Source organism: Megascapheus bottae, chromosome 7 (genome assembly GCF_031878675.1).
Source record: "Megascapheus bottae isolate mThoBot1 chromosome 7, mThoBot2.hap1, whole genome shotgun sequence".
NCBI lineage: Eukaryota > Metazoa > Chordata > Mammalia > Rodentia > Geomyidae > Megascapheus > Megascapheus bottae.
Genome location: NC_143515.1, coordinates 9,794,294 through 9,935,822, shown reverse-complemented (window position 1 = coordinate 9,935,822; position 141,529 = coordinate 9,794,294). Strand labels below are relative to the sequence as shown.

General features: G+C 45.2%; 5 protein-coding genes across 11 annotated transcripts in view; 2 read left to right on the top strand and 3 right to left on the bottom strand.

The window, feature by feature from the left end:
- Cnnm4 (cyclin and CBS domain divalent metal cation transport mediator 4) overlaps positions 1–5,334 on the bottom strand; it is a 44,959-nt gene extending 39,625 nt beyond the window's left edge. For both annotated transcript variants that reach the window (XM_090336429.1, XM_090336430.1), the window contains exon 1: positions 3,887–5,334. In XM_090336429.1, coding sequence (XP_090192555.1) covers positions 3,887–5,288 — 1,402 coding nt within the window. In that variant the 5' untranslated portion in view covers positions 5,289–5,334. The remainder of the gene's footprint in view (positions 1–3,886) is intronic.
- A 21,341-nt stretch (positions 5,335–26,675) lies between these two features.
- On the top strand, positions 26,676–55,182 carry Lman2l (lectin, mannose binding 2 like). 6 transcript variants are annotated; one of them, XM_090336421.1, is made up of 9 exons: positions 26,676–26,862; positions 28,527–28,645; positions 31,994–32,111; positions 32,891–32,973; positions 46,884–46,916; positions 48,180–48,341; positions 48,436–48,550; positions 54,341–54,460; positions 54,752–55,182. In XM_090336421.1, the coding sequence occupies exons 1-9, from the start codon at positions 26,679–26,681 to the stop codon at positions 54,892–54,894; spliced, it is 1,077 nt and encodes a 358-aa protein (XP_090192547.1). In that variant the 5' UTR covers positions 26,676–26,678; the 3' UTR covers positions 54,895–55,182. The 6 variants fall into 6 exon arrangements, with proteins under 6 accessions (XP_090192547.1, XP_090192548.1, XP_090192549.1 ...); XM_090336426.1 differs by having other exon boundaries at positions 26,680–26,743; XM_090336422.1 differs by lacking the exon at positions 46,884–46,916.
- LOC150060287 (large ribosomal subunit protein eL39-like) lies at positions 36,824–37,001 on the bottom strand. Its single transcript, XM_090336106.1, has one exon. It carries the CDS (start codon positions 36,999–37,001, stop codon positions 36,846–36,848), a length of 156 nt encoding a protein of 51 aa, XP_090192232.1. The 3' UTR covers positions 36,824–36,845.
- A 2,537-nt stretch (positions 55,183–57,719) lies between the features above and the next one.
- On the bottom strand, positions 57,720–124,751 carry Fer1l5 (fer-1 like family member 5). The gene is made up of 53 exons (XM_090336420.1): positions 124,607–124,751; positions 118,474–118,526; positions 117,920–118,011; positions 116,966–117,074; positions 115,324–115,378; positions 114,789–114,898; positions 104,859–104,987; positions 103,466–103,528; positions 102,154–102,204; positions 98,335–98,365; positions 96,406–96,521; positions 96,107–96,227; positions 95,656–95,708; positions 93,975–94,043; positions 91,137–91,180; positions 90,965–91,047; positions 90,791–90,885; positions 88,319–88,447; positions 85,641–85,818; positions 77,036–77,160; positions 76,220–76,320; positions 75,138–75,315; positions 74,913–75,059; positions 73,818–73,949; positions 72,453–72,616; positions 72,060–72,174; positions 71,224–71,326; positions 70,458–70,621; positions 70,192–70,362; positions 69,915–70,032; positions 69,737–69,814; positions 68,698–68,879; positions 68,329–68,490; positions 67,964–68,068; positions 66,648–66,794; positions 66,406–66,568; positions 66,261–66,286; positions 65,308–65,358; positions 65,120–65,224; positions 64,487–64,606; positions 63,833–63,994; positions 63,507–63,598; positions 62,886–63,056; positions 62,469–62,617; positions 62,079–62,218; positions 60,351–60,439; positions 59,750–59,845; positions 59,487–59,628; positions 59,186–59,285; positions 58,920–59,110; positions 58,670–58,779; positions 58,217–58,364; positions 57,720–58,108 (listed from the first exon to the last, which is right to left on the bottom strand). The coding sequence occupies exons 1-53, from the start codon at positions 124,689–124,691 to the stop codon at positions 57,872–57,874; spliced, it is 6,150 nt and encodes a 2,049-aa protein (XP_090192546.1). The 5' UTR covers positions 124,692–124,751; the 3' UTR covers positions 57,720–57,871.
- A 2,955-nt stretch (positions 124,752–127,706) lies between these two features.
- Positions 127,707–141,529, top strand: part of Kansl3 (KAT8 regulatory NSL complex subunit 3) — a 40,028-nt gene continuing 26,205 nt past the window's right edge. The window contains 3 exon segments of the mRNA XM_090336419.1: positions 127,707–128,168; positions 128,406–128,670; positions 131,762–131,932. Of these exon segments, the coding sequence (XP_090192545.1) occupies positions 128,456–128,670; positions 131,762–131,932 (386 nt within the window). The 5' untranslated portion in view covers positions 127,707–128,168; positions 128,406–128,455.

The window sequence follows — 141,529 nt, the reverse complement described above, 5'->3', positions numbered from 1 at the left end:
GATTCCAAACCATGAACAACACCCCAGTATTGCAAACAGTTCTAGGCGAGGTTCCAGTAGAAGGGCCAAGGTTCAAACCACATGAGCCTCAATGCCTGACTGGCTGGCATATCTTGGTGCCACAGGAGTCTTAGTGCTGAGATCCTACAACACACAGCATTATGTTCTGCCTGAGACAGGAGGGTTCAAAAAGCATCTCATGTGAACTCTTTTCACCGAAAGAGACCACCCACCCCAGCTACAGACAAAAGTTCTTGCATTAGTCCTCGGGGCAACCTAGCCCCCTCCATGCCTGCAGTGAGTCCCCAGCCTGCCTCTGGCTGTGCAGGAAGACTTTCCTGACTCATCTTTATGAGAAAAACAGTGGAAACTCCCTCTGGACAAAGACCACTTTACTTTCAGAGAAATGGGAAAGGGATCCAAACATCACACTGGAAGCCCAGATTTTGTTTCTCTGGGCATCCCGATCCATTCATATATGTTATCCCAAAGGTTCCTCCAGACTCTCCAGGAGACAGCTGAAGCGATCAAGCCCCTGATATGACATCACATCCATTTTACTTTATCCTCCATCAGTTCCTCCAAATCCTGGCACTTCCGGGATGAGAGTCATTCCTTCCTAAACCTGACAGGTCTCATTTAGTCACTCAGAAGTTTCACTGAGGGCTTACTATATGTCCAGTGCCATTCTAGGGACTAAAGATACACCAGTGACCGTTTGGCTTTTGATAAGCTCTGCTCTTTGTCACTTACATTGTTAGTAGGAAGGGACAAACGACACAGCAAATCAATAAACCATCCAGATGCTGGAGAGTGAGATAGATTTGCTATGAAAACAAGAAAAATTAGCCCAGGATAGTCAGATTGTGGCAGAGGGGAGATTGGGAAGGCCAAAAGGAATGGGGGAGGATTGTAAGTTCTAAGTTGATGACCAAAAGGCCTCAATGAGGTGATACTGGAGTGACTTGAAGGAGGGAAGAGAAAGCCAGCATTACATCTAGGAAAAAACATTCTCATTTGAGAGAACAGCCAAGGCAAAAGCCCTAACATGGAAGAGACCTGGTGTGTTCAAGGAACAGCTGAAACCATTGGGGTTCTCAGTGGGCTTCCCATTCATTTGTTCATTCATTCACCTGTTCAACAGACATGTTCTGAAGATGCATGTCTTAGCTATGAACTGAAAACACTAATAAGGCACCTTACCCCCCATCAAACCCATACAAAAGGGCTTTACAGCCAAATTGGCAGTGCAGAGTCCAGCAAATACCCTTAGGCTCATGTCAGCTCTAATTTTGGTGCTACTAACAGTGCTGTGTTGAGCTTGTTCACTTTCTTCCAAAAAAGAGTGCCTCTGGACTGGAAGTGTGGCTCAAGTGGCAGAGAGCTTGTCTAGTGAGTACAAGGCCTGGAGTTCACATCCTAGATGCAGCCTTCAAACATTAAATTTGTAAAGAAAACTTTTTAAAGCTATAGCTATAAAGTAGGTGTTTCCCCTGCCCTGGGTAGCCTTAGAACAAAGAGGGAGATAGATGCCAAATGGAAAGCCCACATTGAAGGAACCTGGTGTGGAAATTTATGAGCGACCTACTACACTTGGTAGATTGGGCCTACTTTTCCAGGAATTGCTAGTGCTCCGGCTACACGCCTCTGTTAAAGAGAGTTCAGTGAACCAAACTGGATCTGAAGAGTTCATCTCAGCAGAGTTCTGGCCTGGGTGATACCAGCTTTATGTCCCAGCTTAATTTTAAAAAAGGCACTTCTTCACAAGATAGGGTTCAAAGATGGTCCTGCCAAGACCTGGAAGCTCCCACACATGAGAGCTCTGCCCTGCCTTCAGTGGCTGGAAGCCAGGCTAGGTCAATCGATAAAGGCTGGCTCCAGATCCTGTAGAAGTCTGAAGGGTATGTTACCAGTAACAATCCCAAAGACCTAAGAAGTGGGCAAGGACGAGGCCATCCTGTGAGTTCTCATCCAGCTCCTGACCAAGCCACAGGGGAGGTCTTCAGGATTCTAGCTGCCTGGTAGAAGTGGGCACACCAGTAGATCTGCCCCCAAAATCATCTCCCAGACTCTGCCATCACCACCAGGAATCTGTGTCCCTCTAGTATGAATGGCACTGTCACTTGGGCTGTCTCCACTCTAGTTTACAATGTTCAAGTCATTCTCAGCTATGATCCTGAGATTCCATCTGGCAAAGTTAAAAGGGGATAGTCCCAACTTGCCACCCTGGCCTCAATACTGACCAGGGCATCTTTTCAGACAAAACCTGGCAAAGCCAGGCGTGGTGGCTCATGCCTGTAATCCTAGCTACTCAGGAGGCTGAGATCTAAGGATCAGGGTTCAAAACCAGCCCGGGCACAAAAGGACCTGGAAGTCTTATCTCTAATTAACCTCTAGAAAATGAGAAGTGGGGCTTGGCTCAAGGGTAGGGCGGTAGCCTTGAGCTGAAGAGCTCAGGGACAGCGCCCAGGCTAAGTTCAAGCTCCATGACCCACAAAAAAAAAAAAAAAAAACAACTGGCAAGGCCAGCTTCTCCCTCCCTATCCTGCTCCCAGGCTATCATCTACTTTCTGATCCAGAAATGACCCTAGGCTTGTTTGCAGCTAGAGTTCAGTAGTAGCTCCTGGCTTTAAGCCCACCTGAGCCTTAGCCAATAGTATATCTCTGAAAAGAAGATTAAGGTGCACAATGTTTAAGAAGCAATGTCAGCCGGGTGTGGTGGCTCATGTCTGTAATCCTAGCTACTCAGGAGGCTAAGATCTGAGGATCATGGTTCAAACCCAGCTCGGGCACTAAAATCAATGAGACTCTTATCTCCAATTAACCACTAGCTCTGTGGCTCTAGGAGTAGGGCAGTAGCCTTGAGCTGAAGAGCTCAAGGACAGTGCCCAGGCCCAGAGTTCAAGCCCTAAGACCTACAACAACAACCATGAAAAGCAATGTCTTAGGTTTGGAAGGAGCTTCTCCCATCCCCAGTTCCTTTTCAAAGTGAGCTTCCCTTTCTGCCTTCTCATTTCCTTCTGCCTAGGAGGGGTTTGCTCCATAATTGACTTGTTTACTGATACTCTGAGGGCTTCTGGGTGGCAGAGGTGGGAGGAAAGTTTTGTTGGAAGTAAAGACAGGGGTGTGTTCCCTGAGCTTTGAGACTAGGGAGTCAACTCTTCAACTATCTGAGATCAGGCCAAAAAAAAAAAAACCCTGCAAGGACTACTGAAGACTGAAGCTTCCCAACAGACCATAGAAGACAAGCTTATTCAGTGTGTGGGAAAGACAGAACAATAATTGAAACTTAATCTGCTCACTTCTGCTGAATAGTAGTAGAAAATGTTACTTGACATTGTCTGGAAGGAGAGCCAACAAGAGACCTCTCAATTCTGCTATAAGTTTTGGAGCCTTCCAAGGCTTCAGCTCAGACTTGAACTTACTGTACATTTCAGGGCTCAATTACTCCAGCCTCTTCTGCCATTGACCACCGATATGCACAGGCCAATATGTCAGCTAAACAGGAGTACCTGCTGAGTCACAAGCATTTTTTTTGGCTTCACCTAAGGGTTCTGGCTCTAGTACCAAACCACTCCATTTTTTGAGGCTTTACTCTGTCTGTCCTGCTCTCGGAGGTCTAACCCTACAGATTTGCAACTGTGCCTTGCCAGCTTTAACTAAACCAAGGCACAAAGCACAGTGCCTGGAAAATGGCAAATGCTTAAGAACTGTTTCCACAATGCCCAACAATATTTGCCTCAGAGGCACAGGAAGTGATATGCAAAGGGACCCAGAGTCACATGAGTTGGACACTAAAATCAGCAGACCCAAAACACCCCACTCATGAAGTTAGGAAGAGTTACAAAAACGTTTTTTTTAACCGGAATACTACATCAGTCCTTACCCTTCTTGAACTCCTCCAGCATCGCATCCAACTTGGTGTCATGGAAAACAAAGTGCACGGGATGGTTGTAGAAGCGGGTGATGGTCTTGAGTGGCGTGCAGTCATCTGGGTCCACAAAAGCCAAGTCTTTGACATAAAGAATATCTACGATGTTAGACTGCTCATCTTCAAACACAGGAATGCGAGTATAACCACTTTCCATAATCTCCGACATAGTGTTGAAGTCCAGAATAGCATCACTTCGGATCATGAAGCAGTTCTGGAGCTGGGTCATGATATCCTCTACAGTTTTGGTCCTTAGCTCCAGGGCACCCTGGATCATATTTAGCTCCTCTTTCACGAGGTCATTATAGGGTTCAGTCACCTTCAACATCTCCATCAGCTTCTCCCGATTGTAAACTGTGCGAATCTCCTGGCCCAGAAAAAAGTCCAGGAGCTTGCTAATGGGGAAACTGAGGGGGAAAGTGAGCAGCATAAAGAATTTGGTGAGAACGATGGTGTTGGCACCCACGGCCAACCCATGTCGGGAGCACAGGGCCTGAGGTAAGATCTCCCCAAAGATGACAATGCCAATGGTGGAGGAGGCCACGGCCATAATGCCAGACCCAATGAGGTTGTCCAGAAGGATGGTAAGGGAGGTGTTGACCAGCACATTCCCCAGGAGTAGAGAGCACAGCAGGTAATTCCCTTTGCGCCTGATGGGCTCTATCTTGCGGGCATACCTCCTCTCCTTCTCAGTGCCACAGTTCTGCACAATGCGCAGCTCCATGGGATCCAGGGCCATAAGCCCCAGGTTGAGGCCAGAAAAGATGCCCGACAACACAAGAAGCACCAAAACCAGGAGAATGTGCATCCAGAGCGGCAAGATCCTCCCGGGTTCCTCCACCATGAAGAGCAGAGAGTCCTTGTCTGTCCACTTGTACCAAGGCCCGTCGGCCTGCGCCCGGGTGCACAGGGCGTACAGCTTCATGTTCTCGCTCCTCCGGAGGAACTTGGTGAACACCACCAGCATCCCGGACGTGTTCCCGCGGCTCACGTTCACCAGCTGCTGGACGACCAGGTCCTTGGTGAGCTCCAGGCAGCTGGTGGAGTTGTGGGCGGTCTCCGCGTTGTCCACCTCGGTGAAAGAGATCAGATTGCTGGAGACATCGCCCAGACTCTGGCCGTACAGCCTCAGGTTCACCGTGCTGCCCTCCGACACGAAGATGATGCCATCCGGGTTCATCCCACATGACTTGTTGCAGCTCGCCAGCCTCATGCCCACGATCGCACTCCGATGGGGGCTGCCCTCGCCCCCGGCCCCCCGCGCCCACAGCAGCACCAGCAGCGCCAGCGCCGCCGGGAGGAGGCGCCCTCGGGCCGGCCCGCCGCCCGGGCGCCCGCCCCCGCCCACCGGCGCCATGTTGCTCCGGCTCTGCCGCCGCTGCTCCCCGCGCCCCGCCGCGCGGCCCCACTCGGCGCCGACACTCCTGCCACTGCGCCGCCGCCGAGCCAACTGCCCGGGCCGCGGGCCTGACGTCAGATCAGCGCTCGGCCGCCCCGCCCCGCAGCCCCACGCCCCTTATTTGCATGCGAGGCCCCGCCCCGGGCGTGCCTCTCTAGGCTCCCGCCCTTAAGGGGGTCCGGGAGCTTAAGGTGGAGCCGAGCAGGAGCGCTGGGAGGAGGGGGTCTGGGACCAGGCTGTCGCCTCCTTTTCCTGGCGCTCGGCCGCACCCGCGGGGCTCGCTGTGGCTCGCCGGGCCCCGCCGGAGTGGAGCCGCACAGCCACGCGGCTCCTGTTCCTCTGCTCCTCGGCCTCGAGTGCTCGGCTTTTCCCCTCGCTCTCGGACTGCTCTGCTCTGGGCTGTCTTGCAAGCACGGTGCGGGGGGGGGGGGAAAGCATTTCCTGACTTAGAAAAAGAAAAGGGGAACCTGCAAGCTCTAAGCCCGGCATGGCAGCCTGCCCCTTGGAGGCTCTTCTAGCCCTTCCACGCCTGTTTTGGTTTGGTTGGTTTGGTTTTTGATCTGTCTGTGGCCCAAGGCCAGACATAGGTTCTCGTATCCCCTGGCCCTCTATATTACCGGCATGGAAAGCAAATCTGGGGTCCTGTCTTAGGCTTGGGTCCTGGCATTTCCAGGGAGGCACAAGCTTTTGTTTATTGAACATCTCCTTGCTAAGCACTTCAGACCTCCAACAATACAACACTCAACAAGTTAAAGCTTCTGGAGGGGAGTTTGGCCTATTCCTTGATACCACATACATGGGGGGGGGACCCCGAAAGTGGTGCTGTGGCTCAAGTGGTAGAGCACTAGCCTTGAGGAAAGCCCAAGGACAGTGCTCAGGCCCTGAGTTCAAACCCAGGACTGGGAAAACAACAAAAAAAAAAGTTTCTGCCCAGTGGAGTTTGTATCCTAGAGTGGAAAACTCAGTGCACAAGTAGCCAGATCCATTCTACAAATGTAGAAACGGAGCCCAATCACCACTCCTAGTCCTTCCAGAGGGCCATCTCTAGCCCATTTCTTCCTCTCTAAAGGACAGCAAGAATGCTAATACAGCATCACTGGTAAGCGTGCGGGAACAGTTGACTTTGACATGCCAGGACAGCTCTTTTTGAAGTCTTTGGCGATGTAGTAATAGTAGTTGCTGCTTCTGCCTGCCCTTCCAGAACCAAACCCCTAACCCCAAATTGTGGTGACTGGACAGCTGGGGCAGTCACATGTGGAAATACGCAGAGAGGTGCGGCTATTGGTCTAGCCCCGACTTCCTGGATAGCCCTGCCTCAGTGTCATTCAGGAGCTATGATGGACAGCCAAGCACTCAGGGTGGGTGGGGATGACCACAGATATCTGCCCTGTGAGGGGAAGGAAACAGAGACACAAACATCTTTATAATAATTGCAGAGGTGCACTGAGATGAGCAAGGTTTAGACTGACCATCGGGTCTTACAGCAAGTCTTTTAGCAGCCCTGGAGACAAAGAGAGCACTTTACTGACTCCTGGCGCCAATACCGTGTTTATTTTTATTTTGGTAGACAGTTTGCCAATAAAAGCAACAATCAATACCAGCTACAAAAAAAAAAAAAGCCTAAGCAGAGCCAGGTGCTGGTGACTGACTCCTGGAATACCAGCTACTCAGAAGGCTGAAATCTGAAAATCACAGTTTGAAGTCAGCCCAGTCAGTAAAGTCAGTGAAATTTGTTGTGTGTGTGTGTGTGTGTGTGTGTGTGTGTGTGTGTGTGTGTGTGTAAGTTTTATGCACTTTCATTTTACTTATTTATTTTGCCAGTTCTAGGGCTTGAACTCAGGGCCTGGGCACTGTCCTTGGACCCCTTTTGCTCAAGGCTAGCAATCTGCCACTTGAGCTACAGTGCCACTTTCAGTTTTTTCTGTGTATGTGGTTCCCAGGAATCGAACCCAGGGCTTTGTGCATGCTGGGTGACCATGCTACCACTATGCCATGCTCCTGGCCTTTATGAACTTTTATTTTATTTTATTTTATTTTTTTTTTAAGATGTAGGAGCTTTTATTTTTTTTTTATTTTTTTTTTCCAGTCCTGGGCTTGAGCTCAGGGTCTGAGCACTGTCCTTGGACTTTCTCAAGGCTAGAGCTCTACCACTTGAGCTTCAGCACCATTTCCAGCTTTTTTCTATGTATGTGGTACCGAGGAATCGAACCCGGGTCTTCGCGCATGCTAGGCAAGCACACTACCACTAGGCCAAACTCCCGGCCCCCTTTATGCACTTTTAATTCATTTATGAGGTTTTCCTTCAAATGTAAGTGGTTTTACTTCTTGTTTAGCAAATATTGCCTTCTAGAAAATTTCACATATTGTGATTTTCTAAAGTGAGGAAACATGTGTCAAACTACAAATGATTAGTTTAAATTAAAAAGTAATGGCACAGTTTGAGAGTAGGATAAGAAGAATGTTCTACAATTTCAAAGACAATGGAGAACTCCAAGCACCTGAACATTTTTTTTTTTTTTTTGGTGGGCACGGGGCTTGAACTTGGCCTGGGAGCTGTCCCTGAGCTCTTCAGCTCAAGGCTACCACCCTACCCTTGAGCCAGGCCCCACTTCCTGTTCTCTAGAGGTTAATTAGAGCTAAGAGTCTCAGGTCCTTTGAACCTTGATCCTCAGATCTCAGCCTCCTGAGTAGCTAGGATTACAGGCGTGAGCCACTGCACCCGGCTATCTGTCCGTATTTAACACAGGGTCTGAGGTGGCTCCCAGGTTGAGGCCAGGTCACAGAGCACCCTCCTCCTTATCCAATAGTTAGTGAAGTTGGGGGGGGGTTCATTTGTATATTTTTTGTTTGTTTTTGTTGGTTGTGGGCTTGAACTCAGGACCTGGGCACTGTCTGTGAGCTTTTTTTTTTCTTTTTCCAGTCCTGGGGCTTGAACTCAGAGCCTGAGAAAGCCTTGGGCTTTCTAAAGGGTAGAGCCTTACCACTTGAGCCACAGCACCACGTCCGGCTATTTCTATGTATGTGGTACCAAAGAATCAAACCTGGGTCTTAGTGCATGCTAACTAGTCCAACAGTCTACCACTAGGCCAAACTCCCGGCCCCATTTGTGAGCTTTCGTGCTCAAAGCTAGTGCTCTCCCACTTTCACCACAGTTCCATGTCTGGTTTTCTGGTTATTTGGAGATGACCGTCTCAAGGACTTTCCTCCATAGGCTGGCTTGTACCACAATCCTAAGATTTCAGCCTCCTGAGTAGGCATGGTGGCTCATGCCTGGCTTGTCTGTGAGATCCTTTTTTTTTTTTTTGCCAGTCCTGGGGCTTGAACTCAGGGCCTAGGCACTGGCCCTGAGCTTCTGTTTTACCCAAGGCTAGCACTGTATCACCTGAGCCAGAGTACCACTTGTGGCTTTTTCTGTTTATGTGATGCTGAGGAATTAAACCTAGGACTTCATACATGCTAAGCAAGCACTTTCCCACTAAGCCATATTCCGAGCCTGTGAGAGTCTTTTTTTTTTTTTTTTGCCAGTCCTGGGCTTGAGCTCAGGGCCTGAGCACTGTCCTTGGACTTTCTCAAGGCTAGAACTCTACCACTTGAGCCTCAGCACCACTTCCAGCTTTTTCTATATATGTGGTACCAAGGAATCGAACCCGGGTCTTCGTGCTTGCTAGGCAAGCACTTTAACCACTAGGCCAAGTTCCTGGCCCCGCTTGTGAGAGTCTTATCTCCAATTAATCTCTAGAAAACTTCTGGGGCTGGGAGTTTGGCCTAGGGGTAGAATGCTTGCCTAGCATGCATGAATCTCTGGGTTCAATTCCTCAGTACCATATACATAAAAAAAAGCCAGAAGTGGTGCTGTAGCTCAAGTGGTAGAGCTCTAGCCTTAAGAAAGCTCAAGGACAGTGCTCAGACCCTGAGTTTAAGCCCCAGGATTGGCAAAAAAAAAAAAAAAAAAGAAAAACCTGGACATAGCTTGGCACTGGTGGCTCCCACATGTAACTCTAGCTACTCAGGAGGTTGAGATCTGAGAATCTCGGTTCTAAACCAGCCAGGACCGATAAGTCCCTGTGAAACTCTTATCTCAACCACTCAAAACATGGAAGTGGCACTGTGGCTCAAGTAGTAGAACACTAGCCTTGAGCACAAAAAGGGTCTAACAAACAAACAAAAGCCAAAAAGCCTTAGATGTAGAGGAGTAGCTCAAAGCTCAAGTAGTAGAAGAGGACTTTTTCTTTTTTTTGCCAGTACTAGGACTTGAACTCAGGGCCTGGGCAATGTCCCTGAACTTCTTTTGTTCAACGCTAGCGCTCTACCACTTGAACCACATCACTTTCAGCCTTTTCTATTTATGGGGTGCTGTGGAATCAAACCTAGGACTTTATGCAAGCTAGGCAAGCAAAGACTCTACTACTAAGCCACATTCCCAGCCCTCTTTAAGCAAAAATAAATAAATAAATAAATGAAACCCTGAAGGACAGGGTTCAGGCCTTGAGTCAAAGCTCCAATACTAGCACACATGCGCGCGCGTGCGCGTACACACACACACACAGCCTAAGCAGAGAGGAACAATAAAATTAACAGTGTTGTAGAGGAAACACAGTAGTCAAGGCCTGATTCAAGCACCCTCTGTTCTAATAGCAGAAGTAGAGAACTCTACAGACAGCCTGAGGAAGTTCTTGGCAATTGTTATCTTATTTCATATCCACAATGTATCCAGCAGGCCAGTTTTTGTTGTTGTTTTGTTTTTTTGTTTTGCCAGTCCTGGACTTGAGCTCAGGGTCTGAGCACTGTCCTTGGACTTTCTCAAGGCCAGAGCTCTTCCACTCTAAGCCTTACCACCACTAGCGGCTTTTTTCTATGTATGTGGTACCGAGGAATCGAACCCAAGTCTTTGTGCATGCTAAAGCAAGCATTCTACCACTAGGCCAAACTCGCGGCCCTGTTTGTTGTTTTTCTTTTTTTTAGAACAGGATCATCACAATGGGTACTGACCAAGATAAGACAAAAGATCACAACCCTTTTCCTGTCTCCTTTAACCAGAAAAAGACATCTGCATTGCCTCAAAGCAAGACCAGCTCTCAGGAAGGTTTCTGTCCCTGTCCAGCCCTCCTCATCTCTTCCAGCTGGCCTCAGCCCTAATTATCCTCCCACTGTGTCCTTAGATATCGACCAATTGGCTATTTTTATTTTGCCCTTCTCAAGCTGTCTACAGCCAGAAGCTCTATAAGTATACACTGAATTTAATGACAGAAACCAAAAAAGGAAAAGTAAAATGCATTTGGGGTTACTCGAGTTCAAATTAGGAGCTGCTGGGATCAGGTGGCTCACACCCATAACCCTAGCTACTCAGGAAGCTGAGATCTGAGGATCACAGTATGAAACCAGCCAATGCAGGAAAGTCGGTGAGACTCTTATCTCCAGTTAACCAGCAAAAAAGCAACAAAACAGAAATGGAGCTGTGATTCAAGTGGTAGAGCACTAGCCTTCAGCACAGCATAGGCTTTGAGTTCAAGCCCCAGGACTTGCAGAGAGGAGGAAGAATAGGAGCAAATAAAAGAACAAGGTGGGAGCTAGGGAGAAAATTAGACTGTTAAGTTGCAGTTAATCACCTGCCCTATGATTATATTCACATCACGATTAGAGTAATAGCAGATTTAACAAAAATATAAATGAAATTCAAGGGCTGGGAATGTAGTTCAGAAGCAGAGGCTTGCCTAACATGAACAAAGAATGGGCTCCATCTCTAGCACTGCAAAAGAAGGGAAGGGAAATTTCTCCTCACTCCACCCTCGACACCTGGACCTTCCATCTAACTGTGGAAACAAGGTTTGCACTGTTAAAATCAAGTACAAGAAGCCAGGCATAGTGGCCCCAGCTACTTAGGAAGGAGAGGCCAGAAGATCTCAAGTTGAAGGCCAGCCCTGGTAAAGGTAGCAGCAAAACTATTAAAACAAAACAAAACTGGGCAACTGGGCATGGTGGCTCACACCTGTAATCTTAGCTACTCAGGAGGCTGAAATCTGAGGATTTCAGTTCAAAGCCAGCCCGGGTACTGAAGTCCATAAGACTCTTATCTCCAATTAACCACAAGAAAACCCAAAGTAGAGTTGTGGCTCAAGGGGTAGGGTGGCAGCCTTGAGCTGAAGAGCCTCTCATTTAATATCAGCAAAACCCAAAACCCCTCCAATAAGATTTTCTTCTCCTCATACCCTGTGAGGGGCCCAGGCTTCAGCAATCTGAAGGACGAGGCAAACCATAGGACCCAGACTTCTCTCCTCTGTGCTAGTCTCTGTCCCCTATGCATTGGAATAGTTTCTGGTCCTGGAAACTCAGGCCTGGGTGCTGTCCCTGAACTTTTTCAGCTCAAGGCTAGTGCTCTACCACTTGTGACTTCCATCTTTTTATAAAAAAATTGTTTGGGGCCGGGAGTCTGGCCTAGTTGTAGAGTGCTTGCCTAGCATGCACAAAGACACGCGTTAGATTCCTCGGTACCACATACATAAAAAAAAAAAAAAGCCAGGCGGGGGGAGGATGGGAGGGAAATGGGGACCATGTCGTGAGAAAGAGTGTCAAGGTTTGTGAAGTTACGCACTTTCTATCTGGTGAATATAATGTAACCCTTCTATTAATCACAATAAAAAAATATTTTAAAAAAAGCCGGAAGTGGTGCTGAGCCTTAAATGGTAGAGCTCTAGCCTTGAGAAAATCCAAGGGCAGTGCTCAGGCCCTGAGCTTCAGCCAAGAAAGAAAGAAAGAAAGAAAGAAAGAAAGAAAGAAAGAAAGAAAGAAAGAAAGAAAGAAAGAAAGAAAGAAAGAAAGAAAGAAAGAAAGTTAAGGAAGGAAGGAAGGAAGGAAAGAAAAGAAAAGAAGGAAAGAAATTGGTGATTAATTAGAGATGCGTCCCAAAGACATTGAGACTGCTTGGCTTTGAACCATGATCCTCAGATCTCAGCCTACTGAAAAGCCAGGATTACAGGGGTGAGCCACCATGCCCAGCTCCTAGCAAGATTTTCCCATGCCTCTGAAAACAGGAGAGAGATATCTCCCTACTCCTCACCTATCCCCCTCACCAGAAGCGGTAGGATCAAACTCAAGGCCTCCTACATGCTAAGCACACACACTTCTACTGAGCTATGTCCCCAGCCCCTAGATTTTTTTTTATATTTTAAGGGATTAATTATTCATCACTGGAGAAAACTAACGAAGAGCCAGATAACAAAAACTGAGGTTTATGAACAAAGAGCTTAGAATCACCATCCTATATCTGATCATTTTTTCTAACTTGGAAGGTGATGAAAGGGTGAGCTTATTTCTAGTGTTCTCAAGTCTATTTTTCACTGTTTCTGTTTTACCTCATTTTCCTATGCCTCACTCCCTAAATACTTAACTAATCAAGTCACCCCTGCCTGAAATGAAGAATAAATAAAAGCAATTAAAAAGAACCCCAGCCACGTGACTTCCTAATCAGTGCTCTTTAGTTTTATAGGAACCAAAACTGTCTGGACTACCCAGTGATAATAATCATATCAAGAGCCTGGAGGAGCCTGGGCATTGGTGGCTCAAGCTTGTTATAGCTACTCCAGAGGCTGAGGATCATGGTTCAAAGTCAGCCCCAGCATCAAAGTCCCTGAGACTCTTGGACTCATGGACTTTTCTGCCCAGGCTGGCTTCAAATCACAATCCTCAGATCTCCCGCCTCCTGAGTAGCTAGGATTACAGGTGTGAGCCATTAGTATCAGCCTTACAAGATTGGGGTTTTGTTTGTTTGTTTGTTTTCCCCCTAATTGTGGAGTAGACAAGAAATCAATTTAGACTTGAGGGCTGGTGGTCGACCTATTGGAATTCTTGGAGGAATCACCTCTGGCACAGTAATGAGGAAAGTTCCTAATTCCCTAACCTGATTGAGACACATCCCCAGCCAGAAATCAAGACCACCTTTCAGGCGGTCATTCTCTCAGGTCCAAATTTCCTACTTTTATCCTAAGCAATAGCCAATACAAAGAATCCTTGTAGAGTATTTTGCAACCGGCTCTTCACATAAAAGTCCCTAAGGGATTGCTGGGAATTTGGCCTGGTGGTAGCATGCTTGCCTAGCATGCACGAAGACCCAGGTTCAATTCCTCAGTACCACATACGTAGAAAAAAGCCAGAAGTGGTGCTGAGAAAGTCCAAGGACAGTGCTCAGGCCCTGAACTCAAGCTCAGGACTGGCAAAACAAAACAAAACAAAACAAAAAGTCTCTGAGAGGGCTTTTACATAAAGAAACTGAATCAGATACCCCAGTTCTACCCCCATTTAAATTCTTCCTGATAGCTATATTTTAGGTGTGTCCCTTATAGCCATGTGCTGAAATTTTAATGCTAGAAGTTATGTGTTTGACTGTATTTGGAAGTGGAACCTTTGGAAAGCAGTTAGAAATAGGGCCATTAGAATGATGGTACGTTTATAAGTAGCCGGAGCTTGAGTACTTACTCTGTCTTTGCTCCATATTACAATGTAGTACAAAATTGAAGATCATTACCAGATGTGGAACAGATGCTGGTGAAATGTTTTTGGACTATCTAGCCTCCAGAACTATCAGCTACATGAACCTGTGTGTGTGTGTGTGTGTGTGTGTGTGTGTGTGTGTGTGTGTGTGTGTGTGTTTGCTAAGAAAAGGAATCTCACATGCTTGCCTGCTGGCTTTGAATTTTTTTTGCCAGTCTTGGGGCTTGAACTCAGGGCCCTGAGGACTGTCCTTGGGCTTTCTCAAGGCTAGAGCTCTACCACTTGAGCCACAGCACCACTTCCGGCTTTTTCTATGTATGTGGTACCAAGGAATTGAATCTGGGTCTTCATGCATGCAAGGCAAACACTCTTACCACTAGGTCAAAATCCTGGCTCTGGATTTGAATTTTGATCCTTAGATCTTAACATCCTGAGTAGCTAACATCACAGGTCTGAACCACTGATGCTCAGTTTTATGTTTAATCTTTTGAGGAAATTCCACACTAATTACCATAGTGATTGCTCTAGCTTATAGTTCTACCAACAGTATATGATTCACTTCTTTCTGTTACAACTCTGTCCCAAATCCTATAGGTTGTACATTGAAAATATTGTAATCCATTGGTTTCCTAGGGTGACAGATTGGTTCTAGAATCACTGTTGGTATCAGAATCTACATATGCTCAAATCCCTTATACAAGTCAATTCTGGATTGCTTGATACATAGTACAATGTAAATTCTGTACAAAGAGTTGTTATACTGTATACAGATACAATTTGGAGCTAGGCACAGTGGCTCACTCCTGTAATCCTATCTACTCAGAGGCTGAGATCTGAGGATCAAGGTTCAAAGCCAGCTGAGACACAAAGGGACTAGAGACTCCAATTAACCTCTAGCAAATGGGAAGTGGGGCTTGGCTCAAGGGTAGGGTGGTAACCTTGGGCTGAAGAGCTCGGGGACAACAGGCAGGCCCAGGGGTGGAGTGGTAGACTTGAGCTAAAACACTCAGGCAACAGTGCCCAGGCAGAGTTCAAACCCCATCACACACACACACACACACACACACACACACACACACACACACAAAACAGATACAGGGCCAGGAGTTTGGCCTAGTGGTAGAGTGCTTGCCTAGCATACATGAAGACCAGGGTTTGACTCCTTGGCAAAAAAAAAAAAAAACCAAACAAACAAACAAAAAACTGATACAATTTGGGGAAGGGTTGTGTGAACTTTGGTTTTGCTAGGCAGGAGCTGCTCTACCTTTTTTTTTGACCAGTCCTGGGTCTTGAATTCAGGGTCTGGGCACTGTTGTTGGGCTTTCTCAAGATTAACGCTCTATCACTTGAGCTACAGCACCACTTCTCACTTTTTCTGTGTGGTAATCGAGGAATGGAACCTAGGGCTTTGTGCATGCTAGGCAAGCATTCTACCTCTAGGCCAGACTCCTGGCCCTGGGTTCTGAGCTACACTCTCAGTCCCAAGGGGGGGGGGGGGGGGCAATGCGCATGCCAGTCCTGAGCTTGAACTTAGGGCCTGGACACTGTGAACTTCTTTTGCTCAAGGCTAGTGCTCTACTACTTGAGCTACAGCACCACTTCTGGTTCTTTCTGCTTATGTGGTACTGAGGAATCAAACCTAGGGCTTCATTCATGCATGTTAGGCAAACACTTTACCACTACACATTCCCAGCCCTTCCCTGACCTTTTGTGCTTTACCCCTTGAACCACAACTCTACTTCTGGCATTTTTGGTGGTTAATTAGAGCTGAGTTTCTTGGACTTTCCTGCTGGGGCTAGCTTTGAACCTCAACTCTCAGATCTCAGCTTCTTGAATTCAGGAGTGAATGAACTCCACTGGCAGCTGGGGTTCCAAAATATAATTTAAAACATTTTTTTTCCAATCCTGGGGCTTGAACTCAGGGCCTGAGCACAGTCCTTGGGCTTTTTCAAGGCTAGAGCTCTACCACTTGAGCCACAGCACCACTTCTGACTTTTTTTATATATGTGGTACCGAGGAATCGAACCCCGGTCTTTGTGCATGCTTGGCAAGCACTCTACCACTAGGCCAAACTCCCGGTCCTAAAAATATTTTTTACCTGGCCTGGTAGCAAGGATACAGTCAATGTCTCTGCCTATTGAGTGCTGGGATTATAGGTATACACTACTAGTCTCCCAGCACTATTTATTTGTATATTATTTGAAGCTGGACATTGAACCCTGGCTCTCATCATTGCTAAGCAAGTATTTTGGCAATTGAGTCATATTTCCTTTTGTCTCTGTTTTTGAGATAGGGTCTCATTGCCCCCGCCCCCCCATACCCAAGTCTCCTGCTCTATCTCCCGACTAGCTGGGATTTCAAACATGGACCCCCCCCATTGCTGGATTCTCTATTTCTTTTAAAGTAAGATCCAAAGTACTGACATTGACATATGAAGGTTTTGTTGGTATATTTTGGATATATAAAGTAGGGGAAAATCCAGCTAAGAAGTTATCATTGGAATCCAGTTGTGAGGACACAAATAATGACTAATAAAATCAATAGTTCCCACTAATGAGTACTTCATGCCAGGAGCTGCACTTTCCATTTCTTACTTCTATCTACAGAAATTCTAGGGTGTAGGTAGTTATGTAGTCATTAGTATTACTCCATTTCACAGACAAACTGAATCCTTATCAGACAAAGAACTTTCTAAGGTCATATAACTGAGCAGGGTGTTGAGGTCCAAACATGTCTGTCTCCAATACATTCCAAAGTCTCATTTCATCAAGTTTTGAAACAAAGAGATATTGTAAAAATGTCCATGATAGGGGCTGGGAGCCTAGCCTAGTAGTAGAGTGCTTGCCTAGCATGCACAAAGTCTTGGGTTCAACTCCTCAGTACCACATACACAGGAAAAGCTAAAAGTGGTGCCATTGTTCAAGTGGTAGTGCACTAGCCTTGAGAAATCTCCTGGACAGCACCTAGACCATGAGTTCACACCCCAGGACTGGCACACACACACACAAAATGTCCTCGAAAGAAGATAGAAGTAAGCCAGGGGCGCGGTGGTTCATGTTTGTAATCCTAGTTACTCAGGAGGCTGAGATCTGAGGATTAAGGTTCAAAGCCAGCCCTGGCAATACAAAGCCAAAGCCAAGAGACTCTTATCTCCAACTAATCACTAGAAAACGTTAAGTGGGGCTGTGGCTCAAGGATGGTGCGGTAGTCTTGAGATGAACAGCTTAGGGACAGTGCCCAGGCCAGAATTCAAGCCCCATGCCCCACACAATCAATTAATTAATTAATTAATTAATTAATTAATAATGAGGATGGGAGTTTGGCCTAGTGGTAGAGTGCTTGCCTAGCATGCACAAAGACCTGGGTTCAATTCCTTGGTACCACATACACAGAAAAAAAAGCCAGAAGTGGTGCTATGGCTCAAGTGGTAGAGCTCTAGCCTTGAGAAAAACCCAAGGACAAAGCTCAGGCCCTGAGCCCAAGCCCAGGACTGGCACAAAAAATAAATAAATAAATAAATAAAAATAAAATAAATAAGATAGAAGTCTTTTTTTTTTCTTAAATAAAAACATCCAGAGGCTGGAGATGTGACTTAGTGGTAGTATGAGCTTAGCATAAGTGGTGCTAAGCCCAGAACTGTAACAAAAAGATTGGAGGTATGGGGGCCAGGAGCATAGCCTAATGCATGCTTGCTTAGCATGCATGAATCCCTGGGTTCAATTCCTCAGTATCACATACTCAGAAAGAGCCAGAAATGGCACTGTGGCTCAAGTGGCAGAGCACTAGCCTGAGCAAAAAGTGTCTAAGGACAGTGCTCAGGCCCTGAGTTCAAGCCCCAGAACTGGAAAAAAAAGGATTGAAAGTGTGACTCAAGTAGTAGAGCAACCACCAAGCAAGTATGAGATCCTGAATTCAGGCCCAGTACACTAAAACACAACAGAGGAAGAAAGAATGAATGAATGAAAGAAAGAAGCAAGCAAGCCCAACCAGGTGTGTATTTCAAATGCTGAGCCAAGTGCCGATGGCTCACACCTGTAATCCTAGCTACTCAGGAGGCTGAGATCTGAGGATCAAGGTTCAAAGCTAGCTGGGGCACAAAAGGACTTGAGACTCTCATCTCCAATTAATCTGTAGAAAAAGGGAAGTAGGGCAGTAGCCTTGAGCAGAAGAGTTCAGGTACAGTGCTCAGGCCAAGTTCAAGCCCCATGACCCCCCATCCCCGCACACACACACGCAAAACAAGCAAACAAAAAAAACCTTGAGACTCCTATCTCCAATTAAACACTAGGAAAGGGGAAGTGGGGTTGTGGCTCCAGGGGTAGGGTGGTGGCCTTGAGCTGAAGAGCTCAGGGACAGTTCCCAGGCCCAGAGTTCAAACCCCATAACCCACCCCCCTGAAAGAAAGAAAGAAAGAAAGAAAGAAAGAAAGAAAGAAAGAAAGAAAGAAAGAAAGAGAAAGAAAGAAAGAAAGAAAAGAAAAGAAAAAAAGAAAAAGAAAGAAATGCTGAGTAAGGCATGACTGATAGATACGCAGCCATGCTAGATGCTGGTAGCTCACACCTGTAATATTAGCTACAGATAACAGGAGGCTAAGATTTGAGGATCACGGTTTAAAGCCAGCACAGTCTAGAAAGTATATAATTTTTTTCTTTTTTTGCCAGTCCTGGGCTTGAACTCAGGGCCTGAGTGCTGTCCTTGGGCTTTCTCAAAGCTAGAGCTTTATCACTTGAGCCACAGCACCATTTCTGGCTTTTTCTATATATGTGGCCCTGAGGAATCAAACCTGAGTCTTCATGCATGCTAGGCAAGCACTATACTACTAGGCCAAACTCCTGGCCCCAGTCCATGACATTCTTATCTCCAATGAACCACCAAAAAGCTGGAAGTAGACCTGTGACTCAAGTGACAGTACTAGCCTTGAGGAAAAAAAAAAAAAAAAAGCTTAGGGATTGCTCTGAGACCTGAGTTCCAGCCCCAGGACCAATGTGTGTGTGCAAGCGAACACACACACACACACACACACACACACACACACACACACATGCAACCATGTTTGTGCCATTGTGGTCCTTACACATTACTCTCATTTTTATCCATCAATTTGCACTCTAACTTTGGCTTCCTGGCTTTCCCCTGGAGCCAATAACCCTTGACTGGACTTCTGGAAATGGCAATGATTAAACTGGATTGGGACTTTGAGTCAAACTAATCTCAAAAGTCTCAGGGCTCAAGCCGGGCACTGGTGCTTCACATTTATAACCCTAGCTACTCTGGAAGCTAAGATCATAGTTTGAGGTTATCCCTGACAGGAAAGTCCTTGAGACTCTTATTTCCAGTTAACTACCAAAACCCAAGAAGTGGAGCTCTAGCACAAGTGGTAGAGTGCTAGCCTTGAATGAAAAGCTAAGGGAAATCACCACAGCTCTGAATTCAAGCCCTCGTACTAGCACACAGACATATACACACCGAGTTGCCAGCTAAGTGCTTATGACTCACATCCCAGCTACTCAGAAGGCTGAGATCTGAGGTTTGACGCTAGCATAGACAAATCAGAGACTCCCATCTCCAATTGACCAGCAAAGACAAATGGAAGAGTAGCCCTGTAAACCAGCCAGTAGTTGAAAAAGCTATGCAAGAGCATAAAGCCTTGAATTCTAGCTCCAATATTTGCATAAGAAAGAAAGGAAGAAAGAAAGAGAGAAAAGGTCTCTCCCACCCCACTTTGAGTGCACCCCCACTCTTAGAGTGTAGAATACAATGCCTCCTACTTGTCTGCTTACTTACTCAGGCCGGGGAGTTGGTAATGCTCTTATCTCTAACTAACTACCAAAAAGCCAGCAGTGGAGCTCAAGCAGTGGGGTGCTGGCCTTGAGCAAAACACTAAGGGAGACAGTCATGATCCACTAGCTTTGATCAAGGAATCAAAGCCATTTCTCCAGAACACCATTCAGAATGCAAGTAGACAAACTATACCCAAACTCTGTGATCAATAGTAAGTCCACGCTTACCGAGCTCTTTAGTGTGAGTTTATGTATCCGTCATATAATCTTTCATTCTTTCAGCAATTCACTAGAATAGGCTTCATCACATCCATTTTATAGACAACGAATTTGAGGTTCAGAGGGATTAAGTAATTTGCAGGGTAGAGCTGGCTCTCAAAAAGGCACGTGCTTCATACCAAGTTAAATATGTCAGAGTTCTCCTCCCTCTTGTTGCCCTATTCTACAATGTTTGGTGACTCATAGGCCCTAATTCTGGGGCAAGCAGGCATCTCTATCCCTGGAGGCAGTTCCTAATTCCTGGCAGCGCCACCTCTTCCTAAAGCCACTGATCTGAGATCTGATCTGTAGGACTTACTTTATTTTATTTTCATTTTTATTTTTGCCAGTCCAGGGGCTTGAACTCAGGGCCTAGGCACTGTTTTGTGCTTTCTCAAATCTAGCACTATACCACTTGAGCCCCAGCACCACTTCCGGCTTTTTTTCTGTATGTGGTACCAAGAAATCGAACCCAGAGCTTTAAAGGTACATGCTAGGCAAGCATTCTACCACTAGGCCACACTCCCAGCACCAAATTTATTTTATTTTTTATCAATCACAGTGGGGAAACAGATTGGGCAAGATAAGTCACCCAGACTAAACTAACATGTAACTAAGCCAAATACTAGTTTCTTGTTTTATTTTTTAGTTCAGTTCTCAAATCATATTTCATACTGCTGAACTTCAACCCCAATATTAACTCCTTCGTGTGGTGTGTGTGTGTGTGTGTGTGTGTGTGTGTGTGTGTGTGTGTATGCGCGCGTGCGTGCGTGTGTACTTATGTGTGTGGTACTGGGGTTTGAACTTGGAGCATAGGATTCAATCTACTTGTTTACTGAGCTGATACTCTACCACTTGAGTCAAGCCTCCAGCCTGGCTTTTTGCTGGTTAATGGAGATTGAGGCTAGTTGACTTTTTTGCCTTGAATTTTCATCCTTCAGATCTCAGTCTCTTAAGTAACTAGGATGACAGGCATGAGCCTCCAATATCCAGCCTGACTTCTTTATTTATGTTGAAAAACTAAACTGCTGGAATATTAGAGATCTTTACAAATGTATTGGAAGAGTACATTTCATTTGAATAAACTTAAAAGGAAACTCTAAGCCGGGCACGGTGGCTCACAACTGTAATCCTAGCTAATCAGGAGGCTGAGATCTGAGGATCACAGTTCAAAGCCAGCCCAGGCACTAAAGACCTAGAGACTCTTATCTCCAATTAACCACTAGAGAACCAGAAGTGGCACTGTGGCTCCAGGGGTAGGGCGGTAGCCTTGAACGGAAGAGCTCAAGGACAGTGCCCAGCCCCATGATGGACAAAAAAGAAAAAGGAAAAGAAAAAGCCCAAACAACATACTTAGGGACATTTTCTCTATGGCTGGAATTGGTCCAATGCTGATATACAATCAGCAAATGCAAATCAGTGACACTACTTCCCCCCTCTTTAGTTATGACATTACATTGGTCACAACGATCTTTACTACCATATTGTAGTAAATTACAGTTTTCATCCCTGGAGGAAATTTGGAAAAGCCACAAATGCATGTTTCCTAATCATTTCCTCTTTCCTCTCCTCACATTTTCAATTTTGTTGTTGTTGTTGTTAGTTGAGCTTAAAAAAAAAAAAAAAAAAAAAAAAGTGGGCCAGGAGTTTGGCCTAGTAGTAGAGTCCTTGCCTAGCATGCATGAAGACCCAGGTTCAATTCTTCATTGGAGCCATACTCCCACTTCCAGCTTTTTGTTGTTTAATTGGAGATAAGAATTTTACCCAGGCTGGAAATGTGGCTTAGAGGTAGAACATTTTCCTAGTATGCATGAAGCCCTGGATTAGATTCCTTACTACCATATAAACAGAAAAGCTCAGGAGTGGTGCTGTGGCTGAAGTGGTAGAGTACTAGCCTTGGGCAAAAGAAGCTCAGGGACAATGCCAAAACCAGTGTTCAGCCCCACAACTGACAAAAAACAAAAAAAGCAAATTTTACAAGCACTTCAGCCCAGGTTTGCTTGGGCACTGTCCCTGAACTTTTTCTCTCAAGGCTTGAGATCTACCACTTTGAGCCACAGAGTCACTTTCAGTTTTCTGGTGGTTAATTGGACCTAAGAGTCTTATAGACTCACCTGAGCTCAGCCTCCTGAGTAGCTAGGATCACAGGTATCAGCCCAGCCCAGCCCAGCCCAGCCCAGCCCGGCCCGGCCCGGCCCGGCCCGGCCCGGCCCGGCCCAGCCCGGCCCAGCCCAGGCTTGCTTTGAACTCTGGTTCTCAGACCTCAGCCATTAATCTTATAATAGTAAAAGTATATTAGCCTTTATAATAGTAAAAGTATATTAGCCTGGTACTGTGGCTCAGACCTATAATCTTAGCTACTCAGGAGGCCGAGATCTGAGGATTAAGGTTCAAGGCCAGTCCTGCACAAAAGGATCTGAGACTCTTATCTCCAATTAACTAGAAAATGGGAAGTGGGACTTGGCTCAAGGGTAGGGTGGTTGCCTTGAGCTGCAGAGCTCAGTGACAATGCCCAGGCCCAGGGGTAGGGTGGTAGCCTTGAACTGAAGAGCTCAGAAACAGTGCCCAGGCTGAGTTCAAGCTCCATGACCTCCCCCCCCACAACAAAAATACACACATATGTGTGTATATACATAAATATATATATATATTAGCTGTGAGTTTGCATATCTGTAATCCCAACACTCAGGAGGCTAAGACAGGAAGATCATATATTCATAGCTAATGAGTATAGAAAGACCTCCTTCTCAAAACAACAAGAGTTGGGCACTTGTGGCTCATTGCTGTAATCTTAGCTATTCCTGAGGCTGAGATCTGAGGACTGTGCTTTGAAGCCAGTTTGGGTGGGAAGTCCTAGAGACTGTTATCTCCAACTAAGCACCAAAATAGCCTAGAGTAGAGCTGTGGCTCAAGTGGTAGAGTGTAGCCTTAAGCTCTGAGTGCTTATTCTTCTTTTCTTTACTTAAGATTTTTGTTATTGGTATTATAAAGGTTATTATAAGCTGGGCCCCTTGGATCATGCCTGTAATCCTAGCTACTCAGGAGGCTGAGATCTGAGGATCAAGGTTCAAAGCCAAGCCTGGGCACTAAAGTCTGTGAGACACTTATTTCCAACTAACCACAAGAAAACCAGTGGCATTATGGTTCAAGGGGTAGGGCAGTAGCCTTGAGCTGAAGAGCTCAGGTACAGTGCCCAGGCCCACAATTCAAGCACCCAAGACTGACCAAAAAAAAAAAACCCCAAAACCAAAAAACAAGTTATTATAAAGGTGAAGTCATAAGGCCCTTTTTTTTTTTACAATGACAGATCTGTTGGTGATAATCAGAAATTCAGCTACAAGTGTATAACATGCAAATGCACTTAACTCTGAGCTATATAGTGTAAATGGGGTGCTGGGGACACAGCTCGGTAGTAGACGACTTGCCTACTATGAAGAAAGCTCTGAGTTTGCTCTCCAGCATTGAAAAAAGTTAATGGTAAATGGTGTATTTATTTATTTTGTTGGACATGGGGCTGGAATTCTAGGTATGGGCACTGTTCCTGAGTTCTTCACCTTAAGGTTAGCGCTCTACCACTTTGAGCCACAGTGCCACTTCTGGTTTTCTAGTGATTAATTGGAGATAAGAGTCTCACTGTCTTTAGTGCCTGGGCTGGCTTTGAACCTCGATTCTCAGATCTCAGCCTCCTGAGTAGCTAGGATGACAGGTGTGAGCCCCTACCCCCTGCTATTATTATTTTATTTTATTTACTTTTTTTTTGTGGGTTGTGGGGCTTGAACTCTGGGCCTGGGTATTGTCATTGAACTCTTCAGCTCAAGGCTACAGCCCTACCCCTGGAGACACAGTCCCGCTTCCCATGTTTTTGTTTGTTTGTTTTAATGATTAATTAGCGAGAAGAATCTCACATTTTTTTAGTGCCTGAGCTGGCTTTGAACCGTAGTCCTCAGATCTCAGCCTCCTGAGTAGCTAGGATTATAGGCTATTATTATTTTATTTATTTTTTCTTTTGCCAGTCCTGGGGATTGAACTCAGGGCATAGGCACTGTCCTTGAACACTTTTTTTCCATTGGACACTTTTTACTTAAGGCTAGCACTCTGCCACCTGAGCCACAGTGCCATTATCAGCCTTTTCTGTGTATATGGTACCAAGCAATCGAACCCAGGGCTTCATGCATGCGAGGTGAGCACTCTACCATTAGGCTACACTCCCAGCACTGGAAATTTTATTTTTTAAAGCACAATGAAAGTGTAGTTGATAGAGCAATTCAATGGAAATAATTTTTAAAATCATAAGGAGTTGGACATGTACCTCAGTTGGTAGAGTGCCAATAAATGAAAAGTTCAAGTCTTGATCTTGGACCAAAAAAAGGAAAGAATAGAATTAGAATTCAGACAGTGCCATGATGATGGGAAAAAGGTGGCGACTATAAAAATGAGTAGGACCTACTTCCTGCAGTCCAGAAGCTCCCAGCTCACGGGGAAGACAGATGCATATTCTGCTAATGGAACAATGTAATGTCAGTGTCATACATTATAATAAACACATGGAGAGCCCGATCTGACTCAGGTTATGGGGGCCTTGAATGATACACTAAAAAGATTGGATTTTATTCTATGTCCATTAAGGGTAATGAATAGTTAAAACCATGAATAGAGCCAGGCACAGTGGCTCACGCCTCCAATCCTACCTACTCTGGAGGCTGAGCTATTCAGATCCTCATTCAAAGCTAACCCAAGCACTAAAGTATGTGAGACTCTTATCTCTAATTAACCACCAGGTAAACAGGAAGTGACACTGTGGCTCCAGGGGTAGGGTGGTAGCCTTGAGCTGAAGAGCTCAGGGACAACGAATGCCCAAGCCCAGAGTTCAAGTCCCAGCAAACCAACAAAACAAAACTATGACTAGACCAGCTACAGTTTCTAATATTTTATCATAATTCAAAAAAGTGTAAAAGATCAATGACTTTTTTTTTTGTCAGTCCTAGGGCTTGAACTCAGGGCCTGGGCACTGGCCTTGGATTTCTCAAGGCTATCACTCTACTACCTGAGCCACAGCACCACTTCCAGCTTTTTCTATGTATGTGGTACTGAGGTATCCAATCCAGGGCTTCATGCATGATAAGCAAGCACTCTACTGCTGGGCCACAATCAATGGCCCAAGATCAATGGCTTTGACTACTTTAAAAAGTTGATGCCAAGCTGGGCTCTGGTGGGTCAAGCTACCAGGGGGCTGAGTTCTGAGGACCATGTTAAAACCAGCCTGGTCAGGCAAGTTCATGAGACTCTTAATCCTCAGTTAATCAGAAACATGCCCAGAGTTGAGATATGGATCAAAGCTGCCAGCTTGGAGTGAAAAGTTAAGGAACAGTAGCACGGCCCAGTACTATTGAGCTCATGTGTATGCGTACACACTTGAGACATACACAAATTAAATCTCCGCAAAAGCAGGCGCATATCATGTTTTTCCTATTTAATAGATGCTCAGGAAGGAGACAGTTTTGATTAAGCAATAGTGAAGATGTAGATTTAGGTATGGTAAGTATTCTGTCCATGTGCTTGGAGAGAGAGGCTAGTGTTTTGGCCTCAGGGAATTGTGAAAGGCCTCTAGGAGGAAATGGGTAGCAGGAGGGGGGCTACTGAAAGGAGAGGCAAGGAAGCAAAGAGGAAAGAATATGTAGATGGACAAATGGAGCTATGGCAATCCTGCCAGAGGAAGGTCAGGGAAGAGATAGCAGAGAGCTTTGTGTGGGAAGTTAAGGGACTCAAATCTCTTCTCGAAAGATGATGACAAGCTATCAAGAGCTCTTTTAAATAACACGAGGATGAAATAATGCTTACTACATGCCATACACTGTACTAAGAGGTTTACCATATCATCTTATTTAACGCCAATGCTAATCATGCTTAGATGTTTAGGTGGCTATGGAGCATTTGGGGTCTCAGAAGACCAATGTGGGCACTGTTGTAGCTCAGGAAAAAGATGAAAAGAAGCGATGGAACTGGGAGCCAGTGGATCATTCCTCTTAACTTGTTAAGAGGCTGAGATCTGAGTGAGGTTCAAAGCCAAGTCAAGCAGAAGTTACTAAGACTCTTATCTCCAATCAACCAGCAAAGAGTTTGAAGTGGAGCCATGACTCAAATGGAAGAGGTTCAGCCTTGAGCAAAAAAGCTAAAGGACAGTGCCCAGGCCCTGAGTTTAGGTTCCTCTATCCCCCAACCCTACACACACACACACACACACACACACACACACACACACACACACACACACACACACTGAGAATGAATTGATGTTTGCAGTTGGTTCACATTCATGTTTTATGGACCAAAATAACTTGACAAACATTTTAAAGAAGAGAATGTGTGTTTTGCTGTTGTGGGGTGTACTACATAAATATCGGGTTAAGTTGATAGTGCTGCTCAAGGCTCTTATAAATTTTATAATTTTCTAATTACCCTAATATTTTCCTGTCATTTCGGTGTAGCTCCGCACCGTCAAGTAAGTACCAGGACATGGACGATAGAACATTTGCTTGGGGGTCGGAAGAAAAAAGAAAAGTTTTATCTCTTTAAGTTTACTATAGAAAACAAAAGGGAAATTTACATGCAGGCCTACACAAGCTAACACAGAGGAGTCGGGACATTCGGCCCCACCCCTTTCCTTGGTTGGCAAGGCAACTGATTCCCAAACTAGCCAATCGGTAAGGGGCTCACCTGCGGGGGCGGGCACTTGCCGAGAGCCAATCAGACGCGAGGCAGATGGTTCTACGGGCCAATGGGCTGGTCAACTGGGCGGGCTTCTGGTGAAGGGACGGCTGTGGGAAAGATGGCGGCTGTGGTGGGACTCTCTTGGTGGCAGCGGTGGCGGCGGCGTTTGTTGGCTCGAGACGGGTCCAAGATATTGTTTCTTCTCCTTCTGGTGGGGTCTGGGCAGGGGCCACGACAGGTCGGGGCGGGTCAAACGTTCGAGTACTTGAAACGGGAGCACTCGCTGTCGAAGCCCTACCAGGGTGAGGCGCCCGGGGCGAGGTGGTCTTTGGTGCGGGCGCGGGAGGCTCCGGGACTTGTGAACTCGTCTGTAGGAATGGGAAGCGGGGAAGGAGCGATTTGTGGCCCGGAAGGTACCCTTGGGGACCCGGCCGCGTGTGAGATCCGTGCGTCGGAAGATCAGGGGGTCCGCCCCCTCTCCCTCCGCACCGGCTGGAATCTGAGGCCATCGTGCTAGGCCCGCAGGACGGGAGGGACGGAGGGAGGACCGGAGGGCCTGGGAAGGAAACAGGGGTCGGTGCCCCAAGCCTTGAGCCAGTGTCAGATGGAGCTGTGGGTGTGCTAGAAATAAAGCTGGAGAAAAGACTGGGGTAGAACTTGGTCAAGATGAGAAAGAAGATACAAAGAACGCTGTTCTTTCCAGGCCAGGATCCCTGAGTTTTGTTTTATTCAGGGTTCATTGGTTCATAGGCCCCTAAACACAGCTTATAGATCAGAAAATTGATACAGTTACTACAGAGAAAACAAATGGTTGCAGATGAGTAAACACATGTGTTACCCCAGTGAGGAAGGGAAAATCCTGAAGTGTACAAGAGTATACAGTACTACTAAGATATCACTTACTGGGAGTTTGGTAGAGTGTTCTCCTAGCATGCACAAAGACCCGGGTTCAATTCCTCAGTACCACATACATAGGAAAAGCCAGAAGTGAGCTGTGGCGCAAGTGGTAGAGCTCTAGCCTTGAGAAAGCCCAAGGACAGTGAGTGCTAAGGCCCTGAGCTCAAGCCTCAGGACTGGCCAAAAAGAAAAAGGTATCACTTATTCATTTGGATTCCCTTAGTACCTTTTTTGCTAATGCTGTGGGTGATACAGCAACAAATTTTACTCAAGACATGTAGTGTGAGGGAGTAGCCTCATACCTGAAAATTATTATTATTTACTTAAAGGAACATGTTTATGCCCGAAGGTAAAACTAAGAGTATTACCTTTTTTTTTCATGGTGCTAAAGCTCACTCATGTATAAAATAGGAAGAATAGATCTCAGCTACAGTTACTGTGGTGTGCATAAAGTGCTAGACACCTGATGTGTCTGGAGCTCTTCACTTAAGAAGGGACTTGCAAAAGGAAGCTGTAACTATGATATAGATTTAAGATTTATAAAGTGTCTGGTGGTAGTGGCGGTGGAAGTATCTCTAGTGCCAGCTGCTTGGAAGGGCGAGGCAAAGGATTAAGCCAGGAGTTCTAGACCAGCTTTTCAATAAGAAGAAAGAAAAGAAAAAGATTGACCCATGTGATATACTCCTGTAATTACAGCTACTCAGGAGGCAGCGATCAGGATGATATAGTTCCAGTCCAACCCAGGCAAATAGTGATACCCCCCACCTCAACAAGCTGGGTATGATTGTACACTTGTGTAACCTCAGCTACAAAGGAGGCACACAGGATGGTTGAGGTCCCAGGCCAGCTAGGACAAAAATGCCGTTGTGAAAAATAAGTGGAAAAGGGCCATGACTCATGGCCCTGAGTTCAGACCCCACTACTCATAACACACAAAAAGCAAATGATTTACAACACTGGAAAAACAAAATAAAAAACAGAAGATAATGGTTCTACCTTTCAGAAGCTGTCTGGTGGACTTTTGAACAGATTGGTGTTGAGGATGAACGTATGTATTTCTTCCTCATAGGTGTGGGCACAAGCAGTTCCTCACTGTGGAATCTGATGGGCAATGCCATGGTGATGACCCAGTATATACGTCTTACTCCAGATATGCAAAGTAAACAGGGTGCCTTGTGGAACAGGGTGGTAAGAGTCTTTTTTTTTTCCTTTTTCTGCCAGTGACCCAGAATGTCCTGAAAGTTCAGCCAGGGACAGCCTGACTTGACTTCATTTAACTACTGTTTACAGTGTTCTGTTTTCCATAGGTAGAAAAGATCTTTATGTCAGAGCTTATGGTAGCTTTCATAATAAATTAGATATTGGGGAATTTTGTTGTTGCCCTAACATAGCAAATGGTTATTTTTGAATCTATTTTCAGAAATGTCTTGATTGACCTAATCCTAAGGCTTGAGGTTTAATAACTGAAGTCCAGTTTAATCACTTTGCTTTGTAAAGTAGAAAGCTACTCTAGTACATGTAGCACTGGACTTGGTGGAGTAGACCTGTAGTCCCAGCTGTTTGGGAGGCAAAGGCAAGAGATTTACTGAAGCCCAGAAATTCCAGACTAGCCTGAGCAACATAGTCAGATCCAGTCTCTAAATAAATAACTAAAAGCCAGACTTCATCTAATAGCCGCCCCCCCCCCCTTGTTAGTTTAGTTTGAAGAGTTTGGTTGGTTTTTTTTTTTTTTATTTGCCAGTCCTGGGCTTGAGCTCAGGGCCTGAGCACTGTCCTTGGGCTTTCTCAAGGCCAGAGCTCTACCACTTGAGCCACAGCACAATTTTCGGCTTTTTTCTATGTATGTGGTACTGAGGAATCGAACCCGGGTTTTCGTGCATGCTAGGCAAGCACTTTAACCACTAGGCCAAACTCCCGGCCCCTGTTTTTATTTTCATATGAAAATTTCTGAGTCATTTGGTCTTTTTCTCTTGGTCCTTCTCTGGACTTTTTCTAGCTACCTTGTCTTCCATGAAGTTTAGTGGCAAGAAGTGAATGTATTCCTGGTGTGGCTGCTCTGTGATTTTGTACAAGTGTAAAATGATGCTTTTCTTTCTTTTTTCTTTGCCAGTCCTGGGGCTTGGATTTAGGGCCTGTGTACTATCCTTGAGCATTCCTCAAGTCTAGAGCTCTACCACTTGAGCCACAGCACTACTTCTGGCTTTTTCTGTGTATGTGGTACCTAGGAATTGAACCCAGGTCTTCATGCATGCTGGGCAAACTACCATTAGGGCAAACTCCCAGCCTGCTTGCTTCCTTTCCTTTCCTTTCCTTTCCTTTCCTTTCCTTTCCTTTCCTTTCCTTTCCTTTCTTCTTCCTTCCTTCCTTCCTTTCCTTCTCTCTGTCTCTGTCTCTGTCTCTGTCTCTGTCTCTCTCTCTCTCTCTGTCTCTCTCTCTCTCTCTCTCTCTCTCTCTCTCTCTCTCTCTCTTTCTCTCTTTATTTTGTTCTTTCTTCTCTGCTTTTCTTTTTCTGCCAGTTGTGAGACTTGAACTCTGGGCCTGGGTGCTGTCCCTGAGCTCTTCAACTCAAGGCTACTGCCCTACCCCTAGAGCCTTAGCACCACTTCCAGTTTTCTAGTGATTAATTGGAGATAATAGTCTTATGGACTTTAGTGCCCGGGCTGGCTCAGATCTCAGCCTCCAGAGTAGCTAGGATTATAGGTGTGTGCCACTGCACCTGGCTTGCTCCTTCCTTCCTTCCTTCCTTCCTTCCTTCTTTCCTTCCTTCCTTCCTTCCTTCCTTCCTTCCTTCCTTCCTTCCTTCCTTCCTTCCTTCCTTCTTCCTTCCTGTTCTGGGGCTTGAACTCAGGTCCTGGGCACTGTCCTTGGGCTTTCTCAAGGCTAGTGCTCTATCACTTGAGCCATAGCTTTTTCTGTATATGTAGTATTGAGGAATCAAACCTGTGGCTTCGTGCATGCTAGACAAGCATTCTATCACTAGGCCACAATCCTGGCCCTTGTACTGGAGTTGAACTCACAGCCTGTCACTTGCTGGGCAAGCACTCTACCACTTGAGCAATACCCCCAACTTTTTTTTTTTTTTTTGCCAGTCTTGGGCTTGGGCTCAGGGCCTGAGCACTGTCCTTGGACTTTCTCAAGGCTAGAGCTCTACCACTTGAGCCTCGGCACCACTTCTGGCTTTTTCCTATGTACGTGGTCCCGAGGAATTGAACCCTGGTATTTGTGCATGCTAGGCAAGCACTCTACCACTAGGCCAAACTCCTGGCCCCTGCCCCCAACTTTTTAAAAGATAAAGTTTTGAAGAGAGGGGGAGAGAGAGAGAGAGAGAGAGGGAGGGAGAGAGGGAGGGAGAAGGAGAGGGAGAGGGAGAGGGAGAGACAGACTGGGAATGTGGCTTAGTGGTAGAGTTCTTGCCTAGCATGCATGAAGCTGTGGGTTCCATTCCTCAGTATCAAATACTGAGGAAGTGGTGCTGTGGCTCAAGTGAATAGAATGTTAGCCTTGAGCAAAAGAAGCTCAGGGACAGTGCCCAGGCCCTGAGTTCAAGCCCCATGACTGGCAAAAAAAAAAAAGGAAGAAAGAAAGAAAAGAAAAAGAAAAGTAGGAATCTGATTTTGAAGCCCCTCCTTAACGTTGTCCTACCAGAGACAGCCCCAGGGATGGGGATGGCATTCAACTCTGGGTATTTATACTGCTTGGCCATGGACATGAAGGCTTGGGGAACTGTAACTCGTTCTTCTCGTGGGAACTCAGGCTTGCGCCTCAGATTGGCAGGAGGCCAAGACTAGCTAATTAGAGTTGTTTATAGTATCTGCTAATTATTCCTGGGAACCTTTGTGTAATGACTTAGCTTGTCATATTCTTTTATAATGAATGAGAGTTTGACCTTTCTTTAAATACCAGCTTTTTAGAGTCTCTGTCAGAGAAATGATCATAAGTGGCAATCATCTCAGCTTCTTGAGCCATCTGTACTTAACAGGCCAGGATACTTTGCAAGTGCAATATCATGACAGCCTAACTTGCCTTGTTTCGGCCTTGGAGTACTATCTTGTGTCTATTGGGAGATAGGGAAGATTATCCTAGAAAGGATCTTAAACAATTGAATGCCTCAATCTGCCTAACATTTATATTATATTTATGGTATAGCACTTCACAAGTCTTAGATTTCATTGTAACCCTTAGCTTTGTTATCTCCTACTATGGTTTTTGTTGTTGTTGTTGTTGTTGTTTGTTTGTTTGTTTTGTGGGTCATGGAGCTTGAACTCTGGGCCTGGGCCTGGGCACTTCTCTTGAGCTCTTCAGCTCTACCCCTGAGCCACAGCCCCACTTCCCATTCTAATCATTAATTGGAATAAGAGTCTCACATTCTGTAGTGCCCAACCTTGATCCTCAGATCTCAGCCTCCTTAGCTAGGATTACAGGTGTGAGCCACCATGCCTGGCTCTGCATTTGTTTTCTATGTCTGTAGACTGCTGCTGTGGGCTTAAGTTTCTCATTCCCTGCTCCTGATTGATTTCACTGTGATTTTCTCTTTAGCCATGCTTTTTGAGAGACTGGGAGTTGCAGGTGCATTTCAAGATCCATGGACAAGGGAAGAAGAACCTTCATGGGGACGGCTTGGCAATCTGGTATACAAAGGATCGGATGCAGACAGGTATTGGGGATCCTGGGCTGCTCTTGTGTTGGTGTGGCAGGCCTGCTTTTTCTTTGTGCCCTCTTTTTGAGAAGGGTCCTTCCCTGCAGTTTTCCCTCTTCCTTGGTGTCTGTGAATGAGCACTGGCCTGTCCAGACTTTAGAATGGGGTCTGAATCCTTGTAAGCTTCTGAACTTGACTTATCCTGAGGCGATTCCTTTCTTGTTCCTTCTGAGTTCCCTGTGAAGCCTGGCCTTTGGGCTGTGTGAAAACACTGCCTCTCCTGAACACTAGTGAGCTGATTTCTTCTCTGCACGGACAGTAAATTCTCAGCACTTCTCTGTCAAGAGAAGAGTTTACCTATTTTCCTTGCTGTGCTACAGCTATTATTCCATGTAGATGGCAGGCACAACCTGATTTGACCTGATCTCTTTTGCAATAAGAAGTAGAACTTGGGAATTCAGTTCTCTCTTGGGGTATAATCTTCACCAAGTGTTTGTGAAGGATAAATCTGCAGGGGCGCCTTAGCAACCAGTTTGAATCAGAAAGCTTCCATAGTGCTAAACAAGGTTACAGTGGCTTTCTCTCTTTCCCTGCCTTCAACAGAAACAACTACAGATATTTATTGGGCCCTTATTGTAGGCCAAGCACTTTGCTGGGTGCTTTTATATGTTTTCTCATCTGAAAAAAAGGGCCTGGGAGGCATTGGAATTCCACCTTTTCCTCCATCATAGTGCGATATTATTCCTTTATCAACTCTTGGCTTATTTCATTGTTCATCATCTCTTCTCTCTCTCTAGGGCCTGTGTTTGGAAACATGGACAAATTTGTGGGGCTGGGAGTATTTATAGACACCTACCCCAATGAGGAGAAGCAGCAAGAGGTAATGGCAAGTGTCAGAGCTTAGGTCAGCAGCACTAACATCACAGTTCTTTCCCTCACGAGTGGTATGCAGGAGGAACAGAGGGGAGAGACAGTGAGGAACTCTTCATCTGTTGGCCTTCACCAGTTAATGACCTTGTCAGTATTTTTTGTAGGGAGAACTGTTTACGATTGCGATTGCCCAGTCCCTTGGGAATAGGTATCAGGAACGGGTGCCTTTTTGTAGTGTTAACAGTATTCTCTTTTATGCATGTTAGGTTGACACTGAATTTAAGCATAATTGGCTGCATGGTGATTTGGCTGCTAGACTAGCACTAGAGCAAGTTGAGTTTATGTAACACAGCTCCCCTAACCTAATCACCGCTGCTGTGCTCTCTTCTGAAACTTACTCCTCTCTCTAGCATCATTTTCTTCCTCTTCTCAGACTTGAACAGCAAAGTCTTCTTGTAGGAAAATAAGTAAAAGGAAACTGATGAATTCCAAGCATCTTTTTCTTGCTTTTGAAATTGGTCTGTCTACATAACTCAGGCTGGTCTTTAATTTGTGATGCTTCTGCTTCAGCCTCTTGAGTTCTGGACTTTCAGGTATACATCACAATGCCCTGCTTGTTTTTGGTTTTACATTTTTTTTGTTTTTTTTGAGACAGTCTTATGGCTTACTAGGCTTACCTAGAACTCAGGTATGTGACACGACACCTGGATTACATCCTAGGATTTTGATGGAACACGGTTTCTGACTTTAGGCAGAACTTCCATATATTGTCATTGGGTTTATACTTGTACTCTGTCTGTCCTATGACTATCACCAGTGGGAAAATTATTAAGACAAGTTGTCACTGGGTATCCTATAGCTACGTAGTGTTTTTTTCTGTTTTTGTTTTTGGTTGGTCATGAGGCTTGAACTTTGGACCTGGGTGCTGTCCCTGAGCTCTTCAGCTCAAGGGAAGCACTCTACCCCTGAACCACTTCTGGTTTTTTAGTGGTTAATCAGAGATAAAAGTCTCACAGACTTCCCTGCCCAGCTGGCTTTGCACTGTGATCCTTAGATCTCAGCCTCCTGAGTAGCTAGGATTACAGGCATGAGCCATCAGTGGCCAGCTCTAAGTAGTGTTTAATAGGAAACAGGCATGGTAGCAGAGATAGTTTATTTTTCTCCAAAGGATTACTATGAGAAATTAAGAATGTGTAGAACAGGGATCAGGAGTTTGTCCTAGTGGTAGAGTACTTGCCTGCCTAGCATATACGAAGATCCGAGTTCGATTCCTCAGTACCACCTACACAGACAAAAGCCAGAAGTGGTGCTGTGGCTCAACTGGTAGAGCTCTAGCCTTGAGAAAGCTCAAGGACAGTGCCCAGGCCCTTAGTTCAAGCCCCAGAACTGGAAAAAGAAAAAAGAAAGAAAAGAATGTTAATGGGGCTGGGTGTTTGGCCTAGTGGTAGAGTGCTTGCCTAGCCTGCACAAAGACCCGGGTTTGATTCCTTAGTACCACATACATAGAAAAGAGCCAAAAGTGGTGCTGAGGCTCAACTGGTAGAGCTCTAGCCTTGAGAAAGTCCAAGGACAGTGCTTAGGCCCTGAGCTCAAGCCCAAGACTGGCAAAAAAAAAAAAAAAGAATATTAATGGGGAAAGTCATTACTAGACTTTTAGTCATTCAGAGGAACTAGTAGTAGTCAGAAAGTGTGGTAGTCAGAAATGTGCTTTAATAAGAGGTGTAGGGTTTGGGGCTTGATGTTTTAAATCTGGTTCTCTGTTTCTTCTAGGAGCAAATTGTTCATTCTTTTCCTGAGATAGTAATTCTGACTCATGAGGCTAGAATAATGAAATGTATTGCTTATTTTATAAAAGTAGTAAATGTTATTATAAAAAAAGTTTCAAATAAGCTGGATGCAGTGGCTCATGTCTGTAATCCTAGCTACTCAGGTGGCTGAGATCTGAGGATCAAGGTTCAAAGCCAGTCCTAGCACAAAAGGACCTGAGACTCTTATCTCCAATTAACCTCTAGAAAACAGGAAGTGGGACTTGGCTCAAGGGTGGGATGGTAGCCTTGAGCTGAAGAGCTTAAGGACAGGGCCCAGGCCAAGTTCAAGCCCCATGACCCCACACACACACAAAGTTTCAGATAGAAAAAAATTGTAACTTGTTTTCAAGCTGTTGTGATTCTTACCCCATTATCACAACTACCTGGAGAAGTGTGTTTGTGTGTGTGTGTGTATTGGAGATCAAACCCAGGGTCTTGTGCATACTAATTATGTACTCTAGCACTAAGATATAATCCTCAACCACCTGGAGAGCTTTTAAAATGCTAGTGCTGGACGGGGAATATAGTTTAGTAGTGCCTAGCATATATTAAGTCCTAAATTCAATCCCTGGTATCTCTTCATACTACGAGCAGGTCTTTGGTTGTTTTTTATGTTTTGTTTTGTTCTGGAACTGGTATTTGAATGCTGGCCCTTGGGGTTTTTTTTTTTTGCGTAGGGATGGTGTTCTACCACTTGAGCCATATCTCCATTTCTGGCTGTTGTTTGGTTAATGGAGATAAAAATCTCACAGATTGGCTGGGAGTTTGGCCTAGTGGTAGAGTGCTTGCCTAGTATGTACAAAGACCCGGGTTCAATTCCTCCGTACCACATATATAGAAAAAAAGCCGGAACTGGTGCTGAGGCTCAAGTGGTAGAGCTCTAACCTTGAGAAAGTCCAAGACAGTGCTCAGGCCCTGAGCTCAAGCCCAGGACTGGCCAAAAAAAAAAAAAAAAACAAAACTCACAGATTTGTGGAAATGGTGCTGTGGCTTAAGGGGTTGGTCGGTAGCCTTGAGCTGAAGAGCTCAGAGACAACGCCCAGGCCCAGAGTTCAAGTGCCGCAACTGACAAAAAAAACCCTCAGATTTTTCTGCCTAAGTTGGCTTAGGCAGATCTCAGCTTCCTGAGGAGCTGGGACTACAGGCATGAGCAGCTGGCTCCTGGCCTGATTTAGTTTAGTTTAATTTTAAAATAAAACTGAACTCTGTGGATAGACCTAGAACAAATCATACAAGGTAAACCAAGCTCAGAGAGACAAATGGCACATGGCTTTTTTTATATGTGGAGCCTAGATCTAAAATAGAACTAGGCATGATAACCTACAGAGGGTTCTAGATATTCTTAAACAGACTAAAGGAGGATGGGTATGCTTAGGGAAGGAACCCAAAGGCATAACTCCTGAACATTAAAAGTACTATTTATTGAAAACAAACAAGCTGAATTAAAACAAAAGTAACGTACACAAGACCTGGAGTTCAGTCCCCAGCACTGGGAACACACACACACACACACACACACACACACACACACACACACACACACACACACACACATACCCCCTACACCTCAAAAGCTAATAAAAGTAGTTTCTGGCTGGGTGTGGTGGCTCACACCTGTAATCCTAGCTACTCAGGAGGCTGAGTCTGAGGATCAAGGTTCAAAGCTAGCCCGGGCACTAAAACCCTTAAGATTCTTTATTTCCAATTAACTACTAGAAAACAGAAAGTGGTGCTGTGGCTCAAGGGATAGGGTGGTAGCTTTGAGCTGAAGCGCTCAGGGACAGTGTCCAGGGTAAGTTCAAGCTCCACAACTGGGGTGAAAAAAAACAGTTTCTGTATATTATATGACTGCTTATGTGCCTAATACTTTGCAAATATCTTAATCCTCACAGACTTTTCTTTACTTTTTTTTTAAAGATCTTACGTATTTATTATTCAGTGTGCCCATTCTTAAAACAACCCCCCCCCAAAAAAAAAATCAGCTTAAAAATGCCTAACTGTTCAAGCAGTAGCGACATTTCAGCTTAATTCATTCATGGTGGAGCCTAAATATGTGGACGTCTGGTGCAATTGCTCATAGGCCCAGCTTGGTTCTCCTCCAGTGTCTTCTCTTGGAGCTGTACCTGATTTTGTTACCAGTTTTTATCCAAATCCACTGGGGAATGGGGCAATTTTGCTTTTCTTTCTTGGCCAGAAATCGCTTGATTCTGAAAGTCTTGTGAAAAGACATGGTGAGAAGGCCAAGCTGGTGCTATAACCACGATGGCAAACAAAAACTGAAGGGCCCTCATAAACTTTTCTTATAGTTAGTACTACTTCGTCAATGAATAGTTGAGCCTAAAGCTAAGTTTGTGTCTTGTTCGTTTTTTGTTGTTGGTTTTGTTTTTGTTTTTTTTTTTTTTGCCAGTCCTGGGGCTTGAACTCAGGGGCTGAGCACTGTCCTTGGACACATTGATCAAGGCTAGTGTTCTGCCACTTGAACCACAGTACCTGTTCTAGTTTTTTCTGAGTATGTGGTACCCAGGAATCGAACCCAGGGCTTTGTGCTTGCTAAGCAAGCACTCTACCACTAGGCTACACTCCGGCTCATAACAGTTGTTTTAAGGTAAAACACAGGTGGAACCACCTAATCCCAGAGACTTGAGTTTAATTATAGTGCTCTACCACCACCCATCCAGTTATTTTCCTAAGTTGATTCCTTTTCTTGAGAATGGAGACATTAGGTATTTTCATATGATCTGTGTAATTTCAGTTCTTAGACTTTATATTCAGACTAGAAAGTGTCTTCCTTTTTGCTGGGTGCTGGTGACTTATGCCTTCATGCTTCCAGTACTATTACTCAGGAGGTAGAGATTTGAGAAACCATGGTCCAAAGCCAGCCTGGCTGAAAACTACTGTAATAAAAAAATTTTCAAAATAATCAGCAACAATAGAATGAAGGTGCTGGTAGAGTGCCAGCAGTCTTTCTGTATCTAACAATCTGGAACTCGCTTTGAGTACAAACTAGCATTGAGTACAGTTATATTACAACACTCTGGTGGTAGGTATTATCTCTACTTTATGGATAAGAAACAAGTACTTAAAGAAATCTTGTAAAACTTACTGGTATCATGCACGCAGTGGATCTGACTCTAAAAACTCATTATTGCAAGCACATCAGCATTAGTGAGCCTTTTGTCACTGGGAAAAAATACTTAAAAAAAAAAACCTTAGAAAAATATATATTTTGAAACTTCCCAGAGGTTTCACTCTATGGTTGGTGTGCACTGAGGCTTTAGGCTCGAGGCAGCTAGAAACATGTAGGAGGCTGGGGCTAGGAGTGTGGCCTAGTGGTAGTGCGCTTGCCTAGCATGCACAAAGCTCTGGGTTGCCCCAAAACCATATACACAGAAAAGCTGAAAGTAGCGCTGTGGCTCAAGTAGCAGAGTGCTAGGCTTGAGCAAAAAGTGTCCAAGGACAGTGCTCAGCCCCTGAGTTCAAGCCCCAGGACTGGCAAAACAACAACAAAAACATATAGGAGGGAGTGACAGATGAAAGCTGCTTACCTGATGATGGCCAGGAAGCAGAGAAACAAGGAAGGTTCTAAAAGGCAAGATAGATGATCTAGCAGTTCCACTTATAGACTTAATAGCCAAGAGTAATGAAAACAAATATACACAAAAGATTTTCCTTTTTTTTTTTTTTGCCAGTCCTGGGGCTTAAACTCAGGGACTAAGCATTGTCCTTGGGCTTTTTCCTCAAGGAAGTGAAATGTTGATGGTAGCTTGGTGCTGGTAGCTCATAACTGTATAGCTAACAGGAAGCTAAGATCTGATGATTATGATTTGAAGCCAGCCAAAGCAAAAAAGTCCTTGTGACTTTATCTCTAATTACAGCAAAATGCCATTCTACTTGTGTGTCTTATGTTGGTAGAGTGCCAGCCACAGTATAAAAAGCTGAGCAAGATCTCAAAGCCCTGAGTTCAAACCCTATACTAGCACAAAAAATAAAATTCATAGTAGCCAAAACAATTAGATACATCTCATGTCCACTAGTGGATAAACAGTATGATATATTCATATAAGGGGATACCATACAACAATGAAAAAGGTACTGATGGGTACTTTTGTGTGGATGACTCTTAAAGATACTACGCTAAGTGAAAGAAGCCAATCATAAAAGAGCTACTTGATGCATGTTCCATGCATATGAAATTTCCAAAATAGTAAGATCTGTAGAGAGAAAAGTACAATAGTGCTTGTCTAGGACTAAGGCACTGTGGGGGAAAGAAAGAGGAGAGTACTGCTGGGCACAGAGTATCTTTGTGGGATGATAAAAATGTTTTGGAATTTATTGTGATAGTCATAATTTTCACTCTGCTTTGAAAGATATGCTCTGGGTGAGTTGTGGATTATTTGAATTATATTTCATTATTGCTGCTATTTTTACAGTATTGACTAAAATATGACCAGCTTATCTTTTCTTGGCATCATGAATTCATCTGTTTTGGAAATGGATCTTGCAACTCTCAACCTCCTGAACAGCTGGGATTATAGATGTGAGCTACTGATGCCTACTTTCTCCAGCCCTTCTACCCCTTCTGAGTTCTTATTACTCATCAGTTTTCAGTGACTACATTTCATTATCTTCACAGATGCATTGTATTTTGGTATTGTTCTTGCTCTGACATTCTTTCACCCCCATGGCTTTTAAATTCTCTTGTTACCATCCAACTTAGATGTGGTATGTTTGTTTTTAACCTTAGATGGGCCTCATTTTCCAGAAGAGACTGTTTTGGCCAGTCCTATGGAGTGCATATGTTCAAGCTCTCTAAAAGAGTGAGATTAAGCTTGACTGAGAACTGGCTTTGGCAGGAAGTATGGAAGTATACTGGCTTTTTCTGAATACTGAGTAAAGACAAAGAGATCTTTATTGCCTGAGACAGTGAACGAAGGAGAAAGCAAGAGATAGTGGTCTAGGTTCACTCTGAGTTAGGCTTTACTCTTGATGGATGGGTGATGAACTTCCATGTATGAACCTTAAACATAAAAGTTTCCTGATTCTGGGTATTCTATTATGTCCCCTAGTTATTTGGTCTTGTGTCACAACTAAGATAAATGAGGTTAAAATCTTTCCATGAGTCTCTTAGATCATAATGATATTCAGTGTACAAAAAGGCCTTTGGTGCTGTTTCTGGGCACAGATGTGTCACTTTTCCATGTCTAGGAGACCTGAGGTCAGAGTCAAGTATAGGTTAATAATAGTTTGGGGGCTAATGGAGAAGGAACCTTCTCACTCTGCTTAGTAATATATGAGCGTCATAGAGTCTTGTGCTTCAGCCTGGGGACAGCCTTAGACCATAATCTCCCTGCCTCTACTTCATGAATAGAGGGCATTACAGGCCTGTGCCCACATACCCTGCCTTAGCAGATTGTTTTGAAAGTCAGAAAAGTGACAGGTCTAGCAGGAAATAGCACCAAAAGTTTTTTTGAGGACCTGAAGGAAGGTGAAGTGGACAGGTTGGGAAGATATTTTACATCTAGTCATATAACAGAAGACGCATTTGTTTTGGCGTGTGTGTGTGTGTTCTAGGGTTTGAACCCAGAGCTTTGCCCTCTCACCTCAGCTAATTTTTTGCTTGTGGCAAAAAATTGTCAATGTCATGCACATATGTCTGTTTTGTTTTTAGTCATCTAAGAGTAAATAACCTTAGTGATACCTCCTTAATCCTAAATACTTAGTATATTTTCCCTCAAAACAAGAAATTCTCCTATACAGCCCAGTGATCAAAGTTAGTAATAAAATGATAGCAATATTGCTGTCTATCTTCAGGCCTGATTCAGATTTCACTAATTGTTGTTTAGAGCAAAAGAAAGTCCTAGGTCTTATGTTATATTCTGTTCTACTCTCATCTGTTTTTTTTTTTTTTTTTCTGTGTGTGTGTGTTTTCCTTTGGCCAGTCTTGGGCCTTGAACTCAGGGCCCGAGCACTGTCTTTGGGGTTTCTTTTTTTTTTTATTATTATAATTAGTAAAAGGGTTACATGATATTTGCGATAGAAGGTGCATTAATTCACATACATTGATACCCTTTCACATGTCTTGGTACCCATTACCCTGCCCTCTTTGGGGTTTCTTAAGGCTAGAGCTCTACCACTTGAGCCACAGCATCACTTCCAGCTTTTTTATGTATGTGGTACTGAGGAATTGAACCCTAGTCTTCCTGCATCCTAGGCAAGCACTCTACCACTAAGCAAAACTCCTGGCCCCTTCTTTGTGTTTTAAGATACACACTGTTTAGAAATTGACTCATTAAAAAAATAGTACACGTGAAACATTTTTGGTGTATGCTGGTATTGGTACTTGAACTCAGGACCTCATGTTCTCACTGAGCTTTTTTACTTTTAGCTGGTGCTATACCATTTAAGTTACACTACCAGTTCTGGAAACATTTTCTATATTGAGAGATACTGAAAACCATGTAGCTTCAAGTCTGGTGCCAGTGGCTCACGTCTCTCTATAATCCTAGCTACTCAGGAGACTGAGATCTGAGGATCATGGTTCAAAGCCAGGCACAAAAAGTCCATGAGACTCTTATCTCCAATTAACGCCAAAAAACCCCCAAACAAACAAAAAAACTGGAAATGGCACTGTGGCTTAAGTGGTAGAGCATTAGCCTTAAGCTGAAGAGCTTAGGAACAATGCCTGGGCCCACAGTTCAAGCCCTAACAAAAACAAAAGCAAAACAAAAAAACAAAACAAAAAAAACCCCAATATAGCTTCATGATTGAGTCAGGGCTCTGGAATAAGATTGCTTGGTTTCAGACCGTGATTATTTCAGTCATAAATACCTGGGCTCTCTCTTGAACAAGCTTTCTTACCTGTGAGATGGAGACACTAATACTGCCTTGGGGTTGTGAGAATTGAGTGCAAGTATGTTCATTAGTACCTTGCCTGGCACAGAGCATGCTCTCAAATATTCAAAGATTCTTCAGGGACATATACAAACATCTTGGCAATAGCTGTTGTGTTGCCATTTTCTTTTCTTCTACTCTTCCATCCTTTTCTTCACACGTAGGTTCCAGAGAATGAGCCATAGCTTAGCTAGGGTTTAAAAGTACTGATCTAAAACATTCGTGTATGTAGGCTCATTCATTAACTCAGCTTATTGTAACTTTTCCCCAATGCAAGAATCATAATAGTGAAGTGATTTTTTTTTTCTTGTCAGTCCTGGGCTTGAGCTCAGGGCCTGAGCACTGCCCTTGGACTTTCTCAAGACTAGAGCTTTTCTGCTTGAGCCTCAGCACCACTTTGACTTTTTTTTTCTATATATGTAGTACCGAGGAACTGAACCTGGGTCTTCATGCATGCTAGGCATAGCATTCTACCACTAGGCCAGACTCCCGGCCCTGAAGTAATTTTTTTTTATAAGTTCCAAATGAATTCAGTTCCTGCTTTATGAATGATAGAGTTCATCCTTTTTTAGGGGAAGTTTTAATGTGTTTTGTAAAATGATTGCTTTATTATAGATGAGTGTTGTATCATTATTATATTTTTAACATATTTAATATGAATAATTTTATAAAAGAATCTGAGTTATGGGGATATAGCTTAGTGGGAGAACACTTGCCTAGTTTGCCCTATATTCAATTTCTAGTACCACTACAAAAAAAAAAAAAAGAAACAAAGAAGAAACAAAGAAACTGAACCTATTAATCTCTAAAGTGGTTTTGACAGTTTTACTGGTTATGATAGCCAAGAAAGAATTAGTTGAACAATATTTGATCTAAATTGGTATTTAGAAATACATCAATTTGGCCATTAGTTGAACATTTATTGATTTTTTTTTTTGTTCGTCGTGGGGCTTGAACTCTGGGTCTGGGTGCTGTCCCTTGAGCTCTTCAGCTCAAGGCAACCACCCTCCCCCTGGAGCCTCAGCACCACTTCTGGTTTTCTCATGGTAAATTGGAGATAAGAGTTTCATGGTCTTTGGTGCCTGAGCTGGCTTTGAACCTGGATTCTCAGATCTCAGCCTCTTGAGTAGCTAGGATTACAGGCATGAGCCACTGTGCTGGCTTTGACCTTTTCTTATTGGGGGTTCACAACTTGTATACTTTGGACCTGTGAAGTTTTTAACATAGAATCCATAAATCTATAAGCTTTGGGTGGGTACATTTTCAATCAAGAGGTGCTGGAAGTAAGATTAGCTCCTTAAGGGCCAGAGATGAAGCCCAGTGGCTGAACGTGCCCAAGGCCCTGGGTTCTATCCCTAGCAGCACCAAATTTTAAAATGAAAATAAATAGAGCCAGCGCAGTGGCTCTCACCTGTAATCATAGCTATTCCGGAGGCTGAGATTTGAGGATAAGGTTCAAGGCCATCCCGGGTACAAAAGGACCTGAAACTCTTCAATTAACCTCTAGAAAATGGGAAGGAGGGCTTGGCTCAAGGGTAGCCTTGAGCTGAAGAGCTCAGGGACAGTGCCCACGCCAAGTTCAAGCCCCATTACCCACCAAAAAAAAAAAAAGAATATTTCATTGCTCATACCTTTACTTTTAGCTACTCAGAAAGCTGAAATCTGGGGATTGTGGTCCAAAGCCAGTCTATCCAGAAAAATCTTGATATTCCTATCATTTAACCACCCAAAAGCCAGAAGTAGAGCTGTGGCTCAAGCAATAAAGGTGTTAGCCTTGAATGAAAATGCCAAATATGAGCATGAGGCCCATAAAAAGAACTGATGGAGGCCAGGAGTGTGGCCTAGTTGGTAGAGTGCTTGCCTAGCATACACAAAGATACAATTTCTCAGTACCACATACATAGAAAAAGCCAGAAGTGGTGCTATGGCTCAGGTAGTAGAGCTCTAGCCTTGAGAAAGTCCAAGGGTAGTACTCAGACCCTGAGTTTAAGCCCCAGGACTGGCAAAGAAAACACAAAAAACAAGAAACAATTGATGTACAAAATGTTGGAAACATTTTTCGATGCTACAAACATGGTGATTCTTAAATTAGGAATAAAATTGCCATGTTACCAAAGTCATCGTCATTCTTTAACTGTTGGGTACCAGTCTATTTTTTAGGGAGGAAGAAAATCTGACATGTGAAATTAGTGGCTACCCAAGAAGCATTTGATTAACTCCTGAGTGGGAATGGAATATAAGCTGATATTTAATATCTTGTTACTGAGGGTGGGAGGTTAAAAGTTGAGGGCCAAGTCATGAGTTACTGAAATAGACAAATTGCAGTAGAGCTGTGGAACTCTAATACAGTGTTGCACATGCATATACACACAGACACCAGCAACAGCTTAAAAAATGCATTCCTGTATGGTTGGGGGCACCCACAAGTATTTGTAAATGAAAAGCTCCCCTGGGAGGTTTTGTTTTGTTTGTTTTTGCTAGTCCAGGGGCTTGAACTCAGGGCCTGAGCACTGTCCTTGGACACTTTTTGTTCAAGGCTGGCATTCTGCCACTTGAGCCACAGCATCACTTCTGGCTTTTTCTATGTATGTGGAACCAAGGAATCACACCCAGGGCTTCATGCGTGCTAGGTGAGCACTCTACCGCCTGGGCATTGTCCCTAAGCTCTTCAGCTCAAGGCTACCACCCTTCCCCTTGAGCTATAGCACCACTTCCCATTTTCTAGTAGTTGATTGTAGATAAGTCTCATGGTCTTTAGTGCCTGGGCTGGCTTTGAACCTTGATCCTCAGATCTCAGCCTCCTGAGTAGCTAGGATACAGGTGTGAGCCACCATACCTGGCTCACTGGGAGATTTGTGTGTGCGCATGTGCGCTTGTGTGTACAAGGATTAGTACTGGGGCTTGAACTCAGTACTGGGGCTTGAACTCAGGACTTGGGTGCCTTCTCTTAGTGCTTTTGCTCAAGGCTAGTGTTCTACCATTTGAACCACATCTCCATTTTCTACTTTATGCTAAGAATACATATGTGGCCACTGATGCCAGACCCCAGGTGATACTGATGTCCAGCTTGTCCCTAGCTATTGCTGGATAGTTGGATGCACACTAACCTTAGAAAGATTAAGGTACCCTTAGGTTAAGGATTTCTGGCCTAGCTACTCTGTAAAGTTGCAGCTTATACTTCTTATCAAGAGTGTCCTGTAACAAATGAAACAAACCTTTCGGTCATCACAGCTCTAAGATCTCCCTCCCTCCTTCCCTCCCTCCTCCATTAAGGCTGAGGATTGAACCTAGGTCCTCCCATGTCCTAGGCAAGCACTCTACCACCAACCAACAATTCCAGGCCTGCAGTGTGTGTGTGTGTGTGTGTGTACATACTTGGCTTGAACTCAGGCTTTGAGTGCTTTTAATGCTCAGCTGGTACTCTTTTGAGCCAGCCATCTTCCAGATTTTTCCTGATTAATTGGTGACTACTGACTTTTCTGCCCTTTGAACCATGATCTTCAGATCTCAGTCTCTAGAGTAGCTGAGACTATAGGCCTGAGCCATGGACACCTAGCACCCCGGGGTATTTTAATCACTTTCTTTTCTTTTTTTTTTTTTTTTTTTTTTTTTTGCCAGTCCTGCGCTTGAGCTCAGGGCTTGAGCACTGTCCTTGGACTTTCTCAAGGCTAGAGCTCTACCACTTGAGCCTCAGCACCACTTCCGGCTTTTTCTATATATGTGGTACCGAGGAATCGAACCCGGGTCTTCGTGCATGCTAGGCAAGCACTTTAACCACTAGGCCAAACTCCCAGCCCTCACTTTATTTTCTTAATAGTTAGCTAAAGTATAAGCTTTATCTCAAAAGCCCCTTTCTATAAACTGCTTGATAACATGCTTGTAAATTCCCTTGTTCAAATGAGAGTTACTGAAGAGTCATTTTATGACAGTTTGATTAGCCACTGGTGGATTGCATACCTTTCTGTTATCGTGTATACTTTCTTTCAATAATAGGTTTTCAGTAACAGCTTTTTCAGGCCTCCCCCCACTCCGTATTAAGGTCATTGAGGCCAGTGTGCCACAGCTCCTACCTTACCTTACCTGAGCCTCTTCCTCAGTAGCTGAGTTTCAGACACCCCTGTATTTTTCCTGTTCTTTGAATGTGCCCACCGCTTGCTGCTTATGCACCAGAACTTGTGGTAGATTCTCTTGAATTATTTAAGCTTCACTCAGCTCAGATGTTGACTCCTTAAAGAGGTTCTCTTGTTGGTCTTGTTATATTGGCTGTTATTTTCATCGTTGTCTTTATCACTATCTGAAATCATTTTATGAATCTAGTTACTGTTCGTGCCTTCCACTCTAATGTCAGCTACATGAAAGCAGTTACCTGACTCGTTTCCTATTGGTTCCTCAGCATTTGGTACAGTGTCTGGCTTGCAATGAGGTCTCACTGAAGATTAGAAGAGTGAAGGCTTTGGGCTCTACCCCGTACCTGTCCATCCCATAGATAAGGCTTAGTTGAACTTGGGCAGCTGTCTCTGGATGCTGGGAGTTGGGGTTTTCTGGAGCACAGCTAAATGCCCTTGAGCCTGATAATTTCTGTAAATCTTTCCTGCTTCGAGGCTCCCACGGAGCTTCTCCCGTCCATTTGTGTTGTATGTTATAATGACAACAGTGATTTGGAAGTATATGTCCATAAAGCTCAATTAGAGGGTACATGATCTCTGTGGATTAGGGTTAATTTCATAGTTCCTTAAAACAGTGGGATTTTTGTCTGCTGGGCAAGAGCTAGATCCTATGGTCCTGGGAAGTAAAAGACATTTCAAACCTAGAGGAATTGAGTCTCTTCTATCCTTCCCCTTACTATAGAACCCCAGGAATCTGAGGACAGATAGACAAGTGGCCAGTGTTAACACTGTTTTATAAAGCTTCTACTAACTTCAGGAACCCTCCAGTTGGGGAGAGACATTTTCCCAGGGAACTCCTTTGAGAATCTGATGACAGTAGCAGACCTTCTCAAAAAGATGTACGAGCAAGTGTTCATACTGTTTTGCATATAATTTTGAGGGGTTCAAGGACTTGCTGAATGCTTCTCATGGACCCTGAAATTCTGTTTGGGGATTTAGTTGATTTGCTTATCCATCACAACAGAGTCAGCTCTTCCATGGCTGTTTCTTTCTGACTTGGTCTCCTGTCTTCTGTGCCCTCTCGTTTTTTATAATAACCTGCTGGACCCTCTCAGGCCCAGAAGAGGCGATATTCTCCAGGAGTCCAGGTACTCGACTCTTGACCCACCATGTCCATTCCTTATTCTCATGTGTCCACCCAGCATTTGTTGTTGCTTAGAGTCCATGTGGCTGTTGTCTCAGGAGTCCATAGCCTCTGGTCTCCAGTGCCTCTCCGCCTTGCATGTTGTCCCTCTAGGACAATGGGGAGCTCACTCAAGGAGCAGCATGCCATGTGACACTTTCCCCTTCCATCACTCTGCTTCTCGGGACACTGGGCTCACTATGGAATGGTTAGTTTATCAATTTGAAGGAAAACTTGACTCCTACCACTCTGTTGGAGAAAAAGGACTCTGAAGTAGGAAACTGAGCAGTTTATAGGGAAATTTGCCCTTTTTTAGGTCAGTTGTGGGGCTTGAACTCTGGGCTGGAGCGCTGTCCCTGAGCTCTTCAGCTCAAGGCTACTGCCCTATCCCTTGAGCCACAGCACCACTTCACTTCCAGTTTTGTAGTGGCTAACTGGAAATAAGAGTCTCATGGACTGCTGCCAGGCTGGCTTTGAATTGAGATCCTCAGATCTCAGCCTCCTGAGTAGTTAGGATTATAGGCATGAGCCACTGTGCCAGGCTATTTTTTTTTTTCTTGGAGAGGGTTCAGAGTGGAGAATCTTGCCCTCTTATTTATTACCATTATGGCAGAAGTTATGTGTGATGGGCTGGAAAGTCTTGGCGAGAATAGTCATTGTAGTTCAATAAGCCCATCTGGCAGTTCTTTGCAGAAGTGCCTCCTTAGTCTTAATCATTTGGCATCATATACAGGTAGGATTTTAGAGTTTGAAAGGCGTTATCCTGAATGCAAAGGTTTCCCTGCCTATCAAGTAGTTTCATGCTTTGCCTAGGCAAAAGGACAGGGCTGAAATAGAGACCTAGAAGGAAGGAATTCCTTTCCCCAAGAAGCAGTTGGGGGTGATAGTTGTATATTCACACAAAAAGAAACCCTTAGTATTGGGCAGTATATAACTAACAACCAGTGATCATAGGAGAAATCAAGTTAGACTCCACAGTCTGACAGGAGCCATTTTAGGCCCACTCCAGATCTGTAAGAAGGTGGGTAAAGGCAAATATGGAGTTCCTTGGCTTCCTGGGCCCTTATCCCTGGAGTGACCATCTGTGTGTGGGTGCTTGGGGTTTGTTAATGAGGCGGCAGAGTGATTGTCTGGTCTGCTGGAAGGCACTCAGCTGATGATACGCTGTTTGTACAGGCATTCCTGGGTTCTTCCTCACTGCCTGTGCACTTTCCTTTCTGTGTCACAGCGGGTGTTCCCTTACATCTCTGCTATGGTGAACAATGGCTCCCTCAGCTACGATCATGAGCGAGATGGGCGGCCCACAGAGCTGGGGGGCTGCACCGCCATTGTCCGCAATCTCCACTATGACACCTTCCTGGTCATTCGGTATGTCAAGAGGCATCTGACGGTGAGTTCCTCAGTGAGGTCAGTTGGCAATGTGAACTGTCGCTCTCCCTCCTGTCACGCGTTCCTGATCTCTCTCTCTTTCTCGTTCATTCTAGGTAATGATGGATATTGATGGCAAGCATGAGTGGAGGGACTGCGTTGAGGTGCCTGGGGTCCGCCTGCCCCGGGGCTACTACTTTGGCACGTCTTCCATCACTGGGGATCTCTCTGGTACTGCCATGTATACATTTTTTGTTGTTGTTTGTTTGTGGGTCATGGGATTTGAACTCTGGGCCTGGGCGCTGTCCCTGGGCTCTATAGCTCAAGGCTATCTCCCTACCCCTTGAGCCACAGAGCCACTTCTTGCTTTTCTGTTTATTAATTGGAGATAAGCGTCTCATGGACTTTTTAGTGCCCGGGCTGGCTTTGAACTTCGATCCTCAGATCTCAGTCTTCTCAGTAGCTAGGATTAGAGGCGTGGGCCACCACGCCCAACGTAGTCTACTCTGCACACTCTTATTTGCCCTGACTGATACTTCTTCTCAATATACAGGTCTTAGTGAGGCCCCTCAGAGAGGAGACAAGATAAGCAGAGTTCTGGAAAGCAAATGTCCTGAGAATGCTATATATTTGTGGGGAGATCCCATAAATGTCCAAACCCAGCTGTATCCTGGAGTTGGCAAAGTATTATTTGCCTCTTTATCTAGGCAGCTCTTTCAGCCTTGGTTTCTTATCTCTTTTGCCCTTTTCTCTGTCAGTCTTTTTTCTTTTTTCTCTACCTACTAATATAGTCAGCCTATCCCCCCCCACCTCCCACCACCACACACCCCAACTTGGGATGTTTGTGTATGTATATATTTTACTGAGTTTTTAACTACCACTTAAGCCTTACCTACAGTCCTGCTTTTTGCTAGTTATTTTTGGAGATGGAGTCTAGTGGACTTTTCTGTGTAGGTTGGTCTCCAGCTGCTGTCCTCCAAATTCAACCTCCTGAATAGCTAGGACTACATGTGTGAGCAGTACCTAGCTTCCCTCTCTCTTCATAAAGCTGCTCTTCATCTCTGCCGTCTCTCTTCTAACTAGCCCCTAATCCTCCTTTTTGCTTAGACTTGACTATCTCATATACAGTTGCTTCTATTCCGCAGAAAGTTTCCATTTTGCGGGGGAAGGGGGGGGGTGCCAGTCCTGGGCCTTGAACTCAGGGCCTGGGCAGTGTCCTTAGACATTTTGCGTAAGGCTAGTGCTCTGCCACTTCTGGCTTTTTCTGAGTATGTAGTGCAGAGGAATCAATCTTAGGTCTTCGTGCATGCTAGGCAAGCACTCTACCACTAAGCGGGCCTTAGACTTTTTCCTTCTCACTCATTATACTGGACTTATATCTTTACCTTGCTACAAACACTGAAAAAAGTTATTTCTATACAGTGCTCTGTTAATGGTCCTTCCCCCCTTTTTGTTGTTGTTGTTTTGGGGTTTTTTTTGTTGGTTGTGGGACTTGAACTCTGGGCCTGGGTGCTGTCCTTGAGGTCTTCAGCTCAAGGTTACTGCCCTACCCCTTGAGCCACAGCACCACTTCTGGTTTTCTGGTGATTAATTGGAGATAAGACTCTCACGTTCTTTAGTGCCCGGGCTGGCTTTGGGCTGGCTTTGAACCTCGATCATCAGATCTCAACCTCCTGAGTAGCTAGGATGACAGGTGTGAGCCATTGTGCCCAGCTTAGCTAAGCTTATTTTTGTTGTTGTTGTTGTTGTTTGTTTTTGTCAGTGGTGGCGCTTGAACGTTGGGCCTGGGAGCTGTCTCTGAGCTCTTCAGATTAGGGCTACCTCCCTACCCCTTGAACCATGATGCTCCTTCTGGTTTTCTAGTGGTTAATTGGAGATAAGAGCCTCATGGACTTTAGTGCCCAGGCTGGCTTTGAACCACGATCCTCATATTTCAGCCTACTGAATGGCTAGGATTATAGGCATAAGCCACCACCTGCCTGGCTTTAGCTAAATTTTTTTTTTTTTGCATTTTTTTATTGTAATTAGTAAAAGGGTTACATGATATTTGCCAGATAGAAGGTGCATTAATTCACATACATTGATACCCTTTCACATGTCTTGGTACCCATTTCCCTCCCCCCCCACACCCCCCTAGCTAAATTTTTTTTATCATATAGTTTTGAGATATTTTTTGAGAACTATCAGTGTTTGAACTTTGAACTTGAGCTTTGAACTTACTTGGCTGGCATTGTGCTACCTGAAACATGCCTCTAACCCAACATTGTTGGTTATTTGGGAGGTCTAGTGAACCTTTCTGCTCAGACTGGCCTCAAACTATGAGACTCTAGATCTTAGCCTTGTGAGTAACTAGGTTTATAGACATGAGATTTTGACTTGGGAGTTTGGAGAGTTGGACAAATATTTATATCTATGTCATCCTTACACTCAAGATACAGAATATTTTCATCACCTGCTTGGACTCAGGGCATGAGTACTGTCCTAGGGTTTTTTCTCAAGGCTCAAGCTCTAACACTTGAGCCATAACACCATTTGTGGCTTTTTTCTATGTATGTGGTACTGAGGAATCGAACCTGGGTCTTTGTGCATGCTAGGCAAGCACTCTACCACTAGGCCAAACTCCTGGTCCCTAGATTATTTTCCTTTGAGCTTTCAGATTTCTAGGTTAATCTCCAGATATATTTTCCTTCCCTCGATACTGCTTCCCTCCCTTACTCCTCCTTTCCCTTCTTCCCTCCCTCCCTCCTTCCTACCTTCTCTCTCTTTGTTCCTTGTTTTTTTTTTGAGGCAAGGTCTCTTTATTAGCCTCGGCTATTTTAGAAACTTGCATTGTAGCCAACAGTGACCTTATAAGCTCATATATATTTCTTTAATCTTAGCCTCCCAAGTGCTGAGATTACAGTCATGTTATCACCATGCCTGGCTGTAATTTTCAAAAGAAGTTGCTCTGAACTTTTAAAAAAGTATGAGATGATTTTTTTGTTGTTGTTTAATCCTAAGGAGTCTTTTTAGTGATATGCCTGTCTGTGTTCGCTGCCCACAGGATACCTTAAATGCAAATTATGTCTTTTTTGAGACGTTTCCCTGTCCCACCCCCATTTTTGTGTGTTGTTTTGAGACAGGGTTCTGAATTCATGATCTTCCTGCTTGGCTTTCAGAGTGCTGGGATTATAAGCATGTACCACCAACCTAGCATCCTCTTATTTTTTACAGAATGACTTATTGAAAACTTCTCCGGCACTTAGAGCATTTTCAGGCTGTTCCAAGCTTTGATTCTCCTATACTGTGAGGAGTATTGCTCTGGTTTGTTATCTTGTACCATTGTTTAAACTCAACTCTGACATCTACAATAGTTTCCCAATTGAAGACATCCAGTCTGAGGATTTGGTAAAGATTCTAGCAGACAAAGCGGCTATGGATAGTGTCCTAATCCTAATAATAGAAATCCAAGCTCCAGATTCCACCACCACCGCACAGCGGTTTCCTGAGAGGACTGGAACTAAAAACTCTTGGTGATGGGACATTCTGTGCTAAACTCAAAGTCCCCTAGGTGGTTGCAGCCATTATGGTGACGCTGGATGGGTGAATTTTCCATCCAGTGCTGAACAGCCTAGATGAGGGAGATGCTAAATGGGTATGAGGACTATGGGGCCCCCAGAGGAACCGTAATCCCCACCCGAGGGATACGGACCTGCAGTTGACAGGTGTAGGCATCTGCGTGAGGTGCAGCTAAGAATTCAAGGAGACGGCCTGAACGGCCACCAGTCTCGGGGTCTCCTGTGGGACATGCCCGATAGCACGGGGTTGGCATCTAAAATCCTCCCCCCCGCAAAAAGATGCTTGGCCTCAGCAGAAAGACAGACACATCAGCCAGTGTGTCTTGCTTCCTGCTCAACATGGCCTCCTTTCTAGGGATCAGGGCCTCTGTCTCCCCTCTCAGATTAATGCCTACCATGATATTGCCTAAATCCTTGCCCCTCACTTATTTTAAGGTTTAGGGAGGATATGTTGGGAACATTCTCCCCCTCCCTGAATTCTTAGCGTAAGAATATACCTGCGTAGGGCCGGGAGTTTGGCCTAGTGGTTAAAGTGCTTGCCTAGCATGCACAAAGACCCGGGTTCGATTCCTCGGTACCACATACATAGAAAAAAGCTGGAAGTGGTGCTGAGGCTCAAGTGGTAGAGCTCTAGCCTTGAGAAAGTCCAAGGACAGTGCTCAGGCCCTGAGCTCAAGCCCAGGACTGGCAAAAAAAAAAAAAAAAAAAAGAATATACCTGCATAGTTCCTTGTCCTAAAGGCAACATATTGTAAATTAGGTTACTAAGCAACGCATGCCTGCTTGTGTTGACCATGCTTGTGTTGATATGCAAACATCCTACCACCTGACCTCCTACCCCGAGCAGTACCCCAACCCCCTCTTGCCTCTCCTGAAGAGGTATATAAACCCCTGTGTGAAAAATAAAATTCGCAGCTTAATCAGAAAAAAAAAAAAGAAATCCAAGCTCCAGTCAGTAACTAACCTTGCTGCAGTGAATACCCTTAGTACTTAAATTTGTGTCTTTTTTTTTTTTTGTCAGTTCTGGAACTTGAACTCTGGGCCTGGGCATTGGTCCTGGGCTCTTCAGCTCAAGGCTACTGCCCTACCCCTTGAGTCACAGTACAGTTTCCGGTTTTCTGGTGGTTAGTTGGAGATAAGAGTCTCAGACTTTAGTGCCCAGGCTGGCTTTGGACCGTGATCATCAGAGCTCAACTTCTAGGATTACAGGCGTGAGCTACCAGCACTCAGCTGGTTTGATCTTTTATCTGGCAATTTTAGGAAGATTCAATGTCAATAATTCCAAGCACCACAGAGAAATAGGTAGTATCCAGAAAGGCATTGTCTCCCACAGCAGTAATATTTCTCTACTTATGGCTTAAACAGATTCAAGAGACCCTTTCCTGGGGCTGGGAGCATGGCCTAGAGGTAGAGTGCCTGTCTAGCATGCACAAAGCCCTGGGTTTGATTTCTGGGTACCAGATACACAGAAAAAAAAAAAAAAAGAAGACCCTTTCCTGTCTTGTGCATGTGTATGTGTATGATCTTCAGGAGGAAAAAAGAAGCTGTAGCACTATGTGTCTTCTCACTCCTACTCCTAGAAGGTTTTATATATTCTCTCCACTATTGTCCCCACAGCTTTTAAAATTGGATAATGCATTGTCAGTAAAAATTTAAATGCAGAATATAAACTAGATTTGATTCCATTCTTCATTTTTAGATGAGAAAATGAAGAGGTTTCAATTTTTCTAAATCAAAAACTTGAATAGTGGGGCTGGGAATGTGGCTTAGTGGTGGAGTGTTTGCCTAGCATGAATGGAACCCTGGGTTGGAATCCTCAGTACCACATAAACAGAAAAAGCTGGAATTGGTGCAGTGGCTCAAGTGGTAGAGTGCTAGTCTTGAGCTCAGGGACAGTGCCCAGGCCCTGAGTTCAAGTCTCAGGGCCAGCAAAAAAAAAAAATACTAACTCCAAAACTTTTTTGTGTTTTTTTGGTCAGCCATGGGGCTTGAACTCTGGCCTGGGATTGTCCCTGAGCTCTTCAGCTCAAAGCTACGATCTACCACTTGACCCACAGGGCTACTTTCCGGTTTTCTGGTGGTTAATTGGAGATAAGAGTCTCCCAGACTTTAGTGCCTGGGCTGGCTTTAAACCTTGTTCCTCAGATCTCAGCCTCCTGAGTAGCTAGGATTACAGGCATGAACCACTGGCATCTGGCATTATCTCCAGAAAAAAATATTTTTTTTGCCAGTCTTGGGGCTTGAACTCAGGGCCTGAGCACTGTCCTGGGCTTTCCTTAAGGCTAGAGCTCTACCACTTGAGCCACAGCACCACTTCCAGCTTTTTTCAGTGTATTCAGAACCAAGGAATCAAACCCAGAGTGTTGTGCATGCTAGGCAAGGACTCTTCCACTAAGTCAAACTCCCAGTTCCTCTCCAGAACTTTTTGAGGTGACTGGAATAAAAATTCTTATATTCTTCTCTAGATAATCACGATGTCATTTCTCTGAAGTTGTTTGAGCTGACAGTGGAGAGGACCCCAGAAGAGGAGAAGCTGCATCGGGATGTGTTCTTGCCCTCGGTGGACAACATGAAGCTGCCTGAGAGTGAGTGTGGGATCCTGGGAAATGGTCCCATAGTTGGGAGGGCGTTGCAGTGTTGATGAAATCTGGGTAATTCCTTTCTCTATGGATGATTTGTATCACTTTCTGCTTGTCCTTCTGGTGTAGATGATTAGCAGTGGACTGCTTCAATTTTAAATTGAACCACCTGGAAAGGGGGAGTCTACGCTCTGACTCTAGAAGTGGGCATCAGGAATGGAGAACTAAGACAGCTTGTGATCCTTCTTTTCTTGGTGGGTTTCGTGCTTCTGATTTGTTTTTCTCTTGCTTCCTTAGTGACAGCCCCACTGCCTTCCTTGAGTGGCCTGGCCCTCTTCCTCATCGTTTTTTTCTCCCTGGTGTTCTCTGTATTTGCCATTGTTATTTGCATCATCCTCTACAACAAATGGCAGGAACAGAGCCGGAAGCGCTTCTACTGAGCTCTGCTGTTGCGACCTGGTCTGTGACTATCATCTATGAAGTGTGGGAAGAGCAGGAACTGGCCTGCGCACACAGCCTGGCAGACCCCAGCAACCGGTCAGGAACTATGTCCATCACTGGAGTTTGAATGCAAAGGACCCTTTATGCCCAGGGACATCTAACTGGTCTAAGAAGCCACCCATGCAGGGCAATGCTGCTGTGATGTGCCTTTCCCAGCAGTCCTCTTCCACTTGGGAATTAAGAGACGTGGAGAGAATATATACATATCCTGATGCCGAAATCGCAGAACAGAATTGGACATGGACTAGACTCAGCAGGCCTTTCTACTCCATTTTTAAGTCTACAAATAGAAAACCAGAACTCAAACCTTCTGGATATCCATTGATTGGTTTTTGCTTTTTTGCACACACTTCCTTTTGAGATTTCCTTGGAAATCTGAATGGAAACATCTTCCTGCCTCCTTTCCTTTCACCTCCATTCATTTTCCTCTCCATGTGCATCATCCTGAGATACATGCCCAGAATACATTTGGGTTTTCTAGCACTCTAGAACAAACTTAGGTTTCACCGCTCCTCATTAGGTGGACCTAGGGCTTTTGCTTTAGCTTGTTGCTCCAGCCTCTTTTCTCTAGCCAGGGTCTCGAGTCTTGGTGTGTCTGTGGCCTTCCTATCAATTCCCTCAGGCTCTTGGTCAAGACTATTGAAAGTCTTTGTGCAAGTTAAGAGAAGCTTGGGAGACTTCATGGGTGCCCTGAGATGAACTGTGAAACTGAGTTCCAGGTTTGACTCAGAATGAACATTTGTCATTTGCTATAATCAGGTAGAGGTATTTCTGGACTTGGTGGATCCACTTAGCTGCATGTTTTGTGTGTATCATGGTTTTTGGAATCTCACTTTGAATGTTAGAAGTATAAAGAAGCTCTTCTTATTACCTGGTTTTGGACACTCTCCCAAGAAGAAATTTGACTCCTTTGTCCTAATGGAGAAGAAACAGCTGCTGTTTTATGTTTCGAGTATGGAAGCAAATGGCCTTTATCCTGTGCCTGGAAGAGTTTGTGGTAATTGAGCAGAACAGCCTGAGTGTTGTTTTTGTGTCAACCCTTATTTCACTGCCTTATCTGAAAGGGGTCACACACTGCTCACCTGTCTGCCCTGTGATTAAAAGGTCACAGGCTAGTGTTTCCCTAAGAGGCCTCTGTAGCCTAAGGAAAATTCGTAAAGTGGCTGATGTATTCAATCATGAGACTTTGACTCATTGTCTTCCTTTCTAGGGTGTATTTTAGGGGAGGTCTAAGCTTTTTATTGAGCCTCAAGTATATCAACTCTTTGGGATTGGTTAAGCCCTCAGTTTATCCCAGAAACAAGAAGATCACCTTGCCTGTGGATAGGTATTCTTCTTAGAGGCGTTTTTTTTTCTTTGTGCTTAATATAGCACCAATATAATTAAACTTTTGTTTTTGCCAGTCCTGGGGCTTGAACTCAGGACCTGGGTATTGTCCTGGATACTGACCAAGGCTAGTCCTCTACCACTTGAGCCACTGCACTACTTCTGGCTTTTCCTGTGTATGTGGTACTGAGGAATGGAACCCAGGGCTTCATGCATGGTAGGCAAGCACTGTTACCACTAGACCACACTCCTGGCCCCTGAAATTAAACTGTAAATGCAATATAGACTATTATCTTGCTTTCCTGCAGGTGAAATAAAAGTAGGGTGCAGATGGATAGTTTCCTGATACCTTTCCCACGATAGCAGAGTATCAAGGGAGCCAGAGGATAGATTGTGACCTAGAACATGGCCTTGGGACCAGGAAAAGTGAAAAAGCAGGTGACTCTTGCTTATTTTGACCTTAAGGGCAAGCTGAACTGGCCTGTGTGACTGGATTGGCTTGTGTGGGGAGACTGAATTGCATGGAGGCTCGGTAGAGCTCTTGAAGTGCCAAGGTACTGGTATAGCAGGAAGGGGTCTAGTCATAAAAAGGATAGAACCAGCTCATGAGCACCCTGAAACTTTCTCTCCCCCGCCCCTCTCTTTTGGTTAGTACTCGGACTTGAATTCTGATCCTCATGCTTTTGGCTTTCTGTTTACAATTGGCACTCTACCACTTGAACCATACCTCCACTTCGGACTTTTTTGGTGGGTAATTGGGGATAAGAGTCTCAAAGTTTTTTCTACTAGACTGTCTCAGAACTGCAATCCTCAGATTTCAGCCCTCCTGGGTGTGTGGGATTAGAGGTGTGAGCCACTGGTACACCCTGAGGCTTTTTAAGGAGGCCAGGAAGATGTGACAATGTAGTCCCTCACCCAACCTAGCGGACTAGGCTTTGAGAAACATGTTATACACAAAAACCAGCCCAGGGCTGGGGATTTAGTTCAAGTGATCCAAGGCCCTGATTTAAACCCTAGTCCCAAAAGAAAACAAACTCCTGCTTTTTGTTACAGAAACAAATTTTTTCCATGGTGAATTGGAGCCAGATATTTTTCTGAGCATTGTAATCCCAAAGTGTGTACCAGAAGGTGGTGGAACCTGGCTAGTGACATAGTGCTTGTGTACACGCGCCTAGGGTAAGAGCAGTGGCCTTAGTGTGCTACTCAACCCATTAACGTCACTTTCCTGCAGTCACCTTTTCTTTCCTTTCCTCTGATGTCAAAGGCGTTTTGTGTAGAAGAGAACTAGAAGTGCACAAAGGTGATTGATGTTATTCCCTGACTATATTTGTCTGAAGAGCTGACAAGTTTAGCCTTTCATATTGTCTTCAGCCTCCCAAACCCCAAATTACAAGATGACTTTATAAAAGTTGTTTATTTCAATGACAAAAAATTACAGCTTTGCTCTTTTTATTGGAAATGGTTTGCAAACAATATAATATGTATAAGCCCCTTGTAATGTCTTAAAAGACAGAAACAGGAAGCTGGTAGGAAGTCCAAAGGGCTGGTGGTAAGCAGGAGATAAGCCAGGCTAACATGGACAAATTAGTTTTATGGAGCTAGAAGTTCTAGGAAGTCTGGGAAGATAGTACTTGGGTAATTTGTGGAATTATTTCCTCCCTGGGGGAGTGTTGTTTCTTGGTTTCTTGGAGGGTGTAAGTTTGGCTTTTCTGTGGTAAAGTCAGGAAAGTTGTCACTGGTGGTGTTTTGGGGATTGATGAGGTTGATGATTTTAATGGGAGGGTACATCCGAAGTTCAGGTTTGACCAAGCTCATAGCCAGATAGTTCTAGAAGAGACCATAGAGTTAACCCCCAAAGTCATCACCTAAATGTACTCTCAGATTCATCCTAAAAGCCACCAGTGACTTTGTCTTTGTCCCAAGTTTCTCACTCACCGGGGTTGAATATATAAAGTTGAACAGTACAAACAGCATAACCAACATGATGAAGGCCCCTACTAATTTGCAGCCGTAGCGTTTGCAGCAAGCCAAGCACACATTTTTAATAGGTGACCGCAACCACATGAAAGCAGTGTCACTGCGTCTGTCCATGGTGGGTGAAGTCAGAGAACGAAGGAAAGAAAGAACCCTCAGGTCAAATAATCCAGAGCGGAAGAGCTTGCCTGCCTGCCTGCCTGCCTGCCTGCCTGCCTGCCTGCCTGCCTCCCTCCCTCCCTCCTTCCCTCCCTCCCTCCCTCCCTCCCTTTCTTTTTTGGGGGGGTAATTACTTGCTTCCCCCTTCACTTCCCAAGTCTGCTGTCTTCTGTTATAACTGGGCTATGTGGAAGGAAGTAACTACCCATATCTACTTGTAAAACCACTGAGCCATACAAATAATGAAGCCCTTACAGGGGAGGATGAAGAGTGGGGTATTGATTGGGTTCCGATTGACCTCGTCCAGCTGGCCTGATTAAGGCATCTTTCTCTGTCAGGATCTCCAGAGACATCTTCACTTTACCCTAGGGACCACAGGTGGCAGGTGGAGGTCAGGTGGCACAGGCTTGCTAGACTATTCCCCAGCATCCAGAAAGTTAAAGGGCCCCAGAAGTTATATGCCATAGCAGTTCTATCCAGTAGACATCTCCCCCAGAGTTCCTACCGACAAGCGCCATTTGTTCCCATCTTGGACCTGGCAAGGCCACCATCCAGTTACAGTCCTCTTCTTAAAGAGGGAGAAGCGCTTTTGTTGATGGTAGGGCCACTTGGGAGCAGTGTCCATCATCCTGAGGGAACATTGCTTGGCCATGCGGGCGGGGAAGGGCATATCTGATAAATCCAGCTCCAGGACCCCTGAGCCCAGGAAAATGCCGTTAGTAAGGAGCAGCTCCCAGTCCTACGGTCACAAGCCCTATGCTAGGATCTCACCTATGAAGTCATCACTGGAGAAGAAGTCGTTGTCCCAGATCTGGATGATGAGCCTGGCTGGAAACTTCACTGATGTGGGGTCCAGGCTCCATATGTAATCCTGGAGGACAGCAAAAGGGCCTGTCACTGGCCTGCTTCCTTGACATCGCCCTACGACACCTCAACCACCAGGACCGGCTGTGATGGACTCTCACTATCAAAGGAGTGCTTCTGCCTAAGACTATATTCCTCGGGCAGGAGGGGAAGAAAAGGAACTTCAAGAAACCTCGACTCCTCCCCTTCACCCCATCCCGCCTGTTACCTTCTGGCTTTGAACACACACACACTCTGCCGCCAGGTAGTCCATGGTGAAGATGAACCTCCAGTTGAAGTTGCCTTCCCCAGTCATAGAGCGGTAGTGGATATCTGTCTTCTGCATGTCCTTCTCGATTCCAAATAACCACCTGGGACCAGAATCCTCTCACCTCATTTCAGGAGCATGGCCCCCTCTTCCCACCAGCCACAGGTGGCTCATCCCCTTGGAATTAGGAGGGTGGCTGAAATGGAGCAATTGAGCCCTCTCACCCTTTGACGTAGATGTCACTCATCTTGTCTTTACTGAAAGTCTCATGCACCAGGTCCACGTGGTCAGTTTTCCAGATAATGCAGCGCAGCTCATACCTGCAGCCACTGTGCTCTGAGACTTTGCCCAGGGTCAGCTCCCCAGCCTCAGCCTTAGCGAGGGAGGCTGGGCCTGGAGGCTGCCTTCGGTGCTTTTGCTGAATTTGGGGGAACTTGGATAGAAAGCTCTAGTAGAGTTGTGTTTTTTTGTTGTTTGTTTTTGTCAGTGGTGGGGTTTGAACTCTGTGCCCCGGCGGCGCTGTCCCTGAGCTCCTCAGCTCAAAGCCACCATACAACCCTTTGAACCACAGCACCACTTCCGGTTTTCTAGAGGTTAACTGAAGAGAAAAGTCTCATAGACTTTAGTGCCTGGGATGGCTCTGAACCTTGATCCTCAGATTCAGCCTCCTGAGTAGCTAGGATTCCAGGAATGAGCCACCATGCCATGCCCGGCTAGTAGAGCTTCTTCAACCTTCCCAGGGTTGAAGTGCAGCCACTCAAGGGTGTGAGGGCACCCAGGCTGCCAGTGAGAAATGCAGCCAGGGAGAATAGGGCTGTTACTTACCGTTTAGGCTTTCTGGGGCTGATGTTGACTGGGGGGCCAGGAGGCCCCAGCTCTTTGGGGAAAATGTCCACCCACATTTGTACCTTTCCCTAGAGCAGAGAAATACGCACTTGGTTTGGGGGTTGCTGGGACCTCTGTTCTCATCAGCAAGATGGTTTGGGAGTTGAGCTGTCCTGGTTTCTGAGGCCTCGGGAGGCCTGTAACTTACACTACCCAGGAGTGGGGCATAGAGGTTTCTGAGAGGCAGCGGTGATCACCTGCCAGCTTCCTCTTTGTTTTTGACTGCAATGGTAGTAAAATGTGGGTGGTGTATGATGGCTCCAAAGCCAGTAGTTTGATGCTGAGATTTCACTTCTGTGGTCAGGGGAATGGTCACACTGAGATTGCCTCTTGATAGGGATTCCCAACCAGGGTTGGGCCTTTCTTTTTTCTTTTGAACTCTGGGCCTGGGTGTTGTCCCTGAGCTCTTCAGCTCAAGGCTACCACCGTCCTACCCCTTAAACTACAGCGCTACTTCCAGTTTTCTGGTAATTCATTGGAGATAAGAGTCTCATGGACTTTAATGTTCAGGCTGGCTTTGAACCATGATCTTCAGATCTCAGCCTCCTGAGTAGCTAGGATTACAGGCATGAGCCAAGCATAACCACCTTGGGCCCTTATTAAGCAGTGTGATAGCTCTGAGGAAATTGGGTAGCTAATCAGATGATCCAATCAGGTACTAGACCTTGTTCCCAAGCACTCCACCACTGAGTAACATTCTGAGCCCTTAGCTCATTTTGTATTGTGACCACAACCTAAGAATAGTAAGCTAGCTATAAAGTACAGACACCTGAGAAAGAAGATAAAAGCTGGAAACAAGCCGGGCTCACACCTGTAATCCTAGCTACTCAGGAGGCTGAGATCTGAGGATTGTGGTTCAATGCCAGCCTGGGCACAAAAGATAGACTCTATCTCCACTTAACCACCAGAAACAGGAAGTGGCACTGTGGCTTAAATGGTAGAGTGCTAGCTTTGAGCTGAAGAGCTCAGCAACCCAGGCCCAGAGTTTAAGCCCCATAACCGATCGAAAGTTTTTTTAAGAAGCTGGAAACAGTGAAGAAAGGAGGAAGTAAAAGGGCAGCACTGCCAACTTTGCAAAACAGATAAATACATTTGTCTTTCAAATTACCCGACCTACTTTTATTCTTCAGAAGTTGACCCAATTGAGAAAACAGGTTTAATGAGGGTGTGTATATATATATATATGTTCAGCCAGAGGACTTTAGAATGTGCATGACCTTGAGAGATTTAGAGAATGAAAATGAGCCATTGTGGTGGCTGGACAGAAAGGGATAATTTGGGTACTCTTGGTTATCTTTTTTTGTTTGTTTCAGGCTCCTTGCCATGGAGAATACAGCCTGCAATTAACAGCTAGAACAAGGTTGTAATGTAATGTCTGCACTGTCTGAGCTGCCGTGCCACCTCCGTACCCCTCCTGAGAGAGGGCAGTGGAGACGCTGGCTGGGAGGCTCCCTTGGACTTCCTACAGCTGATGCCCAGTCTCCATTTCCTGCAGATGACCTGCCCAGCTCTGAAGTTCAGGATTCTGCTGGAATTTCTTGCTTATTAACAACAACAACAAAAATCCTATTGCCATAGTGATTGGCTTGTCCTCCTCCTCATTCTGATCCTTGCCTCCTGTTCCAGCCTGCTCCATAGGCAACAAGGACAGCCCCACCAGTCCTATACCTGGTCGATGCCTGGATGGCTGTCACTGTACAGTGTCCGGGTCTCCACGTGCTCAGGTACAAGCCCCTGGGTGTGCAGGATGTACAGTGCTAGGCGCTCTTTCTTGGGTCCCAAACCATAAACATCAGGGGGTTTGGGCTCTAGTTCAGAAGGAGGAGATCATGAAGGCATCAGCCTTCCCGCCTCCTAAGTATTCTCCCTATCCTCACCTGGGTAGTGGGCAGGGTTGCCTTCTGTGGGAGGAAGTGTGTGTGTTGGGAATGGAAGTACCCACTGGCCCAGAAGCAATTTCTCCTTGTCCTCTTATCCCGACCCCCCCCCCCCCCATCTGCAGCTCTTCCATTCTGGAAGCTCATCAGCTGCATTTTCTCTAAGTGTGCTGGGACTTACCAAAGTCTCTCAATTTGAATGTCTTCCCATTGTAAAAGGCAGAGTCCTCCTTGGAGCTGAACATGGGTGGAGGCAACCCTTTCCGCTTGGCATGGCGTTCCAGAAGGAAGCTTGGGAGCATCTGATCCCTCCATGGAAAGGGTCCTACACTGTGGGAGCAGGGAAGAGGACGGGGTGGGAGCAGGGAAGAGGACGGGGTGGGAGCAGGGAAGAGGACGGGGTGGGAGCAGGGAAGAGGACGGAGTGAAAGCAGGGAAAGAGGTCCTGGAGAATATGCTGCTCCGGGCAAGTTGCTAGGAAGTGGAAGTGTGAGCGGGGACTGGACAGGTTGAACTCTGGTTCCCAGGGCAGATGGGATCCATCCCCTCCCTTCTCCCCTCCCCATCTGCCTCCACTGCCAGACAGGTCCACTCTCACTGGCAGTAGGATTTGGAAAGCCCGCATCGGGCTCCGAAGCCAGACAGGAGTCGGTTTTCAAGGTCAATGACTGTGGTTCCGATCTTATCATCAGGGGAAAAGAGGTCAAAGTCATATAGCTGGATCTGTAGGTCCTTCTCCAGAGGAATGTTACAGGTGAGTTCAAACATCCTAGAAGTGAGGGTGTTGGAAATGGCAGCATCTTACCCAAGAGCCTCCCCTTTCTTTACTTTTGGCAGATATGGAGAACAAAAATGTGGTGCAGTTTGCTGTCCAATAGCCATTCCCTGTATGTGGCTGAAAAACACTTGTTTGTTTACTTGCTTATTTGCAAGGGATCGAACCCAGAGCTTTATGCATACCAGGCAAGCACTCTACCATGGCACTACATCCCCAACTCTGAAAATAACTTCTGATGGCCTGGTCAGTAATGTCTGAGATCCCTTTCTGGATACAGTGTGTGGGAGAGAAATAAATCCATTTATCTTCTGGTGGTTGGGCACCTAGAGTGTGTGAGGCACTGTTCAGAATGAACTCAGGGCTGGGAGAGAATCGAACATGCCATGCCCTTGGGACTGACTCCCTGCCGAGTGTGAAAGGGGTAGACTGAGGGCAGCTTACATGCCAAAGATGGGGTCCAGAGTGTTGGGCTGATATAAATCCCGGCTGCCAAGCTTCGTCTGCCCCAGTTGCAGAGTCACATAAGGGTCACACTGGGGGGTCAGAAATAAGTCAGGGAAATGGGGAGGGGGGGATCAGTCCAGGTTAGAAAGGGATGGAGTAGGGCAAGGAGTGAGCCACACGAACCCTGGGACCCCGGGACCCCTGTGAGGAGTTGGCAGTCAGAGACTGTCAGAGCCTGAGGATCTTGGGAGATTAGGGATTGGGGTTGGGGGCAGAAGCCAATGTGCTGATCGTCTCTGGGGGCTGGTTTTTGTTTGTTTTACCAGGCCATTGAAGTCCTGTGGCTGAAGGTTGATGCCTCGAACCACATATACCCGCACCAAGCACAACTGGGGAAAGTCCTCTGTCTCAGACCAAGTCATGAACTGGCGTGGGGGCTTGGGTTCTTCCTGGTTCTCAGGAAAGGGGTAGATGCGGAAGAGACCCTGAGGATGGAGAAGCTACTGGTTGCCCAGCCTGGCAGTACTTGCCCAGCTCTACAAAGCTCCTCTATGGGGGTGCTTCTAGCTCCAGGGCAGCAGAATGAGGGTTGGGTGGAGGGTGGCAGTGACAGGGCCAGGAGGACAGGCATAGAGATAGGCGTAGAAGCTGTGTTTGGCAGGGACCACTATTTAGGAGGTATTAGGCAGAGCACCTGAGGTCATTCAGTGAGATTCCGTATTCTGTGGATGTAAATTCTCATTTCACATCCACCTCTGCAAGTCTGAACTTGTTCTGAGGCTAGCGAGAACTAGGGAATGAGAAGGCCTTCCTCAGCCTTCCCGAATACTGGCATAGGCTTATCTCTGCTCCTCCACTTCCCAAATAATTTTCAAGCCTTCACTGCCTCATTCTCCAATGAACATGTAGAATCAGAGCTTTCCTTAGAGTCTTAGGGGCACCAGGTGATGGGAAATTAAACTGGGGTGGACAAACACCTTAAATTCCCCCACTGCAGGGCTGTCTGCCTTGGGCTGTTCCTGGTAGAGTTTGAAGGTCTGGCAGAAGTCCTGCAGGCCTTGGAAGGCTGGCACAGCCTCCAGCTCACACTCATACACCTGTAGGGTAGGGAAAATGTGAGGACCAGGTTGGGAGAAGGCCATTTCTGGTATTAGGAGATGAAGGGCCTTTCTCCAAACACCTGTTTCATCAACAGCCCTCCTGACTGCTTCAGACTAGCTGGTTGATAGAGGAGACTGGTAGTCTTTGGGAACCATGTAGAAACTCTCCCACTTGCTGGTTCCCGGAGGAATCAAGGCTAGATCTGTGGCCCCTCCCCATTTTTTTTTTCCTGATGGTTGTGGGGCTTGAACTCAGGGCTTGGTTCTATCCCTGAGCTCCTTTTGCTCAAGGCTTAGCACTCTACCACTTTGAGCCACAGCACCACTTCTGGTTTTCTGGTAGTTTCTTGGAGATAATAAGAGTCTCAACAGACTTTTCTTCCCTTGGCTGGCTTTGAAACACCATCCTCAGATCTTAGCCTGCAGAATAGCTAGGACTACAGGCTTGCGCCACTGGTATCCAACTCTCATGAGGTTTTATTCTACCTTTTCTCCCAGGACCCTCCAAACCTTTAGAGTGTGGTAGTCTTTGTGTTTATACATCAAGGACTTGTGGTCATCGCCTGTGGCCCAAAATAGCTTGCTCCACCAGTCTACCTCATGCTCATATTCATCCTGGCAGGGAAAAGGGTCAGGCTGGAACTGCCTATCTCCCCAAATTGTTTGTTCCTTATTCCCCTGGGCTGAACTTACGTTACCTCAGCCTTGCTGGACTTGAACCAGAACTTCTCATAGAGGTTCCCTAAGAACTGAAAAGTGAAATGGTAAGAGAGAAGAGAAGGGATAAAGGCTGAGACTAACTTCTCTGCTTTTGTTCTCCCCATAGGCCTTTCAGAAAGCACAGACAAGATTGGGGGGCATAAAGTAGGGAAAGCATATTTCTTAGTAGTCATTGCTCAAAGGGGCTCAGAAATGCAGAACCTCACACCCCACCCCAACCTTCAGAATCAGAATCTTGCCTGCCTGCCTGCCTGCCTTTCCTCCCTTCTTCCTTCCTTCCTCTTTTCTTTTCTGTTCTGTTTCAGGCCTGCAGCTTTAACTCAGGGCTTAGACATTTGTTCCCTGAGCTCTGGTTCTCAAGGCTTGAGTCATAGCTCAACTTTTTGGTGGTTAATTACGGAGATTTTCCTGCCAGACTGGCCTCAAACCCTGATCCACAGATCTTAGCCTCTTGAGTAGCTTAGGCTAGCCTGGAACTCACAGGCCGCAGCCTCCTCAGTGCTGGGATTACAGGCATGCATCACCACGCCCAGAAAATCTGCTTTTGATTAAGATGTCTAGGACTTCTGTGCATTTAAGTATAATAATGCAGCCCTAGAGTAGAAGTTCTGAACCTTGAAAACAGAGTGGTAACATCTGGTGGGGCAAAAGAGGGCTAGGAACAAAATTCTGATGCCTAGGCCTCTCTCAACATCTTTGGTAGGATTTCTCTGTGGCCCTTGTCTAAGGAGTTCTCAAGCTTTCAAGCGATTCTCGGGTGCAATCTTGAGTTGAAGACCCTTCAGAGACCCTTAAAGGCCCTCATGTGCAGTTAGGCTGCTCACGCTGGGGCACAGACCCTAGGACTCTAGGACTATTTAACTGACACTCCGCCTCTGGTTAGGGTTATTCCCATACATGATGGAGAAGGTGGCCTCAGGCCATTACTCACGGGATGATGCTTCTTCAGAGACAGCACTGTGTGAAGAGAGGACAGTCCTGAGCTTCAGGACAGGGGACACCAACCCAGGGGAAGCCAAGGCCTCGCCTCTATTTCCAGCAGGAAGTTGTGGATAAGGGTCAGCAGATAGACATACCTGGGAGCTTTGGGGGGGTGTAATACAGATTCCAAGGATCACAGAAATAGGGTTGGAGGAAGTCAACATTGGCCTGACCCACTGTGGTTTGCTGGCCATAGAGCTGTGTGTCTATCACCTTCACCACAAGGGGCAGTGCGTAGGTCTCCTCTGTAGGCATGAACTACAGTCCAGAGAGAGGTGGGCAGTGTGAGGCCCCTCAGAAGCGGAGGCCTGCTCAGCCCTGCCTCAAGCCCTCTTACCACAGTGAGGAACAGGATAGAATCAGGAAAGTTGGGGTTGGTCTTGAGGTCACTGATGGCTTCAGTCCTCACAGACTCTTCCCCAAATTCCACTAGGAGCTGGGGGTGGTGCACTGTCTTCATGCTCCGGAGGCCCCAAGCCAGGATCTGCCAGAATCAGCACGGGAAGGTGGGGAAAGGGCCATTGGAATGGGTCTAGGTCAGAGGGGGCTGGGTTTCCCAGGGTGCAATGCACTGGTGCAGGGGTAAGGATTGAGTCAGAGTGGAAAGGCAGAATCTGAAGGCCCCCCTTGAGGTCTCCCTGTGAAAGATCTTGCTAGCCCTCTCAAGACACGGCTACTTTCCTCCCTCCCCGTTGGGAGATACCTTGTGATCACTAATTGCATCCTCAGGGACCTGCAGTGCCCCTGGGCATTGCACTTCCTCCTTTCTGGGCTCAGACCACAGGCTGGTTGCTGCTAGAGCTCACAGAAGCAAATGGGACCCAGATTTCATATGACTCTCTGGGCCATCTAGCTTATTGCTGACCTGTGTCCCAGAGAACTTCATAACTGGTCTTCACCTGACACTGGCCATGTAAGGAGACATTCATAACCTTCTTCACAGGGACTTCCTTGAGCCCAGAGCAGGCACCAGCCAGGCTGCCTGATCTTGAGGAAGTCACTCGTCCCTAGAAGCCTTGATCATGCTTTGTTATAGGGTTCAATATGGGGACCTCTATTTAGAGTCAGGTAGGGCGGAGCCTAAATTGTGGCTATATCAGGGCACACAATATGTTGTCTCTACTGCACAGGGTTTGTTCAGGAGTCAATTGATACAATAACAGCCATAGATCATAGATCTGGTGCCCATTATAGATACTTGCAGTAAAATGACTTATAATGCTGGGGGGGGCACAGAGATGGAAGGAAGAAGAATGAACAAATGCATTCATGGTATTCAATATACATTATGTAAAAAAAAATGAGCTAAGCAACTTATGGATAGGGACTGGATGGGGGGAGAAATGGGGAAAAGCAAATTATAACATTGTCCAAAAAGCATTGTACTCATTACTTGACTTATGGAATTATAACTCCTTTGTAACAACTCCTTAATACTAACTTTGTTTTAAAAAGTCAGGCCCCAAATTATTGATAACGCTGTATTTGAACCTCTGCTCTATTTCTCTGTCTCTCTCTGTTCCTCAGATTGTTTTCTTAGGGTCAAAACTTTAGGTCGGTTAATGAGTCAAGGCAAAGCAGAAAGCTCTTTCCAGGATATTCCAGACTGCTGTGGGTGGTAGTGGGCCCCTGCCCGCCCCTGCCCCTCTGCACCTCAATGGCCATCTTCTTCAGTGTGGGCTGAATATTCTTAGGCAGTGCATAGATCCTATCCTTATAGGGTATGCTTAAGATTGGCTGCTGCTTCTCTTTCAGCTTCTGGAGGACAGAGGAGGGTGAACAGAGAGCCTGAGGCCCTGTGGGTTGGATTTGCTTGCCCCCACCCCAAACCAGGCAGGTTCCATTGAGGGCTCCTAGGAAAGCCCCGTGGATCTGAGGTAGAGGGAATTAGGGACAATGCCCCCATGCTTAGTCCTCATGCTTTTCATGAAGGGGTGAGAGGGATCCTTCTGGCTGTGACTAGGCCAGGATCAAGCAGTGAGCACAGCCTCTCCCAACCAGGCTCTGTCTTCCAATACCTCGGTCTCAAGGAGCAGCTCACACGATGACAAGATCTCACACTCTTCATCCGCAAACCCTTTTAGAACAGGGTGCCACCTTAAAGGGGGTAGTGTCCGTTTTTCAATGTCTAGCCAGACCATTGGGGGCCACATACTCCATCCACGTAAGCTTTCCTTTCCCTGGAAGAGAAGATCACAGAACCTGTACAGGGGCTAGGCGGCCAGAGTCCAGCTTCTGACCTGGGCTTCTGACCACGACTAAGGAACCACTAGCTTTTATGTGTATAGGGCCTCTGCCTCACTGGACCATTTCCCTGCCACTTTCTTCTAAAGACATTCAGCATGGCCTGTGAGGTGGGCCTGCTCATTCTTCCCAGCCTATCATACCGCGGAATCATGCTGCCAGAGTTCCAGGACCACAAGTGGGGGGCTCTCTTTAGTGTCCTTAGGATTCTCATACATCAGGATATGTTGGAAGATGATCGTCTGGGCCCAAGTTGGGGCTGCAGAGCTCTTCAAGGTCTGAGTGCACCGGCTGTGATTCAAGAAGATTACCCGGATGAAGGTCTCTGGAGAGGAGAAGATAAGGAGTCCTGTGTCTCCAAGCTGCTGCCGTGCCAGCTGCACAGAAGGCCGCCTCAGCATACCCTGGGCATCAACTCAAGAGGCCAGGGAGTCCTTGGTTCCATTCTCATAGCCTCCATGCCTATCATTGTTGAGGCCTTTACAGAGATGGAGGTTGAAGGCTCCTCAGTGAGGTTCTGGAGACAAGGTAGGTAGTGTCTTGACATATTCCTGGAGCTCTGCTACCCACTGTCCCAGCTTCTCTATCAGTGGAACTAAAAAGACAGTGTGCGAACACTGAGATTGTCTCTTGTACCTTTCAGTGGCTCCTCTCACGTCTGGGCCTCTTCTGGCCCTTCTTCCATCCAAACCACAGCATGCCTTCATGTCTTATCCATCCCCTGCCAGGTAAACTCCTTCCTTTTTCAAGTCCCACTGAACTAAGCCCCCCATTTAATCCCCCCTTTGTAATTTCACAGTAGCAGGCCCACCTTATAGTTGGGTCTATTCCCAAAATTTAATGTTTGTGGGGCTAGGGTGTCTGGATCTTTGTTACCTCCTACTTCTTCATTTATTTTATTCTTTCCCAGTCCTGGACTTGAACTCAGGGCCTAGACACTGTCCATGGACACTTTTTTCTCAAGGCTGGCATTCTGCCACTTGAGCCACAGCACTACTTCCAGCTTTTTCTGTGTATGTGGTACCAAGGAATGGAACCCCGGGCTTTGTGCATGTTAGGCAAGCACTCTACCACTAAGCCACACTCCCAGCCTCCTCCCTATTTATTCTGCAGCTGGTTGGCCCTGTTGCCAGACCCTGAGAAGTTGGGGGCTAAAGACTGAATGACAGGAGCCATTCCTACCTTGGAAAGTCAGGATGTGGTTGGACCTCAGGTTCCGGGCCTGGTAGATGTAGCAGAAGAGCTGGTAGTAGTGGGGCTCTGGGAAAAGAGAAATCATGTCTGTCACCTGTCACTTGGGCCCTCACATGTTGCCTCTTGGGTCCTCCATTCCTTCTGTGCCCACTCCAACAGTGCTCACTGTTAAGAATGAAGTAAATGAAGGGCATCGTGGAGAGATAGAAGTCCTCTTGGATAGGCTTCTGGGACTTTGTCACCTTGTATTCTTCCTGCTTCATGTGCTCTTTCAAGTCCATTGCCTGTGCCCAGCACAACACCTCCTAAAGCTCTCCAATATGTTCCTGTCTCTTCTTGCCATACACCAGCCCTGCCCTCTTCCCTTCCCAGATGCCAACTCCCAAGCCCGAATAACAAGAGGCCCCACCAGGCAGGCATCGCCCGGCCCACAGTGGTTTTACCAAAGTTCCTTCCAGGAGGAAAATAGGAGCAATGTTTTCATCCTTGTTAGGTATCAGCCTGCGGTGCCAGCAGCGGCGCCGGAACCGACTATGAGGCTGAGGGTCCAGGTGGAACTTGGAGCCAAAGGTACCATACTCCCAGCCCTCCTCTCCCTCCTTGGCCATGTCCTGCTGCAGGGAGAAAAACAAAGTTGTGGTCCTGCCATTGCATTCCCAGGTGGTCCCTGCCTGGGGTCCCCTCAAGACCCCTCCCTTCCATCCCTCACCAGCTCCAGGAAGGAAAGAGTCTTCTGCTCGTTGCCTAGCTCTTCATGGTTCCGGAAACGCACTCGCACCCAGTGTCGCCGCCGGCAGGTGTGGTAGGTCTTTTCCACCGAACTCCAGACCTGGGGCAGGCCTGACGGTGGGATGCCCACTCCGTATTCCCAGCCTGTGGAGGTAGCACCATGGCCGCTGAACCAGCTGCTACCTTCAGGCAGGGTGGCTTCCACAGGCCTGAGGGAAGGGCTCTAGAGGGATAGGCTAAAGGGGTGGGGCTTTTCCTCTTCTGCAGGAATGTATGGTCACAATGTCACCTGTATGGCCTGGGCCCCACTGCCTATCTTACAAATAAAGGTGACAAGCAAGGCCATGTGAGCCACAAAGCTTGTGGCTGGAGCCAGACCTTAAGGTTGTCCATTCTGTGGGGACTTTAAGGCTATCTATCTGTCCTGCCTCTTGCTCCTTTCCAGGAACTGTCTTGGTAAATTCAAGTGCCACAACCAAATCCATACCCACAGGCATCCACGGAGCCTCACCTGTGCCAGGGCTCAGGAAGCACCTGGTTCAGTCTAACACTCGCATTCATGTTTTTACGGAGTGAGTGGCAGAGATGCCATTCTCTCAAAAACTTAGATCCATCTCATCGAGGAGCTTTGGCCGATCAGAAGTTGTCAAAGATTCACGCCCACCCACCCAGCCTACCCAGAACAACTGCCAGGGGCCTTGGTGATTTGGTGTTCACCAGGACCTCCTTGACCTCAGAGAACTGACCTTCATTGTCTACGGCGAGGTTGTGCTCCACTACCCAGTTCTTCTCAAAGTGCCAGCCTTGGGGACACTGTACATCCTCTAGGGCCTTCACTGGATGCCCATTCTGTGGGGGGAGAACATTAGGGTTGTCTATCCTATGGGGACTAAGCTGGAGAGAGCTTGCCTCCACGTGCTCCACACACCCCCTTGTCTGTGACTCTCTCCCTCCTGCCATGGTGGCTATTCTCTGGGGAAGACTGGGTTTGCTATGCCTAGAATAGTCAATGTGTTTTAAGAACTTGCCCTTTTGAATTATAAAGTGTTCTCTCCTTCTTGAAAAAGGAAGACTAGCATACATTTGAGATAGGATAGCGTTTATTGTCCTGTAGCAGGCTCACATACTTTTCTTGCTTTAGCCTTCCAAATAGCTGGAGCTACAAATACATACCACTATATCTGGCTGTTTCTGACATGGCTTTTTGTGCCAGTATTAGGGCTTGAATTCAGGGCTTAGGCATAGCCACCGTTCCACTTTCAGCTTTTTGGTAGCAACTGGGGATAAGAGTCTCACAGACTTTCCTGATTGGTCTGGCTTCAATCTATGATCCTTAGAACTTTGCCTCCTCAGGCAGACTGACTGGCATTCAGCCTCATTCCTGACCTTTTATTTAAGGTATCTCTAGCATGTCATCTTGGGATACAACTCCCTCAGTCCAAGAGAAGGTGCTCACTTGATCCTATACTGCCTAGGGAGCAGGGGTCAGTGTAGTTCTTTCTGCTGGACCACCCCAGCAGCCCATGTCCCCCATTTGGTTTTCTTGCTGCCCTCATCCCCTGAAAAAGGCTGGCCAGCCTACCAGATCAGTGTTCGGGACGGCTGCAGGTATCCAGGTGCCTGCGGCATCACGGATCTGGTTCTCATATACCTCCTCTAGTACTTGGCTCTTGTTGATGTCTATGTCTAAGAGGAGTCTGTCAGCAATGAGACCCCCAAATCCTCCCTGAACCAGAGGCCTTGGGGCCATCCATATTAGCCAAACTCTCCCCAAGGCATCCCCATCTGCGCTGGGCAAGGCAGGGCTGGGAAGACATGGCTTCTAGGCAGAGCCATTATGCTTTGTGTACCTCCCCCAGGGGGACTGGCTCCCTGGATTTATGCCTACCTCTTTGGGTTACCATTGACTTGGCGTCCCAGGTGACAAGCAGCCCACCTTAGTGACGCTTTCTATGGCTTGTACCCCTGGTCTTACCTCCTCTGAGGCTCCACTATCCAATTGCCCTGCCAATGCCATCCTGTGGGTTCACTGAAATCCGTCTTGGAGAGCGCTTTGTGTCCCATGACATCTGAGAAGCCAGGACAGTGGTCCAATCCCTTCTGTCCCCACTGGTCTTTATACTTGGCTTGATTTTCATACTAGGGAAGGAGAGGCTCAAGTCGTGCCAGTACCTTCTCCAGCACATGGTGTTGGTGGATGATGGATGATGCCCCCTCCCTCGTGCCCTATAAATGCACTAGCCAGACAAGAAAAAGGTCCATGTCCTTTTCTTATGACACTGAAAAGGAGACAGAGGCTTAGGAGTCAACCTGACCCACATTGCTCAGCTAGCAGAGGAGGGTGGGTGCCTCTGGAAGAGCCAGTACCTTCCATGCAATCTGCCCTTCCCTACCCACTGCAGCCCTGGGGAAAACTGTGCTGCTTTACACCTGTCCCCTGTGCTGCCATTCAATGGCACATTGCCATTCAACCAATGGGAAACATCATAGGTGTAGAGGGTGAATCTACGGTATTATGACATGTTTATCTACACATTCAATTAAAAAGCATGCAGCAAACTCAAACCCTACAGAGAGAAATCTGCTGTCAGCGCTGCTTCTGAGCCACGCTCTCCCCAGGGAGCCAAGATCCTGGCCTATTTTTTTGATTCCAGAACAATTTTCAGTTCTTTGCTCACTTGCTCTCTAAGCCGATGGTTCTATGGGTGGATCTCTCACGTCCTGCTTCTTGCTCACATCCCAAGCCTACTCTCTCGTAGGGTCACCAGTCTAGTCTAAAATCCATGTTGGGATCTGCAGGGGTCCCAGGCTGCACTGTTAGTGACAAAAAAAAATCATCTAACAGTGAGCAAACTAGGAGAAAGCTCTCAATAAATCTATATGGTGGGGTGGGGAGGAGAGTTGGCAGGAATGTGGCCTAATGGTAGAGTGCTTGCCTGGCATGCATGAAGCCCTCAGTACCACATACACAGAAAAAGCCAGAAGTGGTGCTGTGGCTCAAGTGATAGAGCGCCAGCTTTGAGAAAGCCCAGGGACAGTGCCCAGGAAAACAAAAACAAACAAGGAAGGGTGTGACCAGGTGCCTGAGTGAACAATCAGTCTTCCTGTTGTCATCTTAAATCTATTATTTGTGAACAGGCTTTAGTCTCAGACCCCCTCATAATTTTCAGATTGTGTTCATAATGTTTTCCTCCATCTTTGGTGCTAGGCTACTACAGGGGCATCACTATTCTTATATTGTACAACTTGCCGTCGAGTCTGGCTCTTCCCTAGCTTGGTCCAGGCCTAGACAACCTCCCTCTGTTCCCCTCACCCCCTCATGCCCTCAACTGGCACTGACCGTCTCTGCATACACCACCAAGTTCCCCTGCTGGGGCAGCTGCAGATTCTTGCTGTCTGTGACATTGCCTAGCCACATGCAGACCCGGAGATGGGCCAGAAGTATGTTCTGCTGTCCTTCACCCTCTGGGTACTGAACAAGAGGCAGGTCAGACCCACGGGGGTGCCAATCCCATGGGAATTAAGAGTGTGGATGAGGGAGGGAACACCCCCCCCCCCGGAATGAGCCATGCCACCCCTTCCCTTCCCCCAGAGCCCTGGCAACAAGGGCTCTCACGTTCAACTGAGTACTAGAGCAGGAGAGAGGTAGGGGAGATGGGTGATCCAGCGTAGGGAGCCAGGAAGGTTCCACAGAAGAGCTGTGATAATGGCATTGGTGATAATAGCTATCATTGAATGCCTGCTTGGTATGGGCTGGCACTACTAAGTGCCTGGACCTCATACCCCAGTAGGAGGCTCTTGTAAGATGAGAATGACTTTGACAGCAAGAGAGGGAGTGTCTTTGCACTATTATGGAAAGAACAAAGGTCAGGCATGTTTGGGACTGGGGGTGCAGGGGGCAGAGTGACCTGGGTTTATGGAGTGTGAGGTGGCTAGGTAGACCAGAACTTTCTTCAAGAGGCAATAGGAACCAGGGATGGTTTATGAGACTCTACCTTCTCTTAAAAGAAGGCTTGTCAGGGCCAAGAGGAGACCAGGGTATGAGTTTTATTTATAGTTTGGCTCTGGTATGAAGGGCTGGTATCCAGATCTTACAGGCATTGGATACTTAGGCTTGGTCCAGGAGATACAAGAAAGGACTAGAGTAAGTGGTGACTGTGAGGGTGACAGATGAGATGGATTTGAAGAACAATTGTGAGGGGGCATTCTTGGCACCACCCCACAAGCTGGTGAACATAGGTTCCTACCCTCCTTTCAGAATTGTTTCATCCTATTCTACCTATTAAAGAGCCAGGAAGAGAGAAAATGGGCCACACACTCAAGGAGAGTCATGGGTGGGGGTGGGGGGTGGGGGAGCTGCAATTCTAGGAGGTCTCTCTGGGAAATTGGGGACCTTCCCGTCCCCTGAAGACCCCTGTAAGAGATGGTTTCCCACCTGGAGGAGAAGGTTCTGGATTTTCCCACAGAATCTGCCAGGGCAAGCTCGCGAGAACAGGATGGTGTGGGCGGGCACTCGAGCAAAAGCCACGCGCTCCTCATTAGCCATCAGCCAGATTGTCACATCCGGAAGGCTTGTCTGAGGCTGCCATGGTAGAGAAAGTGTCAGGACCTACGTGGCCAGCAACGAGCCTTGCTCCCAGCCAGCGTGTCTGACGCCCACCTCAGGAAGCACAGCATTGAGGCGGTGCAGCCAGTCCTCCACTGTGGCCACCATGTTCCTGGGCTTAGCTTCCCTGGCCTTTTGTTCTAATTCCTTCAGGACGAGGGTTCGGACCTGCCACTTATTCTTATCCAGGATGGTGGCTTTGGGGTGATCAATCATGGCGGGCAGAGGGCACCTGTGGCCAAGGACAGGGGAAAGGAGGTTGGACTACTCACTTCCCTCCCATGCCTCTACCTCTGGCCATACAACATGGTCAATGTGTCCTTCCTACCATTGAGATCCTGTGCATCCATGCCTGGTCTGACCTGGAGATGCTGCCCATCTGTCCCTAGGCTGTCCCCAGGCTCCCTCCCCACCTTGCAAAGTGACCTGTATCCAAGAATCTCCTGTGGAAGGATAGGTGCTAGGGGGATGGGTCAACTAAACCCTGATTTGGGGGAGGAGGGACAGTAAAGGCTTTCTGATGAGTGTCCCAGAGCAGACTCCCAAGGAGGGAACTTGGGACAGAAGGAATTATGGGAAAAGATATAGAGCTGGGATGGTGTGGGTTTGTCTGGGTGAAGGGGATTGCTCATATGGTAGTACCATCAGGAATAAGTATGAGATGTCTTGAGAGAGAATTTGGAGTCATTTTCTAGACAAGCCTACATGAAGAAGGAAAAACTGCTTCTGTCTAGATTTAAGCGAGGGCGGGATTTGAGCAAAGCTCATACATGTATGGGGAGGAGTTCTGTAGTCTCCAGTTACATATACTCCTCTGTGCATGTGTGTGTGTGTGTGTGTGTGTGTGTGTGTGTGTGTGTGTGTGTGTGTGTGTGTGTCCTGGGGCATGAACTCCAGCCTGGGCACTATCTCTAAGCTTTTCTTTTTCCTCAAAGTTAGCATTCTACCAGTTGAGCCACAGCTCCACTTCTAGATTTTCGGTGGTTAATTGGAGATAAGAGTTTCATGGACTTTACTGCCTGGGCTGGCTTTGAGCCATAGTCTTCAGATTTTACATCCTTTTGAGCAGTTTGAACCACCGGCCTCCTTTTGGAACCTGATCTAGTCCAGCCAGGCCCAGCAGCCTGCAGTCTTACCTGCAGTCCTCCAGCAGCTCCTTCCGCAGTTTCTCCCACTGGTGGAGCAGAGCTGGGTCCTTTGGATTCCTAATGGATTTCAGGATGGCCAGATTGGCCTTCTGCTCATGGGAGGGAAAAGGAGAGAGCAGGCTTCAAGATGGGACAAGCTGTAGGGCTGCTTTGTGGAGGTAACTCAATGATCAGCAGTTTAAGGCTGCCCCATGCCCTAGTAAGGCTTGCTTCCAACAAGAACAAAACTGGTAAGCCAAGAGGAACCCAGGATGGGGTAGAACTGGGAAGTGGTATAGAGTCTGGACCCCTGAGCTGCCATGTGCAAATGTAAGGAAGTCATGTGTAAGGTGGAGGTGTCCTGAGACCTACTCTCCTTGACATTGAACTAAGACCTTTGTACTATGACCACTCTCTGACTGTCTGCCTTTCAAAAGCTGGGACAGCTCTGTGACTTTGCATATTATTACCATTCCTCAACCCCCACAGATGACTTTAAAACCCTACTGAAAGGTCATTTTTGTGTATACCTCCTGACTCCTCTGCTCATTTCCTCCCTCCTCATCTTTCTCTCTGATCCTGAGTCTCCAGGCACCTGTATCACCACTACAGCCCTAGTTACATGATGGCTTAGCTATGTGCACAGCTGACTTGTCACCCAGGACAAAAGAGGACAAGGGCTATGATTATTCATCTTGGTGTCTTCAGCATCAATGACTCAATGCTGTGGAGTGTGTGTATGTGTGTGTGGGGGGGGCACGCTCGCTATAGATTCCCAAGCCTCCCAATCACCTCCCCTGTCCTGCTGTGGCCCTGCACACTCACCAGGCGGTCCTGAGTGATGTGGAGTTGATTGAGGCAGTTCAAACGGAAGGTGACATCCTCCCAGTAGGAAGTCACAGCCACAACAGGCTTGGTGTTGTACCAAGGCACATAGTGGTATTTGTTTCCTGAGACATAGGCAAAAGAGCAGAGGGGGCATTACATGTCTGAAGGATCCTGGAAAGTCCTTCTTACTTGAGGATTCCTTTCTCTTAATTCTCCACCCCCCCACCTCTATTAATTCTTCAGAGATGTAATCTGCTGATTATGCTGGAGGACCTCCATAGGAGGGAGCCTGGGCCAGCCCAGAGCATGCTCTCTAATGAACTCAGCAGGCCCCTCCTGAGTATTCAATGTGTCACAGGGCCTTTGGAAGTTTCTGGTTTACAAGTAGGAAAATCCATACTAGGCATGGGAAACGGTTTGCCTAAAGTGGCATAGCCAGATCATATCACAGGTATCTTGCTTCAGAGGCTCAGACAAGATGCTAAGGCAAGGGTGTCTCTTCTGGTGGGCTGACAGGCTGGGGAGGAGTGGGCCTTGGGTCCAGGGAGGAGGATCTGCCACTGCATAGGAATGGAATGGGGAGCACTGGGCTTTATTGAAATGGAAAGTGGGGGAGGTGGGAGGGATGGAGCTAGATTGGATTTTTTTTTCCTGAAATGCAGTGTGTAGACCTCAACAGGAGAAATCCACAAAATCCAAACCATTTTAAAAAGCAAAAAGCCCATGTGGCATGCAAAACCAAAGCTTACTGCTCAGCAAACCTTGGCACTGTGGCTCAAGTGGTAGGGTGCTAGCCTTGAGCTGAAGAGCTCAAGGACAGCATGAAGGCCCAGAGTTCAAGCCTCAAGACAGACAAATAAATAAAATAAAATAATGAAATGAAGTATGGTTCATGAAGTATAGAGTGGGTTCCAGAAAGGAAACTCAAGAGAGAAAGAGGTAGGTTATAAAGACAAAATATCTTAGAACTTTCCAGAATTACTGGAAGACACCAGTTTCAGATTCTGATCGTGGATTGTCAGCACAATCAATCAGTAGAGACCCATGGCTGGGTGCTCAGCCGCCAGGACATGGGATACGAGACAGCACTTTTTCTCTTTTGTTCTTGGAGAGTTTACAAAAGCAACAAGGAGAAGGAAAATAAACTCCATTTCCAGCAAATGAGGAGCCAGATATAATCTGCACATTGAAAATATACACACAGACTGCCAAGAGAAACCACAGCGTCCACGGGAGCACGGGGGTGAGGCAGCCGAAGGCACCTGCAGGGAAGTGCACAGGGAGGCTGTGAGCCTGCGGCAGAGCTTGCTGGGAGCCAATCACAGAAAATGCCAGAGAAAATACACTCCCTGAAGGACCTCAGGACACAGAGGAGGAAATGAGAGCCTGCAGAATTGGGAAAACAAGTAGAAGGCGAAACAAAAACATTTAAATAAAGAAAGACAACTGGCGGGGTTGTGGAGAAAAAGGAACCCTACTGCACTGCTGGTGGGAATGTAAACTAGTCTGGCCATTCTGGAAAGTAGTTTGGAAGTTTCTTAAAAAACTGAAAATAGACCTTCCCTACTATCCTGCCATACCACTCCTGGGCATCTACCCAGGCATCATAACCCAGGATATGATAAGGACACCTGCTCAGCTATGCTCATCTCTGCACTAGTCACAATAGCCAGGCGATGGAAATAATCCAGATGCCCTACTGCAGATGAATGGGTACAAAAAATGTGATATATATATATATATATATATATATATATATATATATATATACACACACACAATGGAATTCTACATAGCCAACAGACAAGATAAAATAATGGCATTTGCTGGGAAGTGGATGAATCTAGAGCAAATCAGGTTGAGTGAGACAAGTCAAGACCAAAGGAGCAAAAGGCGCATGGTCTCCTTGATATGTGGAGATTAGATCCAAACAATACAAGAACGATGACTCGATATTCAGGTACCCAAGGTTATGGACATGGTCTTGGAGATATAAACAATTACACAGACATAAAAATCTAGGATGGGATATATACTCTGTAGACATAATGCTATATTATATAGATTGATATGTATTTATGACATACAAACCCTCAACTTAATTTTAATCATGTTTTAAAATTACGTGCCAGTGATTGTATTTAGAGATTCCCTTCTTGAATACTTGTTTGTTAAACATGACATTTGAAATAGGATGTAAAAATAAAAGTTAATAAAAGAAAAAAAAAAGAAAAGAAAGACAAAATAAGAAGCAGCCAAGGGAGATTGAACCTGCAGAACATTCAGTGAGAGGCGTAAGTAATGAGGACAAATAAAAAGCCGAAACAACACTGAGAGAATCAGAAGAAGGCCAGGGAGAAAATGACAGCATCAAAGAAAATGAAGGAGAGTTATTTCATCTATAAGTAGATTCCCTGAAATAAGAAAATAAACAGTGGAGGGCTGGGAGTTTGGCCTACTGGTTAAAGTGCTTGCCTAGCATGCATGAAGACCTGGGTTCGATTCCTCAGTACCACATACATAGAAAAAAGCTGGAAGTGGTGCTGAGGCTCAAGTGGTAGAGCTCTAGTCTTGAGAAAGTCCAAGGACAGTGCTCAGGCCCTGAGCTCAAGCCCAGGACTGGCAAAAAAAAAAAAAAAAGAAAATAAACAGTGGAACAAAATAAGTATTTTACCATATAATTTAAGAAAATTCACATGGGGAAAAAGAGCTTTTTAAAACATAAATGATGTTTGAACAATCAGTTATCCAAATGCAAATCAATTCAAAAGGAATTATAGGGCTGAATGTAAGAATTAAAACAAAGAAATTTTTAGAAGACCAAAAAAAAAAAAAAAAGATGGATGTGGCTCTGGCACTGTGGCTCAAAATGGTAGATTGCTAGCCTTAAGCTGAAGAGCTCAGGGACAGTGTCCAGGCCCAGAGTTCAAGCCCCATGAGAGAAAGAAAGAAAATCTTAAATGTGATACCTTGAAAGATAAAGTAAATTGGTCTTGATCCAAACGTAAAATGTTTAGTTAAGCACTGGTGGCTCAGGCCTATAATTTGAGCTTCTTAAAAGGCTGAGATTTGAGGATTAAGGTTCAAAGCCAGCCTAGGCATTCAAGTCCATGAGACTCATCTCCAAAAAGCTTCTCAGAAAAAGCCAAAAGTAGCACTGTGGCTCAAGTGGTAGAGTGCTGGCCTTGAGCAAAAACAAAACAAAACCCCCACACAACTCAGGGACTATACACAGACCCAGAGTTCAAGCTCTGGGACTGGCGCACCTGCGCCACACACACACACACACACACACACACACACACACACACACACACACACACACACACACACACAAGTTGTTTGCACTTCAGATGAGCACCAAGTGGCTCATGCCTGTAATCCTAACTACAAAGATCAGGAAGCTTAAGATTCAAGGTCAGCCTGGGTAAAAAGTTCAAGAGATCTCATCAAAATCAATCAAGGTAAGAAATCAGTAATTCATACAATAATTGGAAAAAAGTTTAAAAACAGATCAAGAGAATAGAATAGATATTCTAAAAAAAAGGAATTTGATTTGTTTGTGTGTGTGCCAGTCCTGAGGCTTGAACTCAGGGCTTAGGCACTGTCCTTGGGCTTTCTCAAGGCTAGTGCTAGTGGTGCTGAGCCACACCACCACTTCCAGAACTTTCTGTGTATGTAATACCAAGGCATTGAACCCAGGGCTTCATGCATGCTAGGCAAGCATTCTACCACTAGGCCAAACTCCCAGCCCTGCAACTTGATTTCTTTTTTTTTGCCAATTTTGGGGCTTGAACTCAGATCCTGAGGATTGTCCTTGGGCTCTACCTCTTGAGCCACTGCACCACTTCGGGCACTATATTTGACAAAAGACTTGCATCCCAAATATAAAAGAACACCTGCGATTCAAAAAAGATCAAGAGCTGCGTTCTGATGGCTCACGCCTGTAGTCCTAGCTACTCAGGAGGCTGAGACCTGAAGATCATGGCTCAAAGGCCAGGAAAGTCCATGAGACTTTTATCTCCAATTAACCACCAGAAATCCAGAAGTGGAGCTGTAGTTCAAAGTGGCAGAGCACTAGCTTTAAAAGCTCAGGGACAGTGTCCAGGCCCTCTGGGTTCAAGTCACAATACTGATTAAAAAAAAAAAAAAAGACCAATTGATGTCAGTGGCTCATATCTGTAATCCTAGCTACTCCTAAGGTTGAGAGGTTGAACCTCTGAGGATCAAGGTTCAAAGCTAGCCTGAGCACACGCATTTGAAAGATTCTTGTCTCTAGCAGAAAGTCAAAGAATGGGGTATAGCTCAAGCGGTAGAGGCCCTGAGTTCAAGTTCTGGTACTGGCACTAAAAAGAAAGAAGGAATGCAGGAGGAAGAAGGAAGGAGGAAGCAGAAGAGGAGAAGGAAAAGGAAAAAGACAGCTCAGTGAGGGATAAACACACACCATCCCCCTCGCAAAACAGTCCCTTCACTAAGGAAAGATTTCCAGCTGGTTGGTAAGTTCGTGGGTAAAAGGTCTGGCAAACTAATGTACAAATCTGTAAGTTACGGTTAAATGGAAAAATGGACAGAAGAGGCAGATAGTGTTTGTACCAGATAAGAACAAAAATGCTCGACCTTGACTGATAATGAGGAAAAAGCAAAGGCCACATAGAATACCATTTCATGTCCACTAATTTGACAACAATTAAAAAGCATACATTATGTACTGATGGGAACATAGGGTAGTAGGAATTCTCATGCCATCTGATGAGAGTGTAGTTTGCTCTATAATCGCTTTTGCTTTGAGATTCTCTTCTGCTTCTCAATATGTAATTTAGAGGAAGCTTTGTGCTTGTGTTAGGAGCCATGGACCAGACTGTTCCTAACCAAATTATTATACTAGTAGAAAAAAAATACAACCTAAAGGTCTACTTATGGCACATAGTTTGTAGCAGAATCATACAGTGGAACAGAAATAGAGAATGAACTGTGACTACATTTATTCCCAGCAAAGATGTAATGTTGAGGCACGGATATAAGACAGATGAATAGAGGTTGAAAATACTTATAAAAAAGAGTATGCTAGGGCCAGGAGTTTGGCCTAGTGGTAGCATGCTTGCCTAGCATGCACAAAGACCTGGGTTCGATTCCTTGGTACTACATACATAGAAAAAAGCCAGAAGTGGTGCTGAGGCTCAAGTGGTAGAGCTCTAGCTTTGAGAAAGTCCAAGGTCAGTAAGGTCAGTGCTCAGGCCCTGAGCTCAAGGCCAGGACTGGCAAAAAAAAAAAAAAAAGATTATGCTACTGAAGAGTCCATCCATATTGGGTGATAATCAAAAGAAAAGAAAAGAGCAGGAGGTGGTGGCTCAGCCTGTAATCCTAGCTACTCAGGAGGCTGAGGATCAAGGTTCAAAGCCAGCCCAGGCAGTACAAAGCTGTGAGACTCTTATCTCCAATTAAACTCTAGAAAACAGGAAGTAGGGCTGTGACTCAAGGGTAGGGTGGTGGCCTTGAGCTTAAGAGCTCAGGGACAGTGCCCAGACCCAGTGGTAGGATGGTAGCCTTAAGCGGAAGAGCTCAGGGACAGCACCCAGGCCCAGACTTCAAGCCCCATAGACCCCCAGAGCCCCCTCCAAGAATAGAAAAGAATGAATGATAGAATAGACAAGATCAGCTCGGAGTTCAGCTTAGTGTTAGAGTATTTGCCCAGCATGCATGAAGACCTGGGTTCGATTCCTTGGTACCACATATATAGAAAAAGCCAGAAGTGGTGCTGTGGCTCAAGTGATAGAGCTCTAACCTGAGAAAGCCCAAGGACACTGCTTATGCCCTGAGTTCAAAGCCCCAGGACTGGCAAACAAACAAAAAAACCCACCACCACCACCAATAAGAAAAAAACCCAGCAGTTTAAACCGGGTGCCAGTAGCTCATGCCAGTAATCCTAGCTACTCAGGAGGCTGAGATCTGATGATGGAGGTTCAAAGCCAGTCTAGGCATGAAAGTCCATGAACCCCTTATCACCAATTAACCACCAGAAAACCAGAGGTGGCGCTATGGCTCAAGTGATAGAGCCCTAGCCTTGAGCTGAAAAGTTCAGGGACAGCACTCAGGCCCAAAGTTCAAGCCCCATGACAGACAAAAAAAAAAAAAAAAAGACAAGATCATGATTATTTCTTCAATGAACAGATCTGGTAAATGCAACATGAACTTTTTAAGCTGTTGATAAATTTTCACATTTTAAGTTAATGGGAATTTAATTTCATTCTTCTTTTTTCGGGGGGGTGGTGAGTCATGGGGCTTGAAGTCTGGGCCTGGGCACTGTCCCTGAGCTCTTCAGCTCAAGGCTTCTGCCCTACCCTTTGAGCCACAGCACCACTTCTAGCTTTTTGGCAGTTAATTGGAGATAAAAAGTCTCATGGACTTTTGTGCCCAGGCACATGATCCTGAACCATGATCCTGAGATCTCAGCCTCCTGAGTAGCCAGGATCACAGGCATGAGCCACCCCACCCTGCAGGAATTTAATTCTTTAAACAGTGCAGATACATACATATTTTATATTCTTTTCATAAGCTTCATAATATAAAAAACAAGTAGAGGTATCAATGTTCAAGAAGTAATGTCGGGCTGGGAGTTTGGCCTAGTGGTAGAGTACACAAAGACCTGGGTTCAATTCCTTGGTACCACATACTTGTAAAAAGCCAGAAGTGGTACTGTGGCTCTAGTGGTTGAACCCTAGCCATAAGGAAATCCAAGGACAGTGCCCAGACCCTGAGTTCAAGCCCCAGGACTGTCAAAAGAAGAACTAAAGCAAAACAACAACAAGCTGGGTGTTGGTGGATCATGCCTGTAATCCTAGCTACTTAGGAGGCTGAAACCTAAGGATAGCAGTTCAAAGCCAGCCCAGGTAGGAAAGTTCGTGAGACACTTATCTCCAATTAACCACCAGAAAACTGGAAGTAGTGCTGTGGCTCAAGTGCTAGAGTGCTAGCCTTGAGCTGGAGAACTCAGGGACAGTGCCCAAGCCTAGAGTTCAAACCCCATAGCCAAAAAAAAGGCACTAAATAAAAGAATCTGGTCACAAAGAACCCCACAATGTTGGATTCCACAGATATGAAACGTCTAGACTAGAAAAATCTATAGCTACAGAAAGTAGATTCGTGGCTGCTTTGGGGAGATGAGAAGCGGGGACTGACTGACTGCTGATGGGCCCGGGGTTTCTCTCTGGGGTAAGAAGAATATTTTAAAATTGATTGTGGTGATGATTGCGCAATTCTGAAAACCCCAAAATCCACGGGATTATAGACTTCAAATGGGCAAATTGTATGTTATGTGAGTTATATCTCAACAAAGCTTTGATTTTAAAAAAAGAAAACCAAAACAGGTAGAGAAGTAGAGAACCTAGGAAACTTCTTAATGATGGGACAGCAAAAGCTAAGAAAGAGGAGAGACAGTATCTGCTCACGTTTTAGCACACACCCAAATCACCTAGAAAGTTAGATAAAACCTAACTCATGAAGCTCTGTACCCAGATTTTGCTTTTCTTTCCTTTTCTTTTTTTGTGCCAGTCTTGGGGCTTGAACTCAGGACCTGGGTACTATCCTTTTTTGCTCAAGTCTAGGGCTCTACCCATGTGAGCCATGGCTCCACTTCCAGCTTTTTGGTAGTAAATTAAAGATAAGAGTCTCTCACTTTCCTGCTTGGATTAGCTTTGAACAGCAAGCCTCAAATCTCAGCTCGAGTTACAGGCACAAGCAAGCAGCATCTGGCCCATCTCCAGATTTTCTGATTCTGTATGTCTGGGGTAGAGGTAAGGCCAAGAATCTCCCTTTTGTTACTCGTACCTAGATGGAGCTGACGATGTTGGCAAGCCAAGCTGCTCTGCATTCATGTCTAGTTGGATGAGTGGCTGAATGGGTGCAGTGGATGGGTAATTGGTTGATGGGGAGAGTAAAGGGGTTGATGTTGAATGGTTGGGTGGACGGATGAATGGAACAATAGATGGATAGAATGGATGCATGGTTGGTGGTAATTGGTTGGATGGAGAGGGGAGGTGGCTCTGAGAGAAGGGGAGATGAGGGGGTTGGGGAAAGCTGCAGTATAAAGACTTGAACTCAAGACCTAGTTTCAACTCTTGAGCTCACCACCTGCCAGCTACGCAATATTTGGCAAGTGACTTCTCCCTGAACTTTATTTTTATTAATATTATTTTTTTTTGGTAGGTCATGGGGCTTGAACTCCGCCTGGACCCTGTCCCTGAGCTCTTCAGCTCAAGGGCACCACCCTACCCCTGGGCCTGTGTATTGTCCCAGAGCTCAAGGCAATTGCCCTACCCTTGAGCCAAGCCCCACTTCCCATTTTCTAGAGGTTAAATTGGAGATAAGAGTCTCAGGTTCTTTGGTGCCTGGGCTGGCTTTGAACCTTTGATCCTCTCATCTCAGCCTCCTGAGTAGGTAGGCTTACAGGTGTGAGCCACTCACTGCCCGGCTTTGAACCTTATTTTTCCTTACATATGAAATGTGAGTAAATAATGTGTTCCCTAAGCTGATATCCTTGGAAAAACTAGCACAGAATCTGACATGCAGTCATGGCTTTCTGCTCTTTACGGAATCGGATTCTTACCGTCATATATCACGGGGCTGTATTGTGTGGTTGAGACTAGAGGCTTGTAATTCAGATCCATTTTGTTTCCGTAGTGGCCCATGCTGATCTCGAATTGAATCAGATCCTTGAAGTTGGGCATCATGGTACAGGAGAGGAAGACGACGCACAGTCCATACTTTTGGCGGTTCTGCTGTTTCTACAACAATAATCCCCATGTTCCCGGTAAATAAGCCAGGAAATGAATATGGTTATATTGACAGGCAGGGAGAGGAGCATGAAGTTACTTTCAGGGTCCCTCTGTGTTTCGCTTTGGCTGAGATTGGCCAGATGCACCCTCTTCCCAGGGGCCGGTTCCACCCAGCCAGCTCAGCTTTATTCCTATCCTGAAACTAGGCTTGAGGGGTTCTCTTCTGGTCAGGCGAGGCTCTGAATTGGGCCGCCCTTGCCCTACTCTGGGTAGAGGTATCTCTTCTTTTTTTTGTTTAAAGACCCTCCTTAGAAAAGGCAGTGTGACCAGGCATGGTGGCTCATGCCTGTAATCCTCGCTATTCAGGAGGCTGAATTATGAGGATCGTGGTTCAAAGCCAGCCCAGGCACTAAAGTCCGTGAGACTCTCATCTCCAGTTCACCACCAGAAAACTGGAAGTGGTGCTGTGGCTCAATAGGTAGAGCGATAGCCCTGAGTTGAAGCCCCAGTACTGGCACCAAAAACAAACCAAACCAAAGCAAAAAAGCCTAAAACAGAAAAAGCTGGAGATGTGGCTCAAGTGGCAGAGCACCTGTCTAGCAAATATTAAGAGTTCAAACTCAACTGGGCGTGGTGGCTCATGCCTGTACTCTTTTGCTACTCTGGAGGCTGATATCTGAGGATCACAGTTCAAAGTCAGCCTGGGGGCTGGGGGGTGTGGGGGGGGAGGGAAATGGGTACCAAGACATGTGAAAGGGTATCAATGTAGGTGAATTAATGCACCTTCTATCTGGCAAATATCATGTAACCCTTTTACTAATTACAATAAAAAAAATGCCAAAAAAAACTTAAAAAAAAAAACTAAACTAAAAGCAGCATATGCATATTACAATAAAAAAAAAACAAAGTTTATCTCCAATTAACCACTAGAAAAGGGGAAGTGGTGCTGTAGCTCAAGGGGTAGTAGGGTGGTAGCCTTGAGCTGAAGAGCTCAGGGACAGTGCCCAGGCCCAGAGTTCAAGTCCCACCATGTCAAAAAAAAAGTTCAAACTCTAGTACCAAATAAATAATCAAATAAATAATAAATACTTCTTTCTCTCACATGAGCTCCTATTTAGCCACCAGCCAACCTCTTTCAACGTCCCTTTCAACCAAATGTCTTTGAAACCTTCCTCTTCACATTGTTTCCAGCTTCCTCCTCCATCTATGGTGGTTCAGCATTTCTCCGTTGGAGCCTTTCCCCTAAACCAGCAGATGGCTTCCAAGCCTCACTCTCTCTCATTCAAGACCTCAATCACTGTTTCTCTTCTTTCCTCTCCTTTTATTTCACCTCCTCTGCTTGGGCCATTTCTTCCCGGACCACTGTTTTAAACTTTGGTGAGTTGATACATCCCTGTGGCTAGCAGCCTTGGGCCTGCCAGACAGCACTATGACTGCCACTCCAGATCACTTTTTCACCCGGTGTATTTATGATTGTTTCCTCTTCTCCATTGAGGTTGTATCCCCATTTCTCTTGGTCTGTTGGATTTTGTTGTTGTTGTTGTTGGCTGTGGGGCTTGAACTCTAGGCCTGGGTGCTGTCCCTGAGCTCTTCAGCTCAAGGTGAATACCACTTGAGCCTCAGTGCCACTTCTGGTTTTCTGGTAGTTAAGAGTCTCATGGATTTTCATGCCCTGGCTGGCTTTGAACCGCTATCTTCAGCTTCCCCGAGTAGCTAGGGTAGTAGGTGTGAGCCACGGGCACCCAGTTTTGGTCTACTGTTAATACAGCTAATCCTACCCCTTCCAGTGTCAGGGTTCTCCACTGGGCTCAGGAAAAAATCTAAATCCCTCAGAATCTTTTACTAAGACTTGAGGAATTAAGGCACAAGTAACTTTCTCCTGAATTAGACTGAACACTTTTTTTTTTTTTGCCAGTCCTGGGGCTTGAACTCAGGGCCTGGGCACTCTCCTTAGGCTTCCTCAAGGCTAGAGCTCTACCACATGAGCCACTGAATTCCTTCCAGCTTTTTCTGTGTATGTGGTACTGAGGAATCAAACCCAGGGCTTCTTGTATGCTAGGCGAGCACTCTACTACTAGGCCATGCTCCTAGCCTAGATGGCACACATTTGTTTTTGTTTTTGTAGGTCATGGGTCTTGAACTCGGCCTGGGCACTGTCCCTGAGCTCTTCAGCTCAAGGCTACCACCCTACCCTTGAGCCAATTCCCACTTCCCATTTTCTAGAGGTTAATTGGAGATAAGAGTCTCAGGAACTTTTGTGCCTGGGCTGGCTTTGAACTGCAATCCTCAGATCTCAGCCTCCTCCATAGCTAGGATTACAGACAAGAGCCACTGAACCTGGCTTGCATACTTCTTAAAACTGAAACCTAGCTGGGCCCTCGTGGCTCAAGCCTCTATCCCTAGCTATTCAGGAGATATTTTCTATGCTCCTCAAGATCTAAGTATTAGATCTAGGGTAGGCAGAAAAACTCTGTCCCTGCCACCCCTGTTACCTGTTTCCTGTGATTACCTCTATCTTGACCACTTCCTGGGAGAGATCTTTTATTGTAGTGTCTTGATGGTACTTGACTTGGGTGATTAATTCCAGGAAGACTCGACCTCGATAAGCTAAGCCATCTTTAACAGTGTCAGGAATGTACTAGAACAACAGAGGTGAAAACAGAAAGAAAAGAGAGCAGGTAAACCTCAAACTCCCCCATCACAGCATAGACAAGATCATCTACTGACTGTCTGCCTAGGTATAGCTCCATCCACAATCCCAGGGGAAACTCTCTGAGACCCCAGACTTGGTTATGTTAGAAGTCCCTTAGCCCCTGCCCCTTCATCTGTACCCTTAGTACTGCTACCGGTGATACATTCTGAATGCCGCACAACATAAGATTTTTTTTTTCTTTTGCTGGTCCTGGGGCTCTAACTCGGCCTAAGTTCCTTTTTGCCGAAGGCTACTGCTCTACCACTTGAGGCATAGCATCCCTTCTCTTGTGATTAATTGGACATAAGTGTTTCACAGACTTTCCTGCCCTGGTTGGCTTTGAACTCTGATCCTTAGATTTTAGCCTTCTGAGTAGCTAGGATTGCAAGCATGAGCTTGCACTCAGCTCAACAAAGAACCTTCCCCCACCCCACCCCCAGTCTTGGGGCTGGAACTCAGGCACTGCCCTTGGACTTTCTCAAGGCTAGAGCTCTACCACTTGAGCCCCAGCACCACTTCCATATGGTATGAGGGAATGGAACCCAGGGCTCTACCCCTATGCCACATTACTGGTCTGAAGGACCTTTTTAATAGGGAATTGTGAGGGTCCCCAGCCTGGGAATTGTCACCCCTCCTTGTCATCAGTGATTGGTTTAAGGAGAGCACATATGACCACAGGAGACCAATTACAGTGCTTCCTTGGCTTTGTGGCCAGGTTTCTAGTCCTGAAACTCACTGCCCAGGTAGAGAAGGATGTGAAGAGCCCAGGCTAGGAGAGGGAACAGTGAGAAAGCTTTCTACATGAGATCTTCTAGGGCTTGATATGTATAACTCCTTTTCCTCACTCAGAATCCCTCCCTGCCTCGTTCTTTAGATATTTAAGACTAGATTCATCGTTATCACACTGGCCTCTATATAGTTTAGCTTGTTTCTGAACTAAATAGTTCCAAGATACTTTTCTCTTGTGGGGTTCAGCAGTCTGATCTTTGTAACCTTTTCAGTCCTTCTCAATCACTACCAGCTGCTATGGTTTATACTTCTCAAAGCCCTGGTGCAGCCTTCATCAACTTTTGATTCGATGCCAGGCTTCTGAGAGCCATGTGTAAAATAAAAATGATCCTGACAGATCATTGGAGCTTGCCCATAGTGCAAGTACATACCATATTGCATAACATGTTTGTCTGCCCAGTGTTTCACTTTTCTTGTTAAATTGAGACAAGATCCTGCTACATGGTTCAAACAGGCCTCAAACTCATAATCCTTGTGCCTCAGCTTCCTGAGTACTGGGATTGCATGGATGCGTCACTACATCTGACCTGCTAAGGTTTCTTTATACCTTATACAGTATAAAATCAGCTCTCTTTTCTTTCGTTTTTCTTTTCTTTGCCAGTCCTGGGGCTTGAACTCAGGGCCTAAGCACTGTCCTTAGGCTTTCTCAAGGCTAGAGCTCTGCCTGAGCCACAGTACCACTTCCAGCTCTTTTCTAAGTATGTGGTACCGAGGAATTGAACCCGAATCTTCATGCATTCTAGGCAAGCACTCTACTGCTAGACCAAACTCCCAGCCTGTTCTCTTTCCTCTGAACTCCCTTCTTGCTTCTTCTAGAAGCTTCCCTAACCAGCCTCCTGATAAATCACCATTTTGCAACCATTCCTTATAATATTTACTTCTTTAAATTTTTTTAAAATAAATTCTTTTCCTCTCTTGTGGTGCTGGAATTTGAACTTAAGGCCTCAAACTTCCTAAGCAGATGCTCTGCCATTTGAACGACTCTGTCAACCTCTTTTTTGCATTGGTTTATTTCAAGATATCTGACATAAATTATGGAACCAGAAAAGAATAAAGGGAGCCCTGACAGTCACTGAGGAAATGGTATTGAGATGAAAGGATTATGTGTGTGGGGTTTGAACTCAGGGTTTGAGTGTTGTCCTGATGCTTTATCTCTAAAGGCGATCACTAACCATTTGAACCATGGCTCCACTTAACAGCTTTTGGCAGATAGCTGTAACTAAGAGTCTCACAGACTTTCCTTCCAGGGCTGGCTTTGCACCTTGATCCTCAGATCTCAGCCCCCCGAGTAGTTAGGATTATAGGCGTGAGCCACTGGTGCGTGGCTCTGATAAGGTTTTTCACAGGTGGGAAAGATGTGGCTCAGGTAAACACAGCAAAGCCTGGACTACTTATTCATAAATCTCCCCTTCTCTTCTGGAATGTGATGGCAGAAACAAGGATTGGGTCCTCCAGGAGCTAGTGCTCTTATTTATTGCCTAGATGACATAAGAAGCTTACAGTGCCTTCTTCCTGGATCCTGAAGGGAGCCTTTTTACCTCCATGGAAGACCAGAAAGCTGGGGCCAAAACAGGGCAGGAAACCAGAGTACAGTCCTGGAAGGAGAGGGTTGAGAACATGGTGTGGGGTCCCAGCAGGGACGGTGAGAAGGGAGAGGTCCCAGGCTTTGCTTGCCTTCAATCTCCTCTCCAGTGGATGAGATTTGGTTGAGGAACAGGCTGGCAGACCCAATTTCTTCATGGCAGTCTTTTCTGGAACTGGAGGGAAACACTCAGAAGATTGAGCCCCTAGCCTGGCTTATCTCCTCCTCCCTGATGTGTGCTTTGGCCTCCAGCCCATTGCTCACCAGTCTAAGAGTCTGAACTTGATGTAGCTGGAGAGGCAGGGCAGCTGCAAGGGAAGGCAAGAGGAGACATGAGGATATACTGGGGCAGCTTGTGGACACACACACAAAAAAAAGTATTGTAGGGGTCAGGAATGTGGCCTAGTGGCTAGTGGTAGAGTGCTTGTCTAGCATGCATGAAGACCCAAGTTTGATTCCTTGGTACCACATACATAGAAAAAGCCAGAAGTGGTGCTGAGGCTCAAGTGGTAGAGTGCTAGCCTTGAGAAATCCCAAGGACAGTGCTCAGGCCCTGAGTTCAAGCCCCAGGACTGGCCAAAAAAAAAAAAGTATTGTAAAGGTGATGTATGGGGGTTACAGTTACATAAGTCAGGTACATTTCTTTTGGAACAGTGTCACCTCTTCCTTCATTTTCTCCCAGTTTTTCCTTCCCCACTCTCCTTTCCTGTGGACATTTTGAAAGCAGCTAGGAAATCCTAGGTCTAAGGCTTTATTTGGGCTAGTACTGGAGCTTGAACTCAGGGTTTAGGTACTGTTCTCTGCTTTTTTTCTTTCTCATATACCTTAAAGCCTTGCTTTACTTTTCAGATAGAGCTGCAAACTTGTGCTTCTAGTTGATGCTTCCCTTGTAGCCGGCATAACAGGTGGGAAGGAGCATTGACTAACATGGGCTCTTGCTAAGTGTTTGCTCAGATTGGACTCAACTACCATCCTTCAGATCCTCCCTTCCCAGAATGCTGGGATTACAGAACACCCCACCATTCTCACCTTTCTGTTCTTAAAACGGCTTCCTGTTTGTGAGACTGACCCGACCCTGACTGTGGCCTCATTGAGCCGTATGAGCCTCAAACAGCCCTTCTTTCATCCACTAAATGCACACACACCAAACCATATCAGACAAAGGGCATTTGCTTTTCAAATAGCAAGACACCTCTCTCTTCAAACAGGGCTTCTGTTGTCCCTCCCCTGAGCTGCACAAGCTTTACAGGCTAACTCTGTGAAACTCCCAGCAATGCCACAAGTTGAGTATTTATTATTATTATTTTCATTTTCATCTGAGGTACAGAGAAGTTGAGTTTCTGAAGTTCTCATGCTCAAGGGCTCAAGTTGTCTCTCAGAGCTGTTTGTACTTTACACCTACTACTTAGAAACCTGGCCTCAGATGAAAAGTTCGTTAGGGCTTCACCAGGGCTTTGAGAGCTGTAATCCAGAACAGCTGGTGGGTGGCTGAGACAGACAGAAAGGTTACAGGGATCAGACTACAGAACCCCACAGAGAAGAGCTCCTTGGAGCCATTTAGTTCAAGAACAAATAAACCATTCTACATAGAGCCCAGGGTAACAGCTATGCTTCTGTAATGCCTCAACACCACCAACCACCAATCCTGTGCTGCAATTACATTTAGGGCACTGGTTAGAAGATACAAAAATATGCAATACAGTTTAAAATGAGTCTTTTAAGGTGTTTTGTTGTTGTTGTTTTGGTTTTGGTTTGGTGATAGTTCTGGACCTCAACCTTTCTAGGCAGGCAGGCTGTCTATTACTGAGTCACATCACCAGCCCTCCTCCCCCGCTTTTATGCCAGTCCTGGGGCTTGAACTCAGGGCCTGGGCACTGTCCTTGGGCTTTCTCAAGGCTAGCACTCTACCACTTGAGCCACAGCACCACTTCTGGCTTTTTCTGTGTATGTGGTACTAACGAATTGAGACCCAGGGCTTCTTGCATGCTAGGCAGGCACTCTACCACTAGGACACACTCCCAGTCCCTCCAGCCCCTTTGTTGTTGCTGTTACAGCTTATTTTTGAGATAGAATCACCCATGTATTGGTTGGGAAGGGGTCTCATACACACACACACACACACACACACACTCACATATCTTTTTTTTTTTTTAAATATCACCCCTTTCTTTACTTTCCCCAGTTTTTTCCTTCTCAGACATTTTTGTGCCTGAGTTGGCCTAGAACCATGATCTCCCTCCCCTCGCCGCCCCAGCCCAATCTGTCTCCTAAGTAACTAGGAGTATACGTGTGAGTCATCAGCATTCAGCTGTTTTCTTTTCTGATGTGTATGAAAAGACATTTATATTCTCTGGAAAGTTCAGTTATATGGACCACTCATCATTTAATATTGGATAAAGTAAGGTTTTCTTTAGTATGGATCTTTCTTTCTTTCTTTCTTTCTTTCTCTCTCTGTTCATTGTGGGGCTTGAATTCTGGGCCTTGGCACTGTCCTTGAGCTCCTCAGCTCAAGGCTACCGCCCTACCCCTCGAGCCACAGCGCCACTTCCAATTTTCTAGTAGTTAAATGAAGATAAGAGTTTCACCATCTTTAGTGCCTGGGCTGGCTTTGAATCATGATCCTCAGATCTCAGCCTCTGAGTAGCTAGGATTACAGGAGTGAGTCACCATGCCAGCTTCTAGTATGTTTTTATGCCGTGTGTGTGTGTGTGTGTGTGTGTGTGTGTGTGTGTGTGTGTGTGTGTGTGTGTGTGTGTTGGTTCTGGGGCTTGAACTCAGGGTCAGGATTATCCAGTGCTCTGTCACTTGAGTCACAGTTCCACCTCCAGCTTTTTGGTAGTTAGCTGGAGAGAAGAGTCTCACAATCTTTCCTTCTTAAGATGGCTTTGAGCCATAATTCTCAGACTAGGACTACTGTTATAAGCCACTGGTTCTCTGTGTGTTCTTATGTTTCCTAATGTTCCCTCTATCAGGCAGAGTCTCTCCTTTCTATGTTTCTCAGCTTCATCTCTCACCTCTGTTCTCCTCCTTCACAAACGCAATTTTGCTTCCATTTAAGTAAGAGTGAGGGAAGGGCAGGCATGTTAGAGCAAGCAGTCCTACCTGAATCTGGAAGGTCAAGATTTGGTTCCATATTGGGTTGTCACTTTTTGTCCACGTATTTGTTCTGAGCTGAAAACAAAGCAGAGTCAGTGCCAGCCTATCTCTTCCACCAATCTGGTTTTCTGTCCTCCTTCCCTGTCCAGCACACAAGGTGGACATTCTCTGTACTCAGTTGGGTAGTTGACTATGCAAAGTACTAGAAAACTCAAAAGTGTTTACTAGATCCAGATTCCTCATTATTTTTTTCCTACTTTTATGTGTTGATGATTGAACCCAGAGTTAGGAAAAATACTCACAACTGAAGCACATCTCTATTCTTTAATTTTTAAATTCATATAGCTAGGGCTGCTAGTTTTATTATATGAATGCTTATGCATAGATTTTGTTAGATAAATTCTAAGATCCCATAAGAAAAAATGGTCAAAAACATAGTCAATAACAATAACATACTCCTTTTAAAACCCACCAATTAGCCTGTAATCCTAGCTACTCAGGAGGCTGAGATCTGAGGATCACAGTTCAAAGCCAGCCTGGGCACTGAACTCCATTGTCTCTTATCTTCAATTAACCTTCAGAAAGCGGGAAATGGCTCTGTGACTCAAGTGGTGGAGTGATAGCCTTGAGCTGAAAAGCTCAGGGACAGTGCCTGGGCCCAGAGTTCAAGCTCCACAAACAACCAAAAAACAAATGAACAAAAAATTGACTTAATCTTTAAAATTAGCCTTATTCTAAGCAACGATATCTGGGACATCCAGTGTTGTTTGGCCTCATTAGGACTTTTTTCTTTCTTTCTTTTTTTTTTTTTTTTTGCCAGTCCTGGGGCTTGAATTCAGGGCTTGAGCACTATCCTTGGGTTTTCTCAAGGCTAGAGCTGTACCACTTGAGCCATAGCACCACTTCCAGCTTTTTCTACGTATGTGGCACCAAGGAATTGAACCCTGGTCTTCGTGCATGCTAGGCAAGCACTCTTACCACTAGGGCACACTCCTGGACTGATTCTTTTTCTTTTTGAAGCAGGTGCTCAAATTTCAAACTCAAGATCTGGCACTTGCTAAGTAGGTACTTTGTTTTGTTTTTGGTCTGTCATGGGGCTTGAACTCTAGGCCTGGGCATTGTCCCTGAGCTCTTCAGCTCATTGCTTGTTATGTTTGAGATAGAGTTTTATTTCCTGTTGTAGCTGGGTCTGATCATGAGCTACCTAGGTTAGGCTTCCTGGTAATTAAGACAACAGGTGAATGCTACCTAGTCCAGCTTTTCATTGAGAATAGGTCTCAAATTTTTTTCTGTCCAGGCTGTCCTTTATCCCAACAATCTCAGCCGCTCAACTAGCTAATATAATAGGCATAAACCAATGGCACCTGGCAGTTAGACTTTTTAAGGCACACTAAAAGAAACATAAGAATATTTGTATGTATGTGGTGGGGTGGGAAGAGTACTGGTACTAAGAATTGAACTCAGGAATATGCACTCTCAGCTTTCTCACTCATGGCTGACACTCTACCACTTGAGCCATGGCTCCAGTCCAGCATTTTGCTGGCTAAGTGAAGTTGGAGTCCTAGAGACTTTTCTGCATGGGCTGGCCACCCTCCTGAATAGTTAGGATTATAGACATGAGCCGCTGGCATTCAGCTATTACTTTTTCTAGGTGCCATATTCGGTTGGCTTTATTTTCTACACTTACCTTTTCCCCAATTAGTTCCACCTCCAGCACAGGATTCACTGACTGGTATTTCTCTATGAAAGTAAAAGACTTCTAAGACATTAGCATCCCCGCTCTCACCCAAGGAAATAAAGAGACAGCACTCCCCTCCATAAGTTAGTCTGGGCAAATTTGTCTGCAGTTAACCCTCTGTTCCTTGGGTGACAGGGTGGTCTTGGGATTCTTGCATCTAAATCTGGGCCTCAAAGCCAGGTCAAGGGCTTGAGGATCTATTTGAAAGGGTTGTCTGGCCATGGGTACTTCCTCATCCAGCTTTTGGTGAATTCCATTTTCACTCTGAGTCCCATTCTAAATCTTCACGTAATCTCAGAAGAATGAGGAAGCCCCCCACCCCACCCTGCACTGAGAAGCTAGGATGCTTCTCAGTTCAGGGAACCTCAGAGTTGCCCCCCTCGCTGGTCCCCTGACTGACTGAGATGAAGGTCTTCTGCACAGTAGATGAAGAACTGTAAGTAGGCCAGGTTGATGGGAACTGCAGTTGACTTGAAGATCTCAACTTCTGTAGCAGCCAGGTATGGCAGCTTTTGGTCTACCTGGAGAAACCAGAGACGCTGGGTAGGGCTGAGCCAGGGAGAGGTCATAGCCAAGGTCACCCGTATTTGCTTCCCCACACGACACAGTGGACAAAGGGAAGAGTGGCCACTTTGAGAGTCCAGGAAGAACCTCATGGAAGCAGCCAAGGTAGGAAAGGCAGCTGGGGAATAACCTCACCACAGCCTGGTCTCCCGCACCGAGGGCACAGATGGTGACTTTCAGGTAGCCTTGGACACCACTGTCAGGCTTATTTGGCTGGCAGAGACCCAACCATTTCCTTAAAAGCGTGTGACCTAGAGAGATGGAGGGGCAGTGGGAGACGGGCTGCTAGTCTCCATCATTCTCCCCTGAAGCTAGGCTATTTCTGGGGAGATGGAAACATTTCCTATATAATCTGGTTCCCAGACAATGACTGAGAAAAACAAGAGTTACTCCTGACATTTTGGCAATACTACTGGACTCACCTGTCTGCCAACTGTTGCTTCTGGCACCTTGCAACCTACTGTTGTAACTGACCTGATATGGAGACATACAATAGGGGCGAGCATTTCCCCACCCCCAAATACAGATCTCAGCCTGGTTGTATATTATGACCAGGTTATGGTGGAACCCTCCTCTGAATATCAGCCTTCCTTCAAAGAGTAATGACTAGAGGCTGGGATGCATGGAAACAAGGTCATAGAAGGGACTAAATCTGGCCAGGAGTTTGGCCTCGTGGTAGAGTGCTTGACTAGCATGCACTGGGTTTGATTCCTCAGTACCACATACATCAAAAAAACTAGCAGTGGTGCTGTGGTTCAAGTGATAGAGCTCAAGCCTTGAGAAAGCTGAAGAATAGTCCTCAGGCCCTGAGCTCAAGCCTGGGGCTTGCAAAAAAAAAAAAAGGAATAAATCGCTAATACAGTAAATATGGTTAGCAACAATAAAAGTCCATTTCAAACTAGCCAGCATAAAGGATTTCTTTTTTCCTTCTCTTTCTGGATTTTGAATATTTCTGATACAAAGAAATAATGTTTGAGGTGATGATATACAAATATTCCTGATATATGTATATATATATTTACCATAAATATAGAAAATTATTAGTTGCTAATTAGAAATACATTTTCTGTATGAGTCCTGGGGCTTAAACTCAGGGTCTGGGCACTGTCTCTGAACTGTTTTGTGCAAGGCCAGTGCTTTACCTCTTTTTTTTTTTTAAGTGGGTCATGGGTCTTGAACTCAGCTTGGGCACTGTCCCTGAGCTCTTCAACTCAAGGCTGCCACCCTACCGTTGAGCCAAGTCCCACTTCCCCTTTTCTAGAGGTTAATTGGAGATTAAGAGTCTCAGATTCTTTTGTGCCCGGGCTAGCTTTGGACCTTGATCTTCAGATCTCAGCCTCTTGAGTAGCTAGGATTACAGGCGGGAGCCACTGCACCTGGCTATGCTTTACCTCTTGAGTGACACCTCCACTTCTGACTTTTTGGTAGTTTATTGGAGATAGGAGTCTCAAAGACTTTCCTGCCCAACTTGACGACAAACCATGATTCTCAGATTTCAGTCTCCTGAGTAGCTAGAATTGTAGACATGAGCTACTGGCATGTGGCTTTTAGCTTTCTAATAGTGGCCTCAAAATACAGAAAGCCAGGGCAGGGAATGTGGCCTAATGGTAGAGTACTTGCCTAGCATGCCTGAAGTCCTGGGTTTGATTCTTCAGTACCACATACACAGAAAAAGCCAAATGTAACATGGTGGCTCAAGTGGTAAAATGCTAACCTTGAGAAAGCTGAAGGACAGTGCCTAGGCCCTGAGTTTAAGCCCCAGGACTGGCAAAAAAAAGAAAGAAAGAAAGAAAGAAAGAAAGAAAGAAAGAAAGAAAGAAAGAAAGAAAGAAAGAAGTGAGCAGGATTGCAAGAAAAATTTAGATTTATTCCTAAAGTTTTTCAGAGAAAGACACTATTATTGCAAAATAAGATAAATTACCATAAGGTACCAGAAATTATCAACTACAAAAAACACCCCTCAATCTCTGTAATACTTTCCCTATTTTTCTAGGGATTCTGAGTTATTTTGATACTCAATATGATGTATCTTAGAAGATATACATATTTACATTTGTTACCTACCTGGAGAATGGTAGACAAACCCAATATCTGTCTGAAAACACAAAAGAGGAGTGAGGATTTGTTATTTTGTTTATTTTAAATGTTCCCCAAAGGCCCATGTTTAAAGACTTGGTCCTCAGCTTGGTACTATTTGGAAGTACTGGAGTTTTTAGGAGGTGGAGCCTAGTGGGAGGTTTTAAGTTCTTGGAGGCATGTCCTCAAACTGAATTGTGGTACCAAGTCCCTTCCTTTTTCTCTCCTCCCCTTCTTGGCCATGAACCAGCTACCACACGTTTCTACGATGATGTGCTGTTTCAGGCCCAAAGTAAAATTGTCAACTGGTCATCAGCTGGAAACCCTTAAAATTGTGAGCCAAAATAAAGCTTTTCTCTTTCACAGCTAATTATCTCAGGCATTTTTTTTTCAATAATGGAAACTAAGATCTGCTACCTCAGTGACAACATTTGCTACTAGCGTTTAAGAACTTTTTTTTTCTTGCCAGTCCTGGGGCTTGGGCACTGTCCTTGAGCTCCTTTTGCTCAAGGCTAGCACTCTTTCAATTGAGCCACTTCTGGCTTTTTCTGTTTGTGTGGTACTGAGGAATGGAACCAAGGGCTTCATGCATGCTAGGCAAGCACTCTACCACTAAGCTACATTCTCAACCCTATACTGTATATTTTTTAAAAACTAACAAAGTATTTGCGATGTCCTAATTATTAAGACATGATAAATGTGGAGGAGGTAGATTTTGTTAACTTCCTTCAAATATTTTACAACACATATGTATCAAAATATCAAGTGGTATCACAGTAGTATGAACTTCTATGTGTGTGTGGTTTTTGTTTGTTTTGTCAATCATGGGGCTTGAACTCTGGGCCAGGGTGCTGTCCCTGAGCTCTTCAGCTCAAGGTTACCGCTTTATCCCTTGAGCCACAGAAACTTCCCGTTTTCTGGTGGTTAATTGGAGATAAGAGTCTCATGGACTTTAGTGCCTGGCCTGGCTTTGAACCACGATCCTCAGATCTCAGCCTTCTGAGAAGCCAGGATTACAAGTGTGAGCTACCCCACCGGGCTTATGTGTGTGCTTTTAAAAAATGTTAAAACTGAAAAAAAAATAGCCAATCAATTATTTCTCATTAGTTTTTCTCCCTTACAAGAAAAGGAACTTTGCAAAGACCAATAATACACGTGTATTCTTTGCTTCTGCTTTTTTTTTTTTTTTTGGTTAGTCTTGGACCTTGAACTCAGGGCCTGGGTATTGTCCCTGTGCCTCTCTGTGCTCAAGGCTAGCATTCAACCACTTTTGGCTTTTTCTATTTATATGGTACTGAGGATTTGAACCCAGGGCTTCATACATGCTAAGCACTCTACCACTAAGCCACATTCTCAGCTCATGCTTCTGCTTTTTGTTGTTATTGTAGAGGTTGGGAACACAGCCTAGAGATAGAATGCTTGCCTACCATTCGGTTCCTTGGTACCACATACTCAGAAAAAGCTGGAAGCAGTGCTGAGGTTCAAGTGGTCAAGAGCTATCCTTAAGAAAGCCCAAGGATAGGCCAGGTGCTGTGGCTCATGTCTGTAATCCTAGCTACTCAGGAGGCTGAGATCTGAGGATCATGGTTCAAAGCCAACTCGGGCACTAAAATGTCTGTGAGACTCATCTCCAATTTATCACTAGAAGACCAGAAGTGGTGCTGTGACTCAAGGGGTAAGGCAGTAGCCTTGAGCTGAAGAGCTCAGAGACAGTGTCCAGGCCCAGAGCTCAATTCCCATGACCCACAGAAAGAAAGAGAGAAAGAAAGAAACGCAAGCAAGCCTGCCCAAGGATAGTGCCCAGGCCCTGAGTTCAAGCCCTAGGACTGGCAAAAAACAACAACAACAACAAAAAACCTTTATTGTAAAGGTGATGTACAAAGGGATTATTACACAAATCAGTTCACGAGTACATTTAATTTTGAACAGTGTCACCCCTTCCCTTGCTTTCTCACAGTTTTTCCTTTTTGTCCCTCATTTTCAACAGTCTAGTAAGTATCACTGCTGCATTTATTCACTTTTTGTTCCACCAATTCTGTGCCCCTCATTGTGTTTCTCCCACAACTAAACTTACAAACAAGACAAAAGATACAGAAAACATAAAGAGTAACAAAGGGAAAAAACCCTCTTGTTTACATTTCACTAGATATCATTTTATATGATCATGTATACATAACTATTGTCATGCATGACTCAAGAAAATGTGGTGTATACACAATGGAATTCTACTCTTCCATCAGAAAAAAAAAATGACACTTTATCAGTCATAAGGAAATGGAAAGAGTCGGGAAAAATTATACTGAGTGAAGTAAGCCAGACAAAAAGAAACATAGGGTGCATGGTTTCCCTCATTTGTCATAAGTCTACAAATAAATACAGTGGATTTCTGGTAAAAGACAGAGTTATACTTGGCTATGATAAATGATCCTGCTCTCTAGACAGTCACACAGTGAGACCAAAGGAAGACGTTCTTAAGAGAGGCTCACAAAGGCTCAATAGTTATGTGTGTATGATCATATAAAATGGTATTTATCTGCTGATGGCTTATTCCTAGCTACTCAGGAGACTGAGATCTGAGGATTGAGGTTCAAAGCCTCTTATCTCCAATTAGCCACCAGGAAACCAAAAGTGGTGCTGTGGCTCAAAGTGGTGGAGCACTAGCCTTAAGCTGAAGAGCTTAGGGATAGCGCCCAGGCTCAGAGTTCAAGTCCCATGACTGACCAAAAACAAAAATAAAAGTTTTTATAAAATCAACCTCTACTGCTCACCCCGTAGGATTCCTTATTCTGTTTTATGGCATGTACTGCTGCCTGATTTTAGGATCCCAAAATAAAGCCAATTAAAATTGTAATTATAGGCTTTGACAGTTCTAGAAAAAATAATCTGTTGCTTAAAATTTAAAAGTAATGAGACATCCTGTATTTAATTTAGCAACTTACCTTCTGTGTTTCCTATATTTGGAGAATCTTGGTATAACTGCATGAGTGTTTGAATTTTCCCCATCTCTCAACTTCTACCATTTTAGGAGCTGCTAGGACATAAACTAAGGGTCCTGTATAGTAGGCAGGTGTTCTACTCCTTGAACAACGCCCCTAGCCTTTTTTTCTTACAGTATTGTTTACAAAAAGAGCTATCGGGCCGGGAGTTTGGCCTAGTGGTAGAGAGCTTGCCTAGCATGCACGAAGACCCGGGTTCGATTCCTTGGTACCACATACATTGAAAAAAGCTGGAAGTGATGCTGAGGCTCAAGTGGTAGAGTGCTAAGCCTTGAGAAAGTCCAAGGACAGTGCTCAGGCCCTGAGCCCAAGCCCAGGACTGGCAAGAAAAAAAAAAAGGCGCTATCTTTCCCTAGACCATAATCCTATATTTCAGTTTTTTCCAAATAGCTCAAATTACAGGCATGCACCACTATGCCAGCTTCAGCCTGTGTTTTTCCAAGTTCCCTCCCCACCCCCAATTCCATTGGCTTTATGTTTCTCTAACACTTTGGTTGGTTTTTTGGAATCCTCTGTTTTCAACTTTGGAAAACAGATTTGAACTATGTTCATAGTATAATGAGTTTGGATAGCTCAACCTGAAGCTCACTTGAAAATGCTTTAACCCTCACAATGACCATGTAGTTTGGCTATATTACTACCTCCATTTCCCAGATGTAAAACAGGGGCTCAGAATAAGTTGTCTAAGTCATCCATCTGTGCAATGGATCCAAATCTGGTTCTTTTTGTGGGAAACATCCAAGTCCTTTCCCCACTCAGACATGAAGCCACCACTGGTTTACCCAGGCCTCTTCATTGATACAGGGCTTACTTGAAATCTCCCAATCTCTGCTTCGTATCTCTTCGCTGCGGAATTCAACACCTGCAAGGGAATTTCCAGAAAGAACTTAATCATAATCACTAGCCTGATTCTCCATCCTCTGGGAGAGCAATAGCACAACCCTCTGTGGTTTACTAAATGCTTCTAGTGATCCAGACAAACACATACTTTCATTCTTTTTCTCATTTACTATTCAAGGAAACTCTACAAGGCTTGAATTTTTAGTTCTATTTCATTGATGAAGAAATTGATCATAAAGGCCAGTTTACTTGTCCCAGATCAACACAACAAAAGGTGTCAGAACCAACTTTCTTCATTACATATTGTTCTAATGTTTCCTCTGTGTATAGGGTCCAAGAACATCTAAACGCTTTCAGGGTGAGAGGCCTCCTTGTTCTCCTTAGCCCTTTTCTGGGTATTTGCAGGACATGCTGGACACTCGGAAAGGACATGCTGACCGTTGTGACTAGCATGGGTGGTGAGTATTCCACTCCAAGGGGCCTGTGATACATAAGAATCCTGGAATACAGGAAAGGACTGCTTTGTTTACAACAGCACCGAGCTTTGGGCCTATCAGCAGATTTCTAACATTGGTCGAATGAACAAATGAGTGAATGAATGAATGAATGAATGAATGCAATAGATGAACTACAAAGGGGTGAAGAAGATGGTCAAGATGATGCCTTCTCTCTTTCTCTCTCCCTCTCCCTCCCTGTCTCTCTCTCTCTTTCTCTGTCAGTTGTGGGGATTGAACTCTGGGCTTGGGCGTTGTCCCTGAGCTCTTCAGTTCAAGGCTAATGCTCTACCGCTTGACCCACAGCACCACTTTCAGTTTTCTGGTGATTAATTGGAGATAAGATTCTCATGGGAGGGGCCAGGAGTTTGGCCTAGTGGTTAAAGTGCTTGCCTAGCATACATGAAGACCCGGGTTTGATTCCTTGGTACCACATATATATATAGAAAAAGCTGGAAGTGGTGCTGAGGCTCAAGTGGTAGAGCTCTAGCCTTGAGAAAGTCCAAGGACAGTGCTCAGGCCCTGAGCTCAAGCTCAGGACTGGCAAAAAAAAAAAAAAAAAAGATTCTCATGGGACTTCATGCCTGGGCTGGCTTTGAACCGTGATCCTCAGATCTCAGGCTTCTGAGTAGCTAGGATTATAGGCGTGAACCAACGGAGCCTCAAAAGATAATGCCTTCTAAATTGACCTTGACTCCAGGAGTTGGAGTTGGAGCTGAAGTTCTCTTTAACATTGTGGTAGGACAAGAAAGTAGAGCCATTTTGCTGAGGACCAGTTTGGCTCCTTACCTGGATTGAGATAATTCCATCGAAGAACTTTGCAGGAATCTCATAGAAATTCTGGAAGAAGATCTGGGGCAGAGAGAATTGGGTGTATTTTTCCTCCACTTCATCCAAGAGCCCAGTAAATCTGATGCTTCAGAACTATGTGCGTCTTCCCTAGCTGTGCCCATTGCAATGACTTTCAGCTTTCAACCACCCTCTCCTCCTTCCCCCACAGCTGACAATTCCTGGCTTCCTCAAGGATTTTCTGTCCACTTATAAGGAAGGATAGCTGCCCTAAGATGGCTATTTGGGAACTTTGCATCCTTCTAGATTGCCTTCCTAGTCTACCCCACCTCTTGTATCTGCAGCAGCCAGACCTCCTTTCTCCTCTCACTCTCCTGCTTAAATCCTCCATGGCATCCTGGTGCCACCCATGATGACATTCTTTCCAGTCCCACTCTAGATGCTGTTCTTCCTGATCTTAGAAAACAGTCTTTCTTCCTGAATCATCTTTCTCCATCCTACCTTTTCCTGTCCAGTCTTTCAAAGTATTTGGATTCTTTCTGAGACGCTTGCATTACCTTCTACTGTACTACTCAGTTACTATTCCTAGCTTCCCTCTTTAATAATCTATTCACTGACAAAAAAAATAATTTAAGGGGCCGGACGTTTAGCCTAGCATGCATGACACTCTGGGTTCGATTCCTCAGTACCGCATACACTAAAAAAAAGCCGGAAGTGGTGCTGTGGGCTGGCTTTGAACTATCATCCTCAGATCTCAGCCTCCTGAATAGCCAGGATTATAGACATAAGCCACTGGCACCCAGATATCCTATAATTTCTATGTAGCAAACACAATACTACACAGTTGGAATTCCAGCTGTGATATAAATGCATGCATTTCAAACTTCATTAATAATGCTCCCAGGATTCCATTAGGCCCAGTACGCCTTGCTACTCATGGGTACATGTACTATGCACACAGCTCTGAACTACCCTGTTCTATATACCCAGTGTCAAGCACCATGCTTGGTCCTCCGTTAAGTATTTAAATAAATGCTTGTGGAAGAAACTCTGGCAAAAGTAAATTTGTCAGCTGGGAACTGGTGGCTTATGCCTGTAATACTCAGAAGGCTGAGATCTGAGGGATGGTGGTTTGAAATCAGCCAGGGCTTCATGTAAGACTCTTATCTCCAATTAATCACAGGGGGACAAAAATGCTGGAAGCGGCACTGTGGCTCAAGTGGTAGAGTGCTAGCCTTGAGCAAGCAAGAGGAGCTCAGAGACAGTGCCCTGGCCCAGTGCTCAAGCTCCAGGACTGCTCTTCCCCACACAAAAAAAGCAAGCCTGTTGATGGTCTGAAGGAAATGCCTCGCTCCTGGCTAGCCCAGCTTTTCACAGCACCCACTCAGCTCACCTCATTGAAGAAAGGGTTGTTTCCCGTCTTGATCCGTGTGTTGAACTGCTGGCCTGTGATGGTCACTTTCACAACCGGCTTGATGTTGTTGCCCATAAGCTGCCGGGCTTCAAACACCTTCACCCGAACCTACCAAAAGGAACACCACACTGACAGAGGGACCCAGATCCCCTTCAGAGGGACTCTTCTCTCAAGACCAAAACTGTCCTGACAAGAAACATTCCAGGTACTGCAGATGGAGTGAGAAGCCATGGGAAAAGGGCAGGCAAGTTAGCAGGACTTGGGCTTTGGCTGGATGGAGGCTGCCTCCTACTTCCTGGGCAAAAGGAATGCTGGAGAACAAACAAAACAAAGGCAGAAGCTGGGTGCTGGTGGCTCATCTGTAATCCTAGCTACTCAGGAGGCTGAAATGTGAACATCAAGTTTTGTCAGAGACCAAGGAGTTAAACGGAACAAAGCAAAGACCCTCTAGCCTTGGGCAAACCGCACCTGGTTGAGTCATCTGCACAAAATACTTCTCGGAATAACCGCAGGTTGTGTCGCCTGGGTTAGCACAATGGCCAAAAGAATAACCTGACCCACCCCTAGCCTTGAGATTTCCCGTTCTTGTTATCACAAAAACTCTCCATCCCCCCCCCCCTCTATACTCCCTTCCTTACACTCAGGGTATATAAACCCTGCTTTACTTTTAATAAATGAGACCTTGACGCGACTCAGATTGTCTCTGTCTTTCTTTATGCGCCTGGTCTCCTTCCTCTCTTTCCCCCATTGGTTTTCTTCTTTTAGGAGGAGCCTCCTCGAGCCTCATGAATGACTGAACCCGCGGGTCGGGAGAAGTGGCGCCCAACGTGGGGCTCGAGGCACGGTGACCTACCGGACGGCGTGGAGAGCAGGGGACCCCGATTATATTAAGGTAGAGACGCCCACACCGCATCGCTCGTGCACCGTGGGAGAGTCTTGAGGTAAGTTCTGCCGTCCCATCAACCATGGGCAAAGCGTTATCAAAAGAGGTTTTATTTATAAAAGAAATGAAAAAGAGGTTTTATTTATAAAAGAAATGAAAAGGATCACTTAGGGAGAGAGGAGTAAGAGTTAAAAAGAAAGATTTGGTAAAATTCTTTTGTTTTGTTTTGTTTTGTTTGGTTGGTCTTGCACGGACCAGACATCCATCCCCTTACCTGGAATAAGGTAGGGAAGAATATCAGTGAATTACTCCGTCAGGGAGAGGAAATCCCCGAGGCCTTCTTTAGCTTCTATGGGGTTATTAGAGATATTTTAAAGGAAGCAGAGGAGGGAGGTGACAGTGCTCGCTTACTAGCTTTAACAGAGGATTACCTAACGGAGTCACGTTGCCCGTCTCGCAAAAGCGAAAGTGACAATGAAAAACCTATGGTCACTGGCCTTCGGCCTGGCTCGCGCACTCCCTCTTTGATTGATGAGCCTGTGCCCTCAGGACGCCGCTTGGCGCCACCTTTAATTCCCGAAAAAGAGGAACAAGTCCAACCCCCTTTAGAAGACAGGATCAAGAACAATACTAAAAAGAAAAATATGTCACTAAAACCTTATAAAAATATTTATCCTATTATTCCTAAGACTTCTCCTGATAATGGCAGGCTCAACCCCCCCTCTGAGGTGGAGCTAGAGGAGGAGGCAGACACCACCAGAAGGCAGGAGGAGGGACAAAACCTAGATTCCTCTGCCTCCGAGGAGGAAGGGGGTGATCAGGAGGAGGCAAGGAGAGATTCTCAAATTACATATGGGAGATTGAAGTTTAAACAAATTAAAAAATTACATTCGGCTGTTAAGAATTATGGAATTAACGCCCCTTTTACTTTAACAGTACTGGAGGGCCTCGGGGGTGAGGGACATTTATTGCCTCTTGAGTGGCACAAGATTGTACAGTCTGTTTTAACCAGGAGTCAATATCTAACCTGGAAAGCTGAATTTATAGATAAGGCAGAAAATCAAGCCATTACCAATAAAAAACATACACAAATGGCTTCATGGTCTTCTGATAAAATTTCAGGGAGGGGCAAATTTGCCTGGGATGAAAAACAACAAAAACTCCCTGCAGGAATATTAACCCAGACTGCTCAGGCTGCCCTGGCCGCCTGGAGAGCCGTGCCTGCTGCAGGAGCGGTTACTACCTCTCTTTCCAGGGTAGTACAAGGCAATAATGAACCATATTCTCAATTTGTTGCCAGACTGTTGGAAGCAGCCGAAAGAATATTAGGTGAGGTAGATACAGATGACATTATAGTTAGACAGTTGGCCATAGAAAATGCTAATGCAGCCTGTAAAGCTGCTTTAAGAGGCAAAACAAAGACCCTAGATTTAAATGGTATGATTAAAATTTGCAATGATGTGGATTCCTTTGAACATAAAATGTCTAAATCTATTAATTTGGCCATTGGAGCCATACTCCAAAACCAGACTCCACCTTCAGGAAAACTAGGACAAATATCTAGCCCTAAAAACTGTTTTAAATGTGGACAAATTGGACATTTTGCTAGAGAATGCCCTGGAACTATTAAACAACCCAACGTTCCTGGGATGATTCCCCTCCCCCTTCCCCCTGGCCTTTGTCCTAAATGCAAAAGAGGCCATCACTGGGCTAGAGAGTGCCGGTCCAAGACCGATATAAATGGCCAGCCTTTATCTGCGGTCTCGGGAAACGGGCTATGGGCCCCAGCACGGGGCCCTACCTACCCACCGCGACAACCAATGACCCTTCCCGCCCAAAATCTGCCTCTGATGCAAACATCGCTGACTCAGACTTGTTCCGAGCCACTGCAGGCAGCGCAGGACTGGACCTCTGTTCCTCCACCACCAGGATTATAACTCCAGAGGAAGGAACAGTTGTTATAAACTCTGGAAGGTTCGGGCCTCCCCCGCCAGGAATGTTTTTTCTTATTATAGGCCGAGCTTCAAGCTCACTGCAAGGACTCTCTGTCATTCCCTCGGTGGTTGACACCGATTATTCAGGCGAATTAAAAATTTTAGTTCATGCCTCTCAAGGCCCTCTTGCCATATCGGCAGGCCAACGCATTGCACAAGCCCTCCCTCTGCCGGTAACAGGACAGTTCCCATATAAGCATCCCCAGCGTGGCAATTCTACCCCAGGATCAACAGATATATTTTGGGTACATCAATTGACAGAATCTCGACCAACTTTAAAACTATTTTTGGAAGGAAAACAATTCCTGGGTCTTTTAGATACAGGGGCCGATGCTACTGTCATTGCAAAACAACATTGGCCTATCTCTTGGCCTCTGGAACCCACCGCTACCCATTTAAAGGGTATTGGGAAGACTCAAAATACACTCCAGAGTTCTAAAATATTAACATGGACAGACCCAGAGGGAAACACTGGGACAGTTAAACCTTTTGTGGTGGACGGACTCCCTGTAAATCTATGGGGGAGAGATATAATGACCCAAATGGGAGTTATCATGTTCAGCCCTAATGAGACTGTGACTAACATGATGCTCAAGTCTGGATATTTGCCAGGAAAAGGACTGGGAAAGCATGAGCAAGGAATTAGTCACCCAATTATACCCACCCCTAAATGGGATAGAAAGGGTCTTGGGACCGACCTTTTTTCCTAAAGACCACTGCTCCCCCTGCGCTCCAAGCCGATAAAATAACTTGGAAATCTGACAATCCGGTTTGGATAGACCAGTGGTCCATGCCTCAAGAAAAGGTTCAGGCTGCTCTTCAGTTGGTGCAGGAACAATTAGAGCAGGGACATCTTGAACCTTCTACCTCTCCCTGGAATACTCCCATATTTGTTATAAAAAAGAAAAATGGGAGTTGGAGGTTACTGCAGGATCTAAGGGAAATTAATAAAACCATGGCACCCATGGGAGCCCTACAACCTGGACTGCCCTCTCCCACAGCTATCCCTAAAGAATTTTTTAAAATTGTAATAGATATAAAAGACTGTTTTTTCTCCATTCCCCTCGATCCTGGAGATTGTAAAAGATTTGCCTTTTCCATACCCGTGATAAACCATAAGGGCCCTAATCCCCGCTTTCAATGGCGAGTGTTGCCACAGGGTATGGCTAATTCTCCCACTCTTTGTCAAAAATTTGTGGCTCAATCCATAGACCCAATTCGTGTTCAATACCCTCATATATATATTATACATTATATGGATGATCTATTAATTGCCGCCAAACAAGAAACGGAGGCCCATCAAGTGACTCAAAAAATAGTTATTGCTTTACAAGACAGAGGATTTTTTATATCCCCAGAAAAAATTCAAACCTGCTATCCCTTTTTATTTTTAGGATTTCAATTAGAACCCAACTTAATTTATTCGCAAAAAATTAAAATTAAAAGGGATAAATTAGTTTGCCTAAATGATTTTCAAAAACTTCTAGGGGACATTAATTGGCTACGCCCTTATCTTAAATTAACAACAGGAGAATTAAAACCCTTGTTTAATATTTTGCAGGGAAATTCTGATCCCACGTCCCCAAGAAAAATTACTCCAGAGGCTGAAAAGGCCTTAATAAAATTAGAAGCAGCTATTACCCAACAAAATATAGGCTATTTTGACCCCAGTTTGCCTCTTTATTTAATTATATTTGCCACCGAATTCACCCCCACTGGTTTACTATGGCAGAGAGCAGTACCCCTATTTTGGGTACATGCTTCTGCCTCTCAATCTAAAGTATTACCCCCCTACCCCCTTTTAATATCTCAACTTATCTTTATAGGATTAAAAACTTCAGTCAGATATTTTGGCAAGGATCCTGATATCATAATCACCCCTTACTCTAAGGAACAAATTAATTGGTTACAACAAAGACAAGATGATTGGGCTGTTTTATGCACTGGGTTCCAGGGTAGCTTTGATACTCACATGCCCAGCGACAGACTTATTCAATTCCTTAATATCACTCCTTTCGTTTTTCTAAAAAATACCTTGATAAAGCCCATCCCCAATACTTTGAGCATCTTTATTGATGGTTCGAAAAATGGAAAAGCTTCATATGTTATTAATAATGTTTCCCACTTTGTAAACACTTCCTTTAAATCTGCTCAGTTAGTAGAATTATTTGCTGCGCTTTGTGTTTTTCGGTTATTAAAGACCCACCCTTTTAATCTGTTTTCGGATAGCCATTATGTTGTTAGAGCTTTACAGGTTTTAGAAATGGTTCCGGTTATTCAGCCTACTACACCTACTTTTCAATTATTTTTTGAATTGCAAAAACTTATTAGACAACGTTCGTACCCTTTCTTTGTAGGACATATTCGTGCTCATTCTGGCCTACCTGGGCCACTAACCCGGGGCAATGAATTAGCTGATTTGGCAACCCAAATAGTTACCTTATCTCAAACAGTTGATCCGGTGACCCTTGCACAAGAGGCCCATGCTGTTCACCACCTTAATGCTCATACCCTGCGCTTAAAATTTAAAATTACTAGAGAACAGGCAAGACAAATTGTTAAAAACTGCCAAAATTGCCTAACCCTGCTCCCTGAACCCCATGTAGGTGTAAACCCCAGAGGGCTCATACCTGGACAACTTTGGCAAATGGATGTTACTCATGTCCCCTCCTTTGGAAGGTTAAAATATGTACATGTTACCATTGATACCTTTAGTGGATTTATTTGTGCCTCTGCTCATTTAGGGGAGGCCACAAAAGATGTTATAAACCATCTCCTATATGTTTTTTCTGTCATGGGACAACCCCAAACTATAAAGACGGATAATGGGCCCGGATATACCAGTCAAAAGTTCAAACAATTTTGCTCCCAAATGAGCATAAAACATATTACTGGAATCCCCTACAACCCCCAAGGACAAGGAATAGTGGAAAGGGCTCATCAGACTTTAAAAAACACTCTCATTAAACTTGCCTCACAAGAGACATTATATTCCCTTAAAGGAAACTATAAGACTTTATTATTACATGCTCTCTTTGTCTTAAACTTTTTAACTCTTGACGTTAATGGCAAATCTGCCGCAGAACGCCTTTGGCATCCCACCACACAAACAGACTACGCCCAGGCCCTATGGAAAGACCCACTGACGGGAATATGGAATGGCCCTGACCCAGTCATTATCTGGGGAAAAGGATCAGCTTGCATTTATAATTCTAAAGAAGGGGGAGCTAGATGGTTGCCTGAAAGATTAATAAAACCATATAATAAATCCAGGGACCCTCCCTGAGAAAGTTTTTCTCTTCTTCTAGGATCCACGGTGCTGCAGAGTCTCAATAACTCATGGCCATTCCTGTAATTGGTAAGATAAAGATGCAGCCAAAACTTGTGCCCCTATGGCTTTTAGCCTCAATAATAATCAAAAATGTAAATTAAGGCTTTGGACCCCCCCCCTCAAGAAAGGAACTTTATACTGCACTCTTTGGCCCTCCCTGTGACTGCTCAGGAGGATATTGGCCTGAAGCTCCTAGTAGTTACACTCGGACAGTGGATTGTACAACTAAGGTGGCCTACCTCCGCGCAGAAGTAAATACTAATTCTGGAGGATTTCATCAACCAAAATGGGTTTGCATTAATAAACCAAAAATAGTTCCCTCTAAAACAGGCCAAGCCAGACAAAATTGCTCAGAATCCTGCTCATATACCACAGCAATGCACAGCACTTGCTATACATCAGCCGCCATTTGTATAGGCAAACAAGGCCTTCAATACTTTCAAGCCTCCCTGACCAAAACCTTTCACCCTGAAGGAACGGCCACACACGTGACCACTGGTCTTTTTGGGTATACAAGACTCCATACGCAGTTGCAACTTGCTGGCTGTGAGGAAACTATTGGCAAACCCTCTTGCTGGCCCCTTACGGCCCCCATAGGCGTATCTGATGGAGGAGGGCCCACAGATGCTATTAAACATATCCAAGTACTGAAATCACTAGAACCCCAACTGCCTCAACTTACGTATCATCCCTTAGCATTACCCAAGTCCCGAGCATCAAATTTAGATATAAATACAATGGATATTTTAAACACCACCTTTCTTTTACTCAACAACTCTAACCCTGTACTTGCTAGTGATTGTTGGCTTTGTTTAGCAGCAGGGAGAGTTATGCCTTTAGCCATTTCCGCCACATATAATGTGAGTACTAAAGACACATGCTCCCCTAGCCCCCCTCTTAGGGTCCAACCTATGGGCAATTTTACAACCTGCCTCTCAGGTGCAATGCAAAACAATACCCTAGATGTTGATATTGGCACGTACCCCTCCAATAATTGTGAAATATTGAAGAACTATTCTCAACCTACCCCGTCTCTTTGCTCCCCCAGCGGCACAATATTTGTCTGTGGAGGAAATTTGGCCTATCCCCAATTGCCATCCAACTGGACAGGAAATTGTGTTCTCGCTTTATTACTCCCAGATATAAGTGTCGTACCAGGGGATGAGCCCCTACCTGTCCCTAGTTTTGATATGATAGGAGGAAAGAGACACACACGAGCAATTACATTTATTCCCCTCCTCGTGACCCTAGGAGTTACTGCGGCCATAGGGTCGGGAACAGCTGGATTAGGTGCGTCTCTACATAAGTATAATCAATTATCAAAACAATTAATTGGAGATGTCCAAGCATTATCTGGCACTATCCAGGATCTACAGGACCAAGTGGACTCCCTAGCGGAAATGGTCCTCCAAAATAGAAGGGGGTTAGATTTACTAACCGCAGAACAGGGAGGTATCTGCTTGGCTTTACAGGAACGATGCTGCTTTTATGCAAACAAGTCTGGCATTGTCCGGGACAAGATCAAGAACCTTCAGGAAGATCTGGAAAAACGACGAAGGGAACTGACTGATAACCCCCTCTGGACTGGGCTTAATGGGCTTTTACCTTATCTCCTACCCCTGTTAGGACCCTTATTCGGTATACTTATTTTACTCTCTTTCGGGCCTTTCCTTTTCAATAAAATTATGACTTTTATAAAAACCCAAATAGATACAGTAGTTAAGACTAAAATAATAGCTATTCAATATCAGCCCCTTAGTACCGTTGACACTGACCAAAGTCCAGGACTAGACTTCACCACTCTAGCCTAATTTCGGGACCTTTTTAAATTTTTCCAGTATAATTCTTTTGGCCTTTGAGCTTTTTCAGCGCCTTACATATTTTATAAACATCAAGTTAATTCTGTCAATCTCGGTGCATTGTCATTGCCTAGAGGACCTAGAAGGCCCTGCAGGGCCTGTTGAGAACCCTCCTGAGAGAGGACTTCAGTTCCATAAACTCCTCACCCGTTAACCCCAAGGTAGCTAGAGAGCATCCAATGACGGGAGTAGTATGGAGCTTACCCTGGATGGCACAACATACAGAGGCCGTCGAGGCCGGCTCAACAAGGCATGTTGCCAGGAGTAAGGTGGCCCTCCATATAGCCTAAGACAGGATGTTCTCTCAACCAATCTTTAAAGACTGTTCTTTAAAGGAAAGGGGGAATTGTCAGAGACCAAGGAGTTAAACGGAACAAAGCAAAGACCCTCTAGCCTTGGGCAAACCGCACCTGGTTGAGTCATCTGCACAAAATACTTCTCGGAATAACCGCAGGTTGTGTCGCCTGGGTTAGCACAATGGCCAAAAGAATAACCTGACCCACCCCTAGCCTTGAGATTTCCCGTTCTTGTTATCACAAAAACTCTCCATCCCCCCCCCCCCTCTATACTCCCTTCCTTACACTCAGGGTATATAAACCCTGCTTTACTTTTAATAAATGAGACCTTGACGCGACTCAGATTGTCTCTGTCTTTCTTTATGCGCCTGGTCTCCTTCCTCTCTTTCCCCCATTGGTTTTCTTCTTTTAGGAGGAGCCTCCTCGAGCCTCATGAATGACTGAACCCGCGGGTCGGGAGAAAGTTTTAAGGCCAGCACAGGCGGTCACATCTCAAAGGCTCTTGTCTTCAAATAATGGGCAAAAAGCCCTAAGGGGAAGAATGACTCAAGTGGTAAAGTGCCAGCCATGAGCAAAGAAAGCTGAGAGAGAGAGAGAGCAGGAGGTCCTGAGTCCAAGTCCCAGTATTTGCAAGAAAAAGAAAATAAAAGAAAGAGGAGAAGAGAAGAAAAGACAAATGTTATTGGGTGCCAGTGGCTCATACCTGTAATCCTAGCTACTCAGCAAGCCGAGTATTATGTTTTGAAGTCAGCCTAGCAGGGATGTCCATGAGACTCTGGTCTCAAACTAACCCCCAAAAACCAAAAGTGGAGCTGTATCTCAAGTGACAGAGTGCCAGCCTTGAGCAGAAAAACTAAAGGACAATGCCTAAACACAAAGGAAGGAAGAAACGAAGGAAGGAAGGAAGGGAAGGAGAGAGAGAGGGAGGGAGGGAAGGAAGTGAGGGAGAAAGGGAAGAAGGGAAGAGAGGAAGGGAGGGAGGGAGGGAGAGGGAGACAGGTAGGCCAGTTAGAAACTTTCGTCCTATTTTTTTAATTATTGTTATTATAAAGGTGATATACAGAGGGGTTACTGTTTCATAAGTCAGATTGTGAGTGGATTTGTTTTTGGACAATGTCACCCCTTGCCTCATTCTCTCTGGATATTTTTAGTGTGAATTTGATCAAAAATTTTGTTAGAAATTTTACAGTCTTCCCATGGTTCCCCTAAACTTCTCCTTTACAGTTATTTTGGCCTTGCATGCGCTTCCTTGTTTTGCCAATACTGCAAGAATTCTGGAAGAGCAAGGTCTGTGCCTTCTTGCTCCGAGGCCTTAGCATCCACCAGGGCCTGCTGGCATGCAGCCAGCTCCTCCTACCCTCACCCAAGCCATCTCTAGCTTTGTCACTGGGTGGACATTCTCCACTCCTTGATGAGCAGGAGACACAGGAGCTGAAGCTAGATCTGAAGCACTGACCTTCCCTCATGACTTTGTAGAGGGAAGGAGACTGCACAGGAACCACAGAGTCAGTAGGTCACACAGACATTCAGGCTGGAGATTCCTCACCTGAAAGTGCTGAGGCTTGGAGGACAAAGCCCTATGCATGGTGGTGGCAGGGACAATCCATTTCCGCTGGGCTGCCTCTTTTGCAGTTATGCCCAAGGTGTCTTTGTTACCTGGGGAAACATAGTTCAAGGTGGTTTCAGAGGTGGGAGCTCAGAGTTTGAGATACTTTTCTCCTTTTGTTGTTCTGTCCCCAGGTACCAGCTCCTCCCTAAAACCATGGTCAGGAGGCCCCACAGAGATCTGTCCTCCCCTCAACATCCCGTGGCCCTCCCACATCTAGTAACTGAATTCTGGGTCTATTCCTCACACACCAGGGTTCATTCAGTGAACATCCTTGTCTCCCTCTGCATCTTGAATACTGGGCCTTATGTCTACAGATGGTGAGTGGACACACTGGGAGGTGTGTGGCTCTCCAGCATGTGGACATCTAGCTACTAGACAAACCCTAGCCTGATAATAACCTCAAGAACTGGGTCTCTCAGATCCTGAAGAGTGCACTCAATTCTGATTGGAGAAGCCCCACACATGTACATACCTATCTTCTCAATATGCTGGGGGGATACATAGGCCACCTTCAGAGAGAGAGTACACTGCAAAACCAAAGCAGAGGAGTTGTAAGCCACATGTGCAATCCTTGCTCAAGCCGCAGTACCCGAACCCCAGCCTGGCTGAGTTCAGGCCTGGTGCTTTTAGGGGAGGAGATGGTGGCGGTGAGCCACAGCCATATCATGGACCCTTATGCAGTCTGGGCAGCAGAAAGTCATAGACTGGTGAGGAGAGAGAAATGGTTACTGAGGGAAGGATCATCCCACGGTGATGGAAGAAGATGCAGGAGGGTGGTGACAAGAGGGAGAGATGACTTAGGACCCATCTAGATCCATGGTATCAATATCTCTTCTCTAGACTTCTGTGGGTATTGCTAACACCTGCTAACTGACCCCTTCCTCCAGACCACCATTACAGCTGCCCCTGAACACCCTAGGGTGCCCTTTGTAAAAGATCAGAATGGAGTCACAGCTCAGCAGCATAGATAGACCACAGGCCCTTCACCTCTGACCCCTGGCTACCCATGTAGGTTGACTCTTCCATCTTTGCCTTTAACCTCCTCTCCTAGAAAAGAAACACTGAGAGAGAGAGAGAGAGAGAGAGAGAGAGAGAGAGAGAGAGAGAGAGACAGACAGACAGACAGACAGACAGACAGACAGACAGACAGAGACAGAGAGACAGACAGAGAGAGAGAGACAGACAGAGAGACAGACAGAGAGACAGAGAAAGAGAGAGAATGGGAGAGAGAGAGAATATCTAGGCATCTTGCTCTCCCTGAACCTACCTCCTTTCCATGTAGCTCATGTCCCTGCCTGGTATTGTCTTCTTCTCCTGCTAAGTGGCTAAACTCATGCCCTCCTGAGAGGCTGAATATACAAATGGATGATGGCCAGATCACATATAAAAATAGAACTCTGAGTATAATCTGCAGCAACCAGTCCAAGAAACTAGTCCATTATCTACAGCAAGCAGCCTAGGTAGACAACCATTACTAAGTCAGACTCACAGGACAAACTTGTCAAGTTGAAGCTAGACCTGCAGTCCTTGGCTAAGTCATAGCAACAGGACCCCTTCCAGCCTGGCTGGGTTTATGCCCAATTCTTCTAGGGGAGATGACACAGCCAGGGCTATTTCTAACAACAATCCAGAAAACCATAAGGAACAGCCCTCAATTTGTGGCACCTATCAGCTCTCCTGATTTTTTTTTTTTGTCTCCATTTCCAATTTAGGATCATTCAGATAAACCCAAATATGCACCCTGAAGCAATGACATAGGATGCTGGGTTTCTACTTAAGTTACTTTCATTTTCTCCCATGCCAACAGACTCCAATCAGGGCACATTTCACCTGGCCTTTTTCCCACTGCCAGGCTTTCCTACTCCCTTGCTTGACTTTGTGAATCTCTCTGTTAATACTGGATCTTAATACTGGATCCCAGATCCAAAGTGACAGTGGTTGATTCAGTAGATGGATGGGAAATGAACAAGGTGGAAGAATCACAGGATAATAGCAGAAGGATGGATGGCAGGAAACACTCATTCAGAATGGGCCATTGCCCCACCTGCTCTATTGGTGAAGCTCAACTGCATTTAGCAGCCCACATTCCTGCAGCCCAGCCTGGCCTGACTCACATCTGTTGGCTCCATAGAATGATTGAGCAGGACCAGGTTCTTCAGAGAAAGGATCTTCTTTGGTTGCTTCATCAATGGCTTGAGCAGTACTGTAGCCAGGCCAATGAACCTGGGAGGTGAGAAGCACTGTGAGATCCTGTGACTGCAATGGGTGTCCTTCTTTGTCCCAGGAATGCTTCAGCTAGGTATGGTTTTCTCCCAGAGGCTAAAGAACCTGGAGAGGCAGTCGCACCCACCAGAGGGCCTGGGGTGATACACTCTTGTGAGAAATGGCCTGGGGGAAATCCCAACATGCTAACAGCTGATTGGACCAGGAGAGGTCACCTGACCCAGACTGGGTCAATCAAATTCTCCTTCATGGAAATGTCCACCTGGCAGGCTATATCTTCTATCTCAATTAGATGCTAATCTTGACTCTGCACTAAAATGGAATTTTGGTGTTGGCGCAAGGATTCAGCAGAGAGAAAGTGAGATTTGAGATGGATAGAGCTGCTGCTGGGACCCCACGTATGAATCTTAGCACCCTAATCTTGCAACTCTTCAAGTAGCCACTCCTCATATTGCTTTTTCTTTCTTTCTTTTTTCTTTCTTTTTCTTTAGTGGCTGATGTGAGCTTTAATCCTGCATCTGCATGAGTTTTGGGTTAGAGACCAGAGATCTGTCAGTTGTCAGTGCTCTCCTTTCCCCCACCCCTGTACTGGGATTTGAACTTTATCCTGGGCCTAAACACTATCCTTTAGCTTTTTGCTCAAGAGTGGAAATCTACCATTTGAATCACACTTCCACCTCTGTCTTTGGGTGATCAATTGGAGATAACAGTCTCCTGGATTTTCCTGCCTAGGCTAGCTTCATACCTCCATTCCCAGGTCTCAGCCTCCTTCCGGAGTAGCTAGATTACAGAAAGAATCCCTGGCACCCAGTCTGCGGGACTCCTCCCATTCCTCTCTGTCTCACCTTTCTTTCTTCATTGAGCCCATGTCCTGAAGAATGACTTGTAGAAAGGAATCATTTTCCAGCGGCTGGTTCCAGAGGTGCCAGATTAGGGTCTGTGTGGAAGTATGGAAAAGTTAGCATTTTCTTCTTCTTTTTGCATCCTGTTATTCATGTCTGATTTCCCGAGGAATGGTATCAACTACCTTGCCTGAAGTGTGGGTGCCCCATCTGAACTCTGTGTGTGTGTTAGGAGTTAAGGGAGCAGGGCAGGAGGTATGGCCAAAGAGGGAATCCTGCCTCAGAGGACTGTGTGTCCTCTTCATTCAGTCTTCATCAGGATGGCCTGGCTGAATTTAGTTGGGCTAGACTGTAGTCTATTCCCAGAGGCAAGGGAGAGAGTTTGAGAATGGCTGTGGAAAGATGTGGCTTCTGCAACAACTCTTAGTCTAAGGTTCCCCAGCCTTGAGAAACTCTGGTCAAGCTCCCATGTGCTCCCTAGACCTTAGAGCATCTTCCAGGGTCCCTTACTATTGTGGTCATGTCTTCCTCTTCCAAGCCTGTGCTGATTTGTGTACCTCATTCCAAGTGGGGTTATTCCCTTCTGCCATCTGTGTTCTCTTCTTGACATCTGCAAAGACAGCAAAAGCCAGGCATTGGTGATAGGAAACTTTTAAACATCTGAATGCGAATGGAGTCAAGAGAGGCAAAAGACCTAGAAATTAAGTCTAGATTGATTGTGATCTCCTCTGGGAGTTTCCATTTGTCTCACTTTTTTCTTAAACTATCCTGTGTGGAAGATAATGCTGTGTATTCATCTTCTTTTCTTTTCTTTTCTTTCTTTCTTTTTTTCCTTGTCAGTCTTGGGGCTTGAACTCTGGGCCTGGGTGCTGTCCCTGAGCTCTTCTGCTCAAGACTAGTGCTCTACCACTTTGAGCCACAGGGCTAATTCTGGTTTTCTGGTGGCGAGTTAGAGATAAGAGTATTATGGACTTTGGGGCTGGGAGCATAGCCTAGTGGTAGAGTGCTCGCCTAGCACACACAAGGCCGTGGGTCTGATTCCTTGGTACCACAGACACAGAAAAAGCCTGAAATGGTGCTGTGGCTCAAGTGGTACAGGGCTAATCTCGAGCAAAAAATGGCCAAGAACAGTTAATTCCCAGTCCTTGAGTTCAAGCCCCAGGACTGGTAAAGAAAGAGAGAGGAGAGAGAGAGAGAGAGAGAGAGAGAGAGAGAGAGAGAGAGAGAGAGAGAGAGAGAGAGAGAGAGAGAGAGAGGAAGAGAGAGAATGAGAGACAGAGAAAAAGACAGACAGAGAGAGACAGAGAATCATGGACTTTTGTGCTGAGACTGGCTTTGAACCTCGATCCTCAGACCTCAGCCTGTGGAGTAGCAAGGATAATAGGAATGAGCCACCGGCGTCCGGCATTCATCGTATTTGCTTCCCAAGTAATCACAGCATCTTGCAGCTAAGTGGGACTGTGTAACCCGTTCTGGCCAATGGGGTATAGAAATGATAGCAGCCACTGCTAGACCTGATGGCTAAAATCCTCATAAGTCTCCCTTCTCTCCCTCTCCTCATACCCACACTCATGACCTGCTCACAGGATGGCATCAGGCAACTTCTCAGCCACAAACAAGAGAGCAGTTGATCCCCTAAACCATTAGGAGAAGCCACACAGATCTTTCAGACAAGAACTATCCAAGCAAAAGGTGAACTTTTATTGTTAAACCTCTAAGACTTAAGGCTTATTTATAACCAGAGCTAAGCTTTTTATACCTTGAAACACCTGTAATAGCTTGAAAGCTCTTCACTCCTTAAAAATATTCCTACCCAGAAACACATTTAACAGATGATAATCTAGCGCTGCGATATATATATATATATATATTTAAAGATTATTTTGTGTCTTTTTAAAGATTATTCTGGGATTTGAGCTTAGAACATTGTGTTTGCTGAGCAGGTGCTCTAAAACTTGAGCTACTCCTTCACCAAAATAATTTGAGTGTGTGTGTGTTTGTGTATGTGAGTGTGTGTGCGCTGGTACTGGAGCTTGAATTCAGGGTTTAAGCATTGTCCTTCAAGACTAATTTTGAATCAAAATCCTCAGGTTTCAGCCTCATGAGGAGCTAGGATTATAGGATTATAAGCCACTTGGAGCCTGGCTAAGCAAAATAATTTTTAAGTTGCTCATTTGCTTTGAGCTTTTTCATAGAGAAAGAATATGTGGATGTGTGTGTGTTAATGTGTGCCAGTGGATGGTGGGAATGGATACTGGGTAGTTTATGGTATATAAAGAAAGAAGATAGAATACACAGGGACAAAAGGAATAAAAAATATATTATACAGGAAATCAGGGTTGTTAGTTATAACTGTGAATAACCCCATTATTTGTTATTGTTTTGGTGCCAGTCCTGAGGCTTGGATTCAGGACCTGGGGCATTGTCCTTTAGTTTTATTTCATCAAGGCTAAAGTTTGACCACTTGAACTATAACTCCACTTCCAGATTTTTGGTGGTTAATACAATAAAAGAAGCTCATAGATCTTTCTGCCCTGGCTGATTTTGAACCATGATCCTCAGATCTTGGTCTCCTGAATAGCTAGGATTACAGGCATAAGCCACAAGTGCCCAGCTGGGAATTTATTTACTTACTTATTTTTGGTCGGTTTGGGGGCTTGAACTATAGGCCCGGGCATTGTCCCTGAGCATTTCAGCTCAAGGCTAGTACTAGCTCTACCACTTGAGCTACAGCACCAATTCCGGTTCTCCAGTTTTCTGGTGGTTCATTGGACCACCATGGACTTTTTGTGCCTGGGCTGGCTTTGAACTTCAGTCACTCAGATCTCAGTCTCTTGAGTAGCCAGGATTACAGGCATGAGCCAACAGTGACCGGCTCAGCCTGGACATTTATTTTTCATATATTTTTATTATAATTAATAGAAGGGTTACATTATATTCACCAGATAGAAGGTGCATTACTTCACATACATTGATACTCTTTCTGAAGTCTTGGTCCCCATTTCCCTTCCCCCACCCCCGCCCCTCATCTTGTTTTCCTCCCTTCCCTATCCTATTTCAAATAAACAAATAAACATATATACAATATATCAGATAACCAGGTGAAATACTGTAACAATAGGAGATAACCAAGGGACAGCAAAAGAGATGGGAGATAACAGTACATTAAGGACAACAGTCACTCATTATATGGCTTTTGTTTCTATATCCTGGAGGTCCTTTATATGGCCTTATGTATCTAGGTTTTGTTCTATTGTAAATCTCTGCTAGGAGATCCCAAGGTTTCTACTGATTATGACAAATGAGGGAAACCATTGAGCCTATGTTCCTTTGAGTCTGGCTTACTTCACTTAATATGATTTTTTCTAAGACTTTCCATTTCCTTACAAATAGGCGATGTTGTTCTTTCTGACAGCAGCATAGAATTCCATTGTGTATAAATACCACATCTTGTTGATCCACTCATCAAGGGAGGGGCATCTGGGTTGGTTCCATATCTTTGCTATGGTAAATAGTTCAGCTGGACATTTCTATAAGCATTATTTCAGGAGGAAGATGGTACCTAAGATGTGATGTGATGTCATGTGATGGTAGTAATGGCTTGGATTGGGAAGGGAGCTGCAAGTCTCTTGCCTGGTTATCCTACGACAAATGCATCCTGAACTCCAGTCACACCTACGAAAGCCTAACACCTGACACATAACTACAGCTTACTGAGTGAGCCCCTCATGCTAAATATTCAGCCTCAGTGTTGGTCAATAAGCATAGTTTTATAGACTGGGCGGGGGGGGGGGAGGAATTGCTTTGTTCTGTTTCTGTACTGGTACTGGGGCTTGAATTTAGGACCTTGAGCTCTCACTTGTCTCTTTCATTCACTCATGGCTGGCACTCTACCCCCTGATTCACGCATCCAGTCCCAGGAATTTTTTTTGGTGCCAGTACTGGGGCTTGAACTTGGGGCTTGAGCACCATTCCTGAACTCTTATGCTTAAGGGTAGTGCTCTATCACTAGAGTCACAGCTCCACTTTGGCTTTTTGTGATTAATTGGAGATAAGAGTCTCCCAGGGCTTTTCTGCATAGGCTGGCTTGGAAGTTCAGTTGTTCTCAGATCTCAGCCTCCTGAGTGGCTAGGATTACAGGCATGAGCTACCAGCACCCAGCTTAGTAATTACCTTCCTAACTTAGGCCTCTGTAGGCCTGCTTAGAGTAGGATGCTTAGAGTCAGCCTGCTCTGTGGGATGCTTGCTCAGAAATGATTAGAGTCATGTCTATACATCTTGGGGAATTTGCTCTGGGACCACCTGTAGGTACCTAAATCTGCGTGAGACTGCTCTAGTTCCTTCTATAAAAATCACCTGGTCTTTGCATAAACTCTATGAGTATTTCTCCCATCTCCTTTAAATCATCTCTTGATTTCTTATATCTCAAAAAATGTAATTTCTGTATATTCTCTATATTGTTTAAGTAATCATGGCAAGGAAAAACACACTTGCTCATGTTCAAATTAATATTTTCCCTCAAGTACTATGTATATACTACTTAGGACTTGAATTCAGGGCCTCCCACTCTCACTTGGCTTTTTTATGGTTGGTGGTCTACCACTTGAGCCACACCTCCAGTTAAGCATTTTGTTGGTTCATTAGAGAGAATCTCCTCGAGTTTTTCTGTCCTGGCTAGATTTGAACTGTAATCCTCCTGATCACAGCCACCAGAGTGCTAGGATTGTATTTTTTTTTTACTAGAGGTTTATCTTATGTCCAAATGCAGATCCCACATACATAGTGGGGTTGACAGCACTGATCCTTTTTCCTTCTTGACACAAATTCCTCATTTCCTACAGTTTCTAGAAACTCATTGGTCTGCACTCGCTCTTATCCAATAGATTTTCACCATTTCTCTAACTGCTTCTAGCTCCCTGCTTTCAGTTTCCTAAGTATACTTTTTTTTTTCTCTCATAATCTCATAATCCCTTGACCTCCTTCTCAGCACCCTTCTTGAATTTCTTTTTCCTTTTCTATGGCTATAAGAAACCTTGCCTCATTTACCTTATGGAATTTCTATGAGGGACAAATACAGTTATATTCATAAAAAGGCTTTTGTCACTTATAAAGCTCATTCAAAGGTAGTTGCTATTGAGTTGGGCATCAGTGGCTCATGACTGTAATCTTAGCTACTCAGGAGACTGAAATCTGAGGATGTAGATTTGAAGCCAGTCAAGGCAGACAAAATCATGACACTTTTTTTTTTTTTTGGCTGGCTGTGGGGCTTGAACTCTGGGCCTGGACATTGTCTTTGAGCTCTTCAGCTCAAGGCTACTGCTCTACCCCTTGAGCCACAGCACTACTTCTGGTTTTCGCTTAGTTAATTGGAAATAAGAATTTCATGGACTTTTGTGCCCTGACTGGCTTTAAACCACTTAACACTAGCTGGTCACAGAGGCAGGAGAATTGATGAATTCTAAACTAGCCTTGATTACATGAGACATATCTCTCTCTCTCTCTCTCTCTCTCTCTCTCTCTCTCTCTCTCTCTCTCTCTCTCTCTCTCTCTCTCTCTCTCTCTCTGCCAGTCCTAGGGCTTGAACTCAGAGCCTGAGCTGTGTCCTTGGACTTTCTCAAGGCTAGAGCTCTACCACTAGAACCTCAACACCACTTCCAGCTTTTTTCTATGTATGTGGTACCAAGGAATCGAAACTGGGTCATTGTGCATGCTAAGCAAGCACTCTACCACTAGGCCAAACTCAAACTCCTGGCCATGAGACCTTATCTCAAGAAAATAAAAGAATATTTTGGGGCAGTCACTAGTAGAAGTTGTATTCTAGGCTGTCCATACAGACTATTAAGTACTATCAATCTTAGGCAGGAAAGAACTTTCTTTCTTGAAACCTCAGTTTGTAACATAGCCCTAGTTCATGGAAGAAGATCAAAAGCATTTATTCCTGTTCTTTACCCATAACCATTCCCTGGGGGGGAAAAAAAAAGGAAGGCAGAGAATCCATAAGAAATAACAGTGAGCGGGGCACTGGTGGCTCACACCTGTAATCCTAGCCACTCAGGAGGCTGAGATCTGAAGATTGCAGTACAAAGCCAGCTAGGGCACAAAAGTCTGTGAGTTCAAGTCCTATGACCACCTCCCCCCCCCCAAAAAAAAGGAAATAAAAGAAAAGGAGAAAGAACAGTGAGAAAGATGATAGACTTCTTTTTGGTTGTCTTGTTTTTACTGAGCTGGATTGGAATTCAGGGCCTCCTACCCTCTAGGACAAGTACTCTACCATTAAACTACATCTTTATTCCTTGATAATCTTTTTTATTTGTCCCATCCCTGGGGCTTGAACTCAGGGCCTTGCACTATTGCTTGGTTTTTCTGCCCAAAGCTAGTGCTGTACCACTTGAGCCACACCTCCACTTTGATGGTTAATTGGAGATAAGAGTCTCAAGGAGTATTCTGTTCAGTCTAGCTTTGAACTGAAATCCTCAGAGCTCAGCCTCATGAGTAGCTAGGATTAAAGGCGTGAGCCACCACCTGTACTTGGCTTGGTGATAAGTCTTAAAACAACTGGACAGTGTCTAGTTTGCAATTTTGTCCCATAAGTAATCTTTGACAGAGTAGGGATGCCAATAAATCTAGTTTTTCACTGCATGCAAGTCATCTCGTGGGGCTCCTCTCGGTCATTGTGCCCCTGGCTCTCACCTCTGAAGGAGACAATCACACAGGGTTTGGGTGTAGGGCTTAGGGATGGGATAATCTTGGCTGACTCCACTATAAGTCGCAGCATCTTCCACTTCTTTCTTCCTCCCTTCCTAGCAGAGCTATAGATTCCTTCCGAGAGCTTTGATCCAAGGCTTCTCCCAGAATTCACGGGGTGAAGAGAGCTTAGCAACAGAAGGGATGTCACAGAGGTGGATGGTTCTTGGTTCTGGAGAGGAACTCAAGGAAAGGAAAGAGGGTAATAGTATATGTAAAGCCAGTGGCTTGAGGTGTCAAGGCCTGATCAAACACAAAGACATGACTGCTTTTTTCCTTCCCTTTTTGTTTTGTTTGTTCATTTATCTCTCTTTGTGGGAAGGGGTTAAAGGGAGCACAGAAATTGAGGGATAAAGGATGAACAAATATAACAGTGGTACTCAGTAGATACTATGCTGAAAATTAACTATACAACTAGGGGGCAGATGGGAGGGAAAAACTGGGAGGAAGCAAAAGAAGGAGTGACATTGTCCAAAAAGAACTTTATTCATTACCTGATTTATGAAATCGTAGCCCCTTTGTACATCACCTTTATAATAATAAAAAGTTATGTTTTCTTTTTATTTAAGCAAGTTATCTGGAATAAGTCATTGTTTAGATGAGAAAATAAAGCAAGGCCATTGGAGTGAAAATATAGAGAAATCGGGACATTTTTGTTTGTTTTCTGGCTCAAGGACTTGAACCCGAGGCAGAGAACTATCACTTGGCTCTTCAGCTCAAAGCTGGTGCTCTGCTACTTGAGCCACAGCTCCACTTCCATTATTTTGCTGGTCAGTCAGATAAGAGCCTTCATGTACTTTTCTGCCAGGGTCTGGCTTCCTGAGTAAGATCCCCAGATCTCAGCTTTGTGAATAGTTGGGTTTATAGACATGAGCCACCAGTGCCTGGCTTAATTAGAGTTAATTATTTCCTCCCCCAAAGTCCTGGGGCTTGAGCTTAAAGTCTGGGCTCTGTTCCTGAGTTTCCTTTGCTCAAGGCTAGTACTCTACCAGTTGAGCCAGAGCACCACTTCTGGATTCTTCTTCTTCTGTGTATGTGGTACTGAGGAATCAACCCCAAGGCTTCATGCTTGCTAGGCAAGCACTCTACCACTAAGCCACACTCCCAGCCCCAAGGTTAAATTCTTCTTCTTTTTTTTTCTTTGCCAGTCCTGGGGCTTGAACTCAGGGCCTGTGTGCTGTTCCTGAGCTCTTCAGCTCCAGCCACAGCACCACTTCCAGCTTTTTTCTGTGTACGTGGTACTGAGGAATTGAACCCAAGGGCTTCATGCATGAGAGGTAAACACTCTACTACTAGGCCACAGCTCCCTGCCCCAAGAGTAAATTCTTTTTTATTTATTTATTTTTTGTGTGGGTCACGGTGCTTGAACTCAGCCTGGGTCTTTTCCTTGAGCTCTTCAGCTCAGGGCTACCGCCCTACTCTTGAGCCCCCCCTTCCTGTTTTCTAGAGGTTAAATTGGAGATAAGAGTCTCAGGTCCTTTTGTGCCTGAGCTGGCTTTGAACCTTGATCCTCAAATCTTAGCCTCCTGAGTAGCTAGGATTATAGGCGTGAGCCACTGCACCCAGTTCCCAAAAGTAAATTCTTTCTTTTTTAAACATACATTTTTATTGTAATTACTAGAAGGGTTACATTATATTCTCCAGATAGAAGGCGCATTACCTCACAAACATTGCTACCCTTTCTCATGTTTTTAATCCTCATTTCCCTCCCCCACCCCTCCCCTCGTTTGTTTTTCCCCTTTCCCTATCCTATTTCAAATAAACATATAGACAGTATATCAGATAGCAAGGTAAGATACTGTAACAATATGAGATAGCCAAGGGACAACAAAAGAGATGAGAAATAACATAGTATGTTATTGTTGGCTCTTGTTTCTATGTCCTGGAGGTCCTTTCGTTTAGCCTCATCCTATATGGCCTTATGTATCTAAGTCCAAAAGTAAATCCTTACTGAGTACATTCACTGCAATGGGATGCTTGAGTGGACGTGGTTCTGGACCTCCTGTTATGGGACACAGGATGGAAAGCAACTGGGTGTGTGTGAGCTGGGGCATGGGGGGATGCCCAGGATGTCAGAGCCCTCCTCTTTTCCTGCCCTCGCTTCCCCTCACCTTCTCCCCCTCCCCCGCTCCCGCCCCCAAACACACGAGGGCCGAAATGACTCCCTTGGCAACCTGCGCGCGTCTCCCGCTCCTCTGCCCCCGGAGCTATTCCAGTCCTGGCTTTGCCGCTCGCCGTCCTCGCTCCCCAGCCAGGCATCCGCTTCCGCGTTTTACTTGGGGCCGGGATGCGGTGGCGCTAGTGCGCACGCGCGCTGGGGCCTGGCCCGGGCGAGCGCGCGGCGGGGCGACTGCGGGTGAGGCCTGGGTCGGCCTCGGCGGGAGCGGCCGGTGGCGGGTGGCGGTGGCGGCGAGGGGCCTCCTCGTTCTCCCGGCATGCGCGGACCGGAGGCCGGGGCTGAGGGCTGGGGCCGGCCGCGCGTGTGTGGCCGGGAGCCGCGTCGGGGCGGCCGGGCGCGGAGCGGGCCTGGCGGGCGGGGTGGGGGGAGCGGGAGGGGGGGGCCCGCGGCTCCTCCCCGCGGCTCCTCCCCGCCGCGCACTCTCGCCGCCCGGGGCCGGGTCGTTGGCGAGCCGGGCCTGTTGGGGGGCCGTTGTGAGGGTTGGCGGCCCGGTGGCGGGTCCCCCAGGAGTACCCGGGGTCCCGGGCGGTGGCGACGAGGGCTGCCGGGGACGCGGTCCCAGCGAGTCCAGAACGAAGCCGTTGCCAAACTTGTGTTGAACGTAAATAACCGTGGCGAGACTGGCGGGGGGGTGTGTGTGCGAGTAAAGGGCGTCCGGGGGCCGCGGGGTCCGGAGGTTGGATGTGTGATCTGCATGATCTGTATGACCCACACGTGCTCAGGTGCGCGCGTGGGTAGATGTGTGTACACATGTGAACACGCCCTGGTGCCAGTCCTGGTGTGGGTCGAGCCCTGGGCGCCGCCAGGCTGGAGCCCCCCACCGGGGCCGCGGCTCCACTGCCGGCTTTCTGGTGGTTCGCTGGAGCTGAGTCTCGGTGAACTGGGCTGAGTAGCCGGCATTACGGGCGCGAGCCACCAAGCGCCCGCCTCGGCCACCTTGTTTTTACAGAATGGACGTGAGAGTCTTGATTTTTTTTTTTCCCCTGAAGAATTCATTTCTAAGATTACTGCCGTCTGCCCAAAGTCTTTTCCACTCCTGTAGGGCGTTATGGTGCTGGCAGGATTGTTCCTGCCGGTCCGTACGGATGAGGCGATGGTTTTGGTTTGGCTCGTTTTGTCGGTCGTGGGACTTGAACCCTGGTTCTGGGCGCTGTCCCTGAGCTCTTCAGCTCAAGGCTCCCGCCCTCCCCTGGAGCCACAGCGCCACTGCCGGCTTTCCAGTGGTTAATTGGAGATCAGGGTCTCACGATCTTCAGTGCCGGGGCTGGCTGTGAACCGCCGCCCTCAGATCTCAGCCTCCTGAGCAGCTAGGCGCCCGGCTCAGATGAGGTGTTTTTGAACGCTGGAGTCCGCTCAGCTCCCAGCTCCCAGGGTGGGTAGCTATGGAGTAAGGAAGAAGTCCGGGTGTGTGGTGGTGTTGGTGGAGGGCCGGGAATCTCAGGCTCAAGTGCTCTCTATGGAACAAGTACTCGTTATGTATGACCGTGGGTCACAAAAGTAAGCAGAGATTCTAAGTTGGGAGACAATTTGAATATTCAAATTGACGCACCCCCTTTTCACTTGCAGATGACTAGCATGCGGATGCTCATGCTTTGACCAGCTGCCCCTCTACTGAAATGGCCCACAGGGGTGGGGAAAGGGACTTCCAGACTTCAGCTCGTCGCATGGGCACCTCACTGCTGTTCCAGCTGTCAGTGCATGAGCGAGAGCTGGACCTCGTTTTTCTGGATCATAGCTATGCCAAGCCATGGAGTGCCCATCCAGATGCCAGTAGTGCCCGCCCCACGCGCATGCTCTTTGTTACACCAAGGCGGCAACATGAAAACACCATGTGAGTTTGGGGCTTCCTTCCTAAGGGCTGCCTGCTGCTGCAGTTGAGCAGTAGTCAAATGGTAGGGCTTGAGAGGATTTTCTCTTGGATGATTGGGGCATATCTTCCAGGGAGCTTGGCTGCTTAGTTCAGGCATTGCAGCATAAGCATATCAGACCAAAATGTAAATATCTGCACAGGAGACCGCTAACAAGATTTAGAAAAATAAGGCAGAAGAAAGCAAACAGTCCAATTCCATTTAAGTTATAAGGCTTGTGTGGAAATAGAAAAGTAAAGAGAAAGTTGAAAAGTTGAATTGTGAAAGATTCCCACACAGGAAGGACCCCTGTCAGTTTCATTGTGGCATCTGGTTTGCTTGGCAGTGCAGAAACAGCCTTTTTAAAATATTTTGCTTTTCCTAAGGTTAGGAGAGAATTCTCCAAAGATTTTTTTCCCCCATTTTTTTACCTTATTTCAGAATAGCCACCATGAGTTAATCTAAATTTTTAAATCTAATTATGTTTTCAGCCAGCCTATATTATAAGAAAGCAATTTTTTAAAAAAAGAAATATGAATTTACTATCTGATAGATGTTAAATTTGCATTTGTCCTAAGTAATACTGTTTAGCAATTCTTTCAAGCTTTGAAGCATTGGTTTATTCTATTTCAAGGTTTGTTGATATGTTCTATTCTTTTTGTTGTTGTTGTCAGTCATGGGACTTGGATTTTGGCACTGGAGCTCTTCGGCCTAAGCCTAGCCACTTGAGCCACAGCTGTACTCCCAGTTTTCTGGTGGAGATAAGACTCACAGACTTTTTAGTGCCTGGGCTGGCTTTGAACTGTATCCTCAGACCTCAGCTTCTTGCGTAGCTGGGATTACAGCCATGAACCACCACCACCCCCAGCACAGGCTGTTCTATTATTATTATTTTACTTTATTTTTTTGCCAGTCCTGGGGCTTGGACCCAGGGCCAGAGCACTGTCCTTGGGCATTCCTCAAGGCTAGCGCTCTACCATATGAGCCACAGCACCGCTTCTGGCTTTTTCTGTGTATGTGGTACTGAAAAATTGAACCCTGGTCTTTGTGGATGCTAGGCAAGCCCTCTACCACTAGGCCATGCTCTCAGTCCCCAGGCTGTTCTGATCAATTTATGTCCTTAATTATAAACTTTTGGAAAAGTTTTGTTTTCAGTCTCATCTAATGTGTAATCTTTTGTTTTTATTTTTGTTGGTCATGGGGCTTAACTCAGGGCCTGGGCACTATTTCTGAGTTCTACCATTTTGAGCTACAACACCACTTCTGGTTTTCTAGTGGTTAATTGGAGGTAAGAGCCTCATGAGGACTTTTCTATCCATGCTGGCTTTGAACTTTGATCCTCAGATCTCAACCACCTGAGTAGCTATTATTTATAGGCATGAGCCACTGATGCGTGGCTGGCTGTATTTAATCTTTTCTCAAGCACATGTTTGTTTTGTTAGGGACTAGAAATCTGGTATTTTGCTTCTTTAGATCCTTGCTCACTCCCATTAGTCCCAAGAGGTTAGCTAGAAGGACTGTGATGTTGTTTTAGCATATATAGAACAGTGGTTTTTATTTCATTTTCAAAAATGTTGGCACTTTGTTGCCTTTGTTATTTTTTAGAGTTTGGGGTCTGTGACTTTAGCAGAATTCTGATGCCTCTGGCCTGGAATAAACTCAGAAGCTCTTTAAAAAGCTCCTCAAAAGCTCCTTCAAAATACTTTCATCCTGTAATGGAAAGCTTCTTGTTGACATTGAAATTCATGTGTCCAATTTCAGTAGAGTTGGTCTGGTACTTAGAAAAGTTTTTCCTCAGATAGGGCTTTGACTTCATATTTTAGCCCTGCAAGTAGAAATTTGGCATATTGTAGTAACTCTTTTTAGGTCATTGTGGTGGAATCTGGTGGAAGGCTATAAGTGGGAGATAGACGTTGACAGAGGCTACCTCATGTAGGAATTTGATTCTAAGAATGGTAAGAAGTCATTGAAATGAATTATGTGTTTTTGAAAGATGACTTTGAATTTTCAGAAATTGACTGTAATAGTACCTGTCCAAATGCTAGCCCAATGTCTGGCCCCGAGAAGATAAGAGATAATGCCCACCACCAAATCTTAGATATGTATTTCTTTGCTTGATTTCATATTGATATAATTTTTCTAATCACTGGAAACGTGTGCAGTAAGAGCATTGAGTTCCAGAAGTTAGTATGTTTAGTAGACCACCACAGACCAGTGTGATTGACATAGTATGTCAGATGACTTCATTGGTGCAGTGATCTTTGAGTGGGGAAGGAACCTCATGCTCCTAGAGTTTCATTAATGTCCATTTTTAGATTCACATACTGGTTTATATTCATTTCTGTTTTAATATTTGTACAAAATGAGTTAAATAACTTAAGGTGTCTGCATTCCAAGTGTCTGTTCTTAGACAATTACAGACTTTACAAGCATAGCATTAACTACCAGTTCATTTGTTAACAAAAGAGAGAGTTTTTGTGAATATTTAAACTTTCAGACAGTATTGTCCAGCAGAAATCTCTGCAGTAGTAGAAATGTTCTAATCCTGTGATATCCTTTTTGTAGGCATTTGCCACATATATCTGCTGAGTACTTGAAATGTGATCAGTGTGTTGAAAACTAATTTTTTCATTCTGGTTGATTTTGTTGATTTAAAGTTAATCAGTTACATGTGGCTTACATTTGCCTTTCTTTCTAAATGGTGTTTGTCACTTTTTTTTTTTTTTTTTTTGCCAGTCCTGGGCTTGAGCTCAGGGCCTGAGCACTGTCCTTGGACTTTCTCAAGGCTAGAGCTCTACCACTTGAGCCTCAGCACCACTTCTGGCTTTTTTCTATGTATGTGGTACCGAGGAATCGAACCCGGGTCTTCATGCATGCTAGGCAAGCACTTTAACCACTAGGCCAAACTCCCAGCCCCTGTTTGTCACTTTTTGTATAGTCTTAAAATGACTTCGTGTTCCTACAACACATACCAAAAAGAGGCCAGAGGTTTAGGCAAATTTGGGAAAGATGAAAATGATTGTTGTGTTGTGTGAAGTATGGGTGGCCTGGTCCTATTTCCTCACCTATTTGCAGTGAATCAGACGTCCCAATAGATGTGGAGACAGTCACGTCAACTCCTATGCCACTCTATGACAACCAGAAGGCACGAAGTGTGATGAATGAGTGTGAGAGACACGTCATCTTTGCCAGGACGGATGCAGATGCCCCTCCCCCACCAGAAGACTGGGAGGAACATGTTAACAGGTAGGCGTGTGGGTCCCCGCTGGATTAATTGTTACCCCTGTCATTATTTTGTATCATCAGCTTCATTGAAACACATTCATTAGGAATTTATTTCGTTTGTAACCACCTCAGTCAGAATGGTTTTCACTCTGCATTCTGACTCTATAGCTCATTCTACCATGAGCAGGGCTTGCATCTCGGCTATCTCATTATCACTGCTACTAGAAAACTGCCTGCCCCACAGAAGGCATATAATAAATGTTTGTTGAGAGCAGATGCAGTATTGGCTATCTACAGTCCCAGCTGCTTGGGAAGAATGAGGCAAGAAGATCATGTGAGCCCAGAAATTTGAAACCAGCCTGGGCAATGTAGTGAGACCTCCTCTCATTACAAAAAAAAAAAAAAGAAGTAGGTCAGAGGATGCTGTAGCTCAGTGGTAGAGTGTTTGCCTGGATACATGAGGCCTAGGTTCTACTCAGCATCACAACACAAACTAAAAACACAGTTTACTTGCTGAGATTAGTAGTGTATGTTTGTAATCCCAGCTCTTGGGAAGGTAGAGCAGAACTGCCAAGTTCTAGGTCAGCCTGGGCATATAACAAGATCCTGTCTTCCTTCCCCTCACCCCCAAATGTTTGTGGAATAAATAAATGAATTAAATTTTGTAGATATGATTAGCTTTAAGATTTACATCATATAGGAGTCACCCTTACTACAAGAAGTACAAAATTTTATTTTATTTTATTTTTTTGCCAGCCCTGGGTTTGAGCTCAGGGCCTGAACTCTGTCTTTGGACTTTCTCAAGGCTAGAGCTCTGCCACTTGAGCCTCAGCACTACTTCTGGCTTTTTTTCTATAGAATCAAACCCAGGTCTTCATGCATGCTAGGGAAGCACTCTACCACTAGGCCAAACTCCTGGCCCCAAGAAGTACAATTTTTACAAACATACTTTTAATTCTATTCTAGTTTGTAACCAGGATAATGAAAATGTCTTGGAATCATATAAAAAGTCAATAATGGGAGCTGGAAGTTTGGCCTAGTGGTAGATTGCTTGCCTATCATGCACAAAGACCTGGGTTTGATTCCTTGGAACCACATACTAGAAAAAAGCCAGAAGTAATGCTGTGGCTCAAGTGGTAGAGCACTAGCCTTGAAGAAAGCCCAAGGACAATGCTTAGGCCCTGAGTTCAAACTCCAGGACTGGCAAAAAAAAAAAAAAACAACAACCAAAAAACATGTTTTAAGAACTTTAAAAAATAGGTTTTTGCGGGTCACTGGTGATTCCTGAAATCCTAGCTACTTAGGAGATTGAGATCTGAGCATTGCAGTTCAAAGCCAGCCTGGCAGGAAAGTCTGAAACTTACCTCCAATTAACCACTGAAAACTGGAAGTGGCACTGTGGCTCAAAGTAGTAGAGCACTAACCTTGAGCAAAGGAGCTCAGGAACAGCGCTCAGGCCCTGAGTTCAAGCCCTATGACCTCCAAAAAAGAAAAAGGAAAAAAAATAGACTTTTGCTTGTCATTAATGTTTCATGCTTATAATCCAAGCTACTCATGAAGCTGAGATCTGAGGATTGCAGTTCAACCAGGCAGGGTAGTCAATGAGACTCTTATCTCCAGTTGACCAGCAAAAAGCCAGAAGAGGAGTTATGGCTCAAGTGGTAGAGCTCTATCTTGGAGCAAAAACACTAAGGGACAGTGCTAAGGCACTAAATTCAAGCCCCAGGACCAATACACCTGTACAGACATGTGTCTGTGTGCACACACACATACAAGATTTTGAAGCTAGCCATTTGTGTGGCTCTTGCTTATGGTCCTAGCTAAATCAGGAGAATCCATAGGATTCTTATCTCTAGCAATAAAAAACTAGAAGTGGAGCTGTGGTTTGATAGAGCCTTGAGTGATAAAAGCTAAAGAACAGCACCCAGGCCCCCAATTTAAGCTCTAGTACTAGTGTACATATGCATACACACAGCCCTCCCTCACCCCCCCCACTTGCCAAGAAGTTGGTTGGAGTCTTGAATTGGAATTAATGTAATATCGTAGGAAGAAATGCTCTTTAGTTCTGATGAAGAGGAAAATTGTTGTGAATGAAAGTCAGCTTCTATAATATTGTCAGGGTCAAGAAATTCAGCAAAAGCATTTATTCCCACTGATATAGTTAATAATAATAAACTATACAAAGATAGTAATAAACAAAGAGCTATTCCAAGTACTTCATATGTGTCTCCCCTCCCTCTCTTTCCCCTTCCCTTCCTCTCTTTCCAGTCCTGGGACTTGAACTCAGAGCCCGGCACTGTCTTTGGGCTTTCTCAAGGCTAGCACTCTACCACTTGAGCCACAGCACCACTTCTGACTTTTTCTGTGTACATGGTGCCAAGGAATTGAACCCAGGGCTTTGTGAATATTAGGCAAACACTCCCACTAGGCCATGCTTCCAGCCCCAGGGTTCTCTTTTTAAAGTTTTCTCAGGGACTCTTGGTGATATATCTCTTTCATCTATATTTCACAAAATGAAGCAGCCCAGAGATAGGAAACCTTAGAAAACTATGGGTCTGGGATTTGTTTAAATCAAGCTGTCTGAGTCCAGTATTCTTTTGTTTTGTTTTTGTGGGTTATGGGGCTTGAACTCGGCCTGGGAGCTTTCCCTGAGCTCTTCAGCTCAAGGCTACTTCCCTATGCCTTGAATGACAGCCCTACTTCCCATTTTCTAGTGGTTAATTGGAGACAAGAGTCTCAAGTTTTTTTAGTCCCCGAGCTGGCTTTGAACTTTGATCCTCAGATCTTGGCCTCCTGAGTAGCTTACAGACATGAGCCACCACACCCAGCTCAGAGACCAGTATTTTTTTTTTTTTTTGCTAGTCCTGGGCTTGAGCTCAGGGCCTGAGTACTGTCCTTGAACTTTCTCAGGGCTAGAGCTCTACCACTTGAGCTGCAGCACCACTTCTGGCTTTTTTTCTATATATGTGGAACTGAGGAATCGAACCCGGGTCTTCATGCATGCTAGACAACCACTCTACTACTAGGCCATACTCCCAGCCCCCAGAGCCCAGTATTCTTGACTGCCATACCCTCTGCAGGAAAGAGTTAGGCCCAGGCTCACACCTTTAATCCTAGTTATTCAGGAAGTTGAGATCTGTGGATCACAGTTCAAAGCCAGCCTGGGCAGTAAAGTCTGTGAGATTTTTATCCAGTTAATTAGCAAAAAGCTAGAAGTGAAATTGTGGTGCAAGTAGTAGAGCACCAGCCTTGAGCAAAAAAAATCTCAGAGACAGGGACAGGAGTGTGGCCCTGGGCTCAATTCCTTGGCACCATATATACAGAAAAAGTCAGAAGTAGTGCTGTGGCTCAAGAGGTAGTGCGCTAGCCTTGAGAAAGCCCAAAGACAGTGCCTAGGCCCTGAGTCCAAGCCTCAGGACTAGCAAAAAACAAAAACAAACAAACCGCTCAGTGGTAGCACCTTGGTCCTGAGTTCAAGCCTCGGTTCACCTCTACTCCCCCAAATAAAAGAGGCCCATTAGTGACTGAAAAATATGGACTCCCTGGGATATGTCCCTTTGTGGTCATTTTCTACTGCCTTACAATTTTAGGAAATGCATGGGAGAGCCAGACACCATGGCTCATGCCTGTAATCCTATGGGCCTCAAGTTGGTCTTTAACTCGCTTTGTAGCCCAAGGGTGGCTCAGATCCTTCTGTCTGTATCCCGAGTGCTGAGAGTAAAGGCATGTACTACCACCACACCTGGCTCACGGTTCTTAATTTATTTTATCTTTCAAGGTTTTTTTTGAAGCTTTCCACCAACTTTATTATTTATTTATTTATTTTTGCCAGTGCTCAAGGCCTGAGTACTGTCCTTGGATTTTCTCAAGGCTAGAACTCTACCACTTGAGCCTCAGCACCACTTCCGGCTTTTTCTATATATGTGGTACCGAGGAATTGAACCTGGGTCTTCGTACATGCTAGGCAAGCACTCTACCACTAGGCCAAACTCCCAGGCACACCCCCCCCTTCTTTTTTCTTTTTTTAAAGTTGGTTTTGGGGCTTAACTCTAGGCCTGGGTACTGTCCATAAACTCTTCAGCTCAAGGCTAGTACTCTGCCACAGTGCCACCTTGGTTTTCTGGTGGTTAATTGGAGATGAGAGTCTCACAGACTTTGGTGTCTTAAACCTCGATCCTCAGACCTCATCCTCCTGAGTAGTTAGGATTACAGGCGTGAGCCACCAGTACCTGGCTGCTGCTTCCTTTATTTCTGTATAAAGCCCTACATCGAGAATTCCATGGACTATAGATTGGCTCCCAACAAACTAATTTTCTCTAGCTGATATTTTGTTGAATTAGTTTAGATTTCTCTGCTTGATTTACTTTAGATCAGGGCTTCTCAAATTGATCCATGGGCCTAATCTGGCCCATTGCTTGTTTTGGTGTTTTTTAAATGTTTTTGTTTTTTTTTAATATTTCATGAATGCTTTTTTTTTTTTTTTTTTTTTTTCTAGTCCTGGGCTTAAGCTCAGGGCCTGAGGCCTGAGGACTGTCCTTGGATTTTTCTCAAGGCTAGAACTCTACCACTCGAGCCTCAGCACCACTTCTGGCTTTTTCTAAGTATATGGTACCAAGGAATCAAACCCAGGTCTTCGTGTATGCTAGGCAAGCACTCTACCACTAGGCCAAACCCCCAGCCCTCATGAATGCTTTTTGATCTAAATGGTTGAACACAAATCAAGATAAGAATAGTACTCCATGACACATGAAATTCAAGTGTCAACGTCCATAATGAATACTTCTTTGGAATACAGCTATATGCATTCAACAAATATTACCCATGGCACTTTCCCATTACAATCCCAGTTAAATAATTATGGCAGGAATTGATGTCCTAAAAAGCCTTAATATATTTACTGTCCAGTCTCTCATGGAAGAACTTAGCTGGCTGCACTTGAGTTATGTTCTTAGTCTGTGTGTCATAGTCATATGACTTGAGATCTTTTAAATTAAATTTTGGGGGGATAGTAATATACTCCTGAGTTGATCCAGCATTTTTCCCCCTTTATTGCTTTACATGTTTGGTCTATGGCAAGTTTTATAAGATGTTCAGCTTTTGAAAGGTTTTTGACATATATTTACCAGCATTTGCTTAAATGGATTTTGAGACATTTCGTTCTTTTCTTTTTCTTCCTTTCTTTCTCTTCCTTTCTTTCCCTTCCTTCCTTTCTCTCTCTCTTTCTTCTTTCTTTTTTTTTGCCAGTCCTGGGCTTGAGCTCAGGGCCTGAGCACTGTCCTTGGACTTTCTCAAGGCTAGAGCTCTACCACTTGAGCTTCAGCACCACTTCCAGCTTTTTTCTATGCATGTGGTACCAAGGAATCAAACCTGGGTCTTCATGCATGCTAGGCAAGCACTAGGTCAAACTCCCGGCCCCTCTCTTTCTTTCCTCTCTTTCTCTCTCTCTCTCTCTCTCTCTCTCTCTCTCTCTCTCTCTCTCTCTCTCTCTCTCTCGCTCGCTCGCTCGCTCGCTCGCTCTCGCTCTCGCTCGCTCGCTCGCTCGCTCTTTCTTTTTTTCTGCATCAGGAGCTTGAACTCCACCTGGGCATTAACCCTGAGTTCTTCAGCTCAAGGCTACCACCCTACCCTTGAGCCAGTCCCACTTCCCACTTTCTAGAGGTTAATTGGAGATAAGAGTCTCAGATCCTTTTGTACCAGGCTGGCTTTGAACCTTGATCCTCAGATCTCAGCCTCCTGAGTAGCTAGGATTACAGACATGAGCCACCGTGCCCAGCCCGTGCCTGCTATCAGAAGAAGAGGAGGAGGCAGAAAAGAAGAAGAAGAAGAAGAAGAAGAAGAAGAAGAGAAGAAGAAGAAGAAGAAGAAGAGGAGGAGGAGGAGGAAGAGGAGGAGGAGGAGGAGGAGGAGGAGGAGGAGAAGGAGGAGGAGGAGGAAGAGGAGGAGGGAAGAGGAGGAGGAGGAGGAGGGAGGAGGAGGAGGAGGAGGGAAAAGGAGGAGGAGGGAAGAGGAAGGAAGGAAGAAATCAGGCTGTCTTATCTTAGAAATCAGAACTTTTGAATTCTAGAAGACAAAAAAAAAATACTCATTCTCCTTTTTTAAACTTTCCCCAATTATTACATATATATGGAGAATCTTAGGTTGAATATTTGAGATTTTGAGTCCAAGATCTTTGTTTTTCTTCCCTTCCCTATTCTTTTCCCTTCTAACTTTCCTTTGATTTATCTTTTTGAACTGTCAGGTATGTCTAGCATGGTGGTATATTTCTGTTATCCCAGCACTAGGGAGGCTGAGGTGGGACCCTTTCTCCAAAAACAGGAAAGCAGGAAGGAAGAAACCACAGGTGTTTCTGTGACGGTGTATTGTTTTGCCTACTTTGAATAGGATGAGCCACAGGTCAGTGTATTTGGAGTTGGTCAGAGCATGGAAAACAAAGGATTTCTGATCTCATCTTAGAAATAAAGAAAAGGAATGTTGGCACTCAGGAAAATTGAATAGGTTTACGTGGGGTGAGGAAGGGCCAGTTGACTCACTGGTTCCCATCAGCTATTTGACTGTTTAGACTTGCATTTAAAATTCTGTCTCCTGTTTTTACATTTTGGCTTAATTATATCTTTCCCAAGCTCTTTATCTTAATCTTGGGTTAGATCACTTTTTCTGCCCACTTAATTTTACAGCCTCCCACGAAGCTGACAAAATATAGAGAACATGTTTCAATTCTTAGGATCACTTTGTTATGTATCAATAACAATCCTAAGAACTTCTTCTAGGATTTTAGACTGAACATTGTGGTTTTAAATTTTAATTTCTGCTGTCATTAGTGCATGATAGAAATGTCTTTTAGCCTAAATCACTTTTATCTTCCCCTGGTGTTCCTATCATTTTCCTTGCTCTCATTTTGGGTTTCAGTAAATATAGAGCAAGAAAAACAGAGAAAACATCATTTTGTACACTAAAGAGTAGGAGAATTTTGGAAACACTGTTGATGCTTCCTAAATTATATCTCATTTTCTGTCTTTCCTTCCTTGGCAATTTCTGGAGTATTAACTCAGGGCTTTACACTCACTCAACTTGATTGCTGAGTGGGCACTCTTACTACCTTACTACCTTTGCAGTGCCTCTAGCCCAGCTTTGTATCTGATCTAAATATTGTAAATTAGTATTCTAGTTCTCCTCAAATCACATATATTTTCTACCTTTTGCTAATAGGAAGATTTGAGCAAGTTTTATTTCAAGTTAGACCCACTTCACTGAGTGCAAATTTTACATCATTTATAAGCTGTTATGAGAAAGCTGCTACAAATTATCAATCTTTAACTTCTAGTCTGCAACTGCCAATAGCTTTTCAGGAGCAAGCAAGTGGCAGTTCCAAATATCCAACATAGCGCTCTCCTTCCCCCCTCCCCTCCCATCAAAGGAAGAAACTTTAAGGGGACAGTGTGGCTCAAACAATGGAGCAGGTGCACCTTTGTGTGTGTATGTGTGTTACTAGAGAGTTTAAATTCAAGGCCTTGGGCTTGTTAGGTGGGTACTTTACCACTACAGCCCTCTTTTTTTTTTAAATTTTATTTTATTGTCAAGGTGATATGCAGAGGGGTTACAATTACATATGTAAAGTAGTGAGTACATTTCTTGTAGGGTCTTGAATTTATGCCTGGACATGGCTAGACCTCAGTACTCCTATCTATACTTACAGTATAGCTGGAATGACAGGTGTATTTCATTAGGTCCAATTCTTACTTGTTACGATGGGGGTGAGGTGAGATGCTACACCTAGCTTTTTTTTTTTTTTTTTTTTTTTTTTTTTGTCGTGTGACTTGAACTCTGGGCCAGGACACTGTCCCTGAGCTCTTCAGCTCTAGGCCAATGCCCTACCCCTTGAGCCACAGCACCACTTCTGATTTTTTTGGTGGTTAATTGGAGATAAGAGTCTCATGTACTTTAGTGCCTGGGCTGGCTTTGAACTGTGATCCTCAAATCTCAGCCTCCAGAGTAGCTAGGATTACAGGCATGAGCCCTGGTGCCCAGCTTTTTTTTTTTAATACAGTCTCATGAAAAACCAGGTTAGCTTCAAATTCAGGATCATCCTGCTGTAGCCCTCCAACCTCCAACCTCCAAGTGATATGCTGACCAAACGGGTACCACTGTATTCAGTTGTGATCTGCCTTTGCATGTTGTTTGTCCCATTGACTATTCCATCTCCTTATCCTTTTTTTCCCCATCTTGTATATAGTTTTTCTTTTTTGTTATTACTGAGGACTTGTACAGAGAGGTCAGGTTATAAGCACAGTGGCTCTTGGTCAGTATTACCCTTTGTTAAAGCTCCCCCAATTCTTCCTTTCCTCTCTCTACCCCTAAGTTACATATTTTTATTTTTTACTGGTGTATATTGAATATAATGACTCACTTGAATATAATTGAATATAATTGCTCGCTTTTCCTACCTCCATTTCTAGGCCATCCTTTCTCTCCCCTCAAACAACATGTTTCTATTTCCTAGATAAACAGTACTTTCTAGTTTTTCAGATTTATGCCTTTTGAATTCTTCCCCTAAGTATACCCTCCCTTAGTTTGTGAATAAGTGCATTGAGCCTTGTATATGTTACTTTAGATCTGGCTTCCACATTTGTGTTCATCTTTTTCTTGATGATTTTCTAGAACCTCTGCATTTAAATGCACTGGCAAATGTTTTTTCACAGTTTTGACTTTATGATACTTTCTTTAATAGAGGTTTGAAATATTTATGCAGTTACATTTTTGTTTCTTCTAGGTGTAGGATAATCCTTAGTCTTATCCAAAGGCAGACAGAAGTAGGTAAGTAGGTAGGTAGGTAGGTAGGTAGGTAAGTAGGTACGTAGGTACATTGATAAATATCACTATTCCCCCCCTAGGACTTGGGTGGCTGTATTATTTTTTAATGTTTAGCTGTTTGTCCCATCTGAAATTTATTTATTGCTAGTCCTGAGGCTTGAACTTAGGGTCTAGGCTCTATCCCTGAGCCTCTCTGTGTTCAAGGCTAGTGCTCTACCACTTGAACCACAGTGCCACTTTGGCTTTTTCAGTATATGTAGTACTAAAGAATTGAATGCAGGACTTCGTGCATGCTAGGCAAGCGTGCTACCACTAGGCCACACTCCCAGCCCCTGAAATTTATTTTGGTGTAAAAAGAGGTCTAGGAATTTAGATTTTCAAGTGATTGTCTTAGTGTCTTTATCCCTATGGATATGAAATGCTATCTTGATCTATCTCATCTGGGTCCACTAACCACTATAATTTTCAAAAATTGTTACCAGTTTCCTTTTTTAAAAAAATTTTATTATTATTATTTTTGGTCCTGGGGCTTGAACTCTGGGCCTGGGCAATTTCCCTGAGCTCTTCAGCTCAAGGTTACCCACCCCTGGAGCCATCAAGCCACTTCTGGTTTTCTAGTGGTTAATTGGAGATGAATCTCACAGTCTTTAGTGCCCGGGCTGACTTTGAACCAGAATCCTCAAATCTCAGCCTCTTGAGTAACTAGGATTACAGGCATGAGCCACCCATGCCTCAGCTTCCTCTCTTTTTTTTTGGCCAGTCCTGGGCTTGAGCTCAGGGCCTGAGCACTGTCCTTGGGTTTTTTTTCCA

Coding starts and splice junctions, on each gene's coding strand:
- Lman2l (XM_090336421.1), top strand. CDS start 26,679: ATGGCGGCTGTGGTGGGACTCTCTTGGTGGCAGCGGTGGCGGCGGCGT. Junction 48,342..48,435: donor ATGTCAAGAGGCATCTGACG/GTGAGTTCCTCA, acceptor CGTTCATTCTAG/GTAATGATGGATATTGATGG. Junction 54,461..54,751: donor CAACATGAAGCTGCCTGAGA/GTGAGTGTGGGA, acceptor TTGCTTCCTTAG/TGACAGCCCCACTGCCTTCC.
- LOC150060287 (XM_090336106.1), bottom strand. CDS start 37,001: ATGTCTTTTCACAAGACTTTCAGAATCAAGCGATTTCTGGCCAAGAAA.
- Fer1l5 (XM_090336420.1), bottom strand. CDS start 124,691: ATGCTGCGACTTATAGTGGAGTCAGCCAAGATTATCCCATCCCTAAGC. Junction 91,181..93,974: donor TCTTGACCTTCCAGATTCAG/GTAGGACTGCTT, acceptor CTTCCCTTGCAG/CTGCCCTGCCTCTCCAGCTA. Junction 59,629..59,749: donor AGTGACATCTACGTCAAAGG/GTGAGAGGGCTC, acceptor TTCTGGTCCCAG/GTGGTTATTTGGAATCGAGA.